The sequence below is a fragment of the Gopherus evgoodei genome, chromosome 22 (assembly GCF_007399415.2).
Source record: "Gopherus evgoodei ecotype Sinaloan lineage chromosome 22, rGopEvg1_v1.p, whole genome shotgun sequence".
Taxonomy (NCBI): Eukaryota; Metazoa; Chordata; order Testudines; family Testudinidae; genus Gopherus; species Gopherus evgoodei.
Window position 1 is genome coordinate 6,735,264 of NC_044343.1, and position 144,179 is coordinate 6,879,442.

Consider the following 144,179-nt stretch of genomic DNA (forward strand, 5'->3'; position numbering starts at 1 on the left):
TGTGGAATATGGCAGCAGCATTCAGTATTTTTTTGGGGTAGTAAATACATTTCAAATACGTCTGGTTTAAATTTCCAAGAGCGATTCGTTGATTTGGGGTGCCCAACTTGAGGCACCTGGAAGGACTCCCATCTTCCAAGTGTGGGTGCAGCTCACTTTTTGAGAATCAGCCCCTTTCAAGATATCACACATTTGCTCTGAGCGGCACGGTAAGGGGGTGGGGGATTGGATAAGGGGCAGGAGGTCCCAGGGGGCAATCAGGGGATAGGGAACAGGGGAGGTTGGATAGGCATGAGAGTCCTGGGGGGCCTGTCAGGGGGCCAGGATTTGGATAGGGGTCGGGCAGTCAGGGGATAGGGGGTTGGATAGGGAATGGGGTCCAGGGGGGCAGTTAGGGGTGGAGGGGTCCCAGGATGAGGCAGTCAGGGACAAGGAGCAGGGGTGGGGGGTTGGATGGAGGGCAGGGGAGTTTGGGATGTTGGTCACGGGGCAGGGCTGTGGATGGTTGTTGGGGAGGAAACAGAGGATTGAATGGGGGCAGGGCTCCCAGGGGGCAGTCAGGAAGGAGGGAGGGTTGGATGTGGCAGCAGGGGGCAGTCAGGGGACAGGGAGAAGGGGTGGTTGGATGGGGCAGGGGTCCCAGGGGAGCTGTCAGGGAACAGGGGTGGCAGTGGATGGGGCAGGAGTCAGGGGGGACAGATAGGAGGTGGGTGCCAGGCCATGACCCCCTCCCCTAACCGGTTCTCCATACAATTTATGAAACCCGATGTGGCCCTCAGGCCATAAAGTTTGCCCACGCCTGCTCTAAACAGACAAGATAGATTAGGGGGAAAGGATATAAAGAGGTTGAAGTGTTGGGATGCTTGTTGCAGTTGTTCAAAACAGCTGCCAGCTCTAATGAGACTTGATTTCTCAGGATGCAACCAAGTTGGCTGCACTTTTTGGCATTTGGAGCATTGCAGAACATGTTGAACTGTTAGTCATTTACATGCGCTGCCTTGAATAAGGCCTCATAGGTTATCAAATCCACCTTTAAAATGTCACCGATTTGGTACCAAGTGTTACATGGACTCCTGCTGCTTTTTTGGAAAGGGTTGAATGTATATATTGTTTGCAGTGTTGTTCTAGCCAGTGGTCCCGAGATATTAGAGAGACAAGGCGGGTGAGATCAAGAAGACCATGTAGCCTGAAAGCTCGTCTCTTTCAGAAACAGACATTGGTCCAGTAAAAAATATTGCCTCACCTACCCTGTGTGTATACTAGGGGTAGGCAACCGATGGCCCAAAGGCAGCACGCGAGCTGATTTTCAGTGGCACTCACACTGCCCAGGTCCAGGCCACCGGTCCAGGGGGCTCTGCATTTTAATTTAATTTTAAATGAAGCTTCTTAAACATTTTAAAAACCTTATTTACTTTACATAAAACAATAGTTTAGTTCTGTATTATAGAATTATAGAAAGACTTTCTAAAAAGGTTAAAATGTATTACTGGCACGCAAAACTTTAAATTAGAGTGAATAAATGAAGACTTGGCCCAGCACTTCTGAAAGGTTGCCGACCCCTGGTGTATACGGTCTAATATGGCCACCTAATGGAATCAGGGAGAAATGCAACTTGTCTTCTGAAACCCCCGAGAAAAATCTACACTAAGGCCAGGTCCACACTACAGCGTTAAATCGATTTAACGCTGTAACTGTCCACACTACAAGGCACTTAAAATCGATTTTAAGGGGTCTTAAAATCAATTTCTGTACTCCAGCTAAACGAAAGGAGTAACCCTAAAATCGATATTACTAAATCGATTTAGGGTTAGTGTGGACAGATATCGAAGTTATTGGTCCTATTCTTTTACTGAGCTACCCAGAGTGCACCGCTCCGGAAATCGATGGTACCCTGGGACCATGGATGCACACCACCGAAGTAATGTGCCCTAGGGTGGATGCGTAAAATCGATTTTACAAAACCTGTTTTATAAAATCGATTTTACTAATATCGATTTAAAGCTGTAGTGTGGACCTAGGCTAAGCTTTCATCTTGAATGTAATTCCTGTTTTCAGATGCAGCAAACCCCACAAGAGGGTTAGAAATGGCAGTGCCTTTTTGGAGGTTTGGTCAATCTAATTCACCTTGGAATGCACCTGAGATTGCAAACACTTATGGTTCTTTTCTGACTGACCAGTGTAAATAATAAAATCAACCAACAGAAACAATTTGGAGTAAGTTGATTTTATTGTGCTCAGTATCCACTCCCGGTTTGGGATAAACTCCTAAGTCAATTTACTTGCCTGAGGGAATCTGAACTGTATCAATTATTAGATACAGAAGGCTGCTTCTCATCTTTAGCTGTAGGATTTAAACACCACTCCGAGTGCTACACAGTAATAACACCCAGCTCCTGATAGTACTTTTCAGCAGTAGATTGCAACTTGTTTCCCAAAGGCGACATCACTAGCCTGTCCACAAAACCCTCCAGTGATGGGGATTCCACAACCTCCCTGGTCCACAGCTCTACCAAGAGTCAGTAGCCCACGGGTCGTCAATCATTGTGAAATGTATATACCGCTAATATTCAAGGAATTGTGTGTTTATACTGAAAATTATGTTCTTAAGGCAGATAACCAGGAGGTGACTTGTCTCAGACAGAGGTAAAAGCTGCTTATCTCCCTGTCTGGTCGTTGTCTCTCTCTCACCATGTAGGCCTATTTGCAAACTGAACCAGATTAATAGATTACTCCTATCTTGTAGATTTTGCATACAGGAAAACACAATGGGGTGTGAGGGTGGGGGAACATATTGTCTGATTTATCCAGGGGTGCAAACAGGCATCCAGGATCTTTCACCAAGGAGGCAAGCTGACAGCACAACTTGTCTCATGAGTGGAAGATCATAGCCAAGCCTGGCTGTAAAACATTGGAAGGACTGTGGGAGAGCACTGTCCGGCAAGATAAGCCTCTAGAATGCACATTGATTTTATTTTCTATGTAACCATTTGTCCCCAATCACTTGAATCTTTGTACAGCATTATAGAAACTGTAAACACAGCTAAGGACTGCAGCAAAGCCATGAACACTGTACAGCGAGTTTCCAGCAGCACAGGGGCTGGATGCTCAGGGATACGTTTGGAGGGCTTGGTTGTTGGAGTCAACCTGTAGAGAGCACACAGCCTGCACAGATCCAGACGGGAGCTTTTGTGTTGCCGGGGCTGGTGAGTCGGGGAGCTGGGCCCTGTCGTGAACAGACAAGACTTCCCCCTAACTAAAGGGCAGGTGGCAGAGAGGTGCATCACAACCCTAGGTACCCTCAGGAAGCATCACAGGGACTCCTGTGAGGGAGGAGGCCCACAGACAGGGCAGAGTCAGCAAGCAGGCTGGTTGGAGAGGGGAGTACTGCTGAAGATACACAGGGGCAAGGCGGCTCCATAAAAGGCACTGGGAGATTGAGCAGAGGGTCATGAATAAGGGACTGAGGACAAAGCAGGAGTAGGAGTCACGGGGGAAATGGGAGGAGGGAAAGGACCCAGGGGAAAATGGGCTGGCCAGGCTCTGCAGGGAAAGGGTGACAGTGGAGTGGGTGCTACTTCCCCAGCCGAGCAGAGCGTATGGTCCCGAGACCACACAGTGGGTTGCCCCTTGGGATAAATGCCTGATTCCCAGTTCCAGGCAGTCGTCAGCATAACTGTGATGTGACTCACATCCACGCACTGCAGTATCCTCTTGTATCTGTCCTACAGCTCATACTGACAGAGCATGCAATGACGGATCCTCAGTGTCTGGCTCCCAGGCCGTTCAGTATGTTGGGAGTGTGGAGTGGCACCTGCCACTGCCACATGTTGTGGGAGCAAGGACACCCAAGCTTCCCTGCCATATGGCTCCCACTCTCTTCTGCCCCTTTCAGTTTCTCTCCTTTATATGGCCCAGGTGCCTTCTCTTACGCCCAGTTGGGAAGCAGCTGACAAGTCCCAGGTGTACTGGACCCTGGTCAGTCACTCTGTAATTAGGTGTTTGCAGCAGACGGGTTACTCTTCTGGCCACCAAAAATGTAAAAACAAAAAAGCCTCTAAATGTGTTAAGCTGAAGAGGGTTTTGCATGCAAGAGACACAAATACTGCTGTGTCTGCACCAGAGTTTGGGAGGGACGCAGAAACAGCCCAAGAGCGACCTCAGAGATCAGAAGGGGCAGGGAGTGAACCCAGCATGCAGAGCCCAGCTCCTGGGCCAGGCAGACAGCTACCTTCATGGAGACCTGGAGAGATGAGAGCGGCCCCAGGCCACACATGGACCCAGCAGTCACCCATCCTCAGCTTGCAACTGAGCTGTAGATACAGTAGCTTCCAACTTTTAAACCCGCCCAAGCCTCTCTTTCAGCCAGATATCCAATCGCAGGGGCACGATGTGAACATTGCAGGGTTACCACGGTAAGGGGGCAGGGCCATCCCCACCTCGTAAGCCATTTCCAGGTTGTGCTGGGATGAAGCTGTAATTAGGATGGTAACCACTGCACAGAATACACCGGCCCAGTCCCATCTGGCCATCTAAGTAGGGAGAAGGGTGAAAATAAGCAAAGATGGTCAAGTTTCTGTTTGAGTTATGTCAGGGATTATTAATGGCACAGAAGGAAATTGGCATTAATTTAAAAGAAGTTTTAATCCTCCCAAGTCATTTTATGAAACCCAACTCCCTCCCCACCCAGGTGTTTCTCTCCCTTGCTTTTAGTCTAGTGCTTGCAATCCCCTTCATTACCCACACATTCTGATTTGCAGCAGCTAAGCTCTAGGTTGATTTCCTCAGATTTCTGACCTGCTCTGGGTTACTGATGTCACAGAAGCATCCTTTGACTGGCAGGGGTGGCCAAACTGAGGGCCATATCGAGTTTCCAAAATTGTATGGCGGGCCAGTTAGGGGAGGCTGTGCCTCCCTAAACAGCCAGGTGTGGCCTGGCCCCCACCTCCTATCCAACCCCCCCCTGCTTCTTGCCCATTGACAGCCCCACCGGGACCCCTGCCCCATCCATCCCCCCCATCCTCTGACTGTCCCCTGCCACCCCATCCAACCCCTCCTCACTCCTGACTGCCCCCCAGAACCTCTGCCCCATCCAACCGCCCCTTCTCCCTGATCCCCCCAGGTACCCTTTCCCTGACTGCCTTCCGCCGCCCCATCCAACCCTTCCCCTTCCTTCCTGATTGCCCCACCAGGACCCCTGCCCCCATTCAACCCCCCTGTTCCCCATTCACACCCCCATCCCGACCACCCCCACAAACTCCCCTGCCCTCTATCCAACTCCCCCCTGCTCCCTGCCCCCTTACCACACTGCCTGGAGCACCAGTGGCTGCCGGCGCTACAGCCGCACCACCCAGAATACCAGGACAAGCAGCTGCACTGCCCAGCTGGAGCCAGCTATGCCACCACGCAGCACAGAGCACCAGGTCGGGCAGCGCAGCTGCAGAGCTGTGGCCTGACAAGAGCTCGCAGCCCTGCCACCCAGAGCCTTGTGCCAGCAGCGCAGTGAGCTGAGGCTGCGGGGGAGGGGCCAGGAGCTCTGGGGCTGGGCACGAGGGTCCCAGGGCCTGCGTAGGAGGGTCCATGGGGCTGGATATGGCCCACAGGCCACAGTTTGCCCACCTCTGGACTAAGGGTATGTCTGCACTACAGAGACTATATTGGCATAGTTGTACTGACATCGATGTGTGGCCATAACCTCACAGCATAGATGCAGCCTACACCCATGGAACAGCAGTTACTGTTGACGCAGAAACATCTCCCTAAACAAAAGTTTGTTTCTACTGAGAAACCTTTGTCCATCACCATAGCTGTATCTACGCTAGGAGTGCGGTCCTCATAGCTATGTCAGTCAGGGTGTGTTTTGTTCATCCCTCTGACCTACACAGCTATGGTAACCTAACTTTTAAGTGTAGACCAACCCATAAGAATAATAGTCCTCTGCCTTGTTTGGGGGCACCATTCTCAGTGTTCCCTGTGTGGACACACACTATTCCAGAATAAAAGTGAGTTCATTCCAGTAAAATTATTCACAAGGGATCTCTGAGAGACCTCATGGAAATACAAACCTCCGCCTGTTTCCTCATCACTCCAAGAGCCTTACAGGATTTGGTCAGTGTCTTTTCTGTGTCCCTGGACTCTCCTCTCTCTCTTTTTTATTTAGCCTGTTTCTCCCCCCCTAAAATGGCTGGTAAGAGAATCCTCTTTTTAAAGTTGCAGTCCCCTTTGTCAGGTGACCTCCTTGTCAAATTCTAACTCTGGCATTTGCAGTGCCAATGGGACAGAAGACAGTTAACTGTAAACTGGTTTTATTTATGGAAAATGGAATGCTTCATCGACTAACATTTTAAATGGGGTATGAACAACACGTTACAAAAACAAAAGAGTTCACATTGTAGTGAGCTATATAATGTGGCAGCAGCTTAAAAAATTACACATTTATGGTAACCCATCAGTTACAGTTAACGATAACCTTGGGTAATAGAGAATTCACCTCCGTTGCCATCTCACATTAAAAAATTAAAACACATTCAGTAGCGACGATTGAAACGGGGGTCATTGGGTCTGTTTGCTCTTTCCTGGCCTGCAAATCCTTCCCCTTGAATCCCTCCGCCATGCATCATCTGGCCTTGGTTGCCACTCTGCATGAAGCCTCCACGCCTACAAGGAGAGTCATACACTAAGTTTTTTTCAAAGAGTTTACGTTCTCACACCAACTTTGATTATCAAATTGATACAGTCGGTGACAACTCCATTTCTTGCATGATTTTCGTTCAGTAAGATGTACCAGATAAAATCATGGGAGTATTTATGACTCACAGTCATTATATCAATGACGAATCACAAACGTTCTTCAATTATTTTACTTTGCATAACTCCAAATAACTTTTGTTCTCTCACAAAAGATTGTGCTGAATAATTTAAACATGCAAAGGAATGGGAACAGGAATAAATGGTACAAACCCCAGTTATCCTTGATAAAGCTGCTTACCCTGACAGGCCTCCCCGATGTACTGCATGGCCTGGTCTGCCTCTACCACCACCTAGAATTAAAAAGAATTTTCAAGCATTCTCTTTATTATTCCTCCTATTTCAGTTTTGCTTTCTTTATGCTCATAATGCTCTGTGTTTACCAGCAGAAATCTAGCAGCAATTGGCAATAAAGCAGTAAGCGTACCTGGCCATCTCTCATGATCCCGCCCCATCATTCCTCCATCTGCACTGCCCTGCCATGAACGATCTTTATGTCCCTCAAACTTTCGACCATGATCTCCCCAATCACGTCCATCTCTGGAAGGAAAGAGAGAAAGAAAAATCTTAGGTATGTTTCTTACCAGTTTCATAGCATGCAGTGAAGCCAAATGTAACATCTCATTCAAAAACATATTAATATCATTTACCAAGATACAAGTTTACCAATCCTGAATTACAATGTTCAGCTGTTTAACCATATTTCAGTAATAAAGTTACTAACAACCCACCTAACGTAACAAACGAGGAAATAGGATTTCCTTAATCCTATTTATGCACCAGGGTATATTTGATGCACAATGACTTCTCCGAGTATCCAGACTGGCTATTCTGAGCAACCCACTAATCAAAATTCAGTCTGAGAACAATGAATGTTGTCATATTCTGCAGAGTGGCTATTCAGAGGAAATTGTATCTAATTTTAAAGTTAACAAAATGTTCAGCTTTGGAAGCGTTTTTACTGGGTTGTTTTCCTGAAGGGAGCTAAATGCTCTTCCAGGCTGGTCCCTGCCACTTCAACTGAAAATCAAAGGTAAAACCCCACGGTGGAACTGACAAATGTGGATAGTCACAGAAGTAACAAACAGTAGATCTTAATATTGCGATAAAAGGAAGATTAATGGAGTATTTTCACTGAATACCTGTGAGTGCTTCCCATTATACAGCTGGAAAATCTTAATTCATGCTGAGACTGGCATGATGGTTAAACAAGAACTGTCTGGGATTCCAGGTTTGTCCCATATTGGGTTTTCCATTAAGATTCTGGCTTCTCTTCCATTTAACAGTCTCAAATTCAGTCCACTAGCTACAAGTTACTCCCTCTTCAAAGAATTTCAGGAGCACCAGGGTCATATTCAAATTTGATCCTTAGAAGAGGAAGCCTTACAAGAGAACTGTGAATATAAGCAAAGCACAGCAACTCCTTACTACAGAGCTTCACAGTGCCCAGGGGCACGACATGTGTAAATCCATTGCACAGCCAGGAGAGAACAGACCTCAGTGAAACTATTTGGAGAGAGGATTTACTCTGGTAAAACCAGTTCCCTACTATCACCCTTCAAAAAGTTCATTTGAAGTTTCAAAGAAGCGTGACCATTGCAAGTGCTGGTGAAAGACTGCCCTCATTTCCACATACTAACCGAGACTGTGGAGGTATCCCTCTCCCTTCACTCATTCTTCTGTCAGATCCATAGCCACCCCAATTGTCCCGTGAGTCTCGTGAATGACGATCTGGTCCTCCATGGCGCTCATCTGCATAATGCTGAAAGATGACGGATACACATTGGAATGCTGTAACCTGATCCTCAACTTGGTAAGAGCTGGTCAATAGAATTTTCCCAATTCAATAATCTATCCATCAGTACAGGGCACGTTACGATCGCAAGGTTTCAGAAAGTTCATCTAGGAGTGTCACCACTAGAGCAAAAAATTTTCTCTGAACTTCAAAATTTTTTTTGCTAATTCCATTTTGGTCTAGTTTAATCTGACAGTTACTGTGTGGAATTAAATTATTCCAATGACTTCCTTACTCGCTTTTACCGCTATGTTGTGCCTTTGCATTTTCTATGCACCCTTTTGGTACACTTTACCATACTGAGACACTCACTAGTTATGTTTATAGTGCCAGAGGAACTACTTCTCCTTCTGATGTATTTATGTACAAGTAAATAGAACAAGTGATCAGATTACTCAAGTGTTTTCATTTTTACCTATTTAAAAAAGAAATTAAATTTTATAATGCACAGGTTTTCCTTTCCTTATCTGCATCTTTTACACTAGTTCACTATAAATTAATCGGACATTCAGTATAGGAAATCAGTTTATAAAAATTAAGCTACTCTAGGAAAGAATACACATACAACTCACCTGCCCATCGCGATCTCCCATCACTGTTCTTGATCCTTCTCTCCTGAAACAGAGCAATTCGAATCAGAATCTTGCAATAACATTATTAAACTGTAACTTATACAAAGTATTTAGGGCTGTATTTTCACAGGTGCCGAGCACAGGTTTCTGCTGGAATTGTAGATTCTCAATCTTTATAAAGTATCAAATTTCACATATGGAAACTGCGAAACATTCCGGATAGTTTAAAAACCGTGTCAGTCTCACATAAGAAGGTAAATAGAATATTCATTGTATAGAGACATTTATCTTGTCTACCTGTTAGTGTGAGCTTTTAAAACATTCGGCAACTTTCTGACTTGCAACACTGGGAATATATAAATACGAAAGAAACCAATTAGTCATGGGAAAAAAGTGCTGGGTGCTCACAATGCTGTTTCACGGACTTTATGAGTCCTATTGCAATAAGTTTTGCTTGTAATGCTATTTCCCACATTTTGAACACATTTGTTGGAAGCTTTTAGTTGATGACACAGTACATTCAAACACCTTGTTTTGTAAGATTTCTTCTGGTTACACAGGTTTCACAAGTAAACCCCATAGACACTTAAACTTCAGCATGGAACAAGAATAGACAAGCTCAGGTCCTTTTTTAAAAAACAACAACAGTATTTATCAAATAGAGAAAAATGCCATACTAAATATACTATTGCCTTTACCTGATTTCAGGCAATGCAGGAAAACAAATCACTAACCTGTCCATAGAATGGTCTTGGTATCGGCCACGATCCCTGTGGTCATAATCATGGAAGCGATCTTGGCGGCTAAAATCAGAATGGTATCTGTCATCCATCGCCATTCGCTTTGCCTCTGGCCAGTAAGAGTCATCTCGCCTATAATAAAGTAGAGATTTAATACTATATGGTAGTCCAGATAGAATCATCTTTCTGTTTTGTTCTCTTCATATCTAGTCCCACTTAATTACTACTATTTTTTTTTTTAAAAGATAAGCAGAATTGTTGATAGGATAAGATATTTTCTTACAGAAGTGGAAAGGTGACAGATATGAGAAAGCAATACAGCAGAGCTAAGGCAATACAAGTTATGAGTTTCAGTACACGTACACAGAATTACAAAAATTATATGAATTACACCGTTAATCAGTTCCGTCCATGTTTCTTTAAATTTAAATTAAGGAAATACATCATTCCATTTCTATTCTGTGATATATATGAACAGTTAATAATCATTTAGATTTGATTATTAAAATCTGATCTGCCAAAACAGTATCTTTCAGTTTCAGAAAAAAAGAGTGCTTTGAGTTAACTTATATCAATCTTTACCTTATTGTGCATGTGCTGAAACAAGAAAAGAAATATTTTCTTCTATCTGCATTTGTTTTAAGATATTCTACGGTGATTTGTCCATCTGTCACAAGGCCTGTCTATATGAACTATTAGTGCAAGGCACGCTGGGATGTAAATCTACCTTGTACTAACCTGCCATGCACTAACTGTGTAGACTATGATGCTGTGCACTAAAAGTTTCCTACTGTTCCTTTGATCTACCCCTCTTCAGTACACCCAGAAACTTTTAGTGGGCAGTAGCAGGTTCCACAGAGACAGTTGGTGCACGACAAGCTAGCACAAGGTAGCTTTACATCCCAGCATGCCACGCACAATCCCTTAGTCAACTTTTCCCCGAGTGCCTCATAAAACAGACTGCTTGAACTCTAGTCAAAATGAGATTCCTATCAGCAACAGAGGGAGAAAGATAGATTGAGCTAGGTTTTTTGAAACTACATGGATCTTCTAAATCCACCTTTAGGGGAATTTACTAGAGTCTGAGTTCTCTCAATTCAGAGTGAACTGTTATAGATAACTTTATGAAGAGTAATGTGTTTAAGAATGGTTACTGACTGAACTGTTGACTATTGACAAGCACAGTTTTGTATGTAATCTATTGGAGCATCTGACACACAAGCCCATCAATGACTGTCCGCCTACCAAGTTCTCTCCATGGTTTGGGACTTCCAGAGAGAATCTAAGGACTGCGAGCTTTTCTACTTGCATCAACAAGTGGGAAATCACTAATTCACTGTGTTTGGAGTTTTTACCTCCCATCTGTGTCATATGGTCTTCTCAACGCCGATCGCCGTTCCTGTTCATAGCGAAGTTGCTCGTGCTGACGACGCAGCTCCTCTCTCTCTCGCTGTATGCGATCCTGCTCTCGTCTCCTTTCATGTTCTATGTGCATCCGCTCTCGCTCCAGGCGCTCTCTTTCCATCCGCTCTCGCTCCAGGCGCTCTCGTTCAATTTGTAGGCGTTCTCGAGCTATCTCAAGTCTGTCTCTTTCTTCTCGTTCCCGTATGGTTTGCAAATGCTGCTGTCTCTCCCGACGCTCACGGGTGCTATATAAATAGCAAGGTAAAAGGTGTAAAGATTTAACCCTTCAGTGCTGAAAATGAACTACAAAGCGAAAATAGGAACTGTAATAATCCTAGATTTGTGTTGGGGGTTCCCTCTAACCAGGCTACAGGGTATTCAGCACTGAGGATGGCTGCTCAGCCGTAACTGGAGTTCAAGTATATCACTGCCACAGAAGCATGCACATCCTCACAGATCTGAACATTAGGTGCAAGGTCAAGGAACCATGATCAAAATGCCCTAAATTCATTCCTATTACTCAAAATATCATCCAAGGACTGTGAAGAAGCAGGAAAGGATGATGGGTTAGTGTGAAACTGCAAAGGCTAGGAACTCTACTTACAGGTGGGTGAGTAACCTCTCTTCCCATCAAGAACTACCTTGGAATATCCACTGTTAAGAGGGCTGAAAACTGAATACAGAGTCTAATCTATTTAGATCTATGAACAGACACAGATTGTCTGGACTTGTTCAAAAAAATACTAAAAATTATGTTGAAGTCTTATGAAAGGGGTTGGTTTTTTGTTTTGTTTTTTTTACCCTACCCAGATTTAGCTTTCCCTAGATAAGCTGTGAAATCTTGAAAAGGATGGGAAATGGATGCACTGATTAAGATGAAGTAAAGATCAAGGAATTTAGAATGTGGACACAGTACTACCTTTATCCTTTTATAGAACAATATGAAAGGAGTATCAGAAATAAATAAGTATCTGCACTAGGTCCCCCTCTAAGCTGAAAGGACACAGAGAATGCAGCTCTGAGGGACAGTTGGTAAACCATTTATACAGAATCATAGGACTGGAAGGGACCTCAAGAGATCATCTATCTAGTCCAGTCCCCCGCACTCACGGCAGAACTAGGTATTATCTAGACCACTCCTGACGGGTGTTTGTCTAACCTACTCTTAAAAAAATCTCTAATGATGGAGATTCCACAACCTCCCTAGGCAATTTATTTCAGTGATTAACCACCCTGACAGTTAGGAAGTTTTTCCTATTGTCCAACCTAAATCTCCCTTGCTGCAATTTAAGATCAACTTTGCACACATGCGTAACCAGCTTTTTTAAAATTTCAATTTACTTGTAAACTTTGAATAGTCTGACAAGGATAGTTACCTAAAAGGGAGCTAAGATTCACGCTGCCAGATGGAATGAGTCTGGATGGAAATCTGCCCCCGATTTCGAGACAGAATCATCCTCTCAGGCATTTGCCTGAAAGCCATGAATTGGGTGGGATGGAATTGTTTTGGGGGATTTTCACCTCTCTTGCCTGATAATGTGTGTGCCCAGAGCCAAGCAGCAGAATACTTAACATTAATTAAACCTATGTACAAAATAGAAAAGGCAGAGGATGACAATATGAGCTATGTTTTCACATATAGCTCAAACTGTCACTTCTGACTTTTCCATTTTGTACATTTTTTCTGTTTTCACATATGTTCAGATCCAAAGGGGGTACATGAATAACCTCAACAATCAGTGCTTTGCAGTCTCTTTTTGGGCTTGTGGCCTCCTGAAGTGTGACCTGACAGTGGGCATCTACGTGGGCAATGCTTAACTGAATTAAAAAACTATACTTCATATACCAACAATAAAAGGACTATGTCCCCTTTAAATAGCTTTAGTGAGAAGTCAGTCACCAAAGTTCTAAAAAGAAAAAAAAAATCTCAAACAACTTTGCCATTGAACTTACCGACGTTGCTCTGCCTCTCTAATTTTTCGCTGTGCTTTGATTTTGTCGAATGGCACAATACCTTGTCTCTCTTTGCTCTCTGATTTGCGGTCCTGGCTCTTAAGGCTCTATCGTAAATATAAAAGTTGATCAAGGCTTACTGGAGTGCATTTCTAAGAACACAGTTATGATAAACGATCAAACAATACTCATAACATCCCTTCCTTTTACAAATGGAAGGTCTGAGAACTTAGTCTCTGCATGAATTTTTTTTTAACATACTTATTCCTTTTATAAGTGCACACAAAACTCACAAAAGAAACATGGCTTAGCTTGAGAGCAGTGCTGGAGTTTTGGGATGTCAGCCATTTGAAAGCCATTTTAACTAAGAAAAATTCAACTTACTCTCTCTTTTGATGTAGTTGAAGTTTTCACGCTAATAACAGGTTCTCCTTTGGATTTGTCCATTACTACTATCCTCTCTGCTCCCTTACTTCCTACACAAACCATAACAAAAGGAGATTACATAATATAATGGGAGCTTTGACTTTCAGTGGCAAAAGTCCTCAAAACATGAACATTTTTAACATTAACCCCTTTTCAAAATGCTGTTTCACAAAAGTGACTTCTGCAATTTGTACCCATAAAATAAAGAAACATTTTTAGTTTATCTTTGCTACGTTACAAACTGAGTTACACCAGGGGCAGATCCCTTGTAAGACTTTTTGATGCTACTTGATATTAAAGAGATATCAAAGTTATCAGGTACATAGTGAATACATTTTTATACAACTGTTTCAATTTCTAAAACCAACAGATACTAAATATGAAATGCACTTGTCAGTATAACCTGAAGCATTCAACAACGATTGTTATAACAAAAAGAAACAGACTTATAAAACTTAAATCGTGTTTATGAATTTTGGCAGTTTCCAGCAGATTTCTACTGAAAAGTTATTGTTAAGTTTTACTTACTGTTTAGTTTACTGCTAAGTTATATTTGATTAAATTACGCACCCTGTGTGTTCACAAATATATTGGGCATGGAGATATACGAGACATTGAACTACAAAAAACAAAATCCTATGTTTTCGCATTCTACCCAGACTTTACTACATAACTAGGGTGATGCAAAAGTCCAGTGAGACATTTTGACTACACATCCTATTTCTAATCGCATTCACTTGAAGTATCCTAACATACATAGCAAATAGTGCTTGTTTCTAAGCTTCTCCCCTAAAAATGGACCTGATAGTCACAGTTACACAGCTACCTATATTATTATTTGGGAGGGAGAGATAGCTCAGTGGTTTGAGCATTGGCCTGCTAAACCCACGGTTGCGAGTTCAATCCCTGAGGGGGCCCCTTAGGGATCTGGGGCAAAAATCAGTACTTGGTCCTGCAAGTGAAGGCAGGGGGCTGGACTCAATGACCTTTCAAGGTCCCTTCCAGTTCTAGGAGATTGGTATATCTCAATTATTATTTATTTATTATTATTTATTTATTAGCCTTGATGTCTATTTCACATATGGGCATGTAACACTTCAATTTTTCAAATTACCAGTTTCATGAAGTCTTGACAGAACACCAGCAGCATTTCATCACCCAAAATTATGCACAACAACTCTGTTTAATGACGACGACCAAAACATAGCCAGCTACAGCAATTTTTTAAAAGTACCATCCTACCTTTCATCTTACAATCTCAAAAGATTTTACAAAACATTTAAATCATTTGGTTTGGGAAGAGACAATTGTAAACATCCACAGGAATCATGCCTAATACTCTAGAACAAAACAGCAGTTAAATTACCTGATTTTGTTATCTTCAGTTGATCTGATGACCCAGACTTCAGCTCATCTTTATCCTTCTCTTCTTTTTCTTCTTTTCCTTCTGCTTTCTCATCATCATCTTGTTGGTCAGCCTTCTCATCCTTTTTAACACTGCCAGACCTACAGAAAATAAACTGATTTAAAACTGAAGGAAAACACTCAACACCATATTGACAAAGAATGATATAAATGTGCAGAAAGTCTGAGCGAAAAACAGATTGATATAAATGTCCTTTTGCATATAAGGCATTGGCTTAAGTCTCTGGAAGAGATGCACATTATGTTCAATGGCACTGATCCTGAAAATGCTAATTCCTCTATTGGCATGAAGTGAAAAAGCTCAGAACCTACTGTACAGCTTCAAAGAAGTTTTGGCCTAGCATAAGATCGGGATAACTGAACTATACACAATAGGAACACACACCCTATGGCGTGCCTAATGCCAGAGAAGATTCCTGAGGGAAAACATGGCAACCAATGTCAAGCCTGGTAGGGTTTTTGTAGCATGGCTGCTGAATCCAACAAAACTGACACTATACAGTGGGAGGGCAAACCTCTCATAAAATTAAGTTTCCAGAGGTGAGGGTTAAATTAAACAAAGACGAAAAAACTAGTTATCAAACAGCATTTGACAAGAAAGTTATGCTTCAAGAAAACATTTAAAGCAGAGGATTTAGCTGAACCCTCCTGGCTACTCTAAGTATTCCTAAAATGAAAAGCAGTGTGGCACTGATGAGAACAAATGGTGGGAACAGAATCTTGAACATCTGATCTCCAACTGTTGGTTATCACAGTAGCACTAAGTAGCCTTGTTCCACGAGAGAATCTCTCGTGTAAAAAGCTCTGGTATGGGAACAGACTAATGAATAGATCAGGACTCTGGAGTGGCGCGCTTTACAGCAGCAAAGAGTTCTGTGGCACCTTATAGATTAACAGATGTTTTGGAGCATGAGCTTTCGTGGGTGAATACCCACTTCGTCGGAGGCATGGGTCTATAGGTTTATGATACTGACGTGTAGCAGGCTTTATTGCAGGCTGGCATAAGAAGATCTAGAAATACCAAAAAGCCCATGACTGAGAAAACATGGATTTTATATATGCCTAACCAGGCATGCAGTTGAAATATCTGCACTTCACTCACTGTTAACTTTTATAATAGTATATTTGGTAATATAGATCAGAAAGAACAGTCATTACGATAAAACATCAGAGAGCCAAAAAAACCGAATTGGAAAATGAAACTGAGAAATGCAACTGAGGTAGGAAGTAAGGATCCAAGTGCATATCAGGGAAAGTTAGCATTCAAGAAAAATAATTTCTGAGATTTCTCCACCATCAACAATAATCAGGATACTTCAAAGTCTACACAGGGAGTCAGGGTGGAGATCTTTTAATTAAAGTCAATCAGGGATTTATGTTGTGTTTTTTTAACTCATTTTTACTGTTTCTTTTTGCTACTTAAGCCTTATTAGTTTCTATATAATCAGATACGGATTTGATCTGTGACTACATACATTTGACCAGAAATGTAACAACGAAACACAAATATTGCTTCCACTCATATTCCTATTTTTGCATGCATCACTGCAGACCTTTTTGTGTATTCACCTTGCTCACTTCTTAACACAGGTTTGTTTTTCCAGACAAAGCAGAAAATACCCCAAAACTATCACACTATTTTTCAGATATGGAATCTATAGAGTGATACCTCTCACTGACAACTGTCTCCTTCTTCACTTCATTTTCTTTTTTCTCTGTAGGTTTTTTCCCAGCAGGTTCATTTTTTGCCTGAAATTATATTTGACAAACACCAGTTGAAACATTTCAGTAATTTAGGAATTCTTAGACGGGGTTATTCTATCTTTGGTTGAGAATTATAACTTACTTTTTCTACAGAAATTATTTTTCCATGTAACTCTGTTTTGTGAAGGTGTGTAATACATTTTGTTGCCTCCTCAGCCGTAGACATTGTAACAAACCCATAGCAGCGAGAACCAGGACTGCGAGCATTGGTTACCACTTTTGCACCAACCACCTTAAGGAGGATAATTATAGTGTCACTCTAATATAAGTATATAACACACACATATGCAGCCCATTTATAACCTTAAAATATTAGCTTCTTTCTCCCCCACCTCTTTTACCTACTATAATGCAGCCTATCATACCTGGAACATCTGTTTTCAAGTGACAAACAACTATGAAAACAATCTCTTTTGGAACCAAGCATTGTAACTGCAATGTTGCAAAAGTTCAACTGGTGAAAAGCAGACAATGTGAAATCTATTTATAAGAAATCCTCTAAAATCAATTAGCTCCTCTGCGCATCACCATCATTTTGATGAATGGCAACAAGAAGAACAACAGTCAAGGGCAAGCGTAATTTCCACCCGTGTTGATACTAGTTCATCAATCTGCTAGGATGAGTCTCAATGTCAATATCAAAAATGTAACTTTTCAGTCATTGGTAGTTGTACGCACAAAATATTAACTAATTTTAAATGTTTTCAAATACAATTTAGTTTGAGAGATGGGAAGCACTCACCAAAAATACGATTTAAAAAAGCCTACTTATATGCAATTTTCAAGTATGCTACAGAAGACAGGGAAGAAAATGCTGAAACAGCATGTATAGAAAAGTATTTCCATAAAAGCTCTTTTTTTAATGCAGATGAAGTCTATACAGCACACTTTACACTGGGGGAATAAATCAGAAATTCACATAGGCTTCCCATTTGAAAGTGCAGCTGAAGGTGGAATATGCTTTTAACAAACACGTAATTTACTGCAGATATACTTTTGCCTCTTGTAAGTTTAACTTTGTCCATAATTAATATTCCAAAGAAGAACGTGGATTCTTTTGTTTGAATTACAGTCACTGCGGTCAGATTATTCAGGCAAATACAAAGACAGCTGTCACTGGTATTTTGGATTCACATTTGTGTCATCTCCTCCCAGATCATCAGATGAAATTTTGGATTAAGCTAAGCAAAATGAGTACGCTTCATTTTAATAATGTAGTTTGACATAGTTAATTCTCTTGGCATCAAATGCAATAGCCACATGCAATTCAAACAAATCCCCGGATGTACTGAACTTAACTCATTTGATTTAATGTAAGACCACAATAAATTAAGTTTTGCTATTTCTCAAGTTAAAATTTGCGGAAAGCCATTGCCACCACTTGCAGTGGGAACAGTATTTAAGCACTCATCATCTGACAATGTCGTTTTAAAGTACGGTACTGAACCTCTGAAAAAATACTTACGAATTCCCTCAAATATGAGGAAAGTTACTAATTTTGGCATCCATCATATATTAAATCAGCCCTTCCAATTTTCCTCTTAACAGGGGTTACAGGATTTAATTCAGCACACAAAACCTTTTTTCAGGTGTTAAAGCCATTAGCCTAAATTGATTCAAACTAGGATCTGGAGAGGAAAGGATATTTTTTGTATTGAGGGAGGGACAAAATACAAAAGCTTAAATGGCTTAGATTAGTACATCTTATTTGCTGCTGTGTGTGCACCAACAATATTTTTGACAATTTACTTCCAATTACCTGTACTTAATCTGTGGTACTGGTATTCCATTAAAATACTTTAAATAGCAAACACCAAGAGAAGAAATATTGTTAGCTAGTTTTGGACAAAAGGATCAAAAACCTTACCTTTCCGTATTTGCTAAAAAGATTCTTCAAGTCTGTAGCTCTAGTGGTGGAGGCAAGTCCACTCACCCAAAAGTTTCTACCAGAACTGCTACTAGCGCGACCTAATTCAAAAAGGAAACTCATTATTTCACCATAATTAAAAAAAGCAATTCCAGTTCATTCTTTAGTCACAGGTCAATTGAAATATAGTGTAAAATTTACCTTCACTGATTGACATTCTTGAAAATGAGTACCTTTAATATCCAAGTATTTGCAGTTGTAACAAAGAAGCTTTAACACGCATGATAAAAATATAGTACACTACTTTACAAACACTCAGACTCCACTAAATAGAATTGTTACTCACCTTAGATAATGGTGGTTCTTAAGAGACGTTTTTGTCCATGTGAATCCCACTCGTGGCATAAATATTCCTCATGCATGAGAGACTGGAATTTTTGACCATTCAATCTAGACTCCTAAGTGTTTAAAGCCCTTTTGAAAATGAGATTTAGGCTCATAAATTAGTTAGGTGTTGTGGCACTGAGTGCAGCAAAACCTAAATACCTTTAAAAATATGTGCCTACATGTCTTAGGAACCTCAGTGACTTGAAAAAAATGGATTTTAGGTATTTCCAAGGTAAAATTTTCAATCACTTAATCCAGGGTATAATGGCTGTTAAAGATATGGGTTGAGCTCCAAGTGGCAGCCCTGCAGGTTTGATATAAGAAAACTTCTTAGGCATCCTGAAAAGGATGGCTCACTTTAGTTGTGTGGGCCTTGACACCCAATGGAGGGGGCTTATCTACTCATGGGTAACAAATTGCAATGCACCGAGTGAGACACTTGGACTCATCCACATAACCACAGCCCTGAAAAACAGGTTTTACTAGCTGTTGAAATGCTTTACTGGCTTCTACTTCAGCTACATTCTGCACACTGATCCTCCAGCTGTCATCTCTGCCTTGCAAAATGCCTATACAGGTGTGTGTCTATTCTGCTCTGATTATCTGTGGATGTGCTGTCAATGCATTAAACTGGGCTTGGGAAAGTTTTCAGCCACCTATGAAATGTCCTTGTTGCCCATAATTGAAACACGTCTTTTTATCAATCCTAGTGCCACTCTCTTACCAATTTCCTTAGGCTTTTGAGTGGCCAAATGTCCTTAACTGGGTGGAGCAGATCTTGATCTGGCTATCTCTAATTGAACCAACGGTTGTTCAGTTTGGAGATATTTCTCTTTCAGTTTCTTAGAACTGCTCTGATATTCCTTTCCGTTCCTTCACCAAATGCAGGCTAGCTTTACTAAAGCCCTTCTCTTCTCTTGACAAAGTTCTCTTTTCTGAATCAGGTTCTCACTTCCAACAAGAGTTGTGCACTGGAAATATTTCTCTGTCGACCACCTGGACTAATACCCTTGTTATCCTCAGTGTGGTTAGCAATGATTTGTGCCAACAACCTGGTCTTGTATACAAGAGTCTAATTCTGCATATTTCTCTTCACCTCAAGAATTTTTTGGACTAATGCATGTAATCTGCTTAGGTACACAGGTTGTTCTCCAATATGTTGATCAGTTTCAGAAACTGAGGCTTAAGCTCTGACGCTTTCTACTCTTCCATATACCTTTTCAAGACTCTTAAAAATAGTCCCCAGCGCTTGCCTGGGTATCAGCTACTATGGCTATCCTCACTGCTGGGGTCAATGCATTCTCAGTGATATTCCCTCTCTTTTTCTTGTCAGAGATTTCATCATCTTCCATAAATTCTCTGGTTTGAGCTTGGCAGGTAGGATAATCAACCCCTCCACTGAGTCTGGGTGACCTGTCTGAAAAACTTTACATCTGTCATTCTTTGTCTCACTGACAGATTTCAAAACTTGCTCTTGTAAACAAGACAAAGATTTATAGCAGGAACAGATGCTTCCACTGAATGACTACCTGTTAACCCTCTAGTTTGTCAGTCACATGTGTAAATAGCCTGTCAGTATCAGATCCTCCATCAGAATATTAAGGATCCCCATGCTCATTGTGCTGGAAATCTGTGAGCAGTTCTAGTGGATATACGTAGCACAACCCTATGGTGAATAGATATCACAACCCATTTCTTCACTAATCTGTGTATTTCACACAGTCTCTCCCCCTCTGTGTATTACCGAGGCAAGAAATGGACATTCACAAAGCATATAAAACTGTTCTCCTTCAAAGCTCTGTATATCAATTACCTGACCATATGCCCACCTATCAGACCGCCCTACTGCTTCTGTACTATCAGTATGAGACACGTCACTGATGAGAATGGGTCTGTAGGAATTCAGCCCAAATGTCTGGAAGTATCCATAGTTCTAGACAACAGAATCAATACAGTACATGCACACACATAGACTACCACTCTCTCTTTGACCGAATTATACTGATTGTCTCAGAAAGAGAAATCAGTTCAAACTGTGGAAGTCTCAAGTCCAATTTTTGGCACTATCTGTGTAACAGGAAGGGGGCAGATGAAGAAATATTACATACAACTATTACACTCCCCTTTTTCCTGCGCTTCAGATTAACATTTTTCTGAAGCACAAGCCAGAGTTCTCTCTTTATGCATTATGCAGTTAAACCTCATGGTTATTGTATGTAAAACTCTGAACAGCTGTTAACTGTTCCCAGGCAGCTTCAAAGAGAGTACTATACAATGTCTTAGTATACAAAGATTTAAGACACAAAAATATCGTAAATAGTGTTTGGAATACTTATGAATATTTTTAAATAAAGCCTTTTAGAATGTAATAGAAACATCGGTAGATTTACAAACTGTCCCATTTTGTTGCTGTTGTATGTATTTAAACATAAGGTTTCAACAGAACATTTGCATTTCTATATTGTAGCACGCATATATAAACAAAACTCCACTGATTCTATTTCAGAAGCTTTTTTAGTCTTTATAGTGTGGCCCTAAAATGTATACCACCACCTGGATTCTTCAGAGCTTGAGAAAAATGGAAAAGAATAGCAATATTGCCAAACACAACGGAGCCTTGTCAGCAAACAAAAATCTGGGAATCTTTACAGCTAGAAGGATTCCAGCCCCTGGATTAATAGTTCCTGGTCTCAGTTGGTGGTGAAATAGAAATCTGAAGCCTATAACCAAAGTGGTAGAGGTACTAGGATCAACATTTAAAATATCTATTCTCTGCATTTCTCTGAAACACTCACTCTATAGGGTACTATCTTTTCCCCCACAAACCCAGCTAAGTCAGGTAAGAATTTACAAACCTTTATCTCATTGAGCTCTGCTCTGTTCTCTCTCAGACAAAACCCCCTTTTAAGCTCCACCTCCTCCCTCACCTAAACCATGACTGGCACAGCTCCCAATTAGTGAATGTGTGGGACCTGAACAACTGCTCACCCTAAATGAAAGCTACTCCCGCAGTTTCAGACCATGTCTATTAATGCCCCATGTGCTTCTGGATGTCTGGTGGAAGGACCCAGAACCTTGGGTCTCAAAGTTTCGAAGGAAAGAATCTTGGAAGGATATTGGGCTGGTATTTGCTCTGAGGAAAAAAAGTAGTTGATGTTCTTGCTAGCAATGAGGTATACCATGGAGGGCTCTATTTGCCGAATAGAGGCTTGAGGATGGAGTTCTTCAGCAGCTACCAGTGGTTGGCTGAATACTGAATGTTGAGGCAATAATGCCAAATTGTTCATTCCTGGTAGTTATGCTGTAAAGATGGCACTAATTCCACAGCTTGATTGTCTCCTGACAAGGAGAGGATGAATTGGCATCCTCCTGCCTACTGATATAAAATATTACTTTACCGAGGTGTTGCTGTACTATGGTTCTTTTCAGGAGCATCAGAAAAGCTCTTTACAGTTAGTCAAATTGCCTTGAGTTTCAGCACACTGCTATGGAGTAAGGATTCTTCCCAGGACAACATGCTTTGCATCTGCAGGTAGTTTAAATGGACCAGAAATCTACTATGGAGACACTTGTAATCTTTGTCGCAGTGGGAGGAGAGGTGCAGAAATGGTATCTCTTCTTTGCAGCTCAACTAGGGATAGGTCCGCCAGTCCAAGGAAACTACTATATGAGTTGGAAACAGAGCGCAAATATTTGTATTTGGTGGATTGGTAAACAAGACTTCAGCCAGTCTCGAAGGTGAAGACTTGCAAGAAGTGTCACATGAGTGCACAAGGCCATGTAACTTAACAGTTTAAGAGATTCTTGCTGTTGCAGGGTTTCCTTGAGGATGAAGATCAGGGACATGATAGCCTCAAATCTGTCTTCAGGGAGGTATTCCTTTGCTGTATTGGAATCTAGAAAAGCCCCAATAAAATACTGTGGACTGGGTTGGCCAACCTCAATTTAGAGGATCCAGAAAGGCCGAACAAAGGGTTTGCTGACCCTGTCTCAATACTGGTAAGGAGAATTAGTGCAGAGTCCCTACTTACAAAGGCATAAGAACAGCAATACTAGGTCAGATCAAAGGTCCATCTAGCCCAGTATCCTGTCTTCCAATAATGGCCAATGCCAGGTCCTCCAGAGGGACTGAACAGAATAGGGAATCCCGTCGCCCATTCCCAGCTTCTGGCAACAGAGGTTAGGGACATCATCCCTATCCATCCTGGCTAATAGCAATTGATGGACATACCCCCTGCGAACTTATCTAGTTCTTTTTTTGAACCCAGTCATAGACTTAGTTTTCACACATCCTCTGGCAAGGAGTTCCCTAGGACGACTGTGTATTGTGTGTAAAAAATACTTCCTTTTGTTTGTTTAAAACCTGCTGCCTATTAATTTCATTTGGTGACCCTCTAGTTCTTGTGTTATGAGAAGGAGTAAACAACACTTCCTTATTTACTTTCTCCACACTGGTCATGATTTTATAGACCTCTATCACATCTCCCCCCTTAGTTGTCTCGTTTCCAAGCTGAAAAGTCCTAGTCTTAAATCTCTCATCACAGGGAAGCCGTTTCATACCCTAATCATTTTGTTGCCCATTTCTGAACCTTTTCCAATTCCAATACATCTTTTTTTGAGATGGGGCGAACACATCTGCATGCAGTATTCAAGATGTGGGTGTACCATGGACTTACATGGAGGTAATATGATATTTTCTGTCTTATTACCTATCCCTTTCCTAATGATTCCCAACAATCTGTTTGCTTTTTTGACTGCTGCTGCACACTGAGTGGATGTTTTCAGACAACTATCCACAATGACTCCAAGATCTCTTTCCTGAGTGGTAACAGCTAATTTAGACCCCATCATTTTATATGTATAGTTGGGATTACGTTTTTCCAATATGCATTACTTTGCATTTCTTAACATTGAATTTCATCTGCCATTTTTTTGCCCAGTCATCCAGTTTTGCGAGATCTTTTTGTAGCTCTTCGCAGTCTGCTTGGGACTTAACTATCTTGAGTAGTTTTGTACCATCTGCAAATTTTGCCACCTCACCATTTACCCCCTTTTTCCAGATCATTGAATAGGACTGGTCCCAGTACAGAGCCCTGGGGGACACCATTATTTACCTCTCTCCATTCTGAAAATGGATCATTTATTCCTATCCTTCGTTTCCTATCTTTTAAATCAGTTACAAATCCATGAGAGGACCTTCCTTTCTAATCCCATGACAGCTTACTTTACATTTTTTGGTGAGGGACCTAAGGCGTAAGAGGAGGAATCTCTGGGAGTTAAAGTCTCTTTTTGGAGTCAGAGGAACGTCTTTCCAAACCCAATGCTCCCTATATGAATTGTTCAAGAAGGTAAAATTATCTACAGAGTGATGAATTCTGGTGGAAAAAGATCAGCATATAGTCCAGGATGTGACCTTCATAAAAACAGATAATACATTAAGAGTGTCTATCCAATAATGGAATAAGTCCATTTGGCTCAATGTCAGCGTTTAGGCTCAGCCACTAGGTGAAGAGGTGCTAAGTAGGAGTCAGAAGGAGGAAGAAAACAAAGAAAATGAATGACTGCCAAAAGGGCAGAAAAGTGTCCTTAAATACTTAAAGCAATTACTAATATTTACAAAACTGATTTGATGAAAGTGTGCCAACAGGCAGACACTGCCAAGTTCTGTTTTATTGCTGGAGTGGTCAGAGCTAACAGAGAGGCAGTTGGAGCTGCACTGCCCTACATACCCTTGAACGGGGAGGTGAGACAGAGGTATAAGGACATGCACAGGCAATGGGGCCCAGCTGACACTCCTGGATGAATCTCCTTTGCATATGGTGTGTACATGCCCCATAAGTGGGATGCACAAAGACAGATTCCATGAAGAAACAAAAGAATCTGACTGAGAAAGAGCCTTTGAAGATTGACATGTAAGTGTACAGCTATTGCAATTGAGATTTATATGCAATTATTAGAATCCCTGTTTTAGAAAAGAAGATATGTAAATATATGAAACAAATTTATCAAACTGAGAATTATGAAAGGCTCTTCACCCAATGAGGCATCCATAAGCACCTTCCCTGGCCTGAAGGACGTATCTGTCACGTATTAAAGGTTTTCTTTGAAGTCACTGTTATAATTTGTGAGATATAGTCACCTGATATCTACAGAAAATGATCAGAACAATAAGCTTTCCATGGTACACGCTAAGTATTTTTTAAACAATGGTTACATAATGCAGATAGAAAGCCTTAATTAAACAAATCTTGCAATAATTTAAATCAATAATTGAAATCAGTGGAAGTGCTGTTAGATACATTTACAATAACCTACTCTGCAAAAAAGGCAAAGAAATTACACAAGTTTTACCAAATAAGTCCTAGGATGAAGATTGTTTTCCTTTACAACATACCTTTCTCATCTTTTGACACTGTCTTTGCATCTCTGTCCTCCTCAGGGCTAAAGACAAAAATTAATGTTAATCAATAAGGAAACAAAAAGGAAAATTGACTCTAAATTATGGTATTAAAATACCTACCAGAAACTAGTTGAGAAACAAAAGACACCTTTGCAAACTTGTATTAAGAAATCTGACATGAAATAAGGGAAGTCAGATTCTTAAACTTATGTCTGGCAGAAGATAAAAATAAGAATTTAATAAAACAACCTTTGAAGGTTGAGAAAAGGAAGGAAATCAAACCATCAGTTAAAAATTGCACAAGAAGAAATAAAAGATTCTTTAGGAATAGACTACAATTTCATCAGTCTTGCTGGCCAATTGAAGAAAACAGCTTATTTGCATCACTTAATGACCAATAAAAAAAGATAGCATCTGGTCTAAAACTGAGAAAAAACAAACCTCTTTTTCTGATCACCGCCCTCATTGGTAGAGGACTCTTTAGTAGCAGATGATTCTTCAGAATTAGCTTTGTCTTCTGTTTTCTTGGCATCTTCTTTACTATCTTTGGTTTCAGGACCTGCATCTTTATCCGCTGTTTCCCCACTAGAGGCTTCCAGACCTTGTGATGGTTTGCTACTCTGATCACTTACGTTTTCTACCACTAAAGATTCAGAGTCCATTTTCTCTTCATCTATTGTCTGTTCACTTGTCTCCCCTTTTGCTATAACTAAATACTTTGCTTCCTTCCTTGAAAGATCTTGTGCTGACTTGCTGTCCAAATCTAAAGCATCTTCCTCCGACTGATTGGCAGCAAGAGTGTCCTCTTCCTCTGCTAGCTTTTTGCCTGCCACGGCGTTACTTGCTTCTTGTGCATATGGCTGCTCCACTTCGGAAATGTCTTCTTTAAGTGGTTCAGATTTACAAGTTTCCCCCAAAATCTCGAGTATTTTCTCATTTTCTACGGATTTAACAGGAATAGAATGGCACAAGATTTAATCACCAGGGAAATAAAGCAATCACAAATGTGGAACTGGCATGGTTGCCACACTAACACCAAGAGAAGTTCTAAGCTACACAGAGATTGGAAAACCCTAATGTATACAATATTAAAGTTCTATACTATTTGCAGCCTAACAAATTATATTAAGCCCAAATGTTATAGGGAAGAAAATGCCCCCACAGATTTAACAAAAACCTTCTGGCTGGTCCTTGACATTCTTCATGAAATTGTTCAGTTCTGGTTCTTCTCAATTTAACTTCCACAATCCAAGATGCTTAACTGAATGTATCAATGCACTGAAAGTTCAATTTTCTAATTTCTGTGAAATTCTTTTAGCAGACACTCCAACATGAAAACTGGGACATCTTCTGATGGTGCATGAGTATATTTTCAGTCCAGAAAGTGAATAGAATCTGTATGGAATTTCCATGAAGAAACTGTCTTCTTTCTTCTGTATCCAGTTACTAATTTTTAAATTTTAGGTCCCTACAATGGCTTTACACTGCCTTTTCTGCTCTACTAGTTAAAGAATTAAGATACTCTGATATCACAAGATCTGTTTTACATGTAGAATCTTTAGCTTTAAAACTGAAATTAACTTTTCTAGATCTATTTACATTGTTTAGGAGGCTTTTAAATAACCACTTTATGTCAGTGAAAATATTTAAATGACAGACATTAGTTCACAGATCTGGGGATATGATTGGGTTTCCAATCTCTATGACCCTTGCATGATCTGGATTGTCCACCATAGGAATAATGCAAACTATAACATTGCATTTTTTGTTAAAATAACTAGTGTTTTTAAAAGGGTTAGTTGAAAAGATGGGATTACATTGTTCTTTAATAGTACCTGGCTCCAAGGGCAATTCCTCGATTTTCTGTAAGGAAAAAAAATCAAACATTGCAAATACTTTTATAAAGCTAATAAACTGAGTCTAAATTACAAGCAAAGATAGAATTTTAGACTATTTGATGTTACAGTATCTGACGTAGTGTATTTAAAACTGGCTCATCTAGAACCATTTCACATAACTTTCATATAAATGTGTATTTGCTTAAACAAAACCACAAAAATCAAAACTACCTGAGTTCAGCTACATTTGTTGTGTGTCTTTCTAGCTAACTCAGCCTATGTCTACACTATGGACATTGAGCTGTGCCGCTGTCAGGTCTCCGGTGTAGCCACTCCATGCTCTCCTGCTGGCATAATTAAACCATTCCTAATGAGCAGTGGTAGTCATTTTGGCAGCAGAACGTCTACTGCGGACACAGTGCTGTCCACACCGGCGCTTTTGTCCATGAAACTTTTGTTGGTCAGGGGTGTGGGTGTGTTTTTTTCATACTCCGACCAACAAAAATTTTACCCACAAAAGTGCTAGTATAGACAAAGCCTCAGAATACTAAAAGCATTAGAAATAATTTTTTTGTCTAACATGCCCAAAATAATAAAGACAGAGAAAAAAAATTGCACATTTGTACTAACCATTGTAATTCGCAATGATGAAAAAGGAAATGAACTGAACTGAACATCAGATTATGTAATGTTTGCATTAATGCGGTACTTTTTTGTTTCCTCTCTAAAAGAAAGGAAATCAAAACATGTATAGTAGGGGGTATTTAAGTTATATTGGTGCCTACACAAAAGGAAGTTAAGCTTTCCAAACTAAAACCATTTTTATTTACAACTCAAATAGTAGAAGATGATGATTTCTCAAAGCAGACAGCGAACAATGGCAGATGTGCTCAATCAGTTTATAGATATGAGTATAGGTAGTGTCCAGACTCCAAAATAAGTAGGCACTATCCTGCTGAGATCCGATTGTCATTATGACTTTATTAAGCATCACAACATCTATACTAAATCATAATATGAACTACAATTAGAGTAAAAAAGTTGAGTTCAGTTTTATTATGTTGAGAGATTAACTGACAATTTTCTATGTAGGATTGAAAATAACCTGCAGCAGAGATAAAATTTCAATTTACCTTCATGATATTTAAATCAGATGAGGCAGCATCTAAGTTGTTTCCAATTTCCTCACAGTCTTCCTGAAAGATTGAATGGAGAATATTTCACTCCTTACAAAAGATTAACTACCGCTTTACAGATAAAAACCTAAATAAAATATTGGAAGGTAGGAGAACACACTACTTTATCTGACTTTCCCAGGGAGATAGCATTGGTATAAATATTTACCAGCAGAGGAATTTTTGCTCCCAAACCTCAAAATGCTACCCAAGAATGCTGAAAGGTCAGGATAATTTTTCTAACAATTTAATGAAATTATTTATTAGCAAAAATCAGTTTGCAATGGTCTTGTGCACTTAAAAAAAGCTCCTGATCTGAACAGAAAAATTGTTAATTTGTTTGATAGCTTTAAACTTTATGATGTCTCATTGCCTTGCTTCTCCTGTTTCTAAAGGGAAAAAAGTCATCTGAATTAGTTAACACAGGACTCATACTCCGGGTTTTTGGAGACACAGCATGTCCTACAAGTAACATTCTTGGACCCTGCTGAGAGATGAAGAATAAGACACATCCCTCAAAGCCCCACTATATGATTTAGAGCAGTTTTAACCTGTAGAATACCAGAGGTTTTGCCTTTCAGATATAGGAGCCAGCACTGCAATGGCAGAATGTAAGACGTAATAGTAATGTTAGTACCAAACTGGCATTCCCAAAATAGAGGAACATAACATTAGGGGAGCCTTGAAGTGAGCAAAATATTTAAAATTCTGTGTCAGCCAAGTGAAAATATACTGTACAATAATGCATATTTGGGTCTCTCACAAGGCTCTCAGACATACCAAGGTGCAATTTAAAAGAATGTGAATGTAGAATTAGGACAAAACAGAATATGCAAAGATTTAAAACCTAAATATTTTGAACAAGGACATTAGTTACACAGAGGGTGTGGAGGAAATGAAAAAAGTTCGACCTCCAAATTATTTCCATTAAGTGGAACACTAGCATCCAATAAATAAATTTTGATTCCTGACATTTAAGTGAGGCATATCATCTACAATTTTCAGAAATTAAACATATGAAAAGTCATATCTCCAGTTACCTACCTCATTTTCTGTAAGTTGGTCTGGAAGTTCTTTCATTTCTGCATCAATATTGTCTTTACTATCAGACAGTGAGTCAAGAATATTATCAGCACTGTAATCATCTCCACAGTCTACAGCACTGCCATTATCTATTTCAGCTTCATCTAATACACTAATATCCATCATGTCAATATCCTGCAAGTTATCCAAACTTGCTTCAATATCCTCCTGTAAAAAGAATAGAATAGTTGTATATTCGTTGTGGCTTGAAAGTAACACTCTTTAATCTTCATCATGGTTTCACATACCTGTTCATCTCTAGAATTTTCCTCCAGTCCGTTGTCTTCAATGCCTTCTTCTGGTTTTCGCCCTGAATACAGCATTATTCAAAGGATTAAGAGCAATGTTTTACAGAACACACACCCTCTTTGCTAAATTAGCTATTCAACCTTGAGTATGTTCCAAAAATTAATCATTAAGACCCTGCTTCTGGGACTGCAGTTAATCTGGGCTGCATTTACCACTATAATGTCATTAAATGGCATCAACTTGAACAAGCGTGGTGTGTGTCTAGTGCCTGGTTCTAAAACTTAGGTCGACCTAGCTATGTCACTTGGGGCTGTGAAAGATTTCACACCCTGAACTCTGTAGTTAGGCTGACCTAATCCCCAAGGTAGACATGGCCAAGTAAACCTAGCAACCATCTCTCAGAGAGGTGAATTGGCATCAACAGAAAAAAAGGAAGTGTCTACACTATGTGCTATTGCAGCATCACAGCTATGCTGCTGTAGTAGCTGCAGTGTAGTCATACCCTAGGTGACTACTTAGATTTCCCTACATCATTCTCTCACTGCTATACACCTCAATAAAAGGGGACTATAAAGATACATTTTAAAAAAAGAAATCTTAAAAAAATCATTATAATGAACAGAATCATAATGTCGCTTTCTATATTTGTTATGCTCATCTCAAAAATAGATTAGTCAATTATCAGTTTTTAATTTAGATCCCAATATTGCAAGCAGGTCCAAGATATCACTTTACGGGATCAAGGTCTTTGATTTTAAGGTCTTCAAGACATGGATCATGCTTAGCTATGTCTGTGACTAGAAAAATTTATGATGGTATAAATGTTAAATAGTCAATTTCACTTTCTGGTTCTCAGGTACTACCATATTGGACATACAGGCAAGTGGCCCAGTATAAACTCAAAAGCGACAACTTGAAATCTAATCAAATTTTAAAAATAAGCTACAAGTAATTTCAGAAAATGCAAGCCAATTTTTGAAGTTTTGCAACCACATAGTTTAATTATTAGTAAACTAATTCCTTTCAGGAAAGGAGGGATTTCTTTCTAAAACAAACTCTGCTAAGGGGGCTTTCAGAGCAGCTCCCTCTCCTATGCCTGGCACAATCCTGTATTCACTGTCATGAGTACTAAAAATACTCTTGCAATTTAAGACCATGTCCACTTTATGGTTGAAGGTGTACTAACATAGGTATATTTGAACTTCATAATACATTTTTAAGTTGTCTTCACTGGTCAAGGAAACAATGCTAAGCTTAAACATGTAATAAGTTGCTGATAGCATGATTTCAGCTGTATATTAACAGAAACTGGAATGAAAAACAGAAAATTACAAGTAATCTTAGAGAAAACTAACAAAAGAAAGAAAAGCAAGACTATGTAGACACAAGTTACTTGTGAACCAGGAGTGTCAACTGTTTTGTACCTTTGCTAGTCCTCTTTGGTGTTCTTTTATTGCTAACTTCTGAAGTCACCGGCATTTCATCAGGGTCTCCCCCTTCTTCCTCAATGGCCTATTGGAAACAAAGAAGGTAATTTGTTTTGGTGAGTTTTCAAGAACCTGTTTCCATTTCCCCAATACCATCTCATGTACACGGGAATCAGATATCAGCCATCAGTAAACAGCTTGGAGTGAGGAGGATCTATATCAAGGTGCATTGCTACAATTTCCCGGGAAAGTCAGAATACAATCAGCAGCAGGTCATTTATTCTCTAAATGACAGCACCATATCTAAAGGCTTGGCAGGTTACTTAGTCCGTAACCTTTTGGGAGCAGGGACCAGCTCCTTATGGGTTTGGACAGAACCTAAAGCACGTGTCATTGGAATACAAATGCATAACAACATTTCCTCGCCCAAGGATGATAGCAGCACAATAGCCCCAAGGGGCTCAGTGAAGGGTGTGCACTTGGGGGAGAGGGAGAGCTAGAGGCCTCAAAGAAGAGAGTGGGTTGGGAGGAGGGAAGGCTAGAGGCCCCAGAAAAGAGGGTGGGTCAGGAGGAGTGATGGGGCGCTAAAGGCCCCAGAGAAGGGGGTGGGTCGGGGGGGGAGGGGTAGAGGCCCTAGAGAAGGAGGTGGGTTGAGAGGAGGAGTGGGAGCTAGAGCCCCCAGAGAAGGGGGTGGGTTGAGAGGAGTGTGGGGGCTAGAGCCCCCAGAGAAGGGGGTGGGTTGAGAGGAGTGTGGGGGCTAGAGCCCCCAGAGAAGGGGGTGATCCAGGGGGGGATAGCAGCCCCAGAGAAGGGGGTGGGTTGAGAGGAGTAGGGGGGCTAGAGCCCCCAGAGAAGGGGGTGATCCGGGGGGGATAGCGGCCCCAGAGAAGGGCGTGGGTTGAGAGACGGGGGGGGCACCCCAGAGTTCCCAGAGAAGGGGGTGGGCCGGGGGTGCTAGAGTCCCCAGAGAAGGGGGTGGGTTGAGAGGAGGAGTGGAGAGCGCTAGAGCCCCCAGAGAAGGGGGTGGGCCGGGAGGGGGTAGCGGCCCCGGAGAAGGGAGTGGGAGGCGCTAGAGCCCCCAGAAAAGGGTGCGGGCCGAGAGAACGGGGGGGGCGCTAGTGGCCCTCAGGAAGGGTATCCGCACCAGGGGCTGCGATGGGGCAGACACTGGTCCTGCGAGCGGAACGAGGGGCCTGAGCGGACGCGCCCTAGAGGCCCAGCTCCGCGGGGAAGAGCTGAACAGCTCGTACCGGGCTTGGCTTAGCGCCACTTCCCCCCACCCCCCGGGGAGAGCGCTCCGCCGGGCCCGGTACGCGCATGCGTCCAATGAGCCTCAGCGCGGGGACAAAGGAGCCCGAGGGAGCGTTCCCGTTCGCCCCTCCCCCACCCCAGCCTCGCCGCTCACCTTCCTGAGCCGCTCCATCAGGACGCTCTTGTTGCCGCCGCTGTCCAGGTTGCGGCGCTTGAGCTCGGCCCTCAGGTCGATCACCCGCAGCTCGCTCAGCCGCCGGGTCTCGGGCTCCGAGCCTGGGGGAGCCGCCCCGCCCAGGGGCGCACCCTCCCCTGGCCCGGCCGCTGACTGACTCTCCGCCATGACGCCGCTGCTGCTCCGGCTCTCACGCGCGCGGGACTAGGCAGGGTAAAGCAACAACAGCCGCGATCGCAAGTACAAAATGGTGGCGAGGCCGAAACGCACTAGGGGGAGGGCGGGCGCAGCGCGCAGGCGCAGTAAGGAGAAAGGGTATGCGCAGGCGCACGAGTTTCAGGACCGAAGGGCGGCTCTCCATTGTGGGACAGACACTCCTTAACCGTGTATGCTGACTGCGCATGCGGGTTACTGCGGCCCTGAAGCGGCTCGGGCGCATGCGCCAGGTCCAGAGTCGTTTCACGCGGCCAAGGCTATGGCGCATGCGCGCAGCCCTTATGCCCTATAGTTTCTCCCTAGTGCGCCTGCGCTACAGGCCCTGTGCGTGTCTCTCTCTCTCTCTGGCGGCTTCGTCACCACCATTTTGTCCTAGGATTGCGGCTCTTGCTTGCCCGCGTGAGAGCCGGAGCAGCAGCGGCGTCATGGCGGAGAGTCAGTCAGCGGCCGGGCCAGGGGAGGGTGCGCCCCTGGGCGGGGCGGCTCCCCCAGGCTCGGAGCCCGAGACCCGGCGGCTGAGCGAGCTGCGGGTGATCGACCTGAGGGCCGAGCTCAAGCGCCGCAACCTGGACAGCGGCGGCAACAAGAGCGTCCTGATGGAGCGGCTCAGGAAGGTGAGGGAGACAGCGGGGGGAGGGGCGCTGAGGCGCGCTTTCCCGGGCTTGGGGGAGACACTGCTGAGAAAATGGCGCCAAGTGGAGAGCGAGAGGCGTCACGTGATTCCACCGGGCCCGGCGTGAGCTCTTCCTGCAGCGCCCCGGAGCGTTCGGTGCGGATCACGTGTTCTCCCCTCCCCCCCAGGCCTTGTGGTCTCGAGCCCCGCCCCATGACAGCGGGGGAGCCGCCACCCGCAGACCCTCCCTTTTGTGCACATGGCCCCTGCTGGCTCGGGCCTCTGGGCCCGTGTCTGAGTCTCTGCCCGCAGTCAGGGGACGTGTGTGCAGCGTTTATTGCAGACCTTGAATACCACGAGGCCGGACGGTGGGAGCAGAGTGGGCGACACGTGGCTGGGAGTGTTGTGGCAACACTGACCAAAGCCATCCATGGCTGCTGTTCTCCACTGCCTTGAAACGGAGACCCTGTCATTCATCTGATCACGTGGGGGCAATGGGAGGGATGGGTGAGTAGGGAGATAGGGGTGCGTTCTAGGAAGCACTGGCACACATTTTGCCCTTTCACTGGTGCCTGGGATTTTTGGTGTTTCACTGTCATTTAGTCCTACTTGTATTGCATACAAGGTTCCAGTGACAGCATTTTTCTCTCTGGTGATAATACCCAAGACCAACAGTGCTCTGTAAATAAACAATGGCTTGATATCTGTTTCTAATAGGCTATTGAGGATGAAGGGGGAAATCCTGATGAAATTCCGGTGGTGTCAGAGATAACTATCAAGAAAACACCAAAGAGGAGCAGCAAAGGTACAGGGGAATTGAGAGAGGATTTTTTTTCTTTGATCTTGCACCTACAAAACAGAATCTAGCTTCCCTTCCTTTTCTTTCCCTGCTTTCCCTCTGAAAAGTATTTGTGTCTTAATTTTGGCAGTGTGTGAATTTATGGTGCTGAATTTGTGATTAATAGTATTTGGTTGAGTCAGGTATAGCACAAACAGGAGCACTGTAAGATAAAATGTACGGTTTAGGCCAGGGCAGATAATCTTACCATCAACATCTTGTGTTACTTACTCTCTTCCATACTTATGTGAATGAGTTTCAGTCAGTCCGGTATGATACCAAGTCCATCATTAGTGAATTGTACATTTTGTTCAGTATTAATCACAGGGCCATGCATAACTTGAGAATACTCCCAAACAAAGTTTATTGGATCACTAATGAACGTTTCCTGAAAGACCAGCTTAGAAAGGATTGACTTCTACTGCCAAGTCAGTGAAAATTTATCATGATGTTGTGTCTTTGCAGAAGCTAGTTTGGCATTTTGTGAGGAGGTTGCTAGCCCTGTCAGGTGGTGGACAAATGGGGAACAGGGTGAAACAACCAAATTAATTTACGTTTATGACCATATTCAGAATTTGAGACAAAGCCTCTAGAGGTGAAAGGTTAGGACGTTACCTTATTTCAGCATGTAACCAAAATGTTAAAATTAAAATGCGTTACTCATTTGATATGATAAATTTAATCTATATATATAAGCTCCCACAACTTAGTCTGCAGCAGAATGTTAATATATTCTTTTCATGTATTTTTCACGTTCCTGTTAGTACATGGAGATGGCAACCAGCTGCATGACAAATATAAAATAGCTGTTTGTGTGATGGAAGGTGAAATCTCAAAAGGAGTTTCTAAAGATTTTACAACAAATCGCACATTGAAGACTCAAACACAAACTTTTCAATATAAAATAAAGTGATTCCAGGTGAAACTTAATTCAGTATATTCTGTTCTGCAAAGCAGAAGGGGAAGTCATTTAATAGGTTTGCTACATGTGAAGACCATAAATGTAGTACTTGAAGTTAAAGTTTCATACCCCAGGTTTAGAATTCCTTATAGTTTTAAAACCTCTAGAGTTTATAACAGTGATGCATTTGCATTGCTGTAGTTAAAGGGCTGTCACGGTTACCTTTAATTTCCTATTTACCTGGAAAGCTTGCTTCAGATGTCAGATTTCAGAGTGGTAGCCGTGTTAGTCAGTATCAGCAAAAGGAAGGAGGAGTACTTGTGGCATCCTAGAGATAAACAAATTTATGTAGGCATAAGCTTCAGATGGTATTTATAATTTCAGAATACCAGATTTCACTTAAAACAAAAACAAGCCATTAGATTTCTAATGGTCAGAAGTCATTTTATGCTGTGTATGAAAGAAATTTCTCTACTTCTGAAATTAGGGATAGGTGTTACTGCAACATAAATATTCTAAAGATAGAATCTGTTTTAGTACTAGGATTGTGTACAACAGGGATTTTAATAAGGTCTAACCTCTATTTAAATGCCTAATATAAAATTGCTAAAAGCTTTGAAGTGCGTTAGATATGGAGAAGTTGTTTGTGATGCACAAATACTCACCTAACAATACTATGCCTGTTAGTCACTCTTAACATTGAGAGGATTAAATTCACTTGTAAATTATTTTGGCTAATTTTTCCCTTCCCAGGAAATACCTAAAACATGATTGCAGCATTTCAGCATGTTAATAGAATGAAAGTGTTCAAGCTGAGATGTTTCTCATTGTAGAAGGGCTATTTCTAAAACCTCTCTCCCTTTCTTGTTCTACTGTACTTGTATTCTTTGAGGAAAATACACTTGTAAATGTGTGAGAAATTGTCTGTTTTCATGTGTTCCCTGTTGATCTGTGTTAGAACTGAAGTATGTTGTTTCAGTAATGAGTGTTACTTTTAATGTTATGGAACAAGTTGCTGAATGAATTCCTGAAGTAGTAAGACTTTTAGGCAGATCATTATAATAAACTTTTGAAAAGAGAAAATTAATAGTCTTTAAGATACTTAAACACTACAGTCATGCATAGTCAGCCTAAGGGTACTTTTAGCTTAGTCTTGTCAACTTACGTTTTGTTGAACATTCAGAACTTTTATTGTAGCTTACAAAAAGAAATGTGATGTTCAGTGTTATAGGACTGTTGAAAGTAAGGGAAAGTGTGTTTCTTTTCTGTAAAAAACTAGTTTTAATACCTATTTTAGGAAGAAACATCTAAAAAATAGCAGTGTATGAATTCATCATTCTAATAAACATAATATTACTAGGGCGTAGACTAGAAGAAGAGGGAGTTGAAGATAATGGACTGGAGGAGGATTCTGGAGATGGGCAGGTATGTGAAACCACATTTGAGGTGAAAAAGAATAGTGCTGCATTCAAGTCACAATGACTATTATATATACTTTTTTTCTTTTTACAGGAGGATATTGAAGCAAGTTTGGATAACTTGCAGGATATTGACATGATGGATATTAGTGTGTTAGATGAAGCTGAAATAGATAATGGCAGTGCTGTAGATTGCGGAGAGGATTACAGTGCTGATAATATTCTTGACTCACTGTCTGATAGTAAAGAAAATGCTGATGCAGAAATGAAAGAACTTCCAGATCAGCCTACAGAATATGCTGTAGGTAACTTGGAGGCATCTCCACAGTTTTCAGAAATTAAAGAAGAATCAAGAGAAATACCAGTAGTGATGGTATGGATCTCTTACATGTGTGGAATCAGAATTTTTTTTTTTTTTCAAATTAAGTAGTGCACCATTATCTAAACAATAGCAGAAATAATTCGGGGATCTAAATTTTTATGGCCATTGATTTTTTTCTGTTTGTGGAAATAACATTCTTGATTTTAAAACATTTACTGTAGTTTTTGTTTGCATGCATCATATTGCTACCCACGGTAGTAGTAGTAGTCTAGAAAGCATAATTTTTGTTAAATCTTTGAATTCTCTATTTTGCCTTCAGTTTACATTCCCATTTTCTCTTTTTTTCCCTTTGTTCTGGAGGGCAGTGAGGGATCCAAATGCTTTAGTTGATTGATTTCATAATTGCATAGTATGTTGCTTCTGGACTGATTCAATGTATTTCAAATTTCTTGTAAGCTTTGGGGCTCCCATTCTGACATTTGGAATATTTTCATGCTTGCTTTTTGCGCTTATCATCTGGTAATACACTGCCATTCCAGCTTTGTCCATTAATGGTTGACGATAATCTCTCTCATGAGTCTACAACTTAAAACTCACTTTAAACATACAGTTGGGCAATGAAAGACAGTTGTTATTGCCCAGCCTCAGATAGGGAGTACAGATATTACCTCTGACATGCATTGTCTCCAGCCTGGGTTATGGGAATGCAGGGAGCTGCTTTTGGTTCACTTTAGAAACAGCAGGCATAACTAAGAAAGTAGTTAAATAATTCAGATTTGATTATATTGTTATGGTAAAATTAATGAAGTCTGAGATTTTCCAAGCAGTATTTAAATCAACTTGTTGTTTAGAAGTTTGACTTTCTTGCTTTGTTTTGTAGCTGTGATTGAAAGGCAAATAAAAATGCCATATAGAATTTTCTGTTAACATTGAAAGTGAAAGTTTATTTTTTTTTAAAAGCTCAGACTTTTAAAGTAGGCAAGTGGAGCCTGGAGACAGAGCTCATTGCCTGTCTTCCTTTTTTTTTTTTAAATGCAGTCATCTGTAACCATTTTTCACCTTTGTTGCTCTGTAGAATGCTAGCAAATATTTGCTTAATAGCCATTATCTGGAAAAAATCAGATAAAATATTTTGCCAACCTCAAAATTTCTCATTCAGGTTTCATTATCGATAAAGCTGTCATGAATCTTCTGTATAGAGTGACATATTTTTCCTATTTATTCTTCTAGGCAGAAAGTGAGGACGCTGGAAACAGTTTAGAGGTTTCTTCTGATTTAACTGTAGTGAAGGTAAATTCTTTTTTTAATCTTAAATTTAATGTCAATAATGACACATGCTGTATAAAGAGCTTAGTTTTTGGCGGGAAAATACAAACACCTAATTCTTATATTCAGAAAACTTAGAATTTGTTTTTGTGATTCACTGTTATCATTTTATGCATAGTAACAAAATTATGTACCTTTCCCTATGTTGAATTTGTCTGGTGATTGGAAGAATTGAGCCTTTTTTAATGCTTTGTTCCAAATAATTTACTGTCAAAATATAACTCGTATACTTGGCTATATTTCATATACCATCAGACTTTTGTATACACTCATTTTTATACTGTTCATTGTTACCATAATTGAGTGTGATATAAATTAACTGAAACGTAGGGCCTGGTTTTCAGAAGTCTGGAGGATTCTCAGCTCCCGTTGACTTCAACAGGAGTTGTAGGTGACTTGTACTTCGGCAAATCAAATTTGTTGTAGTTACATAGTGTTGGGAAAATGGTATCTTTCACATAGGCACATGTATTTATAAAGCTATTGTCTGCTGATTTGTTTGCCTGTATTTTAAAAGTGCTGGAGTGAACAGTACAGTGTACACTTCAGCTGACTAATAGACCTGTTGTGATTTTTTTTCCATCGTTTATATGATGGACGTGGCCATAGCCCTGTAATATGCTTTGAATGCCTACAAAAACACTTAGTGTATGTGTCTGATTCCAAGTAGTCTTAGTTTTTTGTATTTATATTTCATCTGTGGAAATTATAACGTACTTACCTTAAAATCTTACTCTAAAAATGATTGTTTTAAGGAATTTGTTTTAAAATCTAACCTTTTCAAGGTTTGTAAGAGTTGTTAAAACTTACAGTAATTTTCCCCCCATATTCTCTTTTGTAAATAATTTTAGCCAAGCTCAGCATCTTTACATAGGATAGCGTTTTGTAATATATGTATTTTTTCCTTATAGGAAATTGAAGAACTGCCTTTGAAGCCAGGTACTGTTTTGGGGGGAAGAAAATAAAAAGTTAAGCTATGAAATGGTTTCACTCTTGCACCAAATTTCTCTTGTACCCTTATTCATTTTATTTAACTGCATTACTATAGTGTGCATTATTCTAATGGTGCACAGTCCAGATCATTCAAGGATCATAGAGATTGGAAATCCAGTCATATCACCAGATCTGTAACAGTGTCATCTCTGTTATTTGAGAAATACATTCAGTGTGATAAAGTGGTTGCTTTAAAACCTCTTTAAGTAAATATGTTCATTAACCTAACCTTAAAACTTGAAGGTTCTGCATGCAAAACAGATCTTGTGATATCACACAGCACATTAACGCTGTAATTTTGAGTGGAGGAGTGCAGGTAGTGTAATACGATAGTAGGGAACTAAAATTAAAGAGTGCCTGGATTTCAGAAGAACGAAGACAGAGTTTCTTCATGGAAATTTCATACAGATACTGTTCGCTTTTCTGGACTGCAAACATATTCATGCACCATCAGAAGATGTTCCGGTTTTCATGTTGGACTGTTCTGCTAAAAGAATTTCACAGGAATTTGGGAATTGCACTGTCAAAGAATTGATGCAGTCAGTTAAGCATCTTGGACTTTGGAAGCTAACTTAGGAAGAACTAGAACTCAACTTGAAGAAGACTGTCAAGGACGAGACAGAAGGTTTTGTGTTTAAGTTTATTGGGCATTTTTCTTCCATGTAGCTTTCAAGCTTTAATATAATAGTTTGCTAGACTGCAGATAGTTTAGAACTTTTAATATTTGTGTACATTAGGGTTTTCCAATCTCTGTGTAGCTTAGAACTTCTCTTGGTGTTAGTGTGGCAGCCATGCCAGTTCCACATTTGTGATTGCTTTATTTCCCTGGTGATTAAATCTTGTGCCATTCTATTCCTGTTAAATCCGTAGAAAATGAGAAAATACTCGAGATTTTGGGGGAAACTTGTAAATCTGAACCACTTAAAGAAGACATTTCCGAAGTGGAGCAGCCATATGCACAAGAAGCAAGTAACGCCGTGGCAGGCAGAAAGCTAGCAGAGGAAGAGGACACGCTTGCTGCCAGTCAGTCGGAGGAAGATGCTTTAGATTTGGACAGCAAGTCAGCACAAGATCTTTCAAGGAAGGAAGCAAAGCATTTAGTTGTAGCAAAAGGGGAGACAAGTGAACAGACAATAGATGAAGAGAAAATGGACTCTGAATCTTTAGTAATAAGTGATCAGAGTAGCAAACCATCACAAGGTCTGGAAGCCTCTAGTGGGGAAACAGCGGATAAAGATGCAGGTCTTGAAACCAAAGATAGTAAAGAAGATGCCAAGAAAACAGAAGACAAAGCTAATTCTGAAGAATCATCTGCTACTAAAGAGTCCTCTACCAATGAGGGCGGTGATCAGAAAAAGAGGTTTGTTTTTTCTCAGTTTTAGACCAGATGCTATCTTTTTCATTGGTCATTAAGTGATGCAAATAAGCTGTTTTCTTCAATTGGCCAGCAAGACTGATGAAATTGTAGTCTATTCCTAAAGAATCTTTTATTTCTTCTTGTGCAATTTTTAACTGATGGTTTGATTTCCTTCCTTTCCTCAACCTTCAAAGGTTGTTTTCTTAAATTCTTCCTAATTTTTATCTTCTGGCAAACAGAATTAATTGTCTGTTTAAACATCTGACTTCCCACATACCAGATTTGAAAAAGTTTGCAAAGGTGTCTTTTATTTCACAACTAATTTTCTGGTAGGTATTGAATTCTAGCACACATAATTAAGAGTTATTTTCACTTTTTCCTGATTGAATAACACTGCTTTTTGTCTTTAGCTCTGTTGAGGATGCAGACACAAAGACAGTATCAAAAGATGAGAAAGGTATGTTGTAAGATTAAGACTGATTTGGAAAACTGTTATAATACTAAATCTTCTTCTTCTACATCCATCAAAGATCCAAGGGAGTAATTGAGAACACATTTCAATTGCATTGTTTAGCCATGATTCTGCAAACACTTAGGCATATACTTAATTTTACTACAGTGCAATCCCAATGAAGTCAATGGGACAACTTGCAGTAGTAAAATTAAGTGCAGGTGTGTTTATAGGACGGGGGTGCATCTTTGAAAATATAATCTTGGCAGTAAAAAGTTGCTTCCTACTTTTAATATAGGTTCTGATAATTTCTAATCAATATTGTCAATGCAATGAATCCTTGAGCTTTATGATAATTGAGGTTAGCTTTAGTGCATGGCATACATTGATTCCATTTAAAGTTACTAACATAAGGTGGTATGTTTCATGGTACTATCCATTTTGATTTAATGTAATTCTATATAAAAACTTCTTGCTTATTGATTAAAACAAAGGCAGGTTTTCAGAAATGTTATCTAATACTTCATGATAAGATTTATAACCTTTGTGGCACTCTTCAAAGGTGTTCAAGTCTCCAACAATATTCTGCATTGTCTAGTAGAATCAGGCTTTCAGTAGATGAACATTTCTTATACTTACATTATTCTGCATGTCGTAAAAACATAAGAATGGCCATACTGGGTCAGACCAAAGGTCCATCTAGCCCAGTATCCTGTCTTTCGACAGTGGCCAATGCCAGGTGCCCCAGAGGGGATGAACAGAACAAGTAATCAAGTGATCCAACCTCTGTCACCCATTCCCAGTTTCTGGCAAACAGAGGTGAGGGGCCTTGATATTAACCATATCATAACAATAGTTATGTCAAAAGAAATAGTATGTTTGAAACTTCATATATTTAAAAGTGCTCAATATATTTAACATCAAAATGGTCTGTAACTGAAGGAAATGGAGTTTCTAGGACAGTTGTTTTTCACTGCGACATTTTTCTGATACAATAGTGATTTATTTTTGAATTAGGTCGTACAAGTAGCAGTTCTGGTAGAAATTTGTGGGTTAGTGGACTTTCCTCCTCTACCAGAGCTACAGACTTGAAGAACCTTTTCAGCAAATATGGAAAGGTATGTATTTTTTTTTATACGGTGCTTTTAAATTAAATGCAATTTTTTAAAATTAAACAACTTATTAAAATTAAATGGTAACTTAAAATCTTGCTATTGTTTACGTAATAATGAGCATCATGTTGAAATAAATTCTGTCTTCTGCCTACTTGTGTAAAACTTTAAGAGGAAAATGAGAGTGAACTGGCTGTATGGCTGAACAGGCTAAGCTGGATAGCACATAGAATTGTCAGTTACTGAGGGTCAGATTTCCAAAGTCAGAGGCAAAGGGAGCGGGGCTCTTGGCTGCCTTTTATACCTTTGAAAATCTCCCCCGAGAGGACAGTCCTCTATCAAAACGTTCTCAGAAATATCCGGTAAAGTAATGCAATGGTTGCCCAGATTGACCCCTCTGCAGAGGATGTTCATGAGAGGTGGCATGCTGGTTAGAATACAGAAGTGGCAGAGCCGGGGGTCTGTCACCTTCCACATCATAGTCAATGCTTCACTACCTGGTTATCTCCCTGAAATCTAATGCTGTCTCAAACAGTATTGGCTTAGGTGGTGATCCTTCCATAGTTGCTACTATGAAAAACCCAGTCAGTGACAGCATGGTTCCTCCTGGAGCTTTTTAGTGTCAGCAAGGAAATGGAATCTGGAACAGCTGGTAGCCACTTCTTCCCCCTCTGCTCAAATGGCTTTTCCCATTTCTAGAAAAAAATTCACCGGGATGCTCTGGAAGGTCAGCTGGTGGACTTCTTGGATCCACTGCTACGTGAGAGGCAGTCGGAGGATATGTCTACACTGCTATAGTGCTTCAGTGTAGACACCTACTACAGCAACAGGAGAGATTCTCTGGTTGCTGTAGTTAATCCACTTTCCTGAGACACAGTAGCTAGGTCAAGGAAGAATTCTTCCTTGGATCTAGCATGGTCTGTGCTGGAAGTTAGATTGCCTTAAGTATATCACTCAGAGGTATGAATTTTTCATGCCCCTGAGCAACATAGTTGGTTGACCTAACTTTTCAGTTTAGACCCAACCCCAAGTCATTGAGGTTTTTCTGATTCAATCATTCCTTATGTCATTTATCTCTTCAGAAAAGGTCAATTTTGAGTTGTTGAACATGCTTATAAATGTTCCAGTGAAAGTCATACTACTGCAGATGTATTTTGAGATATACGTAAATGGTGCATTGTGTTACGGGATTAAATAAATAAATTAGTTATGTTCATGTGGAGATTTATGCCTTTAATTCTTTATATAATTTAAGTGAAATATATTAACCATGTCGTATTAATGGTGATGTTAATAAGGCAATGCACTGATATTGGTCAGTGCTGCAGAGAGGATGTTCATTTTGCAGTTATCATGTCACACTACATAAACCAAATTAGTGTTTTTGTGCAACCTACTATAGTAGCACTATTTTAAGTTTTTTATATTAATTTTGATACTGTCGGGATGGAAACTCCAGCATAAGGTTGCTTATTTCAGGAGTACTAGAATATGCTCTAGAATTTTAAACTCTGGTCTTTTCAGTAATGTTGGCACTGCCATTGGCATCAAGGGAAACACTGTTAGTATTTATACTTCACTATGATAAGTACAGTACTTCTCAGCACAACATTTTTAGAATACTAATTGCCAAATTGGATACACCTCTGTTCCAAAATGTAACCCTGATGCCATTATCAAAATCTGGACAACTGAAGTCAGGTGGTTTCTTAGAAGTGTTGTAAGCTCTTTGGGGCAGGGACTGTCTTTTCTGTTCTGTTTGTACAGCACGTGGCACTTTGGGGTCCTAGCCCATGTGTGGGCCTTCTAGAATTTATGATAATACAAATAATAAATAATGAAAATGGTGTTCCAATGTTCCTGGTACAAAACCAATGTTCCTGGTACACGTGGCATAGCTGCCATTTTATTCTGTATACCAAGTATGTTGTATCAATTAAGTGATAAATGGTGGATTCTCTGTAACTTGAAGTCTTTAAATCATGATTTTGAGGACTTCTATAACTCAGCCAGCGGTTTGGGGTCTATTACTAGAGTGGGTAGCTGAGGGTCTGTGGCCTGCAGTGGGCAGGAGGTCAGACTAGATGATCATGATGATCCCTTCTGACCTTAAAATCCGAGTCAGTCTATGAGACTGTATGGTTGAAGGTGTTGCAAAAACAATAATAAAAAAATACCATTTCTTAAAGGTGGTTGGTGCAAAAGTGGTGACTAATGCTCGCAGTCCTGGGGCTCGCTGTTACGGTTTTGTTACAATGTCAACATCTGAGGAAGCCACCAAATGTATTGGTCACCTCCACAGAACAGAGTTACATGGGAAAATGATCTCTGTAGAAAAAGTAAGTGGTAATTTTCCAAGATGTATACCATAATGAAAATATAAGAGTGCATGCATTAATGACCTCAGACTTGTAATTGATTATATTTTTGACAAATGCTATTCCAGGCAAAAAATGAACCAGCCGGGAAAAAACCTTCAGACAAAAAAGAAAGTGAAGCGAGGAAGGAAAGAGACAGGCACCATTCCACAGATTCCAAGTCTGAAAAGTAAAGTTGGTTTAAAAAACAAACTGTGAAATGTAACTGTGAAAGACAAATAGTTTAACAGAATTTAGTTTTATTGATATTACTGTTTATAGAGTACCCAAACGTGTTTTGTTGTTTCATGCTGCGCCTGAAGTATGGATTGATATCAAGAAAGAATAAGCATTTTTATTGCATTGCACATCTTGCTTCATGGATCCTGTATTTGACCTTTAGAGTCCAGGAAATGGAACTATCAAGAGGTTATAACCTATAGTCGGTTTCTTTCTTTGAAAGATCATAGATACCCCTTTATGCAAACTTGTGTACCTGCTTCAGTTCAGTACTCTACATTTGCTTTCACGGCATCAGAGCTGTCTTGTTACCCTGGTACACACATTTCTGACTTAGTTATACAGTTGGCTTTTAGTGATACAATTAAAAGTTAACTTGTGTGCATCAAGTCAGTCTTATAAGATCCATGTCTGATACCTCTTTAAAGTCAGAAAAGGTCTCATGTCTAATCTACATTGGCAAAGGTTTGCTGGTGTAACTGGAGTGTCAAATCCCCCTAGTATAGATGCATATTTTATCAGAAATGTGCTTTTGCCAGTATAGCTTATACCAGTTCCTCAAATGAAATAAGTTATTCTTGCAAAGGTACTCTTGCTGGTACAACTATGTCAGCACTAGGGCTTTTGCCCAAATAAAAATGTCATAAAAATGACGCCACTAACTGACACTATTATATTAGAAGAAGTTTCTAGTGTACACCTGGCCTTGCTTAGATTGCAGTTCATTCATCTGTTTCCAAATCCTAGATCTGCTTTCTCTTTTAAAGTGGTGCAAACTTTACTTCAATGTCTTAGGCCTTCAGAGCGCGTCATGTCAGATTGTTGATCCCTGTAATGAACGTTCCCTTTCTTAGGCCTGACCAGCCTTGATAAATCTTGTGCTACTTGAATGTGACAGTTCAGTACCACTTGCAGTAACTAACATCTGGAGCTATGTTCAATATCACAATGATTGTTTCCTTTTGGAATTATTCGTGCCCTTCAAAGAGAGAAATAGTGTCTTCTGGAATGCTGGTATGCTAAATGTGTCAGACAAATAAAGTGACCAAGAATCCTCAGTGGTAGTAAAGCGCTGCACAGTGTGACTTTTCCTTCCATATTAGCTTAATCTAGTTATTTGTAGCTTGGGACCTGGTCATATTGTTTTGGGCCCTATATTGGTATCTCCTGATCCAGTTCATTTTTATGTAAACCAGCATAGACACCATGGTCGTCATGATTGTTTCATATATCTTGTCCTCATAAATGAAGTATTAAAGGGCCTTCCTGTAGTCTTAATGGAACTGGGTCAGCTCTCTAAATTTTCAAATCTTTCTGTTACTTGGGAAGCTTCATTGAAAGACTTATTTCAGTTTCTAAAAGGGCTGCTGGAATGGGTCATGAGATGTCTGCTAATATTTATTTTCCTGGGGGCATGATTGCCTCTACTGCTTATTTGAGGGGCATTCCATTTCACGGTATTCTTAGGGCTTGTCTACATTGGCACTTTACAGCGCTGCACCCTTCTCGAGCGCTGCACCCTTCTCGAGCGCTGCAAGTTTCAGCACTGTAATGTGCCAGTGTAGACAGTGTGCCAGCGATGGCAGCCGTTCCCCTCGTGGAGGCGGGGTTTTTTTATAGCGCTGGAAGAGCTCTCCCCCAGTGCTATGTCACGACTACGCAGCCACATTAAAGCGCTCCTGCAGCCAGCACCTTAACATTGCTAGTGAAGACATGCCCTTAGATGCTACACTCTATATTTAATTTACTTGCCAGACTCCTGATTACTGATTTGACTTATACTTGAACTGTTCCTTATGGCAGAACATATTTGCAAAAGCTTTTATCTTACTCTGGTTCACTCTGTATGGATGTCTGTTTTTAAATGGGAAAGTGAGCTATATATGAAGATTCATTATGGATTGAATTATTAACAATTTGGAAAACTTAATATTCAAAAGGATCACCTATTCTTTCTAATTTCTTTGGATCTTTTTAGTTTTCGTATTCAGTCAACTAAATTAAGGAAAATATGTGCAACTATATGTTGCATTCAGGATTTGGCAAATTGGAAGAGCTTATGAAATTTCAGGTTTTGGATGTCTTTTGTGGTTCATGCAGAAATCCAAAAGAAGTGGATTTATATAGATTTGTGTTCCTATGTATTGTGCTGTTAAAGCTCAATTTATTTATAGGTCAGTCAGTATTAAAAAGGATGAGAAGACAGATAAAAAAGATGATACTAAGAAAACAGAGAGAGATGGAAAAGATGAAAAAGAAGGAAAAGAGAAAGATGAACAGAAAACTACGTCCTCCAGTCGCTCTAGGACTAGCAAATCAGGTAATGTAAGCTGCTTTCTAAATACAGAACTATATTACAGACATGGTTCATATGGACAACTAAGTGACAAAAGATTGACTTTCCAGACATACAGATAGATTAGATTGTCTTGCCGTATCCAGTGAAATCTGTGAGGAAAGTGATAAAACACAGAGAATTCTTTTGAAAAGTTTTCATAATATTCAATACCCTGTCTTTTAAAAAGGAGTACAAATAGGGAACTGTTTGAGAACTGTTGATTCTTTGGAATTTAGACTTGTAATCTAAATATTTTTGGCAATTTAGTGTTTTTCAGAATACTTGAAATTTGATGACATTGTAGATAAATGCATTTAGTTTTTTTCAAGGATTTTTCTGTTCTGAACAAAGTATGTTTTTACATTGCAAAAAAACCTCACGTAATATAAAATACATTTTAATTATGAAGGCCCAGCTAATTTAAATAAGTCTTTATTATTCTACTTAAGTTGTTGCAATTTAGAATATTTATTATATTCAGCTACAGATGGTATTCCAACAAGTTTAAGATAAATGGTTGACTTTAATTCATACAGCATTATGCTGTTTCTCTTTCAGACTCAACAGAGCAGCAGCTATTTGATTTAGGGCATAATGGGTTTAGATTTATAAAACTGCAAAATTTGTGGAAAGAATAAAAATGTATGATTTTTGCATACTTTTTTTATCATCTGTGAAACTCTTGCTTCTGATTATAAGCAGGAAGCAAATTTAGTCTAAAGCTTTGCAGATATGTATATAGTCTGGTGCAGTTCATGGTCTGTCTTTTGAATGAGAAACATTTTAAGTTGCAAAAGTGGACTTGAATTCACTATTTTGAATTTTTCTTTGTACTCTTCAAATAACATCAGAAGTCTTACTGTAATTTCCCATTTTTTTTTGTTTCCCAAGGTTTGCAAAGGCATGCATTCTGAATTACTAATTTTACTAATACTCCATTTTCTTTGATATAAATCTCATATTCAGGCTAAAAAAATTTAACCTCCAGCATGTCACTTAAAAAAAACAAAACTAAACACAAAAACATAGTTCTGCTGTTGTAATATTTATAAAAAACATCTAAGGTATATTAGATTGTTCTTGCTACAGTTTGTTATATTCGTTATACAATCTTTGGGTTTTTTGGTTCATTTTAGGAAGTCGAGGAATTGAAAGGACAGTAATAATGGATAAATCCAAAGGCGAACCAGTTATTAGTGTGAAAACTGCTACCACATCAAAAGAGAGAGTAAGTACAATTTCAATAGAAAAGTTATCTCTGAAAATAGATTTAAGCCAACTTTCCCTGTACCTCTGCAGAGTATTTGACTTGCATTTTGAAAATTGTGCTTGTTCTTTGTAAATAAGGGGATTTGGCTAGTAATATGACACTATATTGGTAAATGATTATGCCCTGTCTATACTACAGCTTTCTTCACTGCTACTTTAGGCAGAGTTGCACATATTTAATGGAACAAAGCCATTAAGATCTCATGGTGCCCCAGATGTGTAGTGTGGGGAGCAGTGGGTGTCACTGCACCTTTAAAGTGGTGTGGTTTGTGTTGTACCAGAGACAAAACTAGCTGGCAGACTCACTCTTCAAAAGTTGTAGCCAAATTATTGTTGCTTCCTACGGCTCTCTTCCTTCTAGTTCACCTGCAAAGTGCCTACAATTATTTGCCTCTCTGGTAAGGAAGGGGGGATGATAGTGGTCGTATTTGTGGGCATTTATCTTATCTGGTCTCTGGAAATGTAATCCAAACACTTTTTTATTCTGGTTCATGTATTACTTTTATTAAATGCAGAATACTAAGAGCCAGGATCGCAAGTCAGAGAGCAAGGAGAAACAAGATATTTTATCATTTGATAAAATCAAAGAACAGCGAGAGCGTGAGCGACAGAGGCAGAGAGAACGAGAAATCAGAGAAACGGAGAGACGCCGGTGAGCTTAGTGTCATCACTACCCTGAGCATCGGGAGCCCCCCACGCCCAGACTTGCACCTCACTGAGCTCCAACCAGCTGCACCGTGACCCCCTACCCCACCAAGCCCTACTCCCCCAGCACCCAGATCCTCCGCTGAGCCCCTCACACCCAGACCACCTTCACGCTGACCCATAACCACCTTCACCTGGAGTCCCCAGCGGAGTCCCTTTGCCCCTGCACCCAGAACCCCCCCCAAGGAACTCCTATGCATCCAGATCCCCCGAGCGCTTGGACCCCCCACTATGCTTCTTGTACAATGATCCCTCCCCCTGTGGCTGAAGAGCGATTGAGCCAGGATGTGGAGGAAGGGTTCATTACATGGGGAGCTGCTCCCCCTGTCCATCCAGTCCCCGTATATCCAGACTCCCCCCCCCCGCACCCAGAACCCCCATCCCACCAAGCCTCACCTTCTGCAGCCAGACTCTCTTCCCCCCCACCCCCCTTCCAGTGCAGAGCTTCCTGCAGCTGGGGGAGGTTTCTGGGGGTTGATCTGCCTGAACTGATGCACCCATGCTGCCAGGGAGGGGTGAGTGAGCACTGGTGCAGTTTCTCTTTGCTTCCCCACAGAAACCATTTTTCTGCAGGAAGCAAAGAGAATCTGCAGGGGGCATGTTTCTGCACATACACAAAATTTCTCCAGGAGTAAAATATGATGTCACTAAAACCTGACTGAACTATTAATTCAAATAATTCAGATTTGGCTCCTTGTTCTCATCACAAATTGTGTGCAGAAACGATGACTTTTTATGGGTTTGTGATTTATAGTAGTTTAGTGTACACTTTAACAAATTTATTTAGGCATAGTGGGTTCTATATTGTGCATTCAATATTTAGAATGCAGTGAACTGTCCCTAATGCACCAACATGAATCATTTGGTGTAATAGAGAGAAATTAAATGTATTCCTTCCTTGCTAATAGGGCAAAACTGGAATGTTTTTATGACTTTTTACCCTTTACTGCTATGCAAGGGACGAATTTTCAGAGAACATGTTACAGGATCATTTATCCTGCTTGGAAAAATATTTGCATTTACGTAGTAGCAAGAGATCATTACTCTGTGATAGCAGCAAAGTGTCCTGTGGCATCTTATAGACTAACAGACGTATTGGAGCATATGAGCTTTCGTGGGTGAATACCCACTTTACTGTTCTGTTGACACAGCCTGTTATGAAAATGACAATTTCTTATTGGAGCTATCTGTCACCTCATGCATAGTTACATTCAACTTTAAAGTTTAGTCTCCCATATCTTCGTCCATTGTTCTGGGTTTATATTTTTCTAGTGTTATTTTTTGCATGAGCTTTAATAGATTCGGAGGTAAATCTTTTGAATAGAAGCAGAAACTTTATTTGTTATTCAGTTAGGCATTTTCAAATTTTGCATTAAGCTTTGCTAAAATACCTTTGTTTTGACTTTGATTGTATTGAACTGTCACCATGAAGGACGAGTAAAGTTATTCTCTCCCTTCAATCGGGAAGTTGTATTCCTGCTGGCTTCTCTTCCAGAAGAATGTAAAGAGGAACATAGAACTCTTCGCGTTATGGGAAAGCATTTTCAAAACCGCTCCCTGGGAAAGGGGTGTTATCTCTACTAAATTCTTGCCTCTCGGCTCGTGTATATTGTTACTTTTTAAAAAACTATTTTAAGTGGCTGTGATGTTTGTTTAGTAGAAAATAACAAAGTCAGCTGGGTTGTGGGAGAAGATCTAGGAAGCCTTAAAAAGATGTCACTTGAAGGTGTAGGGTACTCTTCAAAACCAACAAACTGCTACTTTCCCTTTTCAGAGAACGAGAATGGCGAGAGCGAGAGCAGCGTATTCAAGCCATTCATGAACGGGATGAAAGACAGAGGCTTCAGAGAGAGCGCGACAGACTTGAATTTCAAAGGCAGCGGCTTGACAGAGAGCGTTTGGAGAGGGAGAGGCTGGAGAGGGAGAGGATGCATATCGAGCAAGAAAGGAGGAAGGAACAGGATCGGATACAGCGAGAAAGAGAAGAGTTGCGTCGTCAGCAAGAACAACTGCGCTATGAGCAAGAACGGCGATCGGCGATTAGAAGACCTTACGACACTGATGCAAGGTAAGTGATTGCGGTGAGATTCCAAATTGTAGAGTGTGTTTATAGCAGGAAGTTTAAGGTTGTAATCAGTGATTTTTTTTTATGCAATTAGTAAGAACTCTTCTTAGAACAGCTGCTAAACTTCTGAGCCCCACCACTGTTTCCAGCTTGGTTTGTTTATTTTATTCTAGTTAATTTGATGTTTTTAAATAAGCACAATCGGCAAAACACACAGATGTGTATTAATAAACTCAAAAAGCAGTAAATGCACATCCAAAGTAGATTACAAAACACAGTGCAGTCAAACAGCCACAGCAAATGATGTATTTCATACTTTCCTAAGGCATCCATTACCATGGAGTGTTAAGTGCAGCTGCATGAATTAAAGTTACATCAATGATTCTTGAGGAGAAGGAATTCTTTTCTCTCCCAGCTCTTTGAAGCAGCCTTTTATCTACCCCTACCTTGACCCGTAGAATGGTGGGAGTATCTTCTTCATTGGCATTAAAGCTGCTCTTTTCTAGGGAAGGCCCTGAGCATATTGTGTTGTTAAATAATAAATACATTCACAGTAGTCTCACGGGTAAGTATTTGAATTTCAGTGGATACATGTGGCTGCCAAATCCCCCCTGAAGTGCTGCAATTTTTCCAACAGCAGGCGTCCCTGTTTCTGCTTCCCTGCTAAGGCTGCAGTTGCTCCGGGAGGTTAACAGGCTGATTCCGATCCTGGGTTGGGTGGCAATAGGTCAGTTGGATCCTGGGGAGTAGGGTGGGTGGTAGTTGGGGTAGGCGTCTCAGCCGATGGCTTTATGCAGCCTGGCCTAGTAAGGATTGGGGCCTGGCTTTCTTCATGCCCACCTCTGACCCAGACTGACTGCTGCTGCGTCCTGGCGGGTGGGTAGAGGAGGGCAATGTTCTTAATGCGTGGCAATCAGGAGCCCCATCCCATAGTGATCCCCCACAGGTCCACTGTGGAGGAGGGATAGCTCGGTGGTTTGAGCGTTGGCCTGCTAAACCCAGGGTTGTGAGTTCAGTCCTTGAGGGGGCCACTTAGGGATCTGGGGCAAAATCAGTCCAGGGGAGATACTGCAGCTCTGGCTGGTAAGGAGCTGAAAGTGTGTATGAGGAGCCCTGGGTCAGGGTGAGACAGGATCCATCCCCCATTCCACTCCCCTCTGCCAGGGCAGGATCATCTCTCCTCTTTCCTCCCTCCCCCCTCACCCCCCGCTCCAAGAGGATGATCCCATTCTGAGCTCCATGCCAGCTAGTGCTGTGGTATCTCCCCCGGACCTGCTGGGGGAGCCGTGTGGCAGGCTGAGCTGGGGCTCCTAATTGTTGTGCGTTATCAGTGCTGCCCCTTCTCACTGCCAGACCCTCCCTGCCCCCACAACACACGTGCAGCTGAGTCCCCACTACCACCTCTCACCTGTAGGAAAAATCATGGTATTGGGCTGATTTCATGATTTCTGTGTGGTCCTTGAAATCTTGATTTACATATAAGACAAGAAGCATTTCAATCACTTGTGCCTTGCCAGCTTTTCACCTTGACTGTCTGTCTGTTTCTGGGGCAAGTATTCACAATAAACTTCAGTTTACATAGCTAGCTGAGTGCCCAGTGAGTTAAATTATATTGTTAGTGTCTTTTGCAATCTTAAGATTTTAGAACATGAGTTAATACAGTAGTGTATGATGTTAATTCCAAATGCATTCTTAACCAGGTACCCTGAACAATATTAATATTTGCAGTCCAGCCGCACACAGCTTTACAAATGATGATAGTGCTCTCAAATGTGTCTTGTCTGCTAGATATCAGTTCACCTTTGCAGAGTCTGTCTGTCTGGGACAGCTGCAGGCTGATAGAGGAATATCCGAGTGAGTTGCCTGAATTTAACATGTTCTGAAAGCGGTTTCATACCTATTTTTTTTGATGATATACCTGAAATCTAGTCATCTTGGGACAAATTCAACCCTGGTTTGATTCTGGTGAAGTGCTCTGGTGAGGTAGGGGGTATTACACCAGGGGTGAATTTTGCCCTCAGTCACCCACTCTTTTTGCCCTGCTCAGTCACCTACATTCATGCAGAAATAAAAAATTGCCAATTGGAAGCTGTGCTGCAATGCACATAATACCATGTGACAGCACTCAATTATTCCTTTGACTCCTACAGAAACTAGATTCTCAAGGGAAGTTACATGAGATGCTGTAGAAATTGTTGACTTGAATCATAAAACACAGATGTCAGAAGGATTAAAGTGTCTTTCCACTCTCATTTCAACATATGCTAAGATTAAGGTGTGTGCAGTATTGATACAATTAGCTTCTTTTCTGAAATTGAAATGAGAAGTCAGTTTGGCACTTCAGGGATTTTAATTATCATATCAAAAATATAACTATTGAATGTTCAGCTTAACCCACAGGTTGCTTGAAGTGAGACTTGGTTTAGAAAGAGCAAGATGGAAAAATTATTGCTTCACATGGTATTAAATGTGCACTTCCTTACAGGCGAGATGACTCATACTGGCCAGAGGCAAAGCGAATGGCGATGGATGATAGATACCATTCTGATTTTAGCCGCCAAGATCGCTTCCATGATTTTGATCACCGGGATCGTGGCCGATACCAAGACCATTCTGTGGATAGGTTAGTGATGTGGGTTTTCCTCCTGTATTAGCTGAAATTAAGAAAAGACAAAATATTTAGTATCATATCAGCTTTACTATTTGCTTATAAAATAGTGCATAAAAATTAGGTATTAGAACTTATGCGTTCTTATGGCTGTATGCGTATCTGCTGCTTGCAAGCTTGTGTATGTTACTTATGAAAATATTGTCAGATTTTGAAAAAATGTTGTTTGCCAATGTGAAACTGAAAAGCATAGTGAACTTGTGTAAAGCGTGGAAATAAGCACCACAAGGAAAGCCACTTTCTGTACTATCGCACAAAGCGTGTGTGGAAATCTAGAACATCTAGATAACAACTGTACAGGATTAGTACTCCTGATTCCTAGCTCCTTGGCACAAGAGTAATGGAACTGCCTTTGTTTTTTTCGCTCTACAGATATTGCTGTTAAGGGTTTTGTTTTGTTTTTAAACTGCATTTGACGAAGGAATTCGTGGGAGCTGTCCCACTTTGATTATTTTCCAGCTGTTCATGTTTGTGATGTTTGTTGTGTACCCTTTCTTGGTCCCTATCCTTCCTTCCTGTCAGATCTGATACAGAGCTATCACTTCAGGTGCTTTTGACACATTTTAGTGCCCCGGTATGTGTTTGTTTTGGTAAACCATTTTCTCTAATCCTAATATTATATTTCTAATGAAATAAGTATTACCACTTCCATACTTTACAGTGTAACAAATACCAGCATTCAATGTTGATTACTTCTTGGAAACCTCAGCGTAATTTAACTGGAAGATAACAACTCCATTGTTACTGAATTGCTCTCTTTTTTGCACCCCAGGAGAGAAGTTTCAAGGGCAGTGGCAGATCGAGATGGGCAGGTAGGTTAAGTTGAAACTCTTGCTTCATAAAAATGTGCATTTAGATGGCGCCTTTCATTTGGAAGGATCCCAGGGCGCACGGGACTTAAATGCAGCCGCCACTGGTATGAAACACAACAGCTGTTTAATAAACAACTGATTTCCCAGACTGAATGTGCAATGCATAAATCAGTTGCTAACTACAGTAGTTGTCATAGATTAGGAAAAAACGCATGTCTAAATGATTGAAGTTACCATATGGATTCTCTTTTTGTGACTAGTTGATGAAAAGAAAGTGTGTTCTAGTTATTGTGTCAGATGTATTATCGGTAAATATAACGTGTAAGGTAATTATTCTGGCACTCTTTCCATGAACAGCAAAGAACCCAGTGTCTTCAATGTAGCAAAATGGTTTATAGAAAATGCAAAGGTACCAAATGTAACCATGCAACAAATATCACTTTTTTAAAAACATTGAGGTAGGGGCTGGATTGGTACTTTGGAAATTTAAGAATTCTGATGCTTTACCAAAGTGAAAGAGTTGAACTGAGACTAGTTTATGTGAAGTTATTTGAACCTGGAGGAAAGAACTGAAGCAAAGGCAAATTGTTAAAGGGATTGGAGTAAAATTGCATTCCACAGAAATATTAATTCACAGAATGAGCCTTAGAGTAGTAAGGGAACCAGTGAAGAGTATTGAAAGTTAATTGAAGGAGAAAATGTTGCTCCAAGAGCTCACACAAAGTAGACAGTCATAGAGGGGCTGTGTGGAATCTTGTAAAAAAAAAAAAAAAAAAAAATGCTCTAGTGACTTGATAGGTTGTGGCACTAGCTAAAATCTGTTGACCAGCATTTACCAATTTGAGAGTTAGATTACAGCATTCCTGTGTGTCTTTCAGCATTATCCAGATGAGCGCCATGGAGTACCAGAACGTCACTCGCGGGACTCACGGGACAATTGGGCTGCCTATGGGTCTGACAGAAGAATAAGTGAAGGGAGAACGATACCTCCACAGTCCCGGTTAGTACATGTAAATGAGGACAGTCATTCACCAGTGCCATGCTCTTTGAAACATCAGATGAACTTTCTGAAGGTTCATAGTGGGAATCAGTTTTACAAGTGTAAATCCTCTCTCTGGATAGTTTCATCAAGGGTCTGTTTTCTTCTGGACGTGCAGTGAATTTACACGTAGCTCCCCTCATAGACTCATAGACTTGTTGGAGGATTCTCTGCAGCTTCAGGTCTTCAAACCACAATTTGAGAACTTCAGTAACTCAGATATAGGTTAGGGGTTTGTTACAGGAGTGGGCGGGTGAGATTCTGTGGCCTGCATTGTGCAGGAGGTTAGACTAGATAATCATAATGGTCCCTTCTTACCTTAAAGTCTATGAACAATCTTTCTAATTCGATTGTATCCACTGTAAATGTAGGATTTGCATAGATATAGTTTGGTAAATGATTTTAATAAGTATGTATGGGGTGTTGTGTTTGGCTTCACGGTTAGCTATCGAAGTGATAATGGACACACTTAGAAGGTTTCTTTCATTTTGTTTTTGTTTTGTTTTTTAAGAGATGGACGTGACTGGGGAGATCATGGTCGAAAGTTAGAGGGGCATCAAGATCGTTCATGGCAGGGCAGTGCAGATGGAGTGATGGGACGGGATCATGAGAGATGGCCAGGTATACTTGCTGCTTAATAGTGTGATTGTGGTTTTTCTAGGCGTTACTGCTGTTGAACTTTTAGCGATAGTTAAAACTCATACTGAACTTTAAAAGCATTACCAAGCAAGCAAAATTCTGGGAAGGTGTTTCTTTAAAAAAATGCTTTATTTTTATTTAAATGCTTTCCCTTTATTGTAGGTGCTGATAGAGGCATCCCTGGTCAGTCTGGAACAGGCCATGTGATGAATCGAGGAGCAATATCAGGGTAAGAAGCTTCTGTCAAAGAGCTTTTCCTTTACTTCCTTTCCCTCTGCATGTTGTAATTGAATCAGTTGAGTAATGTTTCCATGATTTTATCTGGTGCATTTTATTTCAAGAATAAAAATCATTAAAAAAATGTAAATACTGCAAAATCACAGCAATGTTACAAATTTGCAATGAAGCTTAAAACACACATTTTATAAAGTTTGACTTTGTTCCTAGGCGTGGAGGCTTCATGCAAAGTGGAAACCAGAGCCAAATAGTGCAGGCTAGTGGAGTGCCAGGAGCATTTGCAAACCAGGACAGAGCAAACAGACCCAGTGATCCCCGCTTCACCCATCGCTACTGACATTTTAAACTTTCTCTGAATGCAAGATGGTGACAGTGGTGAATTCTGTTACCCAGGGTCACCTTGAATTTATGTAATTAAAAATCTGCCATATTGTAATTGAAAACTATGTGAACTCATTTGCTTTTTTGTAATAAATGTGTTTTTGTTCAAACACCACTTAAGTTTCTGTTAATGAAACATTCCATTTTTCATAAACAATAAAATTAGTTTACAGCTAACGTTCTTCTTTGTTTTCATGGTCTTTGGCCATTCTGTATCACAAGAGCAGTAGAAAAAAATGTGAATTTAAGAACATAAGAGCGGCCATACTGGGTCAGCCCAAAGGTCCATCTAGCCCATTATCCTGTCTTCCTTCAGTGGCCAATGCCAGGTGCCCCAGAGGGAGCGAACAGAAGAGGTAATGATCAAGTGATACATCCCCTGTCACCCATTCCCAGCTTCTGGCAATTAGAGGCTAGGGACACCTCCCTGCCCACCCTGGCTAATAGCCATTGATGGACCTGTCCTCCATGAACGTATCTAGTTCTTTTTTGAACCCTATTAAGTCATTTACTTAAATCTCCAGCAAAGTAACCATTCCTCTGAAAGCACAAGGAAATTGTGTGTGTTGTGTATATCTGAGAGAGCTATGTATTGGTACAGTACACTTACAGCTTCTTCAGGTGAAGAAAAAAATAACTCCTGCTCTTAGGGTATTTTTGTAGCACCTTTAACCACAAGCAGGCCAGGACATCTGTTTCATTTCATCTGGAAGATGGTGCACAGTGCTCTCTACCCAAAGGAGTTTGTTCCCTTGCTGACTGCCGCATTAACTACACACATGCACAGCCCCCATTGTAGTTCTTGGGAGTGGCACATATCTGTAAGGGGCATTGAGCTCTGGAGACTTCCATGGATTGAATTGCCAGCATCTGCCTCTGGGTTTTATTGGAGATCTCCAAGTCAAATATTGAGCAGGCCTACTGCTCAGCAGTGAGACCTGATGAGGTGATGCTAATAGCCAAAACTCCCGTAAACAGGCGTGTCATCGCTGAAGTCAGAGGCTGATGTATTTTTCAGGGAACTTACGTGTCTGCAGGAGGAAAAAAGCTCCAAGTGCTTACAAGTAAAAACAAAAGCTAGGATGACAGTTCACATTCTAATTTCATAAGCCGTTAGCTCTAACACGCATGTGTTATATAGCAGGTCAGAATGGATGATTATAGGCCATACTAGCCTTGAAATCTGTGAATCTTGGTATGACTGAGTCACTCCTGCAGGGATGACTGAGTTAGCAGGAGTTACGAGACTGGTCGATCAGCGTCTCCTAACACTCAGTTGCAGAGAGCAAAAAACCCCTTTTCAGTTTCTTTGAATGAAAGAGAGAAAGTGGCCAATCTTTATATCTGAACTGATTCACCTTGGTATGGGGGCCAAGTTCACTGGAAGTAGAAACGAGGAGCCATATTGGAAAGTGCAATGGATGTTGCTCTTACGTTCTTCCCAGAGAATGGCAGTCTGAATACTGGTGGATATTCAGAGAGCAAGAAAGGTACGTCTTGTGAAAGCCAGGCCCTGTTCCTACAATTTGTTCTGCACAGGTGGGCACCTGAATGCTCCTTGAAGTCAATGGGATTTTCTGAGAGTGCAAGGATCAGATTGTGCAGGGCTAGTTGCAGGATTGGGGCATATTGCTAGTTTTATAAAGACAGGTCGAATGCAAGTCCAGGTTGATGTTGAGTGTTTGAGCTGAATATTTAACCTGTAGCCTAGGGCCTTCCTGCAGTAGAAAAAATTTCCCCTCACACGTGGTGAAGGGAGAAAATGACAATTACATTTTAGCCCTTTTCCAACCTTTAAGTCATCAGAGAAGAGCTAAATGGAAAAAAGTTAACTTTTTAAAACCTGCTCAAAATCTGTTGTAGTGGTGAGTTAGATCTTGAGAATACGGGGAACAGACCAGCTGTGTCACTGCAATTTACAATCTCATAGTGGTTTCTGATGTAGCTGGGGAAAAAACTAAATTCACCCAGGCAAGCGAAAGGGCTAATCATATAATTACAGACAAAATGTTTACACTTGCAGGCTAAAGCTACATTTCTCTCACTGTTCCACTAGGTGGCTCCATTTATAAATGAAGTGCAGTGGGTTTCCAGGTGGTACTGAATGACATTTTAAAGTGGAGTTTAATAATGTGCACCCACTTCTCCACGTTTTGAAGACTCGCTTTTCACAAACAAACCCAAGTGGTGGGTGCTTTTCCTTTACTATAACTACACTGTAAAATAATTGCACTGTCTAGATCAGTGGTTCTCAAACTTTTGCATTGCTGAACCTTTCACACAGCAAGCCTCTGAGTGTGACACTCCCCCCTCATAAATTAAAAACACATTTTTTTTTTATGCCTAACACTATTATAAATGCTGGAGGAGAAGCAGTATTTAGGTGTGGAGGCTGACAGCTGGTGACCCCTCCCCCCATGTAATAACCTCACAACCCCCTGAGGGGTCAAGACCCCCAGTTTGAGAACCTCTGATCTAGATCGTTCTAAACTCCTTGGGCCAATTTAATCCCTTAAAGGATTGACTTCTTCAGCTGGCCCTGGCTACAGATGTGTAAGCATGTGTGTAATGTATGTAGTTTTCTTAGGAATTTAATTTAAAATATCTCCACTTAAGTGGTACAGATGCAGATATATACAACTTTAATGTTGAAAAGAATGTAGAGGAATAGATTAAAAACTTTAAGCAACTGAGGTGGTTGGTATCCAAAGGGGGTGAAGGTGGGTGGGAGTGTCGATATAGATTCATGTATTCTGAGGCCAAAAGGTACCACTGTGATCATCTAGTCTGACGTAGAGAACTTCCCCAAACGGGTTCTGAGAGTAAATCTTTTAGAAAAAGCATCCAATCTTGACTTTAAAATTGTCAGTGATGGAGAATCCACCATGACTCTTGGTAACTTGTCCCAGTGATTAATTACTCTCACCATTAAAAACATAGACAAATTCAGAGTGAAAATAAGGCATATCTTCAATGTCCAGCCAATGGATCATGTTATACCTTCTCTGTTAGACTGAAGAGCCCAGTATTAAAGATTTAGTACTCACAGACCGTAATCAACTCACCCCTTACCCTTCTCTGTTAAACTAAATAGACTGAACTCCTCGAGTCTATCACTGTAAGGCATGTTCTCTAATTCTTTAATCATTCTTGTGGCTCCTTCCTGTACCCTCTCCAATTTATCAATATCTTTCTAGAATTGTGGTCACCAGAACTGGACACAGGATTCCAGCAGCAGTTGCACCAATGCCAAATACATAGGTCAAATAACATCTTTATTCCTACTTATGATTCCTGTTTATGCATCCCAGGATTGCATTACCAGTTTTGACCACAGCATCCCACTGGGAGCTCACATTCAGCTGATTGTCCACTATGACCCCTAAATCTTCTTCAGAATCCGTGCCTCCCAGGATAGAGTCCCCTATCCTGTAAGTATGGCCTGCATTCTTTGTTTCCAGAAGCAACCTGGTCTAGAGGGAAGTGAAGGCAGCTGCAAAAAATTAAAAAAATAATATAACAAATGGAAGAAAGGGAAAGTTGATCACAATGAATATAAATCAATAGTTAGGAATTGTAGAAACTTGATAAGGGAAGCCAAGGGACACAAGGAGACATCTATGGCCAACAGAGTTAAGGATAATGAGGAGTTTTTTAATTAACTTAGGAACAAAAAGAATCCTAACAATGGTATTGGTCCATTACAATACCATTGCATCTATTTTACCTATGCACCCACGAAAGCTCATGCGCCAATACGTCTGTTAGTCTATAAGGTGGCACAGAACTCTTTGCTGCTTTTACAGATCCAGACTAACACGGCTCCTCCTCTGATACTTTCAGGTGAGGCTCTCTCACATTCATGTGACTTCAGGAGCTAGAGCTTTAAGAAAAATGCCAAATATCGGAAGATTTGGCAACATTGCAACTGGGGCCAGCTTTTCAAAAGATCTCTGCTAAAAATGGCCAGGATTTCAGAAGTGTTCAGCTCCCATTGTGACTCTCAGGACCAGCTTTTTGAACAGGCTGATCTCTTCTGGAAAGCTGGTTCTGAAGTCCTTTTGATTCCTCCAAGCATACTTGAGTGGTGTCTCCGACTTGAACTGGTTCCTCTGCACAGCAGTGAATTTCATCCAGCCAGTGCTGGCAGCCTGCAGAGTAATCTCCTTGGGGTTGAGGGAGGGGAAACCCCATTGCTCAGATCATTTCAAACCAAACTGGCCAAAGCACTAGAGAAAAGAGCATGGGGAACGATCCTGTGCTGGCTTCGCTGGAGGGGAGTGGACAAGGTGACCCAATAAGTGTTTTCAGTCAGCGAATCCCATGGGTAAGAGCAAGATGAGCTGATGTCACAGAGTACTGGAATCAGTTTGAAGAGAGAGGGTGAAGTAGTAAATGAAAGCGCCACAGGAACGAAGTATATGGACCATCATACTGTTTTACATTCACACAGCACCTTTCCTCCCGGGATGTGCTGCCAGCTACCTACACATGGGCTAGAGGACAGCCACAGCAGCAAATCTGGTAAGAAAATGTGAGGTTTTGGCCCAGGACACCTCTGGTAGAAGTGCCAGGTGGATATGTAGGGCCTTGTAATAATAACCAGAGGGTTGAGTGGATTTCCTGCCAGTGGATCATGCTGGCGGGTCAAAGAATAGCAGGGCCAGCCCCATGCCCCCTAAGTGCTAGTGGGCCCTCACTACGCCACAAACCCAGCGTTCCACGCCAACCTCCTTGGTGTGCAACCCAGGTACCCGTAAGGGGTAGTGACTAGGCAGGGGCTGGCAATCTATGTACGTACTTAAGCCAAGAAACCGACCTCGGCCCCATCCAATGTTGATGTTGGGCAAGGAGAGAAAGATGATGACTAAGCAGAGAATCATTGACCAAATCAAGTCATCCTGCAAGGTGGTATCCCAGCAACCATAGTGCTGCTGCCTCCTGCACTTAGCTGTGGGGACTGGGAATACAGGTCGCCTGGTTTGCGCTGGTTCTGATACCTCAGTTTGTCTTTCCGGCCCGTTTTCCTGGACAGCAGAGTCATAAGCTGCTGAGAGCCTTCGCAGGACCCCCCATCTCTTCTAGCCATGCTCTAGTCAGGACTTTCTCCCAGTAGCCATATAGGAAGGGCAGACCCACAGGTTGAGAACTCATGCTCTGCTCTAAACTCTTCCTACAGGAACTATTCCCGCTGTTGAACTGGTTCCAACTCCCTTCCATCCACAGAGTTATTGCAGGAAATGTGTCAAAGTAAAAGAAGAAAGCAGATGCTGACACCAAAAACGATTCAGCAGGTTTCCTTTGGTTTCCTATTACAACTATCTCCTGGGGCTTCACCTACACCTGTAACGTTTCCATTCCATTGACAACGATATTACAGTGCAGTTGTAATTGCTCCATAGTTAAGGTTGCATTAGTGAATTTCAGTCTGTTGCTGGAAAGAATGCTGACTATCTGGTGTCTTTGAGTGAGGGTCGGTAAAATGAAAAATGGCCCAGAAGCTTTGGCTAATTGTGGATTTTCTGGCGTATTAGGGGATGCAATTTGAAGTTCTGGAACATTTATAATAAGCTGAGGAAAAACAGATGTCTTGGAAATTTTTTCTGGGGAGCAGCTCACTTTTTTTTGAACTCCTTTTGCAAGAAATCTAATGTACTCTGAGATGCTCTCCTTTGATCATATTGCTGCTTCTCATACACTCCTTCCTAAAGCATCACTTTGGCATCAGGAGTGTTTGTTTGATAACGTTTTAACTATAATGGCAACAGAAATGCAAAAATGATACACACATTCCACCCCCAGCTTCATCGCTTACCCTCCAACACAAAACCTTAGCAGTATGAAGGCAGAATAACTGCCCCAGGGCATGGAATGTGTGACAGTCAGATGTGCTGATCTGTGGATATCAGTGATAGAAAAGCATAGCAAGTCTCAACATTGGGCATCAGAGCATGAGTGGGATGACACTGGCATAAGTATTGCTTTTGGGTACGTGTTGGAGATGGAAATGAAGGGCTTGGGAGGCACTGGAGTTTGTTCTGCACAGAGGTGTAAGCAATATGAAGGTGGAAAGGAATGCATAAATCTTTCCCTCAGGGGTGGTGGGTAAAATAGGCCAGGTCCTGGCCCCGGCCCATGCTCCTCTTTCTCCCCCGAAGCTGGTGGGGGCTCAGCTCCGGTCAGAGGCCAGCAGGCAGCTGGGGCCAGCCAGCAACCTGGTGGTGTGGCCAGCACTGGGGTTCACGGGTTTTTTCCAGGACTCCTCTGGCCTCGGAACTCTGGTGGATGACGGGGGCGGTAGGAGCAGGGCCTGTCTGAAGGGGTAGGGCCTTGAGGTTAGTCTCCCTGAAGGAGGGGCTCACACACTGCCCATGCTTTCTCTTTAACTTATTTCCATACTTCTAAGGTTTTGGATGGATGGGTATGTGTGTCCTGCTGTCCCCAAACTCTCACTATATGTACCTTTTGTTTACAAATATATATTGATCGTTGCCTGTCAGGTTCACTCCCTCTGGGGCACCTGGCATTGGCCACTGTCTGCAGACAGTTTACTGGGCTAGATGGACCATTGGTCTGACCCAATAAGGCTGTCCTTCAGTCATGATCTGGTTTGTTGTCTATTCCTGGCCTAACAAATCCCAGTCCTCACAGTGTCCTTAGGACTGTTTCGCAGTGCGAACACAGCCAAGGCCTGGTTATCAAAGGTGCTGAACCAGTTGGAAACTCAGGCCATGGTGTTCAACACACTTGAAAATCAGCCACTAGTAGCTGGGAACTCAAAGCTGCTCCCAAAATAGCACGAGTCTGTGTAACTGACCCCAGTGGAGTAAACAGATTTGAACCCAAGACTTTCAGAGCTGAATGAGCCTCTGTTGCACCAGCTAAAAGACACTATCTGCTAATGGAGGCAGCAGCAATCATAAATATTTTATCTGTACTAGCCATTAGAGGGAGACACAGAGTAATTCCCCTAGTATAAGAAGACCTAGTTTTATATGATGCTGCTCATCTGTAGATCTCAAAGCACTCTCTCTCTCTTTCTCATGGATGCTCTGACATCCCAACATCAATCTCTCCTACTCCTGGGCTTCCGCCATGTTCAGTTAAAAACAACAAATGCATAAAAACTTCATCCTCTAAGCATAAAATCCATAAAATTGTTCTTAGGATTCTCCCTGCTAGACCTCCTCTCTTGCTGTGCCTGGTTCAAACCGTTTCTTGTATATACTCTTGAGCTGGAGCTAATGGGATTTGCCTGGTGAGCCAGCAGAAATATCTCTGCATCCTTGAATAGAGCCCTGAGATCCTGACCCTTTGGGCCTCCATGCTGATGTTTCAAAGGGCATGATGTGCTCAATCCCATGGTCTTATCTTCTGACAGTCCCAGCTGGTCGGGCAACCTGTCGGTGAAAGCCAATAGCTGAGGCTTCAGAGCAAAGCGAATCCCCTCCCACACACATACTGATGCTCTTGGCTAATAGTGCAGGTATTGCTGTATGTCGGGGGTCGGCAACCTTTCAGAAGTGCTGTGCTGTGTCTTCATTTATTTACTCTGATTTAAAGTTTCGCCTGCCAGTCTTACATTTTAACATTTTTAGAAGGTCTCTATCTATGTCTATAATATATAACTAAACTATTGTTGTATGTAAAGTAAATAAGGTTTTTAAAATGTTTAAGAAGCTTCATTTAAAATTAAATTAAAATGCAGAACCCCCCAGACCTGAGTGCCACTGACAATCAGCTTGCGTGCCGCCTTCGGGACGCCTGTCATAGGTTGCCTACCCCTGCTGTATGCAGAGAGGAAAGACCTGCCAGAAGTGACTCCATCATCAGCTTATGTATCCAGGACTTTGGCTGTGCTTATCCTAACTGGGATGGTTCCATCCTCTGCATCTGCTTACATCACGAGTAGGCAGGATACACATACCTTTATGGCACGGGCAGGTGCTATTTCCACCACCATCCTCCCTTGAGAGGTAACTGGGGTTTCCATTGGGGACTTCATTGGGCTCCTGCTAAATGAGGCCTCTAAGGAATGTGATACCCTGGACAGGCAACCCCCAGTAGTCAGCCCTGCCTATAGGAGGTTGTGGCAGCCCTGTTACTATTGCAGTCCCCCCCTCCCCCAGCCCTGGGCTTTCCACTGCTAGAGTCCCTGGCATGATTTACTTTAGCAGGAGGTGGTGTAAAGTGCAGAGAATTTAGCCCATTGCTTTAGCTCAGAGAGGAAAGATGAGTTTAGGGTTAAGGGACTGGGATGCAGGAGTCAGGGGTCAATTCCTGGCTCTGCCATAGACTACCTGTCTGATAGACTCATAGACTTTAGGGTCAGAAGGGACCAATATGATCATCTAGTCTGACCTCCTGCACAAAGCAGGCCACAGAATCTCACCCATCCACTTCTATAACAAAGCCCTAACCTATGTCTGAGTTATTGAAGTCTTCAAATTGTGGTTTGAAGACCTCAAGCTGCAGAGAATCCACCAGCAAGTGACCCATGCCCCACCCTGCTGAGGAAGGTGAAAAACCTCCATGGCCTCTGCCAATCTGCCCTGCAGGAAAATTCCTTCCCAACCCCAGATATGGCGATCAGCTAAACCCTGAGCATGTGGGCAAGACTCACCAGCCAGCACTCAGGAAAGAATTCTCTGCAGTAACTCAGATCCCATCCCATCTAACATCCCATCCAAGACCACTGGGCATACTTACCTGCTGATAATCAAAGATCAGTTGCCAAAATTGAGCTATCCCATCATACCATCCCTTCCATAAACTTATCAAGCTTAGTCTTAAAGCCAGATATGTCTTTTGCCCCCACTACTCCCCTCGGAAGGCTGTTCCAGAACTTCACTCCTTTAATGGTTAGAAACCTTCGTCTAATTTCAAGTCTAAACTTCCTAGTTTCCAGTTTATACCCATTTGTTCTTGTGTCTACATTGGTACTAAGCTAAAATAATTCCTCTCCCTCCCTAATATTAATCCCTCTGATATATTCATAAAGAGCAATCATATCTCCCCTCAACCTTCTTTTGGTTAGGCTAAACAAGCCAAGCTGATCTTGAGTGAGCCATTTAATCTCTCTGTGCTTCAACATCACCATCTGTAACAACTCTTCTGTTTGCTGTCTTGTACCTTCAGATTGTGAAATCTTTGGCAGCAAGGGCAATCTCTTCCTGTGTTTATACAGCCCCTAGCACAATTGGGATGTCATCTTGGTTGAGGTCTCTTGTAATATAAATAATGAGATTCTCAGTGACTCCAGATGATCCGATCAGACTGCTGCCTATTGTGCATACAGCAAGAAGGGATATGATTGCTTTGGGCTGGGACAAGGGGAATCTGCCAAGGAGGAATGGGATGAAATTAGGTTGAATATCAGAGGAAACCTCTCGACAGCCAATTCTACTAGTCTGTTGGGGAAAACCTCCCAAGGGAAGTTCCCTGGGACTTTAGACCAGCCAGCTGTCTCTGTTCCTATCGATCTATGGTACTTCCATGGCCTCTATTCCCATACTCTGTGTGTATGTCTACCTTGTGATAAAAGCGCAAACACAGCTGTGGCTGGCCCAGATCAGTTTATTCAAGTTTTCAGGGTTTGGACTGCAGCCTTGCAGTGTAGACATTTGGGCTCAAACGAACCTGGGCTCTGGGACCTTCCCCTCTCATTGGGGGGGAAGAAGGGTCTCAGACCCCAGTCTCCAGCCTAAGCCTGAATGTCTACCCTGCAGTTTTATAGCCCCACAGCCCAAGCCCTGCAAGCCAGAGTTGGCTGACCCAGGCCAGCTGCGGGTCTTTCACTGCAGTGGACAGACCTATCTTCTGAGTACCTCACATACTCTTAGAGAAGAGCTATGCTGGCACTCTACAGACACACAGAAAATCTAAGTCCCAGGTCCTCAAAAGCATATAGGGTCTTAAAGGATGCCCTAGGATGGTCTTGGAGGTAGACAGGGAGTCGGTGTAGGGGATTGAATCCAACTCTCCCAATTCCCAGCCAAATGTTCAAATCCCTGAACAATCCTTCCTCTCTGTCAACAGGACTATTTCCATTAACTCCAATGGGCTTTGGATCAGGAGATGTAGGGGGGCGAGCTTTTCCTGGTTAGAGTACATGAACCTGCTGCAGCTCTTAATTTCTGGGACTGGTGGAACTTCTGCTAGGCTCCTTTCTGGCCACCAGATGACAGCACAGATCAACAAATCCGGTTCCCCCTGTGCCGCAGGATTGCTGGGTTACCATTTTGCTGCTCTTGGAATAGCTGGAAGAAACTCAAATTCTTTATTTCTACCCACGTCACCTTTTAAGACCTCTCTGAATCTGTTTTGCCTGTGGATGAAATGCACTTCCTTAACCTTCTACCCCAGGATGCTAGAAACTCTCCCGGCCCTGGGGTGATGGAGCAGCTTTCTCCCTCGCCTGGGGTTACTTCAAGGCATGGAGGTTATTTTCAAGACTTTCCAGCGACAAACCATTTATCTCTATTTCTGGTGTTTCTGCAAGACATTTTGCAATTTTGCTTGTTTTTCAGCTGCCCCCGGGCTTGGCAGCCCTGTGAGTCATGTAGCTGCCACTGGCTGAGCCATAGAGCGTGAGGGTTCTGTCTCAGGCTCATGAATCTCCGATCCGGGGAGTTATAAAGAACCGCAGCAACAAATAACCACAGAAAAATACTTTCCCCCTGATCCATTTTTCAGCCTTCCCGTTGTCTGCACTTGACTAGATCATTTAACATGTGGGTGGTTGCTTTTTCCCCCTTACACCAGAAAATTCCACCAAGTAACCTCTAAATCTTGCTCTGTAAACTTGCAGTTTTTGTCCTCTGTGCACAGAAAACAGGATAGTTTGCTCTTTCAGAGCAGGATCTGAGTGGCTTTTTTTGTTTATGTTTGTCTTTGCTGCTATTAGTTTTAAATTCAATCCCACACCATGCAATTTCTCCAAACTCCAACAATGCAATATTGATGCCAGGCAGTGGGCCAAGGAAGTTGTGAGGAATTTCAGAGCCTGATTCTGATCTCACGCTGGGGTTCACCTTGGTTGTAACTCCACTAGCTTCAGCAATGCTAGTCCTGATCAGCACCAGAGTGAATGAGATCAGCACCAGGCCTTCTTTTTCGTGAGCGCTGTATTTTTTTGCTGGGGATGGAGAGCTCTTGATCGCTTGCCTCTTTGGAGTAGGGCAAAGGGGAGCTTTCCATATGCACTGGTCAAGGATGATGCACTGTGGATTAGTAAAGTAGAGTAAGGTTATGTGGCGCTAGGGCACAAGCATTCTACAAATCTGTACTAGCTTGGCAGTGTGATAGCATAACTAGGGACTTTTAGCCTTTATCCCTCCATAGTTATCTGCTTCTCTCATAGCACATCGTGTCCAGTGCAGCATTGTGATCCGTGTGGTATATTTCCTAGTATTCTTACCCTTCCTGGTCTGAAATGTCCTAAGCAATGGGAAATCCACCTATTCCCACAGGAGATTATTCAATTCCACTTTATATTCAGGTTCTATTTATTCATGATTAATAAAGTTTTAAGAAGTGATTAATAACAGGTATAAGCATGTTACATACATGAACAGTGTTTGTTCTAGATCAGAGGTAGGCAACCTATGGCACGTGTGCCAAAGGCGGCATGCGAGCTGATTTTCAGTGGCACTCACACTGCCTGGGTCCTGGCCACCGGTCCAGGGGGCTCTGCATTTTAATTTAATTTTAAATGAAGTTTCTTAAACATTTTAAAAATCTTATTTACTTTACATACAACAATAGTTGAGTTATATATTATAAACTTATAGAAAGAGACCTTCTAAAAAGATTCAGATGTATTAATGGCGCACAAAACCTTAAATTCGTGTGAATAAATGAAGACTCGGCACATCACTTCTGAAAGGTTGCCGACCCCTGTTCTAGTTGGTTAGAAATAGAGTTGGTTGGGATTTTTCAACAAAACATTTTTCATCAGAAAATGCCAATTTGCCAAGACCAAAACTTTGCACAGGAGCATGTTGATTTTGATGAATGCTTTTTGTTTTGAAGAAAAGAACAAAAAATTGAAACTGTCCTGTTTTGACATTTTTTGGAATGAAATATTTCAATTTGCAGCTCACAGTTTCATTTAGAAATGTGCATTATTTTACATTAGTGTTTTTTAAATAAGAACATTTTAGGTCTGAACAAAACGTTTCCAATTTATTGAAATGAAACATTTCAATTGATGTAAAAAAAAAAGTCTGGATTTTTGGTTCATGAAAAATTTCACGACTGTGGCTTTTTGAGATGGAGAAAAATTCTGAAAGCTTGACATTTTTCATGAGACTTTTCCTGACTTGCTCTAGGTTTAAGCACATGTGTAGAAGGTATTATAGGTGGCTATAAGCCATACTTAGCAGCAGTTTAACAACTCTGTTGGGCTCAAACAATCTATCCGGTTGATTAACCATTTATTAAAATATTCATAATTTATTAGTCCTCTATATTTGTAAATGGAACCCTAATATACAGTAGGATCTCTTATTTAATAAATGAAAGATCCCTGTCCCAGGAGAGTATTACACTGTAGAAAGCAAGGTCTGTCACTGCGTTTGTAAACTGTTTGGGGCAGGCACCTTCCTGTTTTATGTGTGTATAAAACCCCTGGCACAATCTGGCTCCGATCCTAGCTGGGGGTCTCTGGTTGCTACTGTAATACACATAATGATTATTTATGCTGTCCCATAGCACAGGAGATTGCAGCATTTGATGACCTAGCTGGCAGGTTACATTTTAGATGAAATAAATGGAAGAACATCTTCCTATGGAGTACTATTAGCTATGGCATTGACTACAGGAGCAGTAAGTCAAATGCTGGGACCCGATTTAAAGAAGGGCTGGGTCATTTTTGGATCAATAACAACATTTGTAGTTATGCAGAGCAAGATAAGGGCAATCGAATCTCAAATGAGGGAATCTTCATCCCCTGCTGTCTGCATGCTCCCAGCCATGAACTCACAGGCAGCAAACACTGGTGAAAATCCTTACTGTTTGGCTTTATTGTCTGCAAGGCATGAGATTACAAAGCTCCAGGAATCAGACAAGCCTCCCCAGTCACTGACAAAGTGGCTCGGTTGGAAAAGTCGTATGATTGTGCTGCACTTTCCCAGATGTGGGTCTCTATCCAAAAAAACAAGAGAGCGTATTGCCGTCCGCAGCAACATCTTGGCTCTTACGTCATACTAGAATAAGAAAACGGCAGCTGGAAAACAGCCTGGCAGGTGGCAAATTGTGATCACAGCTACTGAAAAACTAAGAATTGTGCCCATCTATTATGGGGATAACAATCCTGACCTCCTTTGTAAAATGCTTTGAGATCTACTGAGGAAAAAGCACTGGATAAAGAGTAGGGATTATTTATTGCTATTATATTTGTTCCCCTAGCTCCTCTTCTTTCCGTGCCCTTTTATGCCATCACTGCTGAGCTGATGGTGGGGAATCAAAGAGGTAGATGATAATATAAATTTACAAAGTGATGATAATTAATAAATGATCATTGTCATTGTACATGTTATGGAATTGAATCTACTACTCTGGCAAGAGAAGCAAATAGGCTGCTTGGACCCTATGTCTCACTCTGCCAGTGACTTCAGGCCAGTTACTGTCACTGATCCGTGCTCAGTTTCCCCTATGTAAAATGTGGCTCATACTTATAAAAACATAAGAATGGCAATACTGGATAAGACCCAGTATCCTGTCTGCCAACAGTGGCCAATGCCAGGTGCACCAGAGGGAATGAACAGAACAGGTTATCATCAAGTGATCCATCTCCTGTCTCCCATTCCCAGCTTCTAGCAAACAGAGACACCATTCCTGCCCAGCCTGGTTAATAGCCATTGACGGAGCTATCCTCCATGAACTTATCTAGTTCCTTTTTGAACCCTCGTGATTAAATCCCCTGGCTTCCTATTTGCCATTATTCTGAATTCAGAACTTCCTGCCCAAAAGTACAGTTCCTACCCATTGAGCTACAGGAAAATCTCTATTAGCTGTTTGTCAGATAGGACCTATGACCCATTTCATAGATTCATAGACTCTAGGACTGGAAGGGACCTCGAGAGGTCATCGAGTCCAGTCCCCTGCCCTCATGGCAGGACCAAATACTGTCTAAACCTTCCCTGATAGACATTTATCTAACTTACTCTTAAATATCTCCAGAGATGGAGATTCCACAACCTCCCTAGGCAATTTATTCCAGTGTTTAACTACCCTGACAGTTAGGAACTTTTTCCTAATGTCCAACCAACCTAAATCTCCCTTGCTGCAGTTTAAGCCCATTGCTGCTTGTTCTATCATTGGAGGCTAAGGTGAACAAATTTTCTCCCTCCTCCTGACGACACCCTTTTAGATACCTGAAAACTGCTATCATGTCCCCTCTCAGTCTTCTCTTTTCCAAACTAAACAAACCCAGTTCTTTCAGCCTTCCTTCATAGGTCATGTTCTCAACACCTTTAATCATTCTTGTTGCTCTTCTCTGGACCCTCTCCAATTTCTCCACATCTTTCTTGAAATGCGGTGCCCAGAACTGGACACAATACTCCAGTTGAGGCCTAACCAGCACAGAGTAAAGCGGAAGAATGACTTCTCGTGTCTTGTTTACAACACACCTGTTAATGCATCCCAGAATCACGTTTGCTTTTTTTGCAACAGTATCACACTGTTGACTCATATTTAGCTTGTGGTCCACTATGACCCCTAGATCTTTTTCTGCCATACTCCTTCCTAGACAGTCTCTTCCCATTCTGTATGTGTGAAACTGATTGTTCCTTCCTAAGTGGAGCACTTTGCATTTGTCTTTATTGAACTTCATCCAGTTTACCTCAGACCATTTCTCCAATTTGTCCAGATAATTTTTAATTTTGACCCTGTCCTCCAAAGCAGTTGCAATCCCTCCCAGTTTGGTATCGTCTGCAAACTTAATAAGCATACTTTTTATGCCAACGTCTAAGTCGTTGATTTCATAGAGTTTAAAGACAGAAGGGAGCATTAGGTCAGCTAGTCTGACCACGTGTATACCACAGGCCATTACATTTCTCACACATATCCTATAATGATCCCAATGACTTTAGTTAAACTGAAATATTTTGGTCTTCAGGAGACTACACTGTAGTGTATCATAGGCAAAGCTCAGGAGAGACCACAGTGCCAGCAGGACATGAAGCCTCTGCAATGGCTGAGAATTGACTAGGTTGGATATACCCAAATGATCCCAGCAGGCAGTCCACGCCCCATGCTGTAGATGAAGGTGAAACTCGCCCGTGGCCCCTGCCAATCTAACCTGGGGGGAAATTCCCTCCTGACTGCAAATCTGGTGATCACTTAGACCGTGAGCAAGACCTATCAGCCAAGCATCTAAAAGAGGGGATTCTTTGTACCACCTCTGGAGCACTTGTCCAGCTTGTCCTATATCCAGTTTCCAACTGTAACCAATCTCTGATGCTTTAGGGTGAAAAATTCCTTCCTAACCTCTATAGATGACTGGCTGAAGCGGTGAAATGTAACATTTCTTTGTACATATTGTCTTAATGCAGAGCTACAAGTATTATGAGCATGCTGAGGGCAATGCAGGCAATCATATCCTCCCAATGACCCATGAAGGATGGGGTTGAAGAGTGGGATTAATAGATTTACAGATTCCAAGACGAGAAGAGAATGTGACAACAGGCCAGCCTGACCTGCCGCACACGCAGGCACAGAATTTCTCTCAGCTGCTTTGTTAAACACATATAAATGTTCATATGTAAAGCTCTTTAGAAGAATAAAGTTCTTTTACTATAATGTTACCATGCCCTTTTGTTGCTTGTATATGAGTGTTTATGCCACTGATCTATGTGATACAGACATAATTTTTGCTTTCAGTTACATGTTTTCATTATTGCATTATTCTGTACAATGGTACCAATTCTGCTATCAGAGGGGCCAGGCTCTGCTTTCATATAACCTGCCTGAGGGTGCATTTGTCCCAAGGTCTTGTCATCCAGTGTGATATTTATATACATGGTATTCCTGTATATCTCATCATAGGTATGCTCTCACTCTCAGGCTTCAGGGCTGATTTATTCACAGGTCAGGTAGGGATTCCTCTCCCTTCCCCATCACCACTTCTATGGACAGTGTTGCATCATTGGGGTATCATGCAGCTTCTTGTTTTTCTGGGCACCGATGGCAGAGGATCCTTGCCTTGCTGGACAACTGGTCTGACCAATACAATGATTCTTAGGTTCTTGTATCATCTCTGAGGGGGAATTTCACGCTGGTGTGCAGAGCCAGCATCAGGTTTAGCCACCCTTTAAGACCTACTTAAACTGCAGTGAGCCCTATGGGTCTGAGTGGGATGTTAATGGTCCTTGCTCTTGCCCTCCACATAGGGGTGAATTTCACTCTAAATGATGACAAGGTAAGTGACTTGGTGTGGCTAAATTCTGCTTTTACGTTCCATGGGTGTAAATGTGGCATAATTCCACCGAAGCTGATGGAGTTACTCTGTATTTACACCACCATAACAAAGCAGAGAATATGTCCATTTGCTTTTTAACCAGTCATATGCTCTTCCCAAAGTCCTGTTTTACAATACTCAGGTGTTTTGCTACTGGCTTCCCCTGCTATGGATATGGTCTGAAATTCATTTACTTGCCGATCATACTTTGTCCATTCCCTTATAGAAGAACTGGGCCAAACTCTTTACACTAATTGAAGTTGCAAATTACAGGGGAATTTTTCTTTTTAGGCATTTTGTAAATGATGACAGAGGAGCATGAATCTCTTTCAGGAGCAAGGAGACTTGCCTGACTTTTAAAACATTGATGTTTTGTTTCGTTTAAAAAAATATATTGTATTTCATAACCCACCTGCTTTAAATTGCTTTTCTTGTTTTCCTAATGTGTGTTTCCCTGGATGTTTGCACATCTTCTGTTTGCCTTCGATATGGGAAAAAGTTTAAGTCAATAAGGTTTGATTTGATTTGTAAGTAATGCTGGGGTTATGCATTATCACACAGTCACAGAACTCTGACTCCCTGTCTTGCCCTCCAGACAGACATGACAGGCCAGACACATGACATGAGCAGAGGAGAAAAATTAAAATAACTTTGAGGGAAGAGCATAGAACTTTATCCTGTACCTCTGTTTAGCCCACAAACCACCAGGAGCTTGTGAAATAATTACCTTAGACAGATAATAAAACATCCTAGGGCAAAACTAAGGTACTTAATATACTGCCCAAGTCAATTCCCCTTATTTCTGCTGTCCTTCTGCTTTTAATAATGGCTTAATGAAAAATTCAAAATTAATTGGAACTGGCACTAGACAATCACATGGCCCAGCGTGGGCTGCCTAGCTTAAATATTTCATCACCCACCTTCTCTGCCACACTTTCTGCTTCCACGGGCTGGGATGTTGGCCCTTTCCCCAAAATTAAGCCCCCTATAGCAAGGGCTGGTGGAAGACTTCTTGCAGGCAAAAATAAACAAAGCTCAGCAACTAGATCTGAGTGTTTTCCTTCCACTGCGATCTTTCCCTCTCTATTTAATGATACACATCCAAGGCCCAATTGGAAAGAGGAGGTCTAAAAATAAACAGGAGCTGTCTGAAAGGTATTTGTCAGTTGTCAGGCTGCCACATAGGCTAGAAGAATGAATCAGATGAAGGAGCTGACAGCAGACAGGCTCCTTTGAAATGAGAGTGCTTTGTGCTTCCCCTGGCACCCTCTGGGCAAGTGGTGCTGGCCACAGTGTTCAGACTTGGTGGTGTATGGGGAGGGATTCAGCTCTGATCCATGTCAATGAGAGGCTGTCCTTTGACATCAGTGGGAAACGGATCAGTTCTGACTCAAGTCAAGTGTATGGCTTTACACCAAGGGTGAATTTGGCCCATAGAGTGAAATTCACCCATTACAGAGGCGATGCACCAGGCCCTCTGCATGGGGGTGAATTTTACTCCTAGATCCATATTTTGGCTGTTAAGTCAGGGGTTGTATTTTCAGAGCTGCTGAACACCAGCAGCTCCTATTGACTTCTGGACTCCTGGTGTCAAGATAAGATGTTAGCTGCCTAGCTTTAGGCACCCAAATTAGAAAAGCTGGCTTTAACTGCTCTGTGCCTCAGTTTCCCCTTTTGTAAAATGGTGATCTTATGCTGACTTTACTTGAGGACCTGCCTTTGAGGCTGTTGCCGAGCTTATGATATTTGTAAACACTTTGAAACCCTCCAGTGGAAGACACCACTGCAGTGAAAAGTGCTGTTATCGTTTTATCCAAGGTGCTAATAATAGCCGCCCACCTCCCAGATAGGTTTTCATTACCCCCATTTTACAAAAGCGGAAACTGAGGCACAAAGCTGTGATGTGACTCACCCACAGATACACAGTGAGTCAGTACCACAGCTGTCAATAGGACTCCGGCATCCTGACCCCCATCAAACCATGATCCCTAAATTATATTGGCCAGATTTGCAAACATGCTCAGCATCCAGCAACTTCCATTGTCTTCAGTGGGGATGGTGGGAGTGATTCTCCATTGTTCTTAATGGGGGGTTGGGATTTTCCATTGGGCTCAAAGGGGAGAGGGTGTGTGTGTGGAGGCGGGGGGGGACAGATTCTCCATTGTTCTCAGTGGGAGCTGCTGGGTGCTCACCATATCTGGAAATCCGGCCAGTTCATTTAGGAGTATAAATGGGAGCAGAACTCCTTTGAGAATTTGGCTGTGTATAATAAAGCAAAGTCTTTGAAGACAAATGGCTTGCAGTACTTTGGTCAAAAGACACTATTCTGGATACAAAAGAGGGTCCATGGAGAATTATTCATGTAATATGGCTGCAGGAAATTGCGTACAAGATAAGAACGTGACCAGATCTTTTTGAAAAAACACGACTTCCTTATCTAGATGATCTTTGCTCTAAAGTATTCTCTTCCACATCTGCCACCAACTGCCCTGATGAACATTCAATTATAAATGACTCCTATCGCTGACTACTTCCTCTGTCATAGTGGTATATTTAGATTTAGGAGGGGACAGTTTGTTACCATTGGTATTTAGATTACAGCTGTATGAATAATGGATTTTTCAATTTGTCGGTAATTTGGTACGTCATTTTGAACTGAAAATATCAGAATGTTTCCATTTGTTTGGATATTTTTTAGGATTTTTTTTGTTAACTTGGAACAATCTGATGAAGCTAAATCAAATTTGCAACATGTTTTGATTTCACCAAATGTGCATTTTTCTGCTAAAAAAAAGTTTGGGCAGCAAAATTTCCCCCTTCTCTGGTTTAGGTCTCTATATTGTTTGAAGTGCTCACGTGCATTTTTTTCTGCAGCCTTGTGATGCTGTCATTTCTCATGTGCTAAGAGGACTTGGAGAGATCATTACTCAGATGAACCACCCTCCAGGAACAGGAAGTAGTGCTGATGAACTAGCATGTGGCATTTATCTTGTTGAGTCCACATGGTGGTGTTAGGAGCACAGGGTGACACACAGCCTATGCACCTGGTGAATGTCACTTATTCAGTGTACAGTGTCTCAGCTGAGATGTGAAACAAAGAACATTGTGGTTGTTTAAGATTCCATTGCACTTTTCATATGGGATGAGGTATTAATTAGTTTTGAAGTCCTGCCCAAATTTCCACATGTCTAATTACATACTCTGCCTATCTAATCTCCACTGAAGGGAGTGTTCTTTTCCTGATTTAAACTGCCATGGTGTGGTGCAATGTGACTGTTAAATAGTTGCTGGGTTCCACCTCAGAGGTGGCTGCATTTTAGTACTAGTGGAAGGGATCTTACTAAAGCTCTCCAGCTCTTTAATGTACCCACCAATCTATGGTCTCTAAATACCAGTCTTTGGAGTGCTTTGGGAGTCTTTGCCCGTTGCAAATATAATTACAATTGTTATGGCATTTGCAGGGTGGGAAATGACTGCTACAAATATTCCCCAGCCAGCAGGCTTTGCACATGTCTGTGGAAGCCAGTATCTGAGATGAGCTCTTCCCTGGAATGTGAAGCACGCAGCGTAGCAGCTGGGAGGAACAGGTTTGGCAAGAGGTGTAGGGTGTTCACTGCAGGAAGCTCATTCGCAGCCATTCACCAACACAGCTGGATGTCCCTCAGTGCCACGCTGGCCAGTCTGCCAGGCCCAAGAGGATGGAGACCTTGCGAAGGAGCCTTTCCCGCTGGAAGAGGTACCACATTAAGGTGCACTTGGCCGACGAGGACTTGCTGATTCCCCTCACTGTCAAGCCCACGGACAAGGTGATGGACCTGCGGGCTCAACTGGTGCGAGAGGGCATCACCTCTTGGAAGAAGACTTTTTACTACAACGCCAGGCAGCTTGGGGAAGAGGAGACTGTGAAGGAGGCCAAAATCCAGAATGGATCTGTCCTGCTTCTTGTCAGCCACAAGAGGTATGGGGGGAGATGGTCACTGTTTCCAGGGAGATGAACTGGGGGATGGGGGGAGAAAGGGGATGCTCAACTGATTCTTGATTGGAACTCTGGGATTTGCAAAGGGCCTAAGGATGCTCAGCTGCCACTGACTTTCAATAGGCAGATCGGTGCCTAAACCCCTTAGGTTTCTTTGAAAATCCCATGCTCTATGCTTGAAGCAGGGGATTGGGAGAGAAAGGAAAAAACTTCTTCTTGTTTTAACCAATCCCTGTCCCCAGCTGGTTCTGCCATTCCTGACCATGCGGCCGACTTCTAAATAGAGGAGAGCAAAGAAAGACCCTCTTGAATCCTATTAAAATGTGCTGGGCTAAGGGAGTTTTGCAGAGCAAGGAAATGCTGCATCTCCTCCCAGCTTGAGTGGAAAACATCCACTCAGTATGCAGCAGCAGTCAAAAAAACAAACAAAAATGTTGGGAATAATTAAGAAAGAGATAGATAATAGGACAGAAAATATCATGTTGCCTCTATATAAATCCATGGTACGCCCACATCTTGAATACTGTCTGCAGATGTGGTCGCCCCATCTCAAAAAAGATATATTGGAATTGGAAAAACTTCAGAAAAGGGCAACGAAAATAGTTAGGGGTATGGAATGGCTTCCATCTGAGGAGAGATTAATAAGACTGGGACTTTTCAGCTTGGAAAAGAGACGGTTAAGGGGAGATATGATTGAGGTCTATAAAATCATGACTGATGTAGAGAAAGTAGATAAGGAAGTGTTGTTTACTGCTTCTCACAACACAAGAACTAGGGGTCACTAAATGAAATTAATAGGTAGCAGGTTTAAAACAAGCAAAAGGAAGTATTTCTTCACACAGTGCACAGTCAACCTGTGGAACTCCTTGCCAGAGGATGTTGTGAAGGCCAAGACCATAACAGGGTTAAAAAAAGAAGTAGATAAATTCATGGAGGATAGGTCCATCAATGGCTATTAACCAGGATGGGCAGGAATGGTGTCCCTAGCCTCTGCCAGGAACTGAGAATGAGTGACAGGGGACAGATCACTTGATGGTTAACTGTTCTGCTAATTCTCTCTGGAGCACCTAGCACTGGCACTGTCGGTAGACAGCATACTGGGCTAGATGGGCCCTTGGTCTGACCCAATAGGACCATTCTTATGCTGCTTGATTCCACTTTATAGTAACTTGCTCCTTCCTTCCCTATTTACTAGCTGTCTCTGTGGGCCAGGTTTGAGCTGCCACCGTCCCTGTCTGAGGTGCTCAGCAGTGGGAAGTCAGCATGGTGGCAAGCCTGCAATGATGCAGGGCGGATGCAGCCCCACGCACCTTCCAGTGTGTTATGGGGCTGGACATAGACCTTGAAGGGCCAGCACTGAGTGTGAGCAGGACTGGCCGGGAAGCACAATGAGATTAGACCCAACTAAGCTGGGTGCTGTAGATTCAGTGCTCTCACGAGAGCAGCTCTTATGTTCTAGTAGGAGTTAAAGCAGAGAATCATGGTGAAAGAGACCTTTCCTCCACCAGGATTGCTCAGGGTGTCTGGTGAACACAAAGAGTTGTAATTTACACCATCTCACTACACCATCTTTTTGGAATCTGACCCATCACCATCAGCTCTGCTGAATTCTGTAAAGCATTTTGGCACACAGGAGGGAAGGTGCTGTACAAAATGGAGCTGAATCGCATTGTCTCCAGTTCAGATCCTTGAATCTAAACCCCACTGAACTGTGTGTGAGTAGGTGAGATTCAAATTCACAGAGCCACATTTGCCCTTAAGGTTTTGGTACCTGGTTGGAGATTAATCTGGAACAGGCCTGTTTGCTACTTCAGAGGCCACCGAAATCTTAAGAGAACCACTGATCTCACAAGATTTCAGCCATTTCCTGCCTGAGCCAAGGCAAACTCATGAGATTTCAGCATTGTCCACCTGCCCACAAGTGTTGATTCAGCTTCACATCCAGACCACTCAGGTAATCTGGATCAGTACCCTTTTTCCTCTGCCTCCCCTCCTCTCTAGTGGTGGGAACTTTTTTGATTTTTGATGTTTATTTTTTATTGGAATTTTAAGCCTAAACTTTCTAAAGTGTCCAGTGATTTTGCTTAACTCAGTTACTGGAGTGCCCAGCCTGAGATGTCTTTAAAAATGCCTGATTTTCAGAAAGGGCTGACCATCTACCTTCTGAAAATCAGGGGTGAAATCCTGGCACCAGAGACGTCAGTGGAGGTTTTGCCATTCAGGGCTTCAATGGAGCCACCCTTCAAGGTGATGTCTCTAACTGGGCATCCAAATCCACTGGCCACTTCTGAAAATTTAGTGCTTATTTTATGGCTCAAATTTTTAAAAGTTTTGTTAAAAAGGGGGGTTTATAATATTATTTCCCTTGAATTTTATCAAAATTTGCCAGCTCCTGGAGATCAGCTTCTAAGCAAGCACCATGCGGGGGTCATCAGTATCTATTTACCCCACCAGCTACATACCCACATTCCTGGGGGCATCAGGAATTGTTAGTCTGCTAGCCCCTCTCTGTAGCCCCTGGTGCCTAAGCATGAGCTCCTAGCAAGGATGAAGGATTATTGGGTACTGCCCCCCACAAACAAGATTCAACCTGGCACAAATGGTACATGTCCAGATATTTGGGGTGTATGTTTCAGAAGGGGTGCATGGGTCACTCTGAGCTATGTATTTGTGTGTGATGTTCGCACATGTGAATAAACAGTAATTATTGTCTTGGGTGTGGGGCTTGGCTCTTATTCAGTATCCGTCAGGTTGTGGCCTTCATGACTCAGTGCTTGGCCGAGATTTGTGTATGAACAAGGACTGGTTTTACTGGGGTGCTTGTCTGCAAATTGTTCTTGAGATCCCTGTATTACTCAAATCAACAAGCTAAGAATACAGGGATAGCGCTAGGCAGCTGGACCAGAGAACTTCCCTGTGATGGAGACTGCAGCACTGGTTCTGGCTTGGGTGCCTGGGAGCATCAGGTAGCAGAGAACATGCTGTTGGGTCTGCTTAGGAACTGTGGAACATCCGGTAACAGAAAATGTGGTGCTGGAGTCTGGATAGTGTTTCTGGGTGTGCCAGGGTAATAGAGAAAGCAGCCCTGGTCAGCAGGCCAAGGATTTGAGGAGTTGGTTGGCATGGTTCCTGCCCTCCAAAGGTCAATCCCTAATTTTTTAAGAACTCCCTGCACATCCCAGCATCCCCTGCCTGCTCCTCTGTACCAAGACCCCAGCCAAGCAGAGCTATATTAATTCCCAAAGTGGAGCGCCTCGGATTGCCAAGGTTTGTGGGTCGGTGTCGTGCCCATAAATATTAATGATGGTGCTGCGTGCAGCGTGTCCTTCAGCAGGGGCTCATGGGACAGTGAAAATAACTCTATTTTTCATCCTCTCCCCTTTTAATGCTTTTGTAGATCATTGGCATTTAGCGAAGGCTGAGTCAGCACTTCCACTGCCTTCTCCTGTTTTCTGGAGTTTATAACATAGTGATAAACATTCACTTAAGGCTGCAGCTTGGCAGAAAAGGGCTCAGCCCAGCTGCTAATACTGAGCATTTATTTGGACCGCAGTGTTCAAAAGTTTGAACAAGCCATTCTGGAGTTCAATCAACATGATCTCTCTCCCGTGCAAAACATACAGAAGGGTCAGAGCTGGGCAAATAAAATTCATCTTCCTGAATGAAGGGCTAGCATGGTCACTAATTGGATTATAGTAGCATCGACTGAGATCAGGACTTCCTTGTGCTAGGAGAGGAAGAAACACATGGCAAGAGATAGTCCTTGCCCCTAAAGAAGTTCACAGACAAGACTGGGAGAGGAAAACAAGCACAGCGAAGGGAAATGATTTGCCCAAAGTCTTCCAGTGGCAGAACCAAGAAGAGAATCCAAGTTTCTGGCCTTCCAGGTCAGTGTCCTTAGCTACTGGACAGCACTGCTTCTCTGTTCACAGAATAGGATTTTAGTGAGGTTCAAGTAGTGTATCGTTCTTGTGGTGTCTCTCTGTAAAGAGAGGAATTTCCTCCCAAACCATTTAGTCCTGGAATCTTGCAGAATTTGGTAAAATAAAGTATCTAGATGATGAAGCTTTTCATCGTTCTCCTCCCTCTCTTGCCCTGGCTCTGCTATAGGCCACAGTCTGGGCTCAGTTACACCCTCCTGACTTTCGTGAGGCTGCACTAGGATAATTGGGCAGTTATGAAAGCAAAAGCAAAATCCTCTGTTCTGTGAAGTGCTCTCTTTGCTTTAAATTTCTATACTGCTTTCCTGAGAACCTCAAAGTAGTATAATGGCAATAGCAACCACAATAATAATTAATGTCTGAACCAACCTACAGATCTGTTTTAGAGTTTTTTGTTCTATCTATCTATCTATCTATCTATCGATCGATCGATCACACCATTTCCAAAAAGCCATCACATGGCAACTGCTTTTTGTCCAGAACTCTGTTGGATCACTCAGTATGCTCATGCAGCTTTCCCAGACACGAATGGGGATTCAGCGTACTCCAGCACATGCAACCAACAGAGCTGAACTCAAGGGGGTCTCGACCCTGCAATGGCCAGGTGCACAGAGCATTCAGAGAATTCATCTGGTGTTTTTTATATAAATCAGCAGCAAGATTGTGCCCCTGAGGGTGGAGGGACCTGAACGTAGCAGGACTGCACAAGATTTGCCCCAGGGTGCCAGTTCAATAGAGCTGTATCCTCTCTGGGCCACAGTGGAGGGCTGCAGCATGCAGGGGGATTTGAGGGTGTAATAGGGCAGGGACTGTGGATCCACAGCTATACAGATTCAATACCCAACCTACCCACCCCTCCTCCACCGCTCATGCACGCACATACACACATAACCTGCTCCTCCTACACGCACTCCACCACTACTTCCAGTACAGCCTGGAGGTTGTAGTAACAGCCTATGGGTGAAATTTTTGTGCAGAAGGCTAGTCCTAGGTCTTCCCTGCACCTCAAAATAGGGCTGAAATATGACTTCTCTGGTGCCTAGACCTTGTGCTGCTCTCTGCCCAGGGATGAATTTCACCCTCAGATGTCACTCCTCAACACGTCTGTGCGGGTTCTATCTCCTCCATGACTGCCATGAACCACCCCCTTGCCCAGCAAGCCCCAATCCCAAGCCTTCAATAACACTCTGTGGGTTTCTCTGCTCAGACAAAGCCACTTAGGATCTTCAGCATATATGCAGTCCCAGGGTAGCCTTAATAATAGGCCTGGTACTATACTGGATAAATAACACATGCTTAAAAATAGCCCCACAGAAATATGTTACCCAGTCAATAGCCTGAATAGTGCTTGCCTTTACCTTCAACCAAAGGATGGGGCTCTTTATATATACAGTGTACTCACAATTATCCAAATAGCCTGGGAAGGGGGAATCACATGAATTTTATTGAGGTAATAGACAGTTCAATCAAGAGAGTAGGAGCCATTCTGCAGCGGGGTGGCTGGTGAGAGTGAGGTGCAGTGGGCATCTTGCCAAGAAGGATTCATGCTGCCCATATCTGCCTGATCCCTGACATAGGCAATATGCTTTCTTCTTCTCAGATGAGGGAGGTGGGTTGTCCAGGTGCACATACTGGGAAGGAAGGGGAGGAATGGGAGGGAGGTGGGTTATGGTGGCTTCCAGAGGGAGACCTGCAGGATGGCTGAAAAGCTTGGGGAGGTGGGGGATGGGGGATCATCTCTTGTGATGAGAGAGAAGCATCTAGTGTTGGGGCATTTAGTTGCAGAGCGGGGTGGTAATGGGGAGCAGGTCTGAGAAGCTAGAAGTGGTGTCATGCCCCTTTGAGGTCTCACCACGGAGGCTTAGGAAGTTGAGAGAAGGCTGGGTGGAGAGAGGTGTGTGTGTTGAGTTCTCCCCACGCTGGCCTGGCTGGCTCCACCACCCTGATGTTGGTAAAATGCACTGTTGATTGAGCCCTGAGTGTCTGTACCATGCTGGGAACACCCTGTTTCTTATTTAGATAACGCCATGCAGCGGAGCCCAGGCAACGAGAGATGGGGCAAGTAACAAAGGCAGAAGGGAAGCTGGTGGAAGAGAGCTCGGCCCTGATTACCGGCTCTTGGTGAGTTCCTCGTCACATGCAGGCTTGACTGACAGTTCAATAAGCAGCTCAGAACATTCCAGCAGGGTGTCCAGGAATAATTAAGTCAAAGAGAGCATCACATAACATTTCTTCATCAGCGCAGCCTGTGGTCTGAGCCACCAAAGGCAAATACCGTGGAGACCTCCTTGACTCAGAAATAGACTCCCATCTTCATGTTACCCTTGTTTTGAAATTTGGAATTCACATGATGAAATCCAGATGGTGCATTTTTGCTTCCCCTGTCTTTTAAATCTCAGTCTTCTCCTCTGAAGGAGCCAAAATGACCTGCCTTGAATTAGCTATGCATCTGCTCAGATACCTAGCGCCTATAGCTGGCAGCATTGCTAGACTCAGGAAGCCTTTTTGCATCTCAGGGAGATATCTGCAAGGAGTGAATTAACTATGGTTGTGCAGGGAGCTGCCTGTATTAATGTTTTTCTCTGAGACCGGCTTTGAATGACATCTGTGATCTGCTTGACAATCTTTTATTCTAAATGCAGTTGTTGCCTTTCTTCAGAGCAGCAGGAACCAGCATGGTGCCATCCTTCAAATGATGGATTGTATTGCTTGGAGGGGTGGAAACCAACCCAGAAACGCTGAAAGGTATGGAAAGGGGACAAAACCAGTCACGTTTCTTAGAGATACACCCCTACTTTTGTCCCCTGTGTTTGGAAATAGCTGGCTAGGGAACCATATCTCTTTCTTTCCTTCTTTCTTTCCATTTTTGTTATGTTGCCATTTCTCATTAAGAGATTTTTAAAGTTAGGGGACTGAGACTCCATTGCCCTCTAGTGGTTGGATGGCTGGAAAACTGGTAGGAGTAATACCGCGGCTGCTAATTCATTCCTCTTTGCATCTTCCAGCTATTATTCTCCCCCCTACTGCCTTACCATTTTATTTTCAGTTGCTCTGTTGGTGATTCTTGCTAAATCTTGGGATCATACCATTAAGCTGCTCACAGAATTGGCCAAGCCAACTATTTATAATCTGTCTATTTTAGGCATCAAGGGTTTATGAATGCAGGGGTAGCTAATAAAGGAGGATCTCATTGGTATATAGAGGTATGTTTAGGTTCCCTCTATATACCAAGGTGGCAATATGGGTCTCATGCATGTCATGGTACCTCTGTATCCGCTATGAAATAGTCCGGGCTCTTCAGACTAGCTTGTCAAGCTATTATTATATGTCTTAATATCATGAAGATGCCTATCATTCAAATGACTCCTAAATGGATCTTCGTCTTTTTCTCTGTACATTATAGGAGTGGACAAGGCAAAGGCAAAGAAGCTGCAGGGTGTGCACACTCCAGTCCACATTCCATGCCAGTATCATCATGGGGCGTAGGTGTTTGCCGATCTGCACTCTGCGCCATGGATGTTTGTGTCGGATTTGTTTGTCTCTGGGGTCCAACTGTTGCTGCGACATCTCAGATTGGATGATCAGGAACACTGCTGCTGTGTTCAACTCCCTCCAGTTCTGAGCTACAGTAACCCCCAACCTAACCTCTCTATGGGAGGTAACAAGTCCTGGCAGGACAGTCCCACCTAGTTGCCTTTTTTAGAAGACGTAATCCAGGATGAGGCATGCTGATAGGAAGCTGGAACCATCGCTGCGTGCCTCTGCTTTACCCAAGTTAGGGAAACATTGAGAACTTCAGTCTCCAGGGCCATCAGCTTGGCAGCTTTCCTCAGCACTAAATTTACTTTTTAAAGCTGTATCAGTGTTGCACCCAAAGGGAATGGAGGAACAGATGCAGCCTGTGGAGTCTGGCTTTAATTCATCTGCTTCGTTTAATTTCCTACTCTGCCTTCTAATCAGTGACATTGCATTGATGGCCCTGGGAATACTCCAGCTTCTCGTACAGGCGCTGTTTAGTACAATACAGTGGCTGTGCCATCTTAACTTGTGCACAGGATCTGACTCGGGGCATCTTGCCACGTTACCTCACAGGGGCTCTCTCGCTTAGGGTATCTGTGCCACATTACCTCACAGGGGCTGTGCCACATTACCTCACAGAGGCTCTCTCGTTCAGGGTGTCTGTGCCACATTACCTCACAGAGGCTCTCTCACTCAGGCTGGCTGTGCCATATTACCTCACAGGAGCCCTCTCAATCAGAGTGGCTGTGCCACGTTACCTCACCGGGGCTGTGCCACGTTACCTCAGAGGGACTGTGCCACGTTACCTCACAGGGACTGTGCCACATTACTTCACAGAGGTTCTCTCGCTCAGGGTGGCTGTGCCACATTACCTCACAGGAGCCCTCTCAATCAGGGTGGCTGTGCCACATTACCTCACAGTGGCTGTGCCATGTTACCTCACAGGGTCTATGCCACGTTACCTCACAAAGGCTGTGCCACATTACCTCACAGGGCCTCTCTTGCTCAGGGTGGCTGGCTACATTATCTCACAGGGGCTCTCTCAATCAGGGCGGCTGTTCCATGTTATGTCACAGGGGCTCTCTCGTTCAGGGCATCTGTGCCATGTTACCTCACAGGGGCTGTGCCATGCTACCTCACAGGAGCACCCTTGCTCAGGGTGGCTGTGCCACGTTATCTCACAGGGGTTGTGCCATGTTACCTCTCAGGAGCACCCTTGCTCAGGGTGGCTGTGCCACGTTATCTCACAGGGGTTGTGCCATGTTATCTCACAGGAGCACCCTCGCTCAGGGTGGCTGTGCCACGTTACCTCACAGGGGCTGTCTTACTCAGGGCAGCTGTGCCATGTTACTTCCCAGGGGCTCTCTCAGTCAGGGCAGCTGTGCCATGTTACCTCAGAGTGGCTGTCCTAGGAGGGCTGTGGCCCTTTTCTGTTGGCTGACCAAATTTCCACCTCCATCTTCGTTATGTGCTGTCGATGTTCATCCTCAGGAGCACCATTTGTTCATTCAGTAATCCAAAGCTAAGACACACCGAAACCAGGAAGATGTCCTTCTGGGTGACTGCTCTCCTTTTGTGAGGCTCACGGTATATCCTGCATAGTATAATCTGTATCAGATTGCTTTTACCTGCTAAAATGGAGAAGTAGGATCTAGTAGGAATGCAGCTGCATGGTGGAATAAAAACTTTGGGGAGCACAGTCAAAAATAAGTATTTATGCCATCCTTTGCTACTGTGCTATGGGTGCCACTCAACTGCTGCTCATTATGAAATGTTAAAGAAAATCAAACCCCGTGTGTCTTTCAATTTTATAGGAATGAGTTAGAGATGCCTTTAGGCACTCGTGTGCCTCAATAATGTGTATGAGTCTAAACTTAGACAGGTCAAGATTGCTACCTTCCTAAAAATTTGATGATAGCTGTGGTTTTTCGTGGATCCGTCCTGTAAGTCACAGGTCTATGCCATAGGGTAATTGCCAGTATCCCCATATAGCATCAATGCCTGAGTGATGCTCGGATAATATGATGACAGACATATATGTTTTCAATGAATCTATCTACAGTTCTCTTGTACACAATAACTCCCCTGACCCTGATAACCTTTTAAACGCTATTGCAACATTATTTATTTTATTATCATATTTCCATTGCTGTGTTCCCATGTGTGGTGCTAATGTTTAAATTCAAATGTTTAAATTCAGAGGAATATTTAAATAAATAAATGGATATTTTTAAAAAACAACAAACCCCACTTCATTGGAATTAAACAAAAACCCAAAGGGATGTGGAAGAAGCATTTCTTCAGATCTTCCCCATTGCCCTGTGTCTTCTTTTACACCTGTTCAAAATCAGGGCCAAGCGGGGGTATGATGTGACAAGATTCTGATTTAGGAGCATTTTGTACCCACTTTGCATTGGTGTAAATGAGTGCACAAGGCGCAGGCTCGTGGAAAATCAGGCAGCTTGTTTTCCCAGCAAAACCGAACTTTGGGGCCTAAATTGGCCCACTTCTGTTTCTTGATGCATACATTATGGCTAACAGCCAGAGGCAAGTGTTTTAAGGGTTATCTGGGCTTGTAGAGTTCTTGTCAGCCTCGGGTAGAAAGCAATCCCAGTACGCATCCCATTGAAATGATGGCTTGTAAAGAAGTGCAGAGAACAGGAGCAAGAGGTCGTGAAACAAGATGGATGAGATGGACTCAATGACCTGCTAGAAGCTACTGCTACATAGCTCATACTTCTGCTTGGAAAGGCCTTTGCAGCTGCCATAAATGCCTCTAAATAGCCTTATTTTCCCCACCAGCAGAGAAATAAGCAGCTTCAACGGAGAGGAGTAAATCCACTTGACTGGAAACATTGCTGGGGATAACCTAGTTATAAGTAATAACCCAATCTCTCCACTCAGACAAAGCCAGCCTTATCCACCAAAGAATCAGTGTATCACTCCTAACATTTCCAGTTTCAACCAAACAAGGGCCCAGGAGGGGAAAAAGGCATCAAGGGAGAATGATTTGTAAGAGGTGAAGGGGAGCATGGGTAATCTGGGCTATAAACTGTGCATGTGCCATGAGCTAAAAGTCCAGGCCCCTCTGATGTTATAATGACTTTTTAAAAGAATTGACTATAAGCAGGAAAAGCTTGATTCTCATGTACACTCTGGCCACTTTACCCACCCCCCCAGTAGTGCAAAGTGGCCATAAGACTGTTTTACACAGCCAGAGCAGTGGAAAGGGGATTAAGGCCTGTCATATTTGGTTTTCCGGCCCTCAGGGGTGTAGTTTGCCCCCCCTCCATATTTCAATATATAGAGACGAGAAGACAATGTTATCTAGTGGTTAGAGCCCTGTATTAGGCATCAGAAAACCTGGATTTTGTTCCTGGTTCTGCCACTGACCTGTGGTGTGACCTCTGCAAAGTGACTTCCACTCTCTGCCTCTATTTCCTCTCTCTCCCTTTTAAGGCTGTAAGCTTTTTCCAGCCAGGGAAGGTATCTCACTCTCTGCATATACAGCGACCAGCATAATAGAACCTCAATAGCTGTTGGCTTCTCTAGGTGTTACTGTGACATAAATAATAATAATCTGTTATCTGAAGAAAGATTTATAAACAATATTTTGCATTTCTTTAGCACTGCGCCTTGCAGCATTTCAAAGGAGCTTTGCAACTAATAATTCATCCCCAAAGCACCCCTGCTATTTATCCACAGTCTATTGATGGATGGAATCTCGATGCTCAGTTTAAGGACCAGTTTGGCAATCTGGGTGAAATTCTGGCTCTATTGAAGTCGATGGCAAAACTCCCATTGACTTTTGTGGGGCCAGGATTTCACCCCACGTATTTAATGTCCTCCACAAAAAATGTTCAATTAAAATGGATCAAATTCTGTTCTCTTTTATTCTTTGTAAATCCAGAGTAGTGCCATTAAAATGAGTGGAGTTAATCTAATGCAAATGAGATCAGAATCTGGCCTAGACTGTTTCAGCACACAATGAAGACTGACTGAATTATGGAAAATAGGAGATAAATGCATCCTCTACATCAAACATAAAGGTCCATAGTCTTCTCCCAGTTATATTGGAGTAAACCTGGAGCAAGCCCATTTACTTTAGTAGAGTTACTCTAGATGTACACTAGGATCTGGCTCAGAATTTGTTAGCTGAATGTACACTGCCACTGAAACACAAGTCACACTGCCTAATCTGAATAGATTTGAACAATTTCTTACTTTTCTTTCATTTAAGCAAGTGCCTCTGCATCCTGACAGCTGATTAGCCCTTTCAGAAAATCAACCTCACCAAACAGACAGCTACAAATAAGCCCTGTTACCTCTAGTGTTTTCAGAATTGTAGAGATGATCCCGAAGTGCTCACCTTGGTTTCAGATCCAAGCCTCCCCAAGATTTAGTTTGTGCCCTGCCCATCTCTATACACGCCACAGATCAGCCTATAGGAACATGGGACCTGCCAGGCTGTTTCAAATCAGGAATCCATCTAGTGCAGTGTCCTGCCACCAGAAGTGGCCTGTACCAGCTGCTTCAGAGAAAAGTGCAAGAAACCCTGCCATAGATAGTTATTATTATTAATATTCCATTGTGCCACTGGACAGAGATGTTCAGGAGGAAGCCATAAATGGGGCTGTTTTCACGCCATTGCCCTGTTCCCTGGGGTCAGTTACTTCTCTCCGCTGTGGCCCAGTTCTTCCATCTGCAAACAGGGATCTGAATACTTCAAGGGGGAGGTTGTGAGGCTTAATTAGTGTCTACATCGTACACTGGGATCCAGAGATGAAAGTAATTGGAGACAAGGTCTGATTAAAATCATAACTGTGGAAGTGTCTTCCATTGGAAGATGAAAGTGGGTTACCCGGCTTGGTCTATAATTTGGTTTTTATCTGGGTTAGCATTGCTTTTCTTATAATTGGTAAAATATATTTTTACTATTTTTAAAAAAAAGACAAACAAAATTAAATCCTAAGAGGAGGGGATTCTGGGTGGTCAAAACTGGCCAAACACAAATAGTGTCGGTAATCAGCAAACACATTAATAACAGTTATGGAGAATGTTTGAAGGGTAAAGTGTTCTCTGGAAGTTGGATAAATCTTCAGTCTGAACTCTCTTCTTTCAAGAGAATGCGAGGGAAAGTGACTCTGACAGTAATGTCAAGCAGAATCAGATGCATAGCCTATAACTATAGACTTCAACTATATTGGCTAGAATCATGAGCAGTATTGCCTGAGTGATCTCATCAGTTTTGATGACACTATTCACAGGCTAAGGTACTATTTAATCTGAATAAGGGTGCTAGAACCTAACATGGTAGGCCTTATTTGATCTCACATTCCAATAACTCTATTGACCTCGGTGGATTTACTCCTGATTTACCCTGGTGAAATGTATCTGCATCCTGACAATTGATTAGCCTTTTCAGACAAATAAACCTCACCAAATAGAGTAACTTCACCTGAGTAGGAGTACTTGTGGCATCTTAGAGACTAACAAATTTATTGTAGCATAAGCTTTCGTGGGCCACAGCTCACTTCATCAGATGCATGTAGTGGAAAATACAGAAGGAAGATATACATATACACAGGGAACATGAAACAATGGGTGTTACCATACACATTATAAGGAGAGTGATCACATGGGTAAGTCCCTTGGGCCTTGATGGTTAGAGGCCACATCATGCCTCTCTTAAGTCAGGTAGCAACAAATAATCCCATTCATGTCAGTAAGGGGATTGGTATCTGGCCCAAAGTGGTTGTAGAATTGGGCCCTAAGTGAAGTCAGAATCAAGTTCAGTCATTATGAGCCCTGAACCAGTTAACCTAACTATAAACCAGCATTCTTACAATCTCAATGCATTTAAAAATATGTTTAACTGCTGTATTAATTGTATTGTTTCTACTCTTCTAAAAAGCTCATTTGAATAATTCCCACAAGGCATTGGTGTTGGCCTTGAGATATTTAAATGAGCAAGAAGACGTTTGTTTGCTTCTTTTTGCCAGGAATCTCTTTAAACCCAATTTGTAGCAAAGGCTGAGTGCTGGGCTGGATGCTCAGCTGTTTAAATAGATGTAGCTCTATTGATTTCAGTGGTGTAATGCTGATTTACACCACTGAGGATCTGGGCCAAGAAGAAGAAGAGAAAAACAAACAGAAAACAGATCACAGTCTTATTAGATATGAGACCATCTGACCAGGTCCCTCTGGGTGACAGGTTATTTGCCAAAAAATTGATTCTTCTAAACTGGCAGTCCTGTCCATTTGAGATATTAATGTGTGGAGTCCATGGCTTGGTGACCCACTGCTGCCCTTGAAAGCATCTCTTTTAAAGTGATGGCGTGATTGAGGGCTTTCTTATTATCTTCTCTGGCTTCCTAAGCACGTGCAGGTAATGTGTAAATTAAAGCTTTTCACTGAGAAAATCATCATCATTTAATTTTTATTATATAGAGCACAGCTTTTATATAAAAACTCTTTGTGAATCCTAGAACACACCAGCATGGAAGATATCCTGTACTATTACATTTAAGTGAATTGAGTGCTGGTGAAAAGAGGTTTTGAGTATCATAATGATGAGAAAGTGGTGATAGCTAGATTAGATTAGACAGATATGGTAATAAGAAAGAATAGATAGGTAAGTGTGAGGTGATAGCTCTGAAAACTGAAGTCCTCTGTTTATCTGCAAAATTCTACTCTTCCACTTCTGCGAAGTCCTTCTGTACTCCTGGAGTGAAGCACATTGGAAGAAGGGCAGCTTGAGGAAGTCTGTGGAATTCACTGCCACCGATATATCCTTGAGGCCAAGAGCTTGGTAAGTTCAAAAGAAAGGTGAGCTGGATGGTGAGAAGATCCACAGCGTCATGAAATAGAAAATAAGACGTATACAAGGGGTTTAAATGCTCATGCTTCAGGGTAGAACCTGACAACTCACTGGAGTTAGGGAGTAGCTTTTCCTAGGTTCATTAAACTGCTGGGGTTCTTGTGCCTTCCTCTGAAGCAGTTGGAGACAGGATGCAACTTTCTCACCAACTCTGCATTCACTTATCTCGGCCAGGAGTCATTCCCTTGTCTGTCTTAAAGCCGGGATGGTTTCCCTATTTTTCTAGGCAGGGATAAAAAATGTTCTTCCGGGTAGAGCCTCAGCTAAAGATACCTGATTATCCCGACCTGATGGTTTTCTAAAAGATCTGCTCCAGGAATTATTTTGGGGAAGTTGTCTGGCCTATGGCAGACTAGAGGATCACAGTGGTCCCTTCTGGCCTTGGAATCTATGAATCACCAGATTAAAAATATTCATCACGATGACATGGAGACTTCAAAAGCACTGATAAATTATCTTTGTAACTCACCTGTTGCATGGATTTATTTTATCTTTTCCCCTTCTTTCCACAGCAGCGGGAGATTTAGAAGGCAATTGCCAGCCTCCTTCCCTGTCTGTCTGTCTGTTCTGTGCAAAAGGCGGTTTCTCCTAGGGATAAGGTTGAAGATAATTATTTTAAGTGGCAATTAAGCACCAGGTGGTTGCAAAAAGCTGCAGCTTTCTCCATTTCACATGGAGAAACAGCTTGAGACACTGTTTCCCTTTCTTCCCTGAAGCTGGGAGGTTTCTCCTTTGTTTTGTGCCTGGCATTGTGATTGCTTTTCGTCTCCTCCAGAGTAATCCAAAGTGATTGGGTATGCAGGGGGAAATGGGAGACTGGAACAGTTGCTGTGGCACCTTGGAAATGTACCCATTTTTGTAGCAAATGGAATTTCACAATAACAGTTTGTTCTCTGTGTTTCATCTGCTTTGCAAACACAGGGCCCAGTTCTGCTTTCAATTAACCCCAACAACTGGCTTGTGCTGGCCACTGTCAGAGAGTATGTATCAGACTAGGTGGACTGTTGTTCTGATCCCATGTGGAAATTCTTGTGACTCCAGTGAAGTTGCCTGGGTTTAACTGAGATTAGTTGGTTAATAGCAGCCCTGTAGGTATAGTTAATTATCAAGGGGGAAGTAACTGAGTTGTAGTGACTCAAAGATACACAGCAAGTCATTGGGAGAACTGGGACCAGAACCTAGGTTATTTGACTTTCAAACCCTTGTTCTAGGTCCTATACTATACTGCTGCTTGGCACAAAAATACCATTCTGAGAACAGAGCAGGCATGGCTGTGAATTTGAGGAGAGGATGCTGAAGCTATCGCTGCGCCAGCAAAGTCCCATAGTGGCTGCTACTCCTTTAGAAAGGGGGAAAATATTTACCTTAATCAACAAAACTCTCACAAATGTTTAGAGAGTTTTGTGCCTCTCTGTATCCTGCAGAGTCTCTCCTGAACATTGTGGGGAGATAGAAGAGAGAACTGCTCGCCAGGACTCCTCAGTTCCATTCCCAGCTCTACCACTGATTTGCTATGTGATCTTGGGCAAATCGCTTAACCCTCCTGTGTTCCTTACTTGATGATGAGCTAGCTTTGACCAATGATACCATGCAGCCACACTGGAGCAGCCTATCCAGGTTCCAGTCACTGACATGGCGATAGGAGAGAGCCAGACAAGGGGAAGTATTGGCCCACTGCATTTTGTATGAGGCTCTGCAAAGCCCGGCATATTTTCTAGGCTTAACATTAATTTAGAAATAGCCTTTTTGTGTCTCCGCTTGAAAAGGGGACGCAAGTGACCAGCTCAGAGGATTTCTGTCAGACAGGCTCATTACAAATTGTATTGAATAACTGGGTGTTACTTTTTCTCTCTGGTTGTAATGATTTATCTCCCTCAAATTATGCACTGTTGGTGAGAGTAATTTCCTCTGATTTCAACAAGGGTGGAATTATGGCTCTCATTGTTTGGTGTGCTAACGGAATCAGAATTAATATCTTGCCCTGCCTGGCTTATCTTTGCCAGACAGGAGCTATTGACTTTACCTGCTCTGTTTTTCTTCCCCTTCCTGCCCTAACTAAAATAATTTGATTTTGAGCTATACTTGGAATAGGAAACACCCCAAATCAAACTTCAGATTCTCCAGTGTGAGTCAGACCTCAGTGCCACTGATCCCCAAAACGTCTGCAAAGAGGCTGCAAAGTAAGAGTGTGAATAGAGCAGGGAGGGCTGTGGTAGCAGGCTTTCTGGGTTCTATTCCTGCTCTGCCACTGACTTGTATGGTCTCAGGCTGCATTTCTCTGTGCCTCAGTTACCTTGTCTTTAAAATGGGTCCAGCTGGACAGCATTAAAAGCAGTTTGCCAACTGGCTGAATAGACCAGTGAGGAATCTGCACCCACTATAGGGCCTGACAAGTGATATCTACTCTGCAGAAGGAGACATCTCTGCTGTGGTCTGTGCTTGTGGCATTGTACCACAATCCATTCCTGGGTGTCTCAGTTGGGTTACTGAAACATTGGTTAGCAGCAGATCAAGCAGGAGCCTGGGGAATGTCTCAGCATAGCCTTGCAATAAATGAGGAAAGGCCATGGACCCCCACTGGGAGATGGGTACAATAGCAACCACAATCACACAGATTGGAGGAAGGAGCCAATGGGACACTGATACCACATGCCTGGTGGAACAGCCCCCTCACCTATCTAGAGCACTTACAGAATTGCATCTTCTCTGCCAGTCCTCATCATCTTCCTAACCACCTGTCCGATCACGGCCTGGAGACTAGTGAGCAGTAAGTACCTGCTGACATCCTTGCCCTTCATCTGGCTTGGCTTCTTAGCCTCCTGGCAGGTGCCTCACAAGAGAAAGAGGGCGATGCAGAGCATTGGTTGCTGGCACAGGCTGGATGTAATAGCCACTATCTCTGGCCTATGAACCTGCTGCCTCGGTGCATGGCAACACAACAGCCTCGCTGATTCATTTCCTTCTTCTATCCTGGGGGTGACATGCTGTTGTTTGGACCTGATTTGGCTGCCTGTCATCTGTGTGGGCACAGGCTGTGTTTCTTATTCTGGTAGCTTCAGTGTCTCATTTGCTTGTGTACGGATAACTGTACCTCTACACAACACTGTTGTACATTATCTATCTATCTATCCCACACTCACCCTTCATCTCTCAGAACCATGCAGAACATGATACAAAGCCAGCATAGTCTTTGTTTCTTCCTCTCTCACCCTACTATCGTTTACCACCTAAAACTTGGATTCTGTCTTGCTCATCAAGTGGCTTCATGCTGTCTTGCCCACCTAACCAAGTAGAGGAGTTGAGGTGCTGCCTCTGCTCCATGACATTCAGCATGCCCTATTGCCACCTTGTCTCCTCAGCCTCCTTAAATCTTCCTTCTTTCCTTCATTCTTGCCCACCCCTTATGGCTGCTCCTGACCTTTGGCACATCTTAGGCTAAAGGGTGAAGAGGTGTAGGCTGCAGCTGCTCTGTCTCTCTTGCTGATGTTTAATTTTAACACCATACATCATTTTGAAATACTATTGGCACGAAGGATGCACTACATTATAAACTTGCATGGTACTAGATGATATCCCCAGGAACAAAGATCCTGACACAAGCTCATCCAAGAGATTCAGGCTAATGGATAATTTTATGACCAATAATCGCTTTTGCAGTTATATATATATACAAGATAAGGGCCATCAAATCTCCTGCTCCAGGGTAGAAGCTGCTCATTGGTGCTTTAGTGTGCACATGTCCATGTATGTGTATGCATGTGCAAGGAACTACATGCATGTAGATGTGTGCTCACATGGACGTATATCTCGCCATAGGCATTTATATGCATGCAGGTGTGTGCAGCTGTATGCACGTGAATGTACGTGAGGCATATCTCTGTGCATGTGCATGTATATGCATGCATTTGTGTTTGAGGTGCAGCTATGTGTGAGTGTGGTGGGGGTGTTCATTTTCCTTTGAAAACTCAGGAACTGGCAACTCATAGAAGCAGGATGGATCTGATGAACCAGCTGTGCGATCATGGTGTTGCTATGCTCTTCCTTTGTGATGTCTGCTCCAATATGTGTTGAATTACAACCACTAATGTTGGGCTTTGCCTCCTGTTGTGTGATGTTATGTTGTTCTAGATTCTCTACATATTGCATTGTTTGTCTTCCTCCTCTTCCTGCCCTCCCCCCTTTACTGGGTTGTTTGTTTTCACTTCATGTGTGGCATCAAAAGGCTGTTTGAACAGCAACTACCCAATCTGAATGAAAGAGACCGTTGCTTTTGGAAGATTGAATGGATGCCTGCAGCAGAACAGATACTAAATTATGAATTAGTTGGTGTGTTTTTTTCCCCTCACTCTAATTAAAATGTAGTGGCCATGAAGCAATAATGAAAGGCTGAACACACACTCATTATTTTTATGACTAAACCCAAGTGGACCAGAACTCTAAAAAGGCTCTGTTTGGCATCCCATCTCCCTCCATAAAGACTGTAATAAATATCAGCTACATTGATTTTCTTTCCCAGTGAATCCATTGCTATTTGTTCTGGTCTAAGTGCGCTGTGTTTTCCTCAGAGGTTTCCTTTTGCTTTGACGGTTCTATTATCATTTTTTTTTTGCAGTTGTTGTTAATCTGTGTTGAGTGTGTAATTGAGATCCTAAGAGGGAGATTAGCAGGAACCCCCTTGGGAAGACATCTGACCTACACAAGGAAGCTAATACATAAATACATAGCCCAAACCATTGAGGCTAACCGCACCATTTACCTGGATGGTACCATCCCTTCATCAAGAGCCTCTCAGAGCCCCAGAGCTGAGCACCATCTCTGTCATTAGCCCCAGGTAGGTGTTTCTAACTCTGGCATGATTTCTGTATTCATTTTTCCCCCTCTTGGGGGAAGTTGGCTTGATGATTTGCTGGGTCAGATTCGCCTCTCATCTGCACCTGGCTTGCAGGAGAGGATTGCAGGCTGGTGGGAGAGTGACAGAGGGCCCCAGGCTGATTGCACATAATAGATTCTTTGGTGGGATGATGGTCTGTGGCTTGTGCTGTGCAGGAGGTCACGCTGGATGACCATAATGGATTTCTTCTGGCATTGGGAGCCATGAGGGAGATTTTGAAAGGCATAAGTAATAGTCAGCTACACTGCTTTTCTGTGGGAGTTAGGGCTTGATCCTCCAAGGTATTTGGTTACCCATTTCCAATTGGTGTCAATGGGAGTTAGGTGCATAGGAGCTTTTGAAAATCCCATTAGGCACCTGTCTGCACCTTTCAAAATCTGGCCCTGAAGTAACTTGTCACACAGGGAATCTAGGGCAGAGCTAAACCTCTGTCTCCTGTGTTGCAAGTCATTAACTGCAAACCCAACCTCCCTCCTGCCGTTCTCTGCATCGATTCAGACCAGAGCTACAAATTGGGATCCAGTTTACAACTGGTTTTTCTCAGTTGCCCCTGGATTTGGATTAATGGTTCTCAAAATAAGGCACATAATCAACAGGCGTGTGCTGACATATTACATAAATTATCAAAGCGATCTCCTGAATCCCTGTCCATCCCTCTGCTGCTCCACTCTCCTCTCTCACCTGCCCTCACACTCACTTGTGCCATATCTAAATTCCAGACTATAAGTCTGTGAGGCCAGAACCATGTCTCCCTTTCCTGCATCACTTCTGGGGTGGCCACATTTTGCTCTCAATAATATCAAGCTCTTATCTAGTGAATTTCATCAGTAGCTCTCACGGCACTTTACAAAGGAGGTCACTTTACAGATGGGGAAACTGAGACACAGGGAGATGATGTGACTTGCCTAAGGCCAGCCAACAGGCCAATAGCAGAGCTGAGAATAGAATTCAGGTCTCCCAAGGCCCTGTCCTTTACTCCACCCACTAGGCCAAACTGCCTCCTTCAAGATTCTGTGGCAAAGCTCACCACAGTCCATAAAAGTCATTCCATTAACTGCAATGGGTTTTGAGTCAAACCCTAATCACTCTCCTCAGTAGAGGCTGAGCTCTTCTTACACCATTCTGAGCATCTTTCTCCTCTACTACTATCATTGGGAGTCAAAGGCATTGAGCCTGTTACAGGGCCAAGTTTGAGGGCTCATTCGTCATTGAAATAGCTGGAGGTAAGCTGGCATAGCACTGAAGTGAATCAGGCCCACAGTATTTCAGGGGCCATTAAAGCGTTTTGTTTAACATGTGATAGTTGGAGCATAGGGACTGGGAAAGATGGCTAGGTGTCCTCCCCCAGTGAACAGCTGAGGGGCATGAAACTGAGAGCAGAGTAAAGAAGTTTGGGAGAGATGTGGAATTAATTCTGGCTGCCCCATGTCCTACTTGGAATGTAGCATTGGCCCAATATGTATCACTAGATGTGTCTATTCGGCCTCCTTTATTAACAACCTGAATCTGGAAATCCTTATTCTGAGCACTTGAACTCCCAGCCTCCCTTCCTGTCTCATGCCTGCAGTGATGTATGGCAAATATGCGGAATTAATTATTGACTGTTCACTCTACTGATTCCTGAATCTCAACAGATAAAGAGTTTTTAGTGTTTCCTTAATGTTACTTTGTAGTTTATTAGAGGCCTAGGAGGCATGAGGGGAAAGCTAGCGAAGTGACTCAGAAATGCATGTTCTCAGCATTCGGGCAATGCACTTCCTTTTCAATCTCATTTGTAACTGGACCATTAAAAATAAATTATCAAAGCAAAGTGGCAGTGGCAAAGCACAAGGAAAAAATGTTTCATCTGGCTTCTCAAGATGCAAGCAGCATAGTGCACTCTGGGCTTCTAAAAATCATATTTCAATAATGCACAGGCAGGCAATGTTTTCTGTAATCCAGGCAGCATTTTCCCATCAACTGGGAGGCAGTGTCGGGGATTCACAAGGGGGTTCACTTCCCTTGCCTCCCCCAACTCCCCTGATCAATGCTGTACCAATGCACTGGCATGGTCCTAGGTGGTGCTAGGTTGCTGGAGATGCTATGTAAAGCAGTGGTCCTGAGCATGCTGGCTTGTTGATTGTTGTTATTATTTATTTGAGCACCATTACAATTTGCATCACCTCCTCTTTTGGGGCCAAATTCTGACCAGTGGTGCAAGCGGGCATAAACCTGCAATCCCACAGGCATCAGAGGGAATGCAGCATGGAATCTGGCAGCCCTAATTCTGGCCTGTAGCTGGGTGGCCACTCGCCATGAGTCCCGTGGCTTTTTTGCACGGCCTTCCCTCTGCTCTCTCATTTCAAGGGCCCTTGGGAGTGTTGTAGTCTTTCTCAGGGCTATCACCAGCCCTTCCCCACAACAGGGTCAGTAGCCCAAAGTAATTCAAAGTGGTCCTTAGTGTCCCACATGCAAAGTCCATCATAGTAGCCCCATAGTTCATACCCACTTCCTAAGCCCCTGCCCTCCATAGAAGCCTTATTCTGCTCAGCAGGCGCCTAGCATTCTGGCTGAGGTTCCTTCCTCTGTCTGTCCCCCAATCCCCACCCTGCAGATTCCTGCTTCTCTCTATATTGGCATCCCCTGATTCCTCTCAGGTAGGACTCCTTTTGCAGTCATGGCTGGCTTAGCCCAGGATCTCCAGCCCAGGGGCAAGCCCTCCTGTAATGTGGCCCCTTTGAAATATTGCAGAGATACTGGTTCTCAGATCAGCTATGAAGGAAATCACAGAAGGGCATAGTTGAAAGGGGCAGGGTTTGCTGCCTGCAGATTAACTTACCCTATGTCCTTACCATGGCCATTATACCCCGCAGAGGAAGAAAGGATGCTGAAGTAGCATTGTGGGTTCAATTCCCAACTCTGTGTGACCTCACAGGATTTGGCTGCCTGATTCCTATTAGTTTTAATGGGAACTGTGCACCTAAAAGGAAATCACAGAAGGGCATAGTCGAAAGGGGCAGGGTTTGCTGCCTGCAGATTAACTTACCCTATGTCCTTACCATGGCCATTATACCCCGCAGAGGAAGAAAGGATGCTGAAGTAGCATTGTGGGTTCAATTCCCAACTCTGAGTGACCTCACAGGATTTGGCTGCCTGATTCCTATTAGTTTTAATGGGAACTGTGCACCTAAAACCGTCTTTGTAAATCAGTCTTAATTTGTCTTGTGCCTCAGTTTCCCATATGTGAAAAGGGGATGACGATCTGATCCTTATCTTTGTCTTAGGGGTGTGGTGATGTGATATTCATTAATATATGTTAGCTGCTCAGTTATTACAACGGGGGCCAGGTGAGACTGTGGGTGACAGAAACACACAGCATAGGGCAGAGTGGAGCTTCTCCTAGCTAGGAGAGGGTACTAGGAAGAGGAACTGCTCAGCGTCATGTCGGTCAGTTTCAAATTCACTGGGCCTGGTGTGCGCAGCTGTAAATCTGGAAGGTAAGGCCATCAATGGGCTGACAGTGCTGTAAGTGTGATCAGAAACAGGCCTGGCTCTTTGCGCTGCCGTGATGTTTCTATCAGCCCAATATACAGGGATGTGTAATAAACTGAAGCAAATTGGGATCAGGGATTATCATGCATTAAAAGAGCGCTGCTGAGTCAACCTTCTTGCTCAGCTCATTAGTCTAACTTCTGTTTTCTCTGGAGTTGGCTGCAGTCAGGAAAGAGGCAGGGTCTAGCAGGTGGTGTCTCTGACATGTCTGTGCCTGTGTCACTGAGCAGGAACTGTTCCAAGCTCTGGCTTGTATCTCCTTTTGGGCCTGATCCTGATTCAGTCGAAGTGAATGGCACAACTCTCAATGGGAGCAGGAGCAGACTTTTATATTTTAAGAACCAGATTCTGCTCCCATTTACATGTGTATAAATCCAGAGCAATTCCGGTGAAGTCAATAGAGCTGCATTAAGTTGAGACCGGTAAGTAACTCCACTGAAGACACTCTGGATTTACAGAATTGTGAATGTCTCACATAACCACATGAATCCTGGCACTGGGGTGTTAAGAAAAAACACCAAATATCAAGAGACATGGGATGAAATCACAAGAGATGCCAACACTGGATTTACACCAGCAAGAGCTGGAGTACAACTGGGCACTAACTTTGAAAAGGTACCTTTTGAGTCCCCCATTCTATTCAGAAATGCCTTAGAAAGTTTTCTATGGAAAGTGAATGGATCTGAGTTCATTGGGATACATTTAAAAAACTTCCACCACTGAAAGTTTTCTAGAAACATTACTGACCTTTCCACAGATGCCAAAGAGAGAGAAAAAAAAAGCCTTCCTGTTTCTCTATAAAAAATGTTTCTATTTGACGATTTCCATAAAACTTTTATAGATTTTTTTTTTACCCCACCCAGAGCATTCTTCCTTGGAAGGACTAGCAGAAGAGTATTTATAGGGGAGAGAAAAAAATAAATGTATGCACTGGCAAATCTTTGCAAATTTGTAAACCCCAAATGCATGTAAATAATGCAAAGCTTTGGATGTATTTGCAAAAATGCACTAGATTTATGGGCTTGTTTTAGCTATAACTGGGATCTAAGTTAGGCTTGTGCAGCATTTACAAGCTTTATGAAGTTTACAATGGAAGCAGTTCCTGTGCTGTCTTGTTGGAGGTGTATCCACCCACCCAGGAACAGGTCTAAGCCTATTTTTATTGGCAAAGCTCCAGGTGCCAACACCATACATGGCAACAGACCACATGCTGCTCATTGATCTTGCCGACCGTGCTGGGAGTTTTAATGTACAGTGGCCTTAAAAGGACACACCTTTCTAGTCCCCTCTTTGGATAAGATTGCACTTGGCTCTGCACAATGGGGAGAGGATATGTAGTGCTTTGCTCCCTGGGGTCCCTGCACAGGGTCCTGTTGTAAGGTAGGTTCTTATACAGAGAGGATGGAGAAGAAGGGTACCTCTACATTTGAGCTGGGAGGGCTGGTAACTTGAGTAGCTGGCTGTGCCACCACAGAAACACTATTATTTTGAGGCATTGGCTTGAGTGCAGCGAGGACATACCTGCCTACCTGAGTGGGGAATCACACCTCCCAGCTCCAATGTAGACATCCTCAAAGAGTCTGTGCTGTAAATAGGGCTAAGTGGGATGACGTGGTCATGGGCTGAGTACTGGCTCCCCACACAGGGGCTGGCAGGACTGGGCATCTTCACCTGAGGTCTAGCCAGCCCAGGCAGAGGAATGAGCTTAGCTGGGTTGTGGAAGGACTGCCTGATTGGCCGAACCGCCTGATTAGCAGAGGGGAGCCAGCCGGCCTGCTTTTAAGCTCAGCAGCAGGTCGCTGGCTGCTCAGTGCTTCGACCCACTTGCTTTTTGCTCCTGCCCTGCATCAGCTCCAGCCCTGTTATGGTCTTGCCCACGCCTTGCTTTGATCCTGCTCCAGCCCTGTTCCAAATGAATCCTGCCTTGCTCTTGACTCTGGCTCTGACCCTTGGCTCTCATTTCTGACTTCAGCTCCAACCCTTGGCTCTGGTTTCCAGCCTCCTGAGCCCAGTTCTACCCATTTTGCTGGGAAGCCAGCCAGTGCCTGGACCAGATGGGATTAATTTCACCCAGGGAGTACAAGGGGCAGCAAAGGGTGGAGGAGCAAGGCAAACAAGTGCTGAGCTGGTGCATACGATCAGTACAAGTGGCGGGGGCAGGGCAGACTGCACCCTCAAACACAGGCACCATGAGAACACCAGTATTCAGGAGACCATAGTGAGATCCCCCTACCTAGAGCCATCCATCGTCCAGAAGCTTCTGGCAGCAGCAAGCTATTCATTATTATTAGGCTTGGCATGATTTAATTTTTTTTTAATAATTTTGATGGGTAACGTTGAAGTTTATTTTTAAGCTTTTTTTACTTTTGTCAATTTAAAATTTTCACAATTAAGTTTAAAATCGTGTCAGGGATCACAGTTGTGATTTTCACAGTTGTGGAAAATTATAGAAGATATCAGACAGTGGAGGCGGGTGTCAGACAAAAATTATTTAATGATGGTAGACTTGTGATTCAAAAAATTAAAGCTTTACAACCATCAGGGGTGGCACCAGGCCCCAGTGCTCCTAGGGCATGCCTGGGGAGGCAAGCTGCAGGGGGTGCCCTGCCGGTCCCTGCAAGGGCAGCAGTCAGGCATTTGGCGGCTTGCCTGCGAGAGGTCCGCTGGTCCTGTGGATTTGGTGGCAATTCAGCGGCGGGTACGCTGAAGTCGTGGGACCGGTGAACCTCCCACAGGCTGTCTGACTGCGGTGCTTGGGGCAGCAAAAAAGCTAGAGCCGCCCCTGACAACCATTAAAACACAAACTGTTAGCGTCACATGACAAAATATACAGAGTAAATAGCCTTAAATCAACCTCTAATAAGTTCTCAAGCAACATTTTTCTGATCTTGCCTATCAGTAAATTTTGATATTTCCACTGGTTTTGTGTATGCAGTGAAATCAACATCTACTGATAAAAATCTTGTCCTTCCAGACTAATTATTATCCATGTTGCTAATCCTAAATGTTCAAAACTCATGATACTGACTGAAAGTCACAAGTTTTTATTAAAATAATAAATATTTGGTTCATGGTTTCCAGCTTTTCTCTGCCACCAAGAAGGCCAGAAATGTCTGTTTGCCCTGGGCAAGGGGCTTATTAGAGTGGACTGCCAGGTCTGCTACAGATAAGATTAAGAGCAGCTTTCTGTTTAAATACCAGAATGGGTTTGCTTTTCAGAGTCAGCCTCTGTGGCTGTAAACTGGTGGATTCTCACCAGCCCCAGGGAGTTCAGCAGATGATCACTGAAGCCCCATATCTCAGAGCTCCAAGCATCACTACACCATTGCCTGCTGGGCCAGGCTGACCTGATCATCCCAGCAAGGCAGGGAAAGGAAACCAGGGAGAATGTAGCAGTTCTCAAAAAGGGTGTATCTGGTTTCAGTTAATTGGCATCTACACCCAAAGTCTTTAGTCCCCAAAATTTCCTAGCAAGGCAGCACCAGCTCCCCAAACTCACTACCTTTATTTTCTCCAAAGTGTTCCCCTCACTTTCTGGAGCTGTTTTCCCCTTAGCTCTCCTTCAGCTTGCCCTGGAAAGGGCTAGCTCTGGCTTATATAGACCCCAGGCCCCTCCCACTCCCACCAGCTTCTGAGAGGATTGGTTAATTTGAATCAGCTGCTTGGGGATTTCCCCCACCCATGAGACCAGTCGCACAGTCAGGGTGGTTTTAAGCCATGGCTTGAGTTGTGGGAAGTATCTTGGCACAGTGCCTGGTTCCTAATGGGGTGACCCGAGGTGCACCCACAATGCAAATCAAAAAGATGCTTCATCTCTTTGGGCCTCAGTTTGCTATTTGTAAAATAGGGATAATAAGTCTCTCTTTCTACCATCCTTTTGTTTTCTTGTCTATTTCAACTATAAGCTCTTCAGGGTATGGCCTATTATATATGTACTGCACTAATGTATATGTACAGCACCTTGTACAAAGAGATCTCAATGCTGATTGAGGCCTATAGGCCTCATTACAAAATAATAATAATAATTAGTGTTGCCAACTCTTGTGATTTTATCACAAGTCTCACAGTATTTGGAGGAGGTGGGGTTAAAGCATCAACTCCTGGAATCGTGATTATATCTCAGCATTCATTTATAAAATGAAAAAAGTACATTTCTGGCCTTCTTGGTGGCAGAGAAAAGGTATGTTTGAAGTGAATCAGGCCCATGGAGGGTATGTTTATAAGTACGTTATAAAGCGGGGTGGCCAAACCATGGCACGTGAGCCACATGCTCTTTTACAGTTAAAGTGGGGCTTGTGAGCCCCTGGAATATTCCCCCTATTCTCTGCTTACCAGACTGGGGAAAGGCGCTCAGGGTTTCTGCCTCGTGGCAGGGTGGTGGGACTTGGGTACTCCCTCAGTACTGAAAATTCTCAGTGTAGGTGAGACCTAAGATGATATAATTTACATTCCTAGGTGGAGTGTACCAAGAAGAGTAGTCAGCAGGAGAGTATAACTTAAAATGCCCTTCTTACTCTCTTACCCTTGTTTCCATCTTCTTGGCCAGTAAATTCCACCATAAGAGAGAAAGCATGAAGGTCCTTCTTGGATAATTGGGCAGAGAGGTGACACAGGCTGGTGTCATGAGTAGAGTAGAGGGGATGGTGAGTCATCTTAATAGCATAGCAGAGAAGATTGATAAGGCTCTCTCTCCTCCTCCCATTGAGACTTTAAAGGAAATGGAAGCAAGAACCACTATAATCAGAAACAAGCCTCTGTCAGGCTGAAAAATCTCTGCTTTTCTCCTTGTAACTGGGACTCCGCCACTACGTCAGCTCACGCCCATCTCCCTGACATTGTAATTCACAGCCTTGCACACGTGGCGTCTGATGTTTTCACCTGATTCATGCACCCTTTTGTTGGGAAGAGATCACACTAGCGGCGAACGGTTCAAATCAAATAAACAGTCAAATGAATTTAAAACAAAAATAGCAATTCAGTGGCTGTGTTCTATTCCCACCACCATTTATAACTAATTGGGGCTTTGTTATAAACGCTCACCCAGTGACAGATAAATACTAAACTCCACTGGTTAACAATAATCACCCTAATTATACCAAGATGACATTTACAATTCAGGCAATTGCTAATCCATTACCTCACTCCACTGAATACTAGAACATTCAAATTAAAAGTTATTCACCCACAAAGAACATTGTTTTAGTAGCTGAAACAGCTTAGTAAAGGAATTTATTATGGTAATTTGCAGCATTCCCCTAAATAAAACATTCAAGAGTTGTCTCCCCTCCCACCCTACCCTGCCAAGAGAGATATAAAATAGATCTTTTATGATAAATATTTCCATCTCCCCTGTATTGTGATTTTTAAAAAATTGAAATTGTCAGACAAAGTTTGCATGCTTAAATGAACAGTGCTTCTAAGTGCACCTTATATGGCCCAGAGAACATGGATCAGCTGAAATAATTGCAAATACTCAGATGTAAAACTGCTGTAACTAAGAGCAGTATGAATAACAGGATTTTTTGTTTTTTTGGTTCACATGCAATAAAAAAAAAGGATTTTGGGTTGACTTTTTTTGGTTGAATTTTTTTGGAAATTTAAAAGTTTTAAAAAAATTAGATTTAGAGGGTTTTTTTTGACAGGTTTGCATTTTAAAAAATCAATTTGATGGAGATTCCAGAACAAAGTTGTTTTGAACTGAAAAAATTCAAATCACTTTGACTAGAAAATAAAACAAACTTTCAACTTTTTCAGAATGCTTTTTTTCCTCAACAGGAAAACAATCTGGTAAAATAGGGAAATGTTTCGCTGTTGCCAAATTTGTGTGGTTCACCAAAAACTGTTTCACACACAAAAATTCATCTTGTAATACCAATGGCTTTGCTTCACACCATTGTCAGTGAGATGGGGAATCAGGAAGTAAAGGTCCCCTGGCAACCCCCCTGCTGACATCAGTTGGGCCAGGATTTCACCACAAAGTTTCAAAAGTGCTGAGTAGGTACTTTGCTTGAGATGCCAGTTCCAGGGACTGGGTCTCGGAGACCGAGTACTCAGGATTCTCTAAAATCAGGGCCTTTTAAAGATGAATCCAGTTAAGGCATCCAAAGCGACTGGTCTTCAAACTGGGGTGTGTGTGTGGGGGTCACAGCAAAGGTGGAGCCATGAGTATGGGTCAGAACAGGAAAGCAGGCAGGGAGTTCCGAGCAGTCAGTTGGGGTGAGGGAGAAAACAGTCCTGCCCTGTCCTGCCCCAGCTTGCTGCTCTCCCCCTTGACTCCACCCTGGCTGCTGGAACTCCTTGATTATTCTCCCTGCTGCTGCCCTGGCTCAGACACTCAGTCAGCTGCCGCAGCCCCTTGTATTTTAGACCTTTTGGAGCCCACAGGTGTGAGAGGCTCTGGGCAGAGGGAAGGGACGGTGGGGAGCCCTGATCCACTCCATGTCATGCTGCCCTGGGCTTCTCCAGAGATGGAGCGATCCAGGTCCTGCCACTGGCCCCAGTGTAAACTGCCGGCTCCCCTCGGTCAGTCAGTTTGTGCCCTTGGACAGGTGGGAGTTGGGGGCTCTGGGCTGTCATGTGACTCCCACAGAGAAGGTGGGGGTGAGCAAAAAAAACAAACTGGAAACCTCTGGTTTAGGTCTAAAGAACATTAGTTTGTGAAGGTCAGAACGGTACAGTCCTCTGGCTGCTGCGTCCTTGTGCTGTAGCAATCTGCCATGCTAAGAAATTGTGTCTTTGGTCCCTACATAACAGTGAGAATATGAAGACACCAAATAGACACATCTGGGTTCCAAATGACCCTGTTTACTAACAGTCTAGTTACCTGTGTGCAGAACTTCTCTGTTAGGAGCTGGTGGCTTCTGTAATAGAAGACAGGGCAGGGCATTTAGAGGGCTCCCAAAGTATTTAAAGGGACACCCTGCTGAGAGAGAAGCAAGGTGGCTACTAGAAAGGGAGGAAACCCAGAGTAGAAGGGGGCTGCAGGGAGAGAGGGAAAGAATTCTGCACTTCATCTGTGAGCAGTGAAGAGTGGAGCCAGGAGAGACTCTGGGAAGCTGCTGGGGCGGAGCAAACTCTGGCAGTGAGTGCTGATCAAGGGCTAGGGCCTGAACCTCCAGGGAGGCATTCAGCTGAGGAATGGAGCACAGGTAGGGTGACCAGATGTCCTGATTTTATAAGGACAGTCCCGATTTTTGGGTCGTCTTCTTATATAGGCTCCTATTACCCTCCCACCCCCGTCCTGATTTTTTCACATTTGCAGTCTGGTCACCCTAAGCACAGGGGACATGTAATCTAGGAATCTACTTGATGACTTGCATTGGGGTAGCACCCAGGGTCCCCAATCCTGGACCAGAGCCCCATTGTTCTAGGTGCTGTGCATGCATATAAGAAAACATGATTTCTGCCCCCAAAGAGCTTACGATCTAAGGGCTTGTCTAGAAGAAGAGTTATTGCGCAGCAAGTTGGAGTGTAAATCTCAGGCACACAAGCGTGCTGTGCGCTTAGCTGGCTGTGTGGACCCTGCTGTGCGCACTAAAAATCCTAGTGTGCATTGACCTGCAGGAGTAGGTTGGGATGCACTAGGGACCTTTTTAGTGCGCAGTAGTTAGTGCATGGCAAGCTGGGATGTAGATCTACAGCACTACTAGCATGCCAGTCACTAACTGTCCACTTCCACAAACCCTACGTACGGCAATGTCTATGCTCCTTTGTTCCTATGGAGCAACTAACCTGTCTTGGCAGCAATTATCTAGCAATGCGACTTGAATGTACTCTTTCTATGGGTGTTTGAGGGGTGCATTCCATCTCCCTCAGGCTGCTCGCAGCCAGGGCGGTGGGTGATAGACTCACTCTGCAGCTCAAACGAAACGAAAGCAAAGAAACGACAATAGACCAGGACTGGACTGACTCACTTGCAAGGGCTCCTGCTCTCCCAAGCTGTGCAGGCTATGCTGGTTCAGAGTCAGACAAGCAGGCTAGCAGGATCATGGCTGTGGGTCATGTCAAAGAGCCTGCTCCATCGCAAGGGACATCTCCGGCAGAACGTCAGAGTTGGGGTAGGGGATACCTGCCTGAGAAGAGCAATCATACTTGCTGCCACCAAAGACAGCTGATTCTTTCTTCCTTCTCTTCCGGTTCCTCTCCTGAATAACAAATATGCTCCCAAGAGAGCTGCTGGAGAGATCTGGGCCTGCAGTGTATGCTGTGTGTGATAGGACCAATAATAGCTACACTCCTAGTCTCCAAAAGGCATCTCAGGTAGGCCAGGTTGAACACTTTTTGTCATAACTGCTTTTTGATGGAAAATCAGGTTTTTGACTCAGCAAACATTTTCAGGGGAAGCTGTCTGCTGTCTAGGGAAAGTTCTAACTTTCTTTTTTTTTTTTTTTTTAAACCGAAACTTTTTATTTGCAGCTGAAAACTTTTTTCAACAAAATTGAAATTTTCTGCAGAAAACTTTAGCCCAACATTTCCCCTCTGCAGCTCACTTTCATAGACTTTTTTTTTCCAGAATAGCTTTAACTGCAAAGACAAAGCCTGGCAGCTGAGGCCGGTGGAACGTCACTCATTGCTTCTGGAGCATCAGTTGCAATCCACCGAGCCATCAGTATTGGTAATCAAAAATCATTGGCATCTGTTGGCTCTTCTGAGGGCTCCGTGAAATTAATTTAAGGCATCTCCATCCAGATGCTAGTGGACAGGTGACTACCTCTGAAAAAATCTACAGGCACTAAATGCGATGTTCAGCAGAGATGCTAAGAATCAAGGCCCTGATCCAGGAAAGCAAGGGCAGTCCTATGCAGGTTCTTATACCACCCTCATCCCAGTAGTATCTGAGCACCTTCCAGAACAGCATTAAGTCCTCTTAAGCACGTACTTAACTTTAAGCATGTCCATAAAGTTCCATTGAAGTCCACAGGACTTAAGCACATGCTTAATTTTGGACACCTGCATAAGTGCTGTGCTGAATTGTGACTTTAATAGGCAGTCACCTCTGAGGTCAGGGTTGGCTGGGGAGGGGCTTCATGGGCAAGTTTGCTCTATTTATTCTGGGGATACAGTCCTTCAGCATTGTGGAGTCTCACCCTGACTCTTCTCCCCAGCACTAAAAAAATCACTGAAAGGTAAAACAGAAACCACTTCCCAGAGGCAGCTTGGCAGAAATCACAGCCCCTACATGCGTCAAGCAAATGTTTAATGGAGCCCTCAAAAGAAGGGAGGAAAAGGTTAAACTGCCTAAAAAGCTAGGCCGGTGTTTCTATAGGCTATTTGAGCAACGTCCTGAACTCTGTGCTGGCTGAAGCCCACATGACCATGTGAGGCATGGAGCACTTTTGTTAGTGTTTGTCTAAAGCTATTTGCAATAAAAGAGCAAGTCACAGCAAAGCGAGGGCTCCTGCTGGCACATCTTCCCTCAAGCACCATCCACCAGCCTGACGGCTGTGCCAGCTTGGCTCCGGGTGCCAATCTCAGACAAACAATGAGCTGCCCAGAGGACTCCCTGTCTTCCCTTCGCCCGTTCCTCCACTGATTGAGTTGTTTGCAGTCCAAACCCAAGAGCTCGCTTGCAAGAGGCAAAGCAGATGATTCGTCCCAGAGTCGGTCTCATTCCAGATGATCTGCCGCCCAGGTCTGGAGATGGATGAGGGATCTAATGGGATGCTGAGCCATGCAAGGAGAAGGACAGTATGGGCTAGGGATCAAGCATTGGATCTTTTATTATGAATGAAGGTTATGACAATCAAGGGGTGCTCCATTTTGGGTGAAATTCATCCCTGCATACAGGGTCTCTACAATACCTCTGACTTATGCCCCATTTAAGCTATAGTGGGATTTAAGTCATAGTCCTCTGCACAGGGGTAAGTTTCAGCTGTGAATTTCTGATGGTGTGTCAGGGAAAGATTCCCTGCCAGACACCCTCTTGGTTTCCTGTGTCCGCTGTGTGCGTACTTCTTGTCCCAACGCTCACTTCGCATCCTGGGCACGTTGCTCAGGGGGAGGTGAAAGCAGGGAGGGAAGAACCTTTAGAGTTTGGGGGTCAGTCTGGCAAAACACCCTCAAAGCTCAGATCCTTTCCTGAACCTCTTGAGATTGCTGACACTTCCCACTCATGTTGCGCATGGAAATAGCCAGGAGCAGATCTGGGCATATCTAGGACCACATGGCTTCCAGCACTGCAGTATATGAGCAACTCCCAAGTGTTTATGGATGCAGCTTCACAGCACCCCTGAAAGGTAGTGAAGTGTTATCCCCATTTTACAGTTGGGGAAACTGAGGTACAGAGCGATTTAAACAACTTTCCCATAGTTATGGAGGATGTCTGTAGCAGAGCTGCAAATGACTCCAAATCTCTTGAGTCCCACTGCAGTGCATTAACCACAGGACCCATCCTTCCTGCTCTAACCACTGCCCCTTGGTGATTCCATTCCGAGGTGAGAAAAGGCGATCTTCTGTGTAGGGGAAGTTCTCAGCCCGTCTCTCATCAAGCTCGTGCGCTGTATATGGTGGTGGATGGCAGCACTGACATTGCACATATGCTTTGCGTACAGCTGCTCCACTTCAGTCCCTCCCTGTGTGAATCTGTACCGGGGGCAGCTCGACTGCTTCTGTCCGATAGAGACAGATTGCTGGAAGGCTGCTCTCATAAACAAAGATCTGCAGGCTTGTGATCACCACCACTCCTTCTTCTTCCCCCAGCTCAATTAAGAAACAACATATTTTCCGGCTCGCCTGCTCTGCTTCTATTTCCTCTGTCTCATGCTTCTGTGGAGGGTTTTTTTCCTCCCCCTACTTCTTCTTTCCTTCATGATAGGGCAGCGCTGCTGAATGCTAATGAGAGAGCACCCTATTCACACTCAGGGCAGCCCTGCTTTACTAACCTTTGCAGATACCCAAACATGGGAGCAATGCTGAGCTGGTTATTAGAATTACAATGGTAGTACCTAGGAACTCTGGTCATAGGGCAGGGCCCCATTGTGCTGGGCATTGCAGGGGCAAGTACCACAAAAGCTGTTTTCCCTGCTAATAGATTTTGTGTGTCCGCCAGGTGGTCCAGTTTCAATCACCCTGGGATCTCTCTGAAGCCCTCCTGATAGACACCTGAGGTTGCCTTTGGTTCTTAGGTCACTCAAGCTGCAGCCTCAGGCCTCAAACAACACCGTGATCCAGGCTTCATGCTGAATGAAGCACGGAGAGCAATTGTGACAGCCTCTCTGGCTTGGCTGACGCTGGGAAACAAAGTGAGGGTCTCCAACCTGAAAGCACAAATCTCTACAGCTTGAGCTAAAGGAACAGGCGCTCAACAGGGGAGCTGTAACAGACCCCACGACCTTTGTGGCTTAGGCACGGAGGGGGACAAACACCTTGGCATTGTAGATCACATCCCGTTTAGTGCCAATAGAAACAGGTGATGATGGAAGCCAATTTTTTTTTCTGCATTACAGTAGTTCACATTGAAAGCAAACACTAAAAGCCTAATTGTGTAGGGTGCTGAGCATTGACTCCATTTGACATCAGTGGGAGTGGCAGGTGAGTTAGCAGAGACTACATTTGGGTCCAAAGGTGAACTAAGCACCTTTGTGTTTGTGGGTAGAAGTGAAGGGAGACTTGAGTTCAGCCCAATACTGGGATAGACCCAGACTGTGAAGACTGGGTCCACACCTGAACCCCCCGATGTTCCAGTTAAACTGTCAAAATCACCCCTTAACTATAAAGCATGAGCCCTTCCTGTCCACTCAGAGCTGCTGTCACTTTTCTGATCCCAGTTCTCATCATAATTCTCCATTTGTTTTCTTCATTCCTTTCCCTTCCAAACTTTTGGCATTAGCCCAATTTGCCTGTATGTGTTTCACTTTGTTCTTATCTCCCAGCTAAATGCCCAGTCAGGTCAAATTACTACCCTACCACGAAAGCACAGCCATTTCTCTTCTGATTTGAAAGACCAGACAGCATTTTGAATGCAGTTTCAACTCTCTCACCCAACACTCTGTTTTACTTGCACGGTCTCCTGCTTGAGCATCAGAGAGATTTGAAGCTCAGGACCTTCAGTGCTGAAAACACAAGCATCTAGTCCTTGAGCTGAAACAGCAAGTCCCTTAGCTAGCAGCAGTAGTAGGCTCTTATATGGACCAAGCATTAGAGGGATACAGATGCACTTCCTACTAGGTTAGAAGAAAGAGGATCCCCAGAATCTTTCATATATTTTGGGAGGAGGAGGAGAAGAGGCTTTTTAGATCTTGAATCCTTTGTTCTTTTCCCTAACTATAAATCTGAATTTCAGAGAGTGAGAAGCTCAGCAACTGTCTAATTCTGACCCCTCTTAGTCTCTGACACTGGTAATGTGCACAGTTCACTGTTCCACCAAAGTAGGGAAATTGTAATGGCCTCTCTGTCTATAGATGCCGGTTGTTTAGCTGTGAGTAGTGGTAAATGCTTTCTCGGTCTGTATTCTTAAAGGCACAGAAAGAAAGAAGCTTCTGTTTTCTTGCTGACCTCAGTTATTTTCTGTCCTTTCCATTTCGGGCTGTATATTTCTTTTCTGTCAGGCTGGGATTTTTATGTGGCAGTAGCTGGCTGTTGCACAGAATGCTCTGCAGCCACAGTATTGATGAGGGGAAACAAAAGAGGAACCAAACAGTTTCTCTTCCTCCCATTTTAGGTCAGGAAAATCTCCCCAACTTTCTGAAAGACATATTGAAAAAAAATCAGTAAATTTGTGAACATGCAGTTAGTACTTAGCAGACAAATTACATTTCTTCCAAAATGCATTCATTTTCAGAGTACATTACTTTCATAATGCTGTGTGGAACATTAAATGAGAATTTCCCTGAGCTGGCTACAGAGCACACTTTTATATTTCATAGTCTGACACGGAGCCCAGGATAAGTAATGAAAATCTTTTAGAAAAGTGACAATCTTGTCTAGCAGCCTGGCCTGGTGAAGAGATTGCAACATAAAACAGATGAGTGCCCTGCTTGACAGCTAATTGTGTCGGGCTTAATTACAACAAGCAGAATTTAATCGGCTGTGCAGTGCGGGTTTTTAGGTTGGGGGAACCATCTGGAATGTACCTTGCTTCTGGGCTGATGGAAGGGAAGGGTTTCACCAGATTATGAAGACAGGGAAGCAACGGTGCATATATTTATAGGCAGGAGAAGTTGCTTAGTGTATTTCATTTGAGTCATATGATGGATTTCAGGGATCTTTACGCATACGTGCGCAGTGTTACCTGATGGCTGAGGCCTCGGAAACATTTCCTGAGTTGAGTGGGCCTCATTTTCCACAGCCCTCTGCTGTGTCCTGCCACATTCACCAGTGCAAAGGGAACAGAATGGTAGCGCCTTAAACCTGCCATGCAATGTATGAATGACTGCACATGGTGCAGATCAAAGGAGAATCAGGCCTAGTGGTTTTTTTGCCATCTGATAGCCATACGGGTAGCCTGTATGAAGGGAATTTGACTGTTCTCAGCACTGTTCCAGTGGCCATGTGTCCCCCTAAAGGCCATCGCTATTAGTGCAGTTGGCAACCTTGCTGGCAGCCTCAATAGAGAGACAGAGGGCTGGATGGGCTCTTGGAGACTGACCTTTTTTCTTGTTCCATAGAGATGGTCCTTGTATGCCAGAGGAGTGACTGGAGGGGGGAGAGTGTCGTGCTGCACCTTTTTCAGAGCTGGGTTCTCTGTTGCTCCACCCCTCTGTGCAGTGGCTGACACCAGGGCAATGTGAGTGTGACATGGGTGTCTAGTGCATCTCTTCTCATCTGTTATTGCTTTGCTCTGGTGTGAGGTGCTGGGCTATGGAGAGTCAGGCCCAAGTTGTAGGGCAATAGAGAATCAGGACCTCAATCTACAGGTTTGGTAATCTTGCATCTTCCACCAATGCTAAAGCCGCTTGAAACTGGTTTAAAAGGAGCCTATCTTTATTAGAGAAATGGCATTGTGTCTCCTGGGTGGAATGTGATGACTTGTCCGGCAACTTCTGGTTGGCCAAGCTTTGGCTCAGTGAGATTAAACTGTAGACAATCTGCAATGGAGGCTGAAAGGCCATTTGCAATCTCCCACAAGCCATTGCTTCAGGAAGCTATAGCGGGAACTATGGGCTAGATACCCAGAGGGTTGTGTTGTACTGCTGCACAACTGGGGATGTGGGGCAAAACAGCCAGTGAAAACCAGATGGCCAGTGGGGACAGGCTGCACAGACGGCTCTCACACTGCTTCAGTTAGCATGGTTCAGCTTTCTCCACGGGCCACAGTTTTAGAGTGAAGTCTGGCAGATGGCCTAAGCCCAAGTGTAGGCGCTTCTGAGTTCTAGGCCTGACTTGCCCTGTGACCTTAGACAAATCGCTTCACTCCCCCTGTGGAGCATAGGACCTACGTACTTCACAGAAGCTTAATTGGTAAATGCTTTGACGAATGCAATTGCTAAGCAGTGCCATAGAGATGTAGCAAGCTTAAAATAGATATAAAGTGGGCCTTTAAGTTCTATTTTTGCACAGTGTGTATAAGCCAAAGAGGAGGGTGGGATGTATAACAACAACGTGCAGGGAGCTGGGCCACTTAATCTCAGTGGCTTTGTTGTGTAGACCTGCAGTTCAAAGGCTGCCCCACGGAGACCAGGGAGTAAAGGTTAGAAAGGTGCTGTTTCTGTGGCTTAAAGAGAATGTGACTCAAAGTTTAATTGCATTAGTGACCACCAGAATGCCAGGAAATTGCCAGGGCCTTTCCAGGTGGTCTCCCCTGGCTGTTTCATTGACAATTATTTTATTGCCTACAATTATAAGACCCCCATCACCATAATGTCTGGGCATGTTCCAGCACTTTGAAGCTTTTGGGTTGCTAGTGAAGCCTGCCTGACTTGTCATGTGTTGATTCTGGCTTTCCACTGTCTGCTCCCCTGATCCTCTTCCCTCCCACTCCCACAAAACCCAGGCCCACATGCATACTGGTGAGATCTCTGTGATCCTTTCAGGTCCATTGAACCATACTGATTCTCTTGCTTTCAGGGCCTTATCCATCCACAGGGGTCAGGATTTGGGCCTATAGTCATGATGTGATTAATCGCTGGGCCACATTAAAAGAGAGTCTTGTTTTTAAGCCTAAACCCAATTTTTGCTGTTTTCTGGGTCAAAGGAGCAGCGTCCTACAGGGAAGCAGCCTGTTTCAATCCAGATGAACATGATGGCCAGCCTATCAAAGCTGTTTTCAGATTCACTCGCGTGGCTTTGCAGAACCTTCTGGCATTTGGTAGGAGGAAACTCTGATTAACCCAACATTATTCTTAAACACCTATTGCTTCTGCAGCGGCTGTCCTGCTACTGTTATCTAAGGCGGCTGGGCGTAAATATTCTCCTAACTGCTTGGCGTGATCCTTTGGGACAGAAGGCCCTGCGTGAATGGAAGATATTATTAATTATCAGCAGCTCTCTCCCTAATAAAGGGCCAGGGTTTTTCGATGCACGGGGCTTTGATTCAACAATCATCTGTCAAGCAGCCAGCTTGCAGCCTCACCTTAAACTCTCAGCACAGCAAACTCTTTGCCAAATATAACCCTACTGCTAGGCCATGATGGATATATATGTATATCCCCTTCCCTGCCTCAATGATCAGACGACGAAGCAAATGGCTCCTAAGACAGATGTGAGATCTTGGAAGCATGGAAACATCAAAAGACTTATTCTCCTGGGATGTGCCAGACATCACAGGCGCAGGAAATATTAATGGACCTTTTTCTATCAGTAAGAGTGGTGTGTAGCTTTGTGGTTTTCTGGCTTGCTGGGTCGGTTTCCTGTGGCATCTGGAATTATTACTGAGAAGTCACCCAGTGCCAGTTATGCAGATCCCAACCTTTCCTGGGGAAAGGGGCATTGATGGGTTTTATCTGTTTCAGGAGAGCTGGCCTCCAAACTATTACCACCACCACCACCACCACCGCCAAAAAAAAAAGAAAAAGAAAAAAGTGTCAGCATGAACTAAGTAGGTCCCAAGGAGGCAATATCTTGCTGGTAGGCAGAAAAACCTGCAAGGGTCTCCAAGTGGAAGATGGTGCAACAGCTGGTGAGCCTGGCATCCGTGTAGCCTGCTTATTATTTTATCATACACTTTTCTCTGTAAATGTACTGTGCTCTGTGTAAACTGGCTGGTCACTGGTTTTCCTTGAGAGAGAGAGAACAAACAGCAAGTGCTGGACTAAAGCGTGCAAACTCCCCTGCGGCTACAGGTACTTCGTTCCCTCCTTCTCAGCCCCCAAATGGATTTAACCAGCCCTGCCAGCCTCTTGTGTAAAATCAGGGCTTCGTGGAGATGGCTTCCCTGTTGTGAGGTGCTTGGATGGTGAGTTCTTGAATGGTGAGAATTACACCTCCACTGTAGCTTCTCAGATACTCTCCACAAAGCTTATTTCACCTGGGCTTTGCATACAGACTTGAGGAGACTATATTTGTTTTCATAGCTTCCTGCAGTTTAAGGACACAAGGGATCATTCGCTTCTCTAGTCTGACTCCTGTATGTCACGGGCCATTACATTTATTTCACCCAGATAACGCTATATTCCGTGTAATGGCTTTAGTTAGACTAAAGCATTTCAGTCCTTGGGATACTGCACTGTAGCGTGTAGGGAACCAGGTGTCCAGTTTTAGACTGGAACACCCAGTCGAAAAGGGATCCTCGTGGCTCCAGTCAGCACCGCCGACCAGGCTGTTGACTGTCCGGTTGGCGGCACTGTGCAGCGGGGCTGGCAGGCTTCCTGCTAGCTTTCACAGTGCGCAGATCCTGGAAAGCGGCCGGCATATCTCCACTCTGGCTCCTATGTGTAAGAGCAGCGAGGTAGCTCTGCCCGCTGCCCCCCGTACCAAGTGCCTCCCCCACAGCTCCTATTGCCTGGGCCCCAGCCCTGATCCCCGTCCCACACTCCAAACCCCTCAGCCCCAGCCTGGAGCCCCCTCCTACACCCCAAATTGCTCAGACCCAACCCCACATCAGAGCCTGCACCCCCAGCCAGGTCCTCACCCCCCAGCCTGGAGCCCCCTCCCCCACCCTGAATCCCTCATTTCTGGCCCCATCCCCAGCCAGAGCCCTCACCCCCTCCTGCATTCCAGCCCCCTGAGCCAGCCTGGTGAAAATGAGAAAGTCAGAGTGGGGAGATTGAGTGACAGGGGGCATGGTGTGAGCAGGGGTGGTGCCTTGGAGAAGGGGCAGAGCAGGGGCAGGACAAGGGTGTTCGGTTTTATGTGAGTAGAAAGTTGGCAACCCTCATAGCGTGCCACAAGCAGAGAACAGGAAAGGCTGAGATGCCATCAGGGCAGGGAATCGATTAGGATGAATATGCCCAGATGATCCCAGCAGGTGATCCACGGCCCATCCCACAGAGGCAGGTGAAACCCCTCGAAGGTCTCTACCAATTTGACCTGGGGGAAAATGCCTTCCTGATCCCAAAACTCATGATCCATTCGATCCTGAGCACGTGAGCAAGCGTCCCAGCGTCTGGAAAGGATTCTCGGTTCTCAGAGGCTAACATGGATGGATGACTTTGTGCTTTCCCTCCTCAGACTTTGCTTATGCATGGCTGAGTGTCGATATTTCTGTGGTTGTCTGCAAGCACTTTGGACACTGATGTGTGCTCTCCCTTGCTTTCAGTCCAGCATTCCCCAGATGGCCAGGTCTCTCTGCATGAAGCTATCCCTGTCCCATGGCAATGCACTAACACCCTCCCACATGTATGCACATTAAGCATCCACCCTTGGTGATCTAGCACCTTTCTTTCACTCTTCACCAGCTGCCCTTACTTAGGTGCCATCCAGCAGGACCACAGCCTTCTGTTCCTCCAGACTTTGCAGAGCTAGTTGCTAGTGGCACTGCCGCCTGCTCAAATCAGCTTCCTGGCTTCCACTGTTTGTTTTGACATGGCTGTGCTGAGAAGTTCCTTCACCTCATGCGGAGTTTGTCTTGGTGTAATTGACTTGCTGTGTCTCTTTTTCCCTGTCTATTTTACCCAATCTTCCGTGGTTTGATCACTGAAAGGCTGATGTGGGCTTCCCGCTGTGCTGACAGCACTGCCTATGCTGCCTGTCAATTTCTCCATCCTTTCAGCGCTTTCCGACAGTGCTGCAATGACACTTGCACAAGCCAGGTAATGCTGATAGTTGCTGATTACCACCACACAATGCCAGAGTCATGTTGATTCATCCCCCTTCCCCTCCACTGAATTCTGGCAAGGCAACAGGAACAGGATACTACCCTGATGTGCTAACGTGGCCAGGACTGTAACAAGCCACTCAAGATGTCTTGGCATTAGAGTGGCCCATTCTAGAATTCTGCAGAAGCGTTCAGGTGAGTTCTCCTCTTGTCAGATGCAAAGTCCCTGCATAAAGATGCAGGTAAATTTAATGCTGAGTTATAATGGCAGGTGCATCTTGCTAGACAAAGGTTTGGAGTGGCTCTTTCAGGGGCAGGTGGAGCTAAGGTCTTGTATCAGAGAGGTTCTGCAGGAGAACCTTAGGAGCAGCCAACCTTGGGAGAAAGTTTAGGCTGAAATTTATGCTCTACCTACTCTTCTTTGAATTACCAAGAAGGGGTAAAGCTGAGACTAGATACATGGGTCCAGATCCTCAGTTGGTGTAAACTGGTGTAGCTCCACTGAAGTCAATAGGGTGACATTGGTTTGCACCAACTGAGGATGTGGCCCAGCGTATGTCCACTGTGTTTGGCGCAGGGTGTTTGTCCATTTGCTCACAACCCTGTAAAGCCCATTTGCCCTCCAGAGTCGAACACTTAAATAAAAGGTCCAAATCCTACCTCACCTCCTCATCCCCACCGTCCGAGAGCTTGCATGGACACTAAGGGTATGCTGCACTGCAGTCATAGGGTGTGGCTGCCGCTGGTGTAGACATAGCTGAGCGAGCTAGATCAAAGTGAAGCTGCTTCAGTGTGAGCTAGACAACTGAGATTACGCAGGGTTGCAGTCAGATTAAAGCTAGCTCGGGTATGTCTGCATAAGCGGCAGTCACACCTGGTGATTGTAGTGCAGACATACCCTTAGACATCTCATTATCCACTCAATCCTCTCCTCTCAACATGAGAAGCAGATGGCCTTTCCGGACACTCTCTCAGGAAAACTAGTTACAACAATTACAGGTTTCTTGAAGAATTGCTGGAAAATGGAGCTAATCCAGAAAGGAGATTAGCAGATGTGCTGAACGGCTTTGGGGAAATCTGCAAGTGCTTGGACAACTTGAATTTTGCAGGTTAGAGGTCAGGGCTCCTGACCAGGCCGAGTAAAAGCTCTGCTCAGCACGGGGACTGTGGTTTTCAGCTGGTGTCACTGGGAGTTGCAAGGAAAATCAGATCCTTCTTGCAGCTTCTTTGGGTACGTCTACACTACCTGCCGGATTGGCAGGTAGTGATAGATCTATCGGGGATTGATTTATTGCATCTCTTGTAGATGCAATAAAATCAATCCCCGATCTCTCTGCTGTCAACTCCGGAACTCCACCGCGGCGAGAGGTGGAAGCGGAGTTGACGAGGAAGCGGCAGCGGTCTACTCACTGCCGTCCTCACGGCCTGGCAAATCGATGTAAGATACTCTGACTTCAGCTCCACGAATAGCATAGCTGAAGGTGTGTATCTTGGGTCAACCCCCGTAATGTAGACCTAGCCTTTGATTCAGGCTGCTACCTTGAACCGCTTCCCCAACTCTTTTCTGCTGGAAGCAGCATTGATTCCACTTCCTCAGTTATTGCACAGTAACTCACAGTATCCTAGACCATGTCATACTCTGTCACACCCCTGAAAATCTGGAGTAATTGCACTGAATTCAGTAGAGTTGCTCTGGATTTTTGCAGTGTGTCTCTGAGCAGACTTTAGACTCCTGCTCTTACACTTACTGCCATGGATGTAACAGTCAGTGGTGACTGAAGTAATATCCCCGTTTAGCTGTTGGTTTGTTTTTTCAAGTTCACATGCGGCTCCAGTTCTGTGGGAGTAGTTTCTGGCTGTGCACATACCCACAGCTGCCATGTATGTGTGGATACCCTTTATTGCACTTAGAATATCAGGGTTGGAAGGGACCTCAGGAGGTATCTAGTGCAACCCCCTGCTCAAAGCAGGACCAATTCCCAACTACCATCCCATCCAGGGCTTTGTCAAGCCAGGCCTTAAATTCAAGGAAGGAGATTCCACCACCTCCCTAGGTAATCCATTCCAGTGCTTCACCACCCTCCTAGTGAAATTTTTTTCCCTAATATCCAACCTAAACCTCCCCCACTGCAACTTGAGACCATTACTCCTTGTTCTGTCATCTGGTACCACTGAGAACAAAAGCAACTATCAAATCCCCCCTCATTCTTCTCTTCTGCAGACTAAACAATCCCAGTTTCCTCAGCTGCTTCTCATAAGTCATATGTTCCAGCCCCCTCATCATTTTTGGTTGCTCTCTGCTGGACTCTTTCCAATTTTTCCACATCCTTCTTGTAGTGTGGGGCCCAAAACTGGACACAGTTCTCCTAGGGGGAAGCAATGTTATCCAGAGGTTAGGGCAGTGGAAGGGTACCCAGGAGACCTGGCTGTATTCCACTCACTTCCTGTGTGACTTTGGGGAAGTCACTTTGTCTTGGTTTCTCCATCTGTTAAAACAGATATTTTCCTTCCCTAGTAAAGGGCTTTGAGATCTGTGGGTGAAAAACAGTTGTATTGTGTGAATATATGGCAGTGTTATAAATGCAGAGACCTTCCAAAGAGATGGCAGCTCAGCCACATGTGCAGTGTTTAGATATTAGTCTCTTCTCTCTGTTTCTTTGTAAATGGTTTCAATGAAGATGTAAATAACAGCACAGTAATTCCATGGAGGAATTAAACACCACCACAACCCCCCCCCAAAACCCCCCCCACATAGGACAAGTATTCTAGTAGTATATGCAAGTCCCGACCAAGATCAGAGCCCTATTGTGCTAGCTGGAGTGTGCATGCACGTTCGCGCACACTCACACACACATATATTCCAGATAGGATGACCAGATAGCAAGGGTGAAAAATTGGGTTGGGGGTGGGAGGTAATTGGCACCCATATAAGACAAAGCTCTGAATATCGGGACTGTCCCTATGAATATCAGGACATCTGGTCACTCTAATTCCAGATAAAGAAACTGAATTACAGAGTCATAAAGGCCCAGGTTTGTAAAGCTATTTAGGCTTTGCTATGCTCAGTATTGCAACACCTGACTGATTTAGGAACTCGTCTCATTTTCAAAAGTGATTTAGGCACTTAGGAACCTACATGCTGTCAACACTCAATGAGATTTAGATTCTTAAGTGCCCAAATCCCTTTTGAATCAGTTAGGAATTACAACACTGAGTGCCACAATGCCTAAATATCTTTTAAAAATCTGACCCTAAGTGACTTTCCTTAGACCACACAGGGTAGCTGTGGCAGAGTTTGGGAACTAGACAAGTTCATGGAGGATAGGTCCATCAATGGCTATTAGCCAGGATGGGCAGGGATGGTGTCCCTAGCCTCTGTTTGCCAGAAGCCGGGAATAGGCGACAGGGGATGGATCACTTGGTGATTACCAGTTCTGTTCATTCCCTCTGGGGCACCTGGCACTGGCCACTGTCAGAAGACAGGATACTGGGCTGGATGGATCTTTGGTCTGACCCAGTATGGCCGTTTTTATGCTCCTATATTCTTACTGAACCCCCATCTCCTGAATCTTAGTCTTAACTGGAAGACCTTGCTTCCTACCTTAATAGTGACCCTGGGCTGCTCTTCTTTCATGCATACATTTCAAAGCCCATCACAAGTGCTAATTAATAGATCCCTGAAACACTCCTGTGAGGCAGATGTCTTTAACTCTGTTTCAAATGGGGAAACTGAGGCACCGCTTTCTCCAAAGTTTTTTACAGCAAGTCAATGGCAGAGTCGGAGTCAGAAAATTGGCCTCCTTATTCTGAGTGTCCTGCTTTGACCACTAGACAAGGCTACTGCCAGAAAAAGATATCTGGAAAAAGCAGGCGGCAAGCTCAGGAGGACCACATTAGTGCCATGTGGTGTCGGTCATGTCTGTGAAGAAGAGCTCTGTGAAAGCTCAGAGCTTGTCTCTCTCACCAAGAGAAGTTTGGTCCAAGAGAAGATATTACCTCCACTGCCTTGTGTAGCAGAGAGACAGACAAAAGGTATAAAGTTACTTTTTGTGGGTGTTAACTGGGTTGGTATCTGTCTGGAAAACATAAGGGTTAAATCAAAAAATGATGTGAGTCACAGTTGCCATATCACAGTGGATGGGAGAAGATTGGCCTCAGAGCCCTTATTAAAAAAGCACTACAGCAATGATTTGAAACACTGCAGGTCACAACAGCAACAGTGCAGCTACTAGCTAGATACTACAGGCCAGATCCTGATCTGTTACACTGGTGTAAATCTGGAGTAACTTCACTGATGCCAGTGGACTAACTCCAGATTTACACTGGCATGACAGAAAGCAGAACCTACTCCTAAGGATCTGATTCTCTTTTTACTCACGCCCCATTTTACACCTGCATAATTCAGCTGGACCCGATCCTCAGCTGGTGCAAATTGGCATAGCTCCATTGACTTCAATGGAACTACAAAGATTTGCACAGGCTAACACAGTCCATTGTCTCCACTGGAGACAATGCTGATTTACTCTGGTGTAAGGGTGATCAGAATTGGGCCTTCCCTGCCACGCCATATCACAGTGGGCTGTAGATTTTCCTGGAGCTGCTCATAGACTCAGACTCAGACTCAGACTCTAGGACCGGAAGGGACCTCGAGAGGTCATCGAGTCCAGTCCCCTGCCCTCATGGCAGGACCAAATACTGTCTAGACCATCGCTAGATGGGAAAAGAAGATGCATTAGGAAAGGATGGGTGAAGGAGAGGAAAAGGGAAGTGGATGGGGAGAAACAAAAAGACAGGCAAGGAGGAGTGTGAGGCAAAGGCTTTTCAAAGGCTCTAATCCTGTAATAACACTTAGATGCACCACCAGGATTGTTTTAGAATAGCAGCCGTGTTAGTCTGTGGACGGCAGGGACAGCCAAAATCCAACATAGTTTATCTGAAATGCACCCAAAACATCCCATAAAGCAGCTCCTCTTGCTTACATTTTTCTGCTTAGTAGCCACATCAACACAGCAACGGCTGCGGGTTTAAAACAAACAAACAGCCCGGGTACTGCAAACTTCCTTTCGAAATGGGTGGGCAATAATGACAACCATGATCAATATGCTCATGAGCCTGCACCACTTTGCTAATAGCAATCACAGCCCCATAGATGGCAGTGGCAAGTTAAAATCCAGTCGGCTGCTGCGTTCTGGCTTCCATGGCAGAGGGACGTGCCTGGGCATATAGAAAGCCTTGAATATTGACAAAACCAACAATTTTTCTTTGGCTTAGGGTGGTTATCTTCTCACTGGAAGTGAAACATTGTGTTTTCCCTGGGCTTGCTTCAGAGGGGAGCTGAAACTGTTCAGAGGATTGGAGGGCTTTTTTTGGAGCAATGGAAGGCCAAGCAAGAGAAGGGAGGAAAGAGCCATGGATAGGAGGGAGCAGTAAGGGGGAGAGGGGGCAAAGCAGGGGGACATGGTCCAGTATCAGTGGAAGTTCTGTGCCCAGGCTTCAAGCTCTGTATAACCCTGGGAGTGGAACAGAGGAGAGCCTCTTGCTGTGTACAGTAGAACCTCAGCGTTAACGAACACCACGGGAGTGGAGGCTGTACGTAACTCTGGACAAAACATTAGGGTTGTTCTTTCAAAAGCCTACAACTGAACATTGACTTCCCACAGCTTTGACACATTCCTATGCAGAAGAAAAATGCTACTTTTAGCCATCTTAATTGAAATGAAACAAGCACAGAAGCAGTTTCCTTACCGTCTCAGATCTTTCTTTTTAACCTTTTTTTTTGGTAATTTGTTTAACACAGTACTGTGCTGTACTGAATTTGCTTTTTTCGTCTCTGCTGTTGCCTGATTGAGTACTTCCAGTTGCAAAGGTGTGTGGTTGACAAGTCAGTTCATAAATCTGGTGTTTATAACTCTGAGGTTTTCCTGTATTATTTGCATAGTGCCAGGCACTTTACAGATGAGCAGGAAAATAGGGTGCCAGTCCTTCCCACCTCAGGAAGGGAGAGTGGATTAGTATGAGTCAGTGCCCTGGAGAAGAGGAGGGAGCCAAGCTGCAGGATATGAATTTGCTCTGCAGTTGGGAAGATGTAAGAGAGGCCAGGGCAAAGAGGTTTGGGGGTGTCAGTAACATCCTCTTGACTTTTAAGCAATTGCACACGAGCTGCATGCAGTTCCATTTCCCACCTGCTCTTCCACATTTCCAAGCTGCAGCCATAACTCAGCAGGGCCAAGTCTATTCCTGGGTGTAATTCCACCAGCATCAGTGAAAATAGCTGAAATCAACACAGTTATGTTAGGGGTGAAACTCTGAGCTCTGCGGGGTAGGGGATGATGACTTCTTCCCTCTAGAGAGTGCCTAGTGCATTGTGGGCACTGCGGGAAAGCCAGGTCAGTGACCTGGCAGGTTAACCCCGGTGTTTCTCCTGTGGGGCCCTGCTTCCTCATTAAGTCAATGCGACATGTTCTGTGGGTGATCCAAAGAGAGTAACCACCTACTTTTGTTCGCAGCTAATAAGGGCCCTGCTTCAGCCTGGTACCTAAACACCTGCCAAAGCATGTGACTAGTCCTAGTGACTTCATTGCGGGTTATTTATGTGATTAAAGTTAGGCACATGCTAAATACCTTACCAACTCAGGAGTTGTGTTTATCCATTAGCACCTGTGGTTGATACCTGGACTGCAAGGCCAGAGATCCTAGGTTCTTTCCTTACTGATGATGGACCCAGCTGGCGGGTTTTTACATGAAGGGCAGAAACTCTCACTGGCATCTATGGAAGGCAATGTGAGGGCTCCCTTGAACTACAGATTGTGGCCCACGCTGTAGAATTAAAAAGGGGGCCTTTCAGCCAGTTGGATTTGCTTTATAGCTTGAACATTTCCTCTTTGACTGGATCTTTGACCCCACAGATGTGCCCGGTGTGCAAAGCACCCTGAGTTTAAACAAGGTACTATATTAAATATTTATAACAAGTCACAGCTGCAGGGAAGGAAAGAGCTATTAACATTTATCTGGCACCTCTGGCTTTTTTGTCAAACTCAAGCAAAGTAGCCCCAGTGAGCCCGATCATATGAAGAATGCAGTATCTCCTGAAAGGTACCAAACACCCTCAACTGCTGATCTCTGGCAGAGAGGATCAGGCCCTCTGATACAGCCTCTCTATGCTTCAAAGGGTGAAGCTGGCTCTTTTGAAGTGGAAATGGAGTTATTATTATTATTATTATTTATTATTTCCCCTGTTATCCATTTCTCTCCTGTTTCTTCCTTTCTTTCTCGCCGATGCATGATGGAGCTTTCGTCTCCATGTTTCCAGGGTAACGGAAATAACTTTCTTCCAGCCCAGAGGTAGAGCAGACCCATTCTGCTGGAAAATTCAAAGCAAGGATTAAAATTTATAAAACAGTGCATGACCCAGTGCCACATCAAGCTGCTCCCTGCCAATTCATCTGAAGCACCATGAATAAGTAGCAAAGCCATGGCCACTCTAGGATTCCTTGTAGGGTCCCTCCTGGTGGAGACAAGCCAGAGTTTGGCTGTAGTGGATAGAAAGGGAATTTTTTTCTCGAGGCTGCTGGATATGGACAGATTCTTTGACTCCCTCTGGATCCCTAGCTCCCCCTCTGTGTTGCCTAGTCAATAAAGAGAAGTAGTGATGCCCAGTGGATAGAGCATTTGGATTAGAAATCTGGTGTGGAGAATGTTAGCTTTATTATTTTTTTATTAATATTATATATACTTCAGTTTACCTGCTTGATGATATTCTGTCTGACTACTTGGAGTTAAATCAAGAGGGGCTGGTAGGAAAAACAAGCAGAACTACTTAAGTGCCTAAAGATACATGTCTAAGTACCTTACCACATAAGCAATGGTGCTAGTCCATTAGCGCCAGTGGTAGAGGCTTGTGCAGCACAGCTAGAGATCCCAGGTTATAGCCCTGATGGTGATCCTAGACTCCTAGAAATGTAAGTCTGGAAAGACCTCTAGAATTCATCAAGTCTAGGGGTTATAGTGGACCACAAGCTAAATATGAGTCAACAGTTTGATGCTGCTGCAAAAAAAAGCAAACGTGATTCTGGGGTGCATTAACAGGTGTGTTGTGAGCAAGACACGAGAAGTCATTCTTCCGCTCTACTCTGCACTGGTTAGGCCTCAACTGGAGTATTGTGTCCAGTTCTGGGCCCAACATTTCAAGAAAGAGGTGGAGAAATTGGAGAGGGTCCAGAGAAGAGCAACAAGAATGATTAAAGGCCTAGAGAACATGACCTGTGAAGGAAGGCTGAAGGAATTGGGTTTGTTTAGTTTGGAAAAGAGAAGACTGAGAGGGGACATGATAGCAGTTTTCAGGTATCTAAAAGGGTGTCATCAGGAGGAGGGAGAAAACTTGTTCACCTTAGCCTCCAATGATAGAACAAGAAGCAATGGGCTTAAACTGCAGCAAGGGAGGTTTAGGTTGGACATTAGGAAAAAGTTCCTAACTGTCACGATGGTTAAATGCTGGAATAAATTATCTAGGGAGGTTGTAGAATCTCCATCTCTGGAGATATTTAAGAGTAGGTTAGATAAATGTCTATTAGGGATGGTCTAGACAGTATTTGGTCCTGCCATGAGGGCAGATGACTGAACTTGATGACCTCTCGAGGTCCCTTCCAGTCCTTGAATCTATGAATAAGTCCAGCCCCCTGCACTGTGGCAGGACCAAGTAAACCTAGACCAACACTGACAGGTGTTTCACCAGACATAAGACATCTCTGGGTGTACAGCTTCAAGATAGTAAAGCAAACAATGGTTGAGCCATTAATTGGGAAGATATTTCCTGGTGCTAGGTGGAGTTACACAGCTGGTTTACCAAAGCTGGGTGCCGAAGATCAAAAGAACATTAAGCAGTTAAAACCTCTTTCTCTTGGGAGGAAGTTGCCAGGGGCTGTCTTGTGGAGAGCAGATAGACTGAAACACAGGATATGCGGCAGCTAGGCTTCCTCAAACTTTGCGGGAAATGGTCAGACCCAGGCATATAGGCCTTTAGTTGTTTTAATCCTCTTCTCTGATTGCTATATACCTGTGGGAGAATAAGCAATGTTTGTTTTGGAGAAGTTGTTTTGAGTCCCTTTAATCAGCCACTGGTCACAGGCTCCTGGTGGGATGTTTCTTGCAGGAACCAAACACAGTTGGAATTGTCATGTCAGCATTGTTGGGGGGAAAAGGGGAGCTGCAATCTAGAGATTCCATCCAAGATCTGTTCAGGGTTCCACCCGCAAAAGAGGCGAAGGAAGCAAATCCTGTTGCCTGAGAAGGAGGTGGGAGAGGCAGTCTAATTCCATTGAAATCAACTGAGCTGCTCTCATTCACATGAAGTGAGGATAGCAAAGGGGGTCTAAGGGCAAAAGCTCCAAGGTGCATTTCACCGTGTTCACAGTAACACCTGGTCCTGCTGCGTGACCATGGGCAAGTCACGTCACCTCTCAGTTTCTGCATCCATAAAGTAATAATGCAAACCTCCTTTGCTAAGTGAATTGAGACCTATGGATGGAAAGTGCTGTATAACAGTTGGGGTTATCAGTGGTATTCCCACCCAGGGTCTTCCTGAATACTGTCCTGGACCTGGAATGGACTGCTCATTACATGGCATTTGTTTAATCCAGCGGTTCTCAAACTGTGGGTCACAACCCTGTTTTAATGGAGTTTCCAGGGCTGGTGTTAGACTGGCTGAGGCCCAGGGCCAAAGCCAAAGTGTGAGCCCCACCACCCAGGCCTAAGCCCAAGCTCAGGCTTTGGTCCCCCCTTCTGGGGTCGTGTAGTAATTTTTGTTGTCAGAAGAAGGTCGCAGTACAATGAAATTTGAGAACCCCTGGTCCAATCACTCAACGACGATAACATTTTCTAAATCATCCCTAGAACCTGGTGCTGGGCTAAAACTCTACAGATTTCAACCCTTCCCCTTAGAGAAGGAGGGAAGTTGGATTTGAACCCCCTGCAGGTTGGCTCTCGAACTGGAAGGAACCTATTTCCCAACTCTGTCTGGGTGAAGGCAAAAACTTGCAAGGTTTTGGCTCCAATTACTGGAAATCTCACCCCAGACTGCTGACCTTGTTAGATTTCTGCCACGTGGGGGTCCAAATCTCTCACGAAGAACCTGGGAGTTTTTACTGCTATCAATCTGGAATCTGAATCCACACCCAAAGCCTAACCCTGGTCATTATCCTCTCTGCTCGGCCCTGCTGCTATTGGAGCCCTTTGGGAGGGCTCAGCCAATACTACCCAGGGCAGCCTCTGCTTTGGAAGGCCAGATCCTCACTTTGTGAAAATGGGTGCAGCTCAAGTGATTTCAGTGGAATTATATTCCCTCTCCTGTCTACCTCTAGCACAATGGGGCCCTGATCTCTTCATGAACTCCCAGGCACTACAATTATTTGTACTGCAGTAATGCGTAGATGTCACAGTCCAGGATTGGGGCCCGCATTGTGTTAGGTGCTGTACGTACACACACACACACACAGAGTAAAATTTCCATTAAGGCCTAAGACCCATTTTCAAATGTGACTTGGGCACTGAGGCCCAGATGCATAAAGCTATTTAAGCTCCTAGCTCCTATTGAAATCAATGGAAGTTAGGTGCCTAAATACCTTTTGAGCATCTGAGCCTGAAGAGCCTTTCATCTATTTGATCGTCAGTGAAACGCAGCGTCCTAAGTCACTTTTGAAAATGGCAATGAGGCTCTAAATTTTTACCCTCACTCCCAAAAAGACAGTCACTACCACAAAGATCTCACAATCCCTATAATAAGATGAGACAAAAGGTTGATGCAACAAGCAACTACAGCTACTGCAACAGAAATAATAAATAGTCATATTAACATTGTTAATTCTCCTCTTGAAACCCCAGTAACATTTGCAAAGAGGAGCTGCCATGGTTTTGTCGGAGTGTCTTCTATCCCACAACATGCATCTGCCTTGTTAGCTGTCAATGGGACCCATTAGAATTTTGCCTTTCACGGCAATCAACTCATTTGCACATTGCTAAGTAAAGGCCTTCTGATGAAATATTAATTCCGAATTAATACCCTCTGATTTTACACCTTTTGAGTGGAGTCAAACTTTGGAGAGGAACGTGAGGGCTGGTAGCGCTGTGTGTCGGCAAGGGGCAGATGGCACCATTCCATCATTGTTGAGTTGGCTGGCAAAGTGGAATCAGTTGGGGATAGATGCTCCATTTATGATACAGGGAGTCAGATGCTAAATGATACCAAAGCATAATTACTAATAAATGTTTAATTAATGGCTTATGAATGTGTTGATAAGTTTATTACAGTGATGCATGAGCGCATGAATATTTCTGAGCAGGCACTACTCAGGAAAGTTATTGCTGAAGAGTGTGTTAACAAGGTGATTAAACTGTTTACATGTGGCGTTTACAAGACTTACATTCACTCCAGTTAGTTGAGCATTTTATGGCCCATCTCAACTGATCCATTCCCATCCTGATTTTCCTTTTTTTTTTTTTTTCAATAAATCCTTCTTACATATATGTAAACAAACTGTTGATTTTAATTACATTATCAATTAACAATAATATCCAGCACTGTGAATCAAAGCAGATGAGTTAATTGTTATGAGAAGTTTAACTGTAGCTTCCTCTGTGGGAATTATTGCTTCTGGAAAGGATGCTCCTAAAGGGTCAGCTCAGTCAAGCTGCTGACATGCCAGATAATTTGGGAATGGGGAAAAAAAATTGGCACTTATATGCTCTTTTGCTCCCCCACTCTTTCTTGGGGGGCGGGGCGGAGAGCGGGATCCTACATGCATTTGATCACTGAACACCCAACCCTCTTGATTAGAAAAGGCCTCAAGGCATAGTCCCTGCTAATTGCTAGCATTTTCCACTATCCTTTTGCATCTCGAAATTGGCAACAGGTTTGGATGGAATAAGAACGCCAGAGAAATTCAAGGGCAGCCTGATTTGGGCGCGTTGAGGAAATGTGTTTCTATTTTCCAGCATCTTTGCATGGGCCGGTTTTGGCCAGGACCATAAGCAGAAGAGCCAGTGTACCAGAAGAAGGGTTGTTCTAATCTATTTTAATTAAAAAATCTTGCTATCTGTTCATTACATTAGATCTATTTGATATTCTTGCTAATCTGTTTTTCCAGTGTCTGGATTCTGGGTAAAATTTGCAAAAGCATCTTTCAGTGAGACTTAGGCTCCAATGTGCCTAAACCACTTTTCAGTGAGACAGACTCCTAAATCATGTAGGTGCCCTTGTAAATTTTACCCTCAGATATTGCATTAAGCCAGTATTGAATCCGTTCTAGAGCATTTCTAATCTATTCCATTGATATCTCATCTAGTCAATATTCTATCAAGACCCCTCTACCAGTAGCTAATCTAGTCTATCTGATCTATTTGAAGGCCTTGGTAATATGCTGATCACTGTTGTGTTTAGACTGTTCTCGTACTGCTGAGTGCCTTGCATCTTGTGGTGTTATTTATACCTCGCCCAAGTGGGGATAAACCTCTATTCTGACTGAGTGGAATATTTCACTCACCTTGCATGGGGGTTGATTACTACAAATGACACAGGGTACAGGAGACAAAAGATCAAATTCAGCTTGAATGTAAAGAAATTATTAGTGAGGTGGCATTTTGTTTTCATGGGATTTCCATACTAGTTTTGCACACCCAAAAGTTTAATATAGTTTGCAGATTTGGCGTATTTCTCACCCTTAAACAATCATATCCTTTGTTCTCTCATCACAAACAAAAACCTTTGCAGCTGAAGCTACCTCCTGGAAATCATGCTGCGTTTACCTGTCTGAGATGGTCTCTCTCACCATGGTGTCTAACCACCTCATAAACTTTAATGTGTTTATCTTCAGTATGCCCCTTTGAGTTCGGTAGTGCTATTACCCCCATTTTACAGATGGAGAACTGAGGCACAGAGAGAATAAGGATACATCTACACTGCCTAAAAAGCAACAAACACAAATCCCAAAAGGGAGTCTCAAAAGTTGGGTCAGCTGACTTGGGATAAAAATAGCAGCACACCTGATTTCACTCAGGCTCTGCTACAACCCTTTGTGTTTCAGAGCCCATGGTCTATTAGGAATGTCTACACTCCTACTTTTAGCTGCAGATCATGAGCCTGTATCAATTGACTCACTGCTGGGTTGGTTGGGAAGTGTAGGTGTACCCTAAGCAGCTTGGGCAAAGTCTCACAGGTCTGTGGAAGAGCCAGGGATTGAACTTGGTTCTCTAAATCCTAGGGCAGCGCCCCCAGTCACTGAACTAGCCTTACTCTTTGGTTAACTTTCCACTATCAGTGCCAAACCCCTACAGGAGGCACGGTCAGATTGTGGGTCTCTGAAGCCAACCTTTGGTGCTCACTCAAATCAGTCACAGCGAGGATAATTCAAGCTGGGGATGGCATGGGGAGGAGACAGATTGAAGCTGTGATGAACGTTCTCAACACCCCCCAAAGCCAGGCATAATCTATCCGGCGTGACACCCAAGTTTGTTGAAGTCCTCACCAGGAGGTTTGGGTAGAACTGAACAGGCACTAGTTTTCCCATCCCAGAAGATTTTTTTTCCCAAGATTTTTGAACATTTTCCCCATCTTGAATGGGGGTGAAAAGTCAAAATCTTGAAAATTTTCACAGACCTAAATAAATAAATTCAGTATTGGATTTGATTGAAATGTTTCATTTAGGTCATTTCAAATCTGCCCAATGTTGACCTTTAAAAATATTTTTTTATTTAACTTGTTTTCTTTTAACCTCAAATTAATTTACATTTCAAAACAAAAAGTCTCTTTGAACTGACAATCAGGAATTTTTCATATTGAAAATGGCCAAGCAGGACTTTTTGGACAATTTCAAAACTTTTTTTTTTTCCAAAAAATGTTTGAAATGGGAAATTTGTCAAAACCGTCCCTTTTCTGTGATGTTTCAGTTTTGACAATTTGGCATTTTCCAACAGAAAAACATTTAATCAAAAAATTCCCAACCTGCTCTAGGTTTTAGCTCCTCTTCCTGTGCATTCACTGCTCTTTCCTCTGCCCTACATGATTCCAGTCTTTTGGGGAACATCTAGGGTCTGTCAATACTGCACACTAAGCCCAGGTTCTGACTCATGTTAGAGCCCAAACTCCCTGTCCATCCATGCACAAATCAGTTTGACTCTGGTCAGCAAGCCCTCAGGACCCAAGTCCTTGCATCTTGCTAGCAGGGTTGGTTGGAGCCTGATTCCTACTGTGACTGGTCTGGACACAGCTCAGGCCTCACACTCGAGTCAGGTCTGTGCAATGCAGTATGGATGTGATATCACAGTTGTGAGACCTAGGTCCAGCAATTGCAAGCCCAGTTTACCATGCAATGTGGATGCTCAAGTACGGACTCGGAAACACCGAGTCCACCACTCTAGGTCCCACAAAACTGGATTTACAATGCAGTGTAGACATACCCCTTCTCCCATTGCCACCCTGGATCTCCAGGGGACTAGCTGATCTTTTCCCGCCCATTTTCAGTCTCTGGGTGGTAGTGGAGTGCTGGCCTCACAAGCCTTGGAGGAGGTGAAAGGCCTGCTTGCAGGGCAGGAAAGCCTCTTGCTGCTGCAGAACTGAGGCCTGAGGTGTCCCAGACTCCTATGGTCATTAGACAGCCCTGGCTATACTCCATACCTGCATGGTTGGGGCAGCACAGGAAGGAACAGGAAGGCTTGCTCTCTCCTGAGCCTGCAGGCAGCACTCTGACCCCCAAGCCCTTTCACAGATGAGGAAGGTATGGAGGGGCAGCAGGACAACCACATTGTGAGCATCTAAGGTAGGAGAAGCAGCCACTCAGCATTATCTTCAGGAGATGCGCACAAAACCCTGAATGCCATCTCTACCATGCAGGGAGCATCCAGCCACCAGAAAGCTTGCATGAGAGACAGTGTGGTCCACTGGGTAAGGACACCTGGGCTCCAGTCTTTGGTCTGTGGGGTGACTTTTGGCAGGTCATGTCGCGGCTCTGTGCCTCAGTTTCCCCATCTATAAAATTGGGATAATGCTACTGACCTCTTGTTGTAAAGCGCTGCATAGGAGCTAGGAATTATTATTATTTCCACTGCCATCTCTTTGTCTATTCATCCTGTAAGCTTGTCAGGGAAGGGAGGTCTCTTACTCTTAGGGGTTCAGGTATTACAGTAATGAGCATGCTATAACAACCTATATAGCACAGAATTACTATGTGTCTGTACAGCACATAGCTGGGGCCTCTAGATCCTACCATCATATATAAATAATAATGCCTGGGGTGTGGGCAGTATTGGGAAGGTGTAAGATGGGCACCAGCTTTTTAAAAAATCCAGCCACCTGGGAGACATTCCTAAGTTACCTCTGGGGAGGAAGCAATATTACAAAAGACCAATACAACTCCCCTTACTGGCATGCACACCTCTTAGGTGGCTGCTAACTAAAGCCGCTCCCCGGGTTACACAAGACCCGACTTACGCAAATTCGCACTTACGGAAAAAGCTCCATAAGCCAGAAATAGGATTTTCGAGTTGCAGAAATTTTTGTGTAATGTACAGGTATAAGTTTCTGACTTACGCAAAATTCGAGTTACGCAAGGCTTTCCAAAACGGAACAATTGCGTAAGTTGGGTGGTATCTGTATGCTGAGTACTTAATTTAACGTTAACGAAACTCACCCTGAAGCAAATAATAATAATAAACAAAAACCCAGCTTGCGACCAAGACAGTTCCAATTATTTAACAACTGAATCCGGGATAACTCAACCCTTATTAGCCGGAGCATAGAACCTGCGATGTTCAGTTAATCTAAGTGCTCAGAGAGACTCCCACGCCCCGACCAGATCAGTCGTTCTTTGTCATACTCTGTCTCTGCGATCGAGGCTGCTCCCGGCTTTGGAGTTCTTCTATGGCCCCTCTCTCTTCCACAATTTAGGACTGAAATGAGCAACCCTCCCTCAATCCCTGCTCACCAGGGGCCTGATTCCGATCTCAATCACTCAGGTTGCAACTGCACAGACTTCACTGGGGTTACTCTTCCTCGTTTGCACCAGAACAAGTGAGATCAGGCCTAGGGCTTTGCAATCTACATGCTCCTGCTGCTGCTCTGCACCATAGCTCCCTCCAGAGATCTCCAGTGGCCGCTGGCCTGGCCCTCTGCTTTACTTCATATTCTGGAGCAACTTCCTGGACAACACGGGGGCTTATTAGCAAGCCAGTTCCCATTTATGCAGATGGTTTTCTATCCTCATGGGCACTCCAAAGTGCTAATTCCACCCTTTGGAGATGCACCCCCCACTGAAGTGGTGCCATCTGCTGATCATGAGTCCTACATCCAACTAACGCAGCACAGGGATGGAGGCGGGGGTGGTGGTTGGGAGTCAGACTGTGATAACTTGAGTTGGATATGACCAGGACACAGGAGTTAACAGCTGCTCCCGGTGAAAAGTGCCCCAGCCTCTTTAACAAGCACAACCGGTCGGGATCTCGCTTTGACTAGTTAAACGTCTGTCAAGGGCTTTGAAGATGAAAAGCGCTGTCTAAATGCTAAGTGGCACTCCACTTAATGCCGTACAGCTCACCCCAAAAAGTGCAATCCAGCGCCGGTAATTGTTTTGTGCTGGAAAAGAAAGATAATGGTCATTTAAAAATAAATAAATAAGTTAACTAACCAAAGAGCCAGTGACTCCTGATAGAAATATAATGAGGGCACGATGGATGAAATGCCACCGCTGGCTCCAGCTGAATGCTTCTCATTTACAAAACAACATTTACAAGATCCATTTCCCAAGGGTTGTTTATAAAGAGAGCCAGGGCTTTTGTTTACTCGGGGTTTGGTGTCTGGTTTGGGAAAGCCTGTGTCCCTGTCCTAACAACGACCATCTAATAACTGCCCTCAGCTTTGTCCAAGGCTCCGAAAACAAGCAAGAAAAGCCCAGACACCAACCTGGAGTAATGGGAGTGGGCGGCCTGATTCACTGGACTGAGCGTGAGCAGGATCTACTGGGTCTAGGACAGCTCCGTTACTCATTTGCTGTGTGGCCTTATTACCCAGCGTTCTTATTTGTATTGCAGGGAGGCGGAAAGGCCTCAAATCAGGACTGGTTGGTTCTATTGTGCACTGGGTCCTACGCAAATACATTGGACCACATGGCACCAGGTCACAGTGGACGTTAAGAGCCTAAATACCTTTGTGGGGAAAGGCCCTGGTCCCTACTCCAAAGTTCTTAGATTTGCAATGGTGAGTTCAGGTGCCTACTCTGAGGCATCTCAAAAGGATCTGGAAGTGTGGTGCTCTGACCCTCTGAAAATCAGGCCCTTTGCAGGCGTTGTAAGTTGGGAACCCCAAAATCAAGTCACTCAAAAACTTTTGAAAGTCTCAGCCAGTCTCTTCATTTCTTTCCCTGAGTGTGTCCTGTCTGTAACATGGGGACGACACTCGCCTGCCTCACAACAGCATTGAGAAGCTCAATCAGTCCACCTTTGGGAAGCCACATCTTAGTGCTAAGTACAGTTATTAACACGACAGAGATAACCACAGGGATAGTGACCCCAGGGCCTAGGTCGTAATACTCACTGTAATATGGCTTTAAAAAACGCAGGTTTGTGCATGGCTAACAGAGCTGGGGGGGAGATGGTTGTCCCATCCAGTGAAAATTGTCAAGATTTTGAAACTTTTCCCCATCTCATATCAGGTTATAAAGTCAAAATCTCAAATTTTCATTAATCTAAAATCTGAACGAAATTCAGTTCAGCTCAATCGAAATGTTTCACTTTGATCTTTTCAAAACGTTTTGCTTTAATTTTGACCATTTTGAAAAAGTAACATTCTAATTTAACTTAAATTTCTAAACGAAAAGCGGGTTGCAGCTAGAGAACTGGAACCTTTTGTTTTCAAAAACGGGCTGATTAGACAATTACAAAACTTATTTTTTTCCCCAAAACTTTTTCAAGTTGAGAAACTTGCCAGAACTGACCCTTTCCATCAGAAAGTTTGGGTCTTAACATTTTTTAAAGCCTAAAATATTTTGCTGCAAAATTCCCGACCCGCTCTAGTGGCTAATGATCTTTCTGCACAGTATAGATCTTTGCTGAATGACAGAACAGGCAAGAACAGCAGAAACTCATCTACTTCCTCTCCTGCCACTGTGCCTCAGCCCTGCCTTGGTGGGACCACCTGTAAAGATAAGATAGCTCAGTCTCCATGGCCCATTCTCCTCAGTCTCTCTTGTGATGGTGCCACTTGAGGTAGTAATCATGATATGGACCTCAATCCATTTCCTAGTGGACTAAGATTCACTCAAATCATTTCACTGAGGCCTCCAGCCATGAAATGGTATCGGAGCTTGACCACTGCAGATCTGAACCAGGTTCTCAAGCACCAAGGGTCTCCTATCTTGTGCTTGTACAGCTCCTTTGATATCAACTTGGCTGGGGGGGAGCTAACCCCTGGCAGAATTTGGCCTGAAATCTTGGGATACTCTTTTTCCTAAATGTTCTTCCTGTGGATTAGATCTTTAGATGGTGCAAACCAGTGAAGCTTCATTGACTTCAATAGAGTCACACCAATTCACGCCAGCTGAGCATCTGGCCCTGGAATTGCAATGTGATACATGAACACCCTGTGATGGGGTTGGTTAATATCTGGCTCAGTGATTGGTCATACTGTACCATGATGTGCTTAGACAATGAGTCTAAACCGGACATGCCATGTTTGCACGCCTGGCCTGGAGTGAACCTTGCTCTGGGTTTGAAAGTCTCCCCATAATGGCAATGCAAGATACAAAGAATTCTGAAGCTGAGTGAGATGCGCGGTGAGCTCATTTGCATATCACTACCCAGAATGCTCTTTCACAGCTGTCTGAGCTCTGGGAACCCTCCGAAAGCTTTGAGCATACTTGTCTTTATGCTGAGTTCTGTAGCGATAGCAATGCGTGGAGGACTGGGCCACCCTGGTTTTCTGCCAGGAATGATTACGCTCCAGGTGATGGCAGATTTTCATAGCGCTATAGCAGTGCAGGGTATATGTAGGCATGGAGTACATGCAGAAAGAATGTGCTGGAGGAAGTATATGCACTGCTTTTGGCTAGACCTGTTGGGAGAAATGAGCACCATGACAGGGGTCCCTGTTGTAGTGTCTCTACAGGGGCAAGAGACAGGATCTGGCTGGAACAGATATAAAGGGGATTCTTTATTGAGGCCGCTGGACACGGCTTGTGTCTGAAATGCCGTGTCCTCCACCAATGGTAATAACAGCAGATGAGCCTGGCTTCATGGGTTAGGAGATCAGCCGAGTGGGCTGAGAAGCGGTGCCTTTAGGAGATGCTTCTCCGCCCCCCTGGCTCCCACCTCTTTATCCTGCAGTGCCTGGATCTCCCTCCCTGCTTTGGTTCCCCTGGCCTGCAGTAGGGGCAGCTTTCGGCTGAGTATCTGCGCTGGTTTCTCCTCCTCCACTTCTCAGCTGCTCTTTGTCTCTCGCGTGGGTCATGTTGTCAATGAGAGGGAGGTTAACACGCCAGCAATCACTGAAATAGCAACATCCTTCTCGGTGACATTCCAGCAATTGCAGAGCTCCTTGTAGGGTCAAGCACAGTGGCTTTTAAATAATGCATCTTGTTTGTTATTGCATTGGCATTTAAATGCTGGCTGAGAGGCTCAGGGCCGCAGTGCTGTGCGTTCTTTATAACTTGGCCATGAGAAGCCACGTTGCAGATTCCACACATGCACCTCACATTGACTCCCGCCCCCACAGCCCATGCAGCCCCCGCCATACCCTATGCAGCCCCACACAGATCCCTCACCCCTTACTGATCCCCCACATCCCACACAGATCCCTCACATCCCACAGAGACCCTCCCATGCCCCACAATGACCCGTCACCCCTTACTGACTGCCCACATCCCACACAGACCCCTCACATCCCACACAGACCCCTCACCCCTTACTGATCCCGCACATCCCACACAGACCTCTCCCATCCCACACAGACCCTCCCATGCCCCACAATGACTCCTCACCCCTTACTGACCGCCCACATCCCATATAGACCCCCCACATCCCACACAGACCCTTCACCCCTTACTGATCCCCCCACATCCCACACAAACTGCTCCATGCCCCGAAAGACCCACAGCCCACCCACCCATTCACACCACACACAGACCCATTCGTGGGCACACATCCTCACACCAACTCCCAGACCTCCCCATGCTGCCCCCCCACATTTACACACCCACTCCCTCCACACATACAGAGACACACTGTCACCACCCATGTACGTTCTCACTCCCTCTCACAAACACTTTGCCCCCCCACTCTCATCCATCCCCCCACCTAACATTAGCTGCTTCAGACAGACAGACAGAGAGCAGCACTAGGCTGCAACAAAAATAGCCTCATGCCATGATGCAACCGTACCACGTTGTATTAAAACAACACATCACACTATGATGCAACACTGCAACCAACTTGCTGTTTTGAGGGCCTGGGATCCCTGAATAGCCTACCAGCTGCAAGTATGTTACCATCCCACGAATAAATTATTATATTATTACTTATATTCCAGTAATACCCTTGAGGGAAAGACATGGACCCAAAGAGACAGTCCTAAAATGCTAGGAGAATGGTAGCCCTAAGCAAGTGACGAATGATTTGTAAGTTGGAAGAAGCCAGGGAAATCTTCTCTATCTAAACCATTGCCTCCCTTACTCCAAGCACAAAATAAATAACCAACCAATAACTTCCCAAGCAAGGGACTCATCACCTCTTCTGTCCACTTCCCCATCATCCTGCTTCCATTTTCACGGGCTACTATTCTGATGTGATGATCCTTCCTTCAACTTGCAACCCAGAGAACTTGGCCAGAGTCCCCCCTGAATGAGCCAGGGTGGGGCTGCCCCAGGGCTGCAGATATATTGAGTGAGGGGAGAACTTTCTACCCACCTGGCTACCTGAAGAATCTGTGAGGTCACAGACACCCAATCTCAAGGCATGTCTCGGGAGTTAGGAGCTCTGCTGATGAAAGAAAGGGGATTTTGGAAACAATCTAGAGTCTCTGCTGTGTCTGTTGGTCCCTTGGAGAAGGAGAGGCAAAGGTGGTTGTGTTTGCACGTCTCAGATTCTGGGCTACAGTAGAGACCAACCTTCCCTCCCTCCCATCCCTGAATGTAAGACAGAGCAGCCAAGGGCCCTTCCCAGCTGGTATGCAGACCAGAATCCCCATAAAGCTGAGAGCGACAAGCATGCCTCCTCCTGCCCTCATCCACGCTGATCTGTCCCTGCACGGGGAGATCTCTTTGCCACTTCACCGCAACCAGAGCAGCATATAGGGACTGGAGGCGGGGACGGGGGGCAGAATCCAGCCTGTAGACTTTTCAGTGAGCATTTCAGAGGACTCAGTCTGATTTCCAGGCTGGTGACTTGATGCCAGAAGCTGTCACTTCCACTTGCAGCAGTCAGCTTGAGTTGCGTATTAGCAGGTGCCGTCAGACATCTAACAGGGGTCAGTGAACAGAAGGGATTTGGAAGCAGACATGTCCCCCTTAGAACGGCTTTTCCTTGCTGCTGTTTGTCAGTGCATTGCATTATACTACTTATGTCACTTCCTTTGATGCATCACGTTAATGCCACTTACAATGGAGGGTAACTGGCAACACAGTCTGCATGCAGCCAGGCATTCCTTTTCCTTCCTGAGGCTCGCTCACCTGCAGCAGGCCTGGGCATGCTGCTTGCTAATAGTGAGAGAGAGAGAGAGCACAAGGCTGCAGGGAATACCAGGGATATCACTTCTCCTCCCCCAGCTCAGGAATAATCAGTGAATGCCCTCAACAAGCAAGGAAACTGCAAGATCTTATGTGCCCAGTGCTATAGCACAACCATGCATGCCCTGCTATCCGCTATCCCTGTAGAAACGGTGTGCACTTACATAGCACTTTCTACCCAGGGATCTCAGAGCAATGGGGTTGGGGGTGGGGAATAACATTACCCCAGTTTCATAGATGAAGAAACAACTGTACAGAGAGGGGTGGTGGCACGTGGTGAGTTGGTGGCAGTCAAGAACAGAACTCAGGAGTCCCACTTCCAAGTCCCCTGCTCCGAACGCTAGAGAATGCTGCTTTACCCCACCACCACGTACAGCAGTGAAAGCAAGATAATTGCTAACCCAGAGGTTGCCCTGGGCTAATCTTTTCCTGAAAAAACTAATTAAAGGCACCCCTCCCTCTCCACCCCAGAGGATTCCCCCGGACTCCTCTCTGAATACTGAAAACCACCCAGAGCCCAGCTCGCAGGAGCTGATCAAAGTCTCTTTCCCTCCCATCACACAATCATCTTTCCACGGCACTAAACGGTACAAGAGAAAGAGCGGGGGCTGGGGGGGGGAACCGCTGTGAGGATCAAAGCAGCTGCACTCACCGTGTGATCTGGGGGTGCTACTGTCGCAGGAGGCTGAGAGCTTGGATGAAAACAAGCCCCGTGATAAATATCTGACAGCTCCCACCCCGCAGTCATGAATACTCCCCCACTGGCTCCCCATCCCCTCGTCCTCTCCTGCATCTCTGATCTCTGCTCACCACCCAGTTGCCCTGCCTTCACCTCCTGCGTGGTGCTTTCTACTGTGCTTCCTACCGCTTAAGATCCCTCTCCCCTACAAACCAGGCATACCTCCTGCTTCCTCCTCCCCAGAAACCGAGCCCCAATCGTCCCTTTCTCTCCTGGGTCTCGGCTTATCTTAGACCCTAATTCCGCTCTCAGTTGCAGCCGTGTAAATCTGGAGTATCCCCAAGTAATTGAGAGCTGGCTTTAGCTCTTAGAATGGTCAGATAGTGTAAATCAGCGTAGGCCCATCAGGGTCCACGGAGCTATAGTGATTTACGCCAGCTGAGATTCAGGCCTCGTGTTTCAATCATGAGCCCGATCCTGAGGTCCTCGTTCAGTTTTGACACAGTGTCTACTCAGGTAAAACTCCCATTGGCTACCGTGGGAGCTTCACTTGCATGCCGACTAAGTCGAGAGCTCAGGAGTTTGCTTTTTGTTTGTGAAGCCCTGTGTAGATTTTCCTTACGATATATGGTACATGGACACTGTGGTGAGAAGTGCCTCTGATGTCCCTAATGCAGACAAATAATTGATATCCAACAATAATCTATTCACTCAGGCCAATACACTCCAAAGTGGCCACTAATTTTGGAGACCTCAAAATTTAGTGACCCACCCTGAGATAACTGGCTTGTTTAAAACTGAGCACCCAAATCTGAAGGCACCCCAAAATTAGAGGCCCCTTTTGAAAACGTTGGGCCAGATCCTCAGTGGATGGAAATCACTGTAGCTCCATGGATTTCATAGAGCGATGCCATTTTACACCAGTTATAATAATACCTAGTTCTTACCATCAGTAGAGCACAAATCCCTTTACAAAGGAGGTCAGTATCATTCTCCCCATTGTATAGATGGGGAAACTGAGGCACAGAGAGTAGCAGTGACTTGCTGAAAGTCACCCAGCAGGCCAACGGTAGTGCTCGGAAAAGAACTCAGGTGTTCTGAGCCCTAGTCTAGTGCTCTGCCCATTAGGTGACACTGCTTATCAGATGACACTCTGGCCTGCCATTGAGTTTAATCTCTGACCTGAGTACTCAATCCAGCTGTTCAGATCTACCTTTTGGATAATGTAATGATGCATTAACCTAGGGACCAAATTGTCCAAGGCTCTGGGCAGCAGTGAGCAAAGGGAAACACCCAGCAGAAAGGTGAAGGTGATTTCTCACCCTACTCACATAACTGGGTGTGATGCTGTGTGTCCTATTGTTTGGGGCCTGGTGACATCTGTAAGGCAGCAGGTGAAACTGACATGCAAAGTTGCATTCAGACCCAGCTTATACCACAATGAACGAAGATCATTGCGGAGGGCTCAACACCCGTTCTGAATTTGGCCCTACAAGCATAAATGGAGGCTGGGATTTTCAAAGGTGTCTAAGAGAGTTAGGTGCCTAAAATTCATTAACCCTGCCAAAAATACTACCCTCTTGCATGTGCTGATGGGACCAGATTACAAACCCTGTGTAAATCTAGAGTGACTCCACCAAAGTTATTTGATTGATTCTGGATTTACAATGGCATAAATGTAAAGAATTTTGGCCCAGGTTGTGCTGTTTTGTTTTTTTTAAATGGAAATTAATTATTCCAGGTCTGCAATGATCTATAGCCAGGCCTGGCTGTGAAAGCTGCGTTAATTGCTATGTCAGATATTTCACTGCCCATTCCTTCCCGAACACCATCAGCTATTGTAATAAATTAATAAAGGCTGGACACATACCAAACTTAAGAATGAAAGCAGAGAAAGCATTGTCGTGAGGAGAGGGATACCTGTCACTACAGGCAGGTTCCTAGCAGATGGCTGATCAAGCCTTACCTAAATGCTATTGGCAGGGCCTCAGATGTGGGTGAGATTTGACCCTTATGATCAGCTGAAGGAATATCTGAGAGCAGAGCCAAAGGAATAGCTCCTGACAGTATTACTAAGTATTTTTAGAATGAGGGAGAGAAAGAGAAAACAGATATAGATATTTATTCAACCCTTCTGTCATCCCATTGGCTTGATTGGAGTGCCACTGCAGATGTGTTTGGCCCTCGGTATGTGGACATAGATAGTTGCGCGCGCGTGTGTAATTTTTTCTATTTAAAAAATAATGTTCTCTGAATCATTTTCACAAATAAGACAAACCCTGTATGTTGCTGGCAGGACGATTACCACTGTCAGATCTGACGGAGGCACCGGCCCTGATGAATAATTCATGCAGGCTAATTATAACCAAGCAGGATTTCTGGTGTTAGAGACTTGGGAATCTATGGTTATCCGCGGCCTGCACAAATCCTTCCTTGACGTCGAGGCAAGCAAGAAGCTGCAGGAGCAGTGATGGGGCTGGGGCGATGGGCAGTTAGGTAGCTCTGACTTCTTGTACGTGCAATGAGTTGGATGGGGACTCAGTCCTGTTCCTTGTGAGACAGCTGTCCATGCAAAACCACCCTCACATGTCACAGTCTTTAACGTATTTACCCTCACAACACCCCTGTGAGGCAGAGAAGGCCTATTAGCCCCATTTCCCAGCTGGGGAACTGAGGCATGGAGACGCTAAGTGACTTGCCCAAGGTCATGTGGGAAGTCTGTAGCAGAGCAGGGCCTTAAACCCAGGTTTCCCAAGCTTGAGACCAGTCCCTAACCATGGGACCCTACTTTCTCTCAGAGATACTGCTGTCAGAGCTGCAATTAATTGGCACAGAAAGTGAGCCTCAACAGAATGGAATGTGGAAATTCGCATCACCCTCATCACCCCTTGAAGCTCTTTGATGATGTGCTTTGGCAGGACACCTGGATTTTGGGCATGGGAGGGCAAGCACTGCCACTGGTTTTGCAATAGTTAAGGGCCATAGTGTCTAGGAGTGAGAGCAGAAGGCTGGGCATCAAGAGAGCAGAGCTCCATTCCTAAGTGGGCAAAGTATTCTTATCATGGGCTGTGCAATCTTGCCTCACGACTTTCACTCAGGGACAAAGCCAGGAGTCCTTCCCAACTGTATGTATTTATTGCTTTGTAACTCAGAGGGAGTGTTGCCTGCATGAGGACTTTGGGTTTTTGCCCAGAGATGTGTAGATACAGGAATTCAGTGCAGTGCAGGGACAGTCTATCGGCCAGTGGCAGGGAGCTCGGAAGCTTTGGCTCAGGTGCTTTGAGGTCCTTGGTTTATCTGCCAGGAGCAGGCAGCCCACGAGAGCACTGCCATAAACATAGTGAGAAATGCAGCTGTAGATAGAGCAGATCTAGAGGAACTCATTTGGGGGGGAGGGGGAAAGGTGAGCCAGGGATTGTACTGCAAGAGGTGGCTGCCTTCAG

At 43.7% G+C, this 144,179-nt stretch overlaps 2 protein-coding genes and 1 long non-coding RNA gene across 6 annotated transcripts; 2 read left to right on the forward strand and 1 right to left on the reverse strand.

Annotated features, from left to right (window-relative positions):
• Nucleotides 1-6,285: 6,285 nt before the first annotated feature.
• LOC115638572 (scaffold attachment factor B1-like) lies at nt 6,286-32,965 on the reverse strand. 2 transcript variants are annotated; one of them, XM_030540317.1, is made up of 21 exons: nt 32,655-32,965; nt 31,247-31,334; nt 29,822-29,883; nt 29,535-29,741; nt 28,449-28,511; nt 27,313-27,340; nt 25,919-26,417; nt 25,472-25,518; nt 18,691-18,791; nt 16,906-17,055; nt 16,729-16,808; nt 15,001-15,140; nt 13,593-13,684; nt 13,209-13,315; nt 11,207-11,500; nt 9,846-9,983; nt 9,112-9,154; nt 8,385-8,506; nt 7,172-7,284; nt 6,986-7,037; nt 6,286-6,654 (listed from the first exon to the last, which is right to left on the reverse strand). In XM_030540317.1, exons 1-21 carry the CDS (start codon nt 32,841-32,843, stop codon nt 6,525-6,527), a joined length of 2,745 nt encoding a protein of 914 aa, XP_030396177.1. In that variant the 5' UTR covers nt 32,844-32,965; the 3' UTR covers nt 6,286-6,524. The 2 variants fall into 2 exon arrangements, with proteins under 2 accessions (XP_030396177.1, XP_030396178.1); XM_030540318.1 differs by having other exon boundaries at nt 6,563-6,654; nt 6,958-7,037.
• Nucleotides 32,966-33,061: 96 nt separating this feature from the next.
• On the forward strand, nt 33,062-57,149 carry LOC115638571 (scaffold attachment factor B1-like). 3 transcript variants are annotated; one of them, XM_030540314.1, is made up of 21 exons: nt 33,062-33,505; nt 34,222-34,309; nt 36,604-36,668; nt 36,756-37,034; nt 38,214-38,273; nt 39,221-39,248; nt 40,173-40,662; nt 41,070-41,116; nt 42,128-42,228; nt 44,412-44,561; nt 44,669-44,769; nt 46,994-47,139; nt 48,294-48,385; nt 48,942-49,078; nt 50,906-51,199; nt 53,682-53,819; nt 54,637-54,676; nt 55,555-55,676; nt 56,227-56,336; nt 56,517-56,583; nt 56,802-57,149. In XM_030540314.1, exons 1-21 carry the CDS (start codon nt 33,077-33,079, stop codon nt 56,926-56,928), a joined length of 3,111 nt encoding a protein of 1,036 aa, XP_030396174.1. In that variant the 5' UTR covers nt 33,062-33,076; the 3' UTR covers nt 56,929-57,149. The 3 variants fall into 3 exon arrangements, with proteins under 3 accessions (XP_030396174.1, XP_030396175.1, XP_030396176.1); XM_030540315.1 differs by having other exon boundaries at nt 36,756-36,962; XM_030540316.1 differs by lacking the exon at nt 36,756-37,034.
• A 3,436-nt stretch (nt 57,150-60,585) lies between these two features.
• On the forward strand, nt 60,586-62,228 carry LOC115638778. Its single transcript, XR_003997524.1, has 2 exons — nt 60,586-61,496; nt 62,152-62,228. It is a non-coding gene; the product is annotated as an uncharacterized LOC115638778 (long non-coding RNA).
• The last annotated feature ends 81,951 nt before the right edge of the window (nt 62,229-144,179 follow it).

What these genes read in the sequence shown, in the direction of transcription:
- LOC115638572 (XM_030540317.1), bottom strand. Translation starts at nt 32,843, where the DNA reads ATGGCGGAGAGTCAGTCAGCGGCCGGGCCAGGGGAGGGTGCGCCCCTG. An exon ending in AGTGTCAAAAGATGAGAAAG is followed by an intron (nt 18,792 to 25,471) that starts GTATGTTGTAAA and finishes TTTTTGAATTAG; the next exon opens with GTCGCGCTAGTAGCAGTTCT. An exon ending in TGGGAGATCGCGATGGGCAG is followed by an intron (nt 8,507 to 9,111) that starts GTGAGTTGTATG and finishes GTCATCTTTCAG; the next exon opens with CATTATGCAGATGAGCGCCA.
- LOC115638571 (XM_030540314.1), top strand. Translation starts at nt 33,077, where the DNA reads ATGCGGGTTACTGCGGCCCTGAAGCGGCTCGGGCGCATGCGCCAGGTC. An exon ending in ACCAAAGAGGAGCAGCAAAG is followed by an intron (nt 34,310 to 36,603) that starts GTACAGGGGAAT and finishes TAATATTACTAG; the next exon opens with GGCGTAGACTAGAAGAAGAG. An exon ending in CTGATTTAACTGTAGTGAAG is followed by an intron (nt 38,274 to 39,220) that starts GTAAATTCTTTT and finishes TTTTCCTTATAG; the next exon opens with GAAATTGAAGAACTGCCTTT.